The sequence below is a fragment of the Heptranchias perlo genome, chromosome 17, assembly GCF_035084215.1.
Source record: "Heptranchias perlo isolate sHepPer1 chromosome 17, sHepPer1.hap1, whole genome shotgun sequence".
Classification (NCBI taxonomy): domain Eukaryota; kingdom Metazoa; phylum Chordata; class Chondrichthyes; order Hexanchiformes; family Hexanchidae; genus Heptranchias; species Heptranchias perlo.
Genome location: NC_090341.1, coordinates 10,020,644 through 10,164,822, shown reverse-complemented (window position 1 = coordinate 10,164,822; position 144,179 = coordinate 10,020,644). Strand labels below are relative to the sequence as shown.

At 42.0% G+C, this 144,179-nt stretch overlaps 5 protein-coding genes and 2 pseudogenes across 12 annotated transcripts in view; 4 read left to right on the top strand and 3 right to left on the bottom strand.

The window, feature by feature from the left end:
• wdr82 (WD repeat domain 82) overlaps positions 1–2,212 on the bottom strand; it is a 36,728-nt gene extending 34,516 nt beyond the window's left edge. The window contains exon 1 of the mRNA XM_067998467.1: positions 1,770–2,212. Coding sequence (XP_067854568.1) covers positions 1,770–1,930 — 161 coding nt within the window. The 5' untranslated portion in view covers positions 1,931–2,212. The remainder of the gene's footprint in view (positions 1–1,769) is intronic.
• glyctk (glycerate kinase) lies at positions 1,629–18,619 on the top strand. Of its 4 annotated transcripts, none has more exons than XM_067998462.1 (5): positions 1,629–1,945; positions 9,501–9,931; positions 11,839–11,990; positions 14,352–14,527; positions 17,641–18,619. In XM_067998462.1, exons 2-5 carry the CDS (start codon positions 9,543–9,545, stop codon positions 18,553–18,555), a joined length of 1,632 nt encoding a protein of 543 aa, XP_067854563.1. In that variant the 5' UTR covers positions 1,629–1,945; positions 9,501–9,542; the 3' UTR covers positions 18,556–18,619. The 4 variants fall into 4 exon arrangements, with proteins under 4 accessions (XP_067854563.1, XP_067854566.1, XP_067854565.1 ...); XM_067998465.1 differs by lacking the exon at positions 1,629–1,945 and adding an exon at positions 4,249–4,358; XM_067998464.1 differs by lacking the exon at positions 1,629–1,945 and adding an exon at positions 4,249–4,423.
• An 8,798-nt stretch (positions 18,620–27,417) lies between these two features.
• tcta (T cell leukemia translocation altered) lies at positions 27,418–41,114 on the bottom strand. Its single transcript, XM_067998461.1, has 3 exons — positions 40,689–41,114; positions 33,468–33,522; positions 27,418–31,968 (listed from the first exon to the last, which is right to left on the bottom strand). The coding sequence occupies exons 1-3, from the start codon at positions 40,897–40,899 to the stop codon at positions 31,926–31,928; spliced, it is 309 nt and encodes a 102-aa protein (XP_067854562.1). The 5' UTR covers positions 40,900–41,114; the 3' UTR covers positions 27,418–31,925.
• A 20,676-nt stretch (positions 41,115–61,790) lies between these two features.
• On the top strand, positions 61,791–98,483 carry LOC137334037 (transforming protein RhoA-like). Of its 2 annotated transcripts, none has more exons than XM_067998459.1 (5): positions 61,791–62,014; positions 94,819–94,976; positions 95,422–95,542; positions 96,382–96,512; positions 97,342–98,483. In XM_067998459.1, exons 2-5 carry the CDS (start codon positions 94,821–94,823, stop codon positions 97,513–97,515), a joined length of 582 nt encoding a protein of 193 aa, XP_067854560.1. In that variant the 5' UTR covers positions 61,791–62,014; positions 94,819–94,820; the 3' UTR covers positions 97,516–98,483. The 2 variants fall into 2 exon arrangements, with proteins under 2 accessions (XP_067854560.1, XP_067854561.1); XM_067998460.1 differs by lacking the exon at positions 61,791–62,014 and adding an exon at positions 62,228–62,248.
• A 10,782-nt stretch (positions 98,484–109,265) lies between these two features.
• LOC137334035 (glutathione peroxidase 2-like) lies at positions 109,266–111,414 on the top strand (annotated as a pseudogene).
• A 151-nt stretch (positions 111,415–111,565) lies between these two features.
• LOC137334034 (uncharacterized protein C3orf62 homolog) lies at positions 111,566–130,560 on the bottom strand. Of its 4 annotated transcripts, none has more exons than XM_067998455.1 (5): positions 130,437–130,560; positions 128,869–129,025; positions 117,700–118,124; positions 116,113–116,216; positions 111,566–112,584 (listed from the first exon to the last, which is right to left on the bottom strand). In XM_067998455.1, exons 3-5 carry the CDS (start codon positions 118,113–118,115, stop codon positions 112,331–112,333), a joined length of 774 nt encoding a protein of 257 aa, XP_067854556.1. In that variant the 5' UTR covers positions 118,116–118,124; positions 128,869–129,025; positions 130,437–130,560; the 3' UTR covers positions 111,566–112,330. The 4 variants fall into 4 exon arrangements, with proteins under 4 accessions (XP_067854556.1, XP_067854557.1, XP_067854559.1 ...); XM_067998456.1 differs by having other exon boundaries at positions 128,894–129,025; XM_067998458.1 differs by lacking the exon at positions 128,869–129,025.
• LOC137334036 (glutathione peroxidase 2-like) lies at positions 119,304–143,642 on the top strand (annotated as a pseudogene).
• The last annotated feature ends 537 nt before the right edge of the window (positions 143,643–144,179 follow it).

The window sequence follows — 144,179 nt, the reverse complement described above, 5'->3', positions numbered from 1 at the left end:
CATCTAACAGGTATCACATACCTTACTTTCACTGGTCTGTTGCTGTAGTCTAGTTCTATGACCTCCCTTATACAGCCATGCCCAAATATCAGAAAAAGCAAAACAGATCTCTCTCCGTGGTATTTAATCAATTATAGCACTGTTCACAAGTTCCAAATATAAATTAGCATTTGCCACCAATTTAACTACTGCCATAGTGTTGTCCTCCATTAAATCCAGCCGCAGCAGTCAAGTATCATCTCGCCCCAACAAGTAAATAAACGAAGTCAACTAAGAGGCTCTACCCATAGCTGCTATAGTGACATCTGCTGACTTACTGGCTTACCCTTTCAATGGCCAATCTTAGTTGCAGTGATGGAGATAGCAAACCACACAGTGAAAAAGACATTAAAAATTTGCAGAACCCATCACCCCTATACCACACTCACTGCCTTTTGACCAATTACACAGCATGACTGAGGGATGCAGAAGCAGGTCTGAAGCCCACTTCCTTAGTTTGGGGGGGGGGAATAGCAAACAATTTGCTATTTTAAAATCAAGCTCAGATTTCTTGCTAACATTCATATGTCCACTCTGTCAGTGTGACATTAATTCTGTGAATTGAGGCACCTAACCTAATATGGGGGCTACATATCCTTTTTGCAGGATTAGCTGATTTTACACATTCCATCCCACCTCTTCTCAGCAACTCCTACTGGAAATCTGCATGCTTGGGCAAGGACAAAATCAGGCTCAATTGTGATGCCCCCCACAATAGTGGAATAGCTTACCAGCCAAGATTTACACATGAATAATGACCATAGATCTGTACCACAGCAAGAACTCAATGCAGTGTCAAGGAAAAAAAATGAAATTCTCTTTAAAGGAGATCTTTATAAGACCTAGGTTTTTTTTAAAGTGAGAGTTGTACAAACCTAGATGTACTTAAACCCTAAATTTCTTCGTGGCCTTGCCCCTTCTCTCTGTAGCATTCTCCCATTCTGGCCTGCATCCCCCACTCTCTTCTGGTGGCCGTGTCTTCAGTCATCTCACTCTAAGCTCTGAAATTCCCTCCATAAATCTCTCCCTCCTCCTTCAAACCGCAGCCCTCTGACCACAGTTTCAGTTATCTCCCTTAATAGCTCCTTCTTCGGCTCAACGTGGATTTTTGACTGATTACGTTTCGGTGGGGCGTCTTAGGATGTTTTTCTAGGCTATATAAGACAAGATGTTGTTCCTCAACTACAGGATGTTTAACACATGCCCTCCGTCACCGAGGTAAAATATTTACATCTTTAATTTCTCAATTTATAGGATTTCCCGCTTGCCTGCATCTTGCTTGTGGGTTGCAAAGCTGAGAAAAGGAATCCTGCAGCCACTCATTGCACTTCTACACCGGGACCAAGATTTTTTTATGAAAGCAAAGAAAGAACAAAACTGTGATACATTATTTCTGCCCCTAAACACCATCTTGTAATTAATCGTTTCCCGCCCCTCCCACTAACGTTGTAACTGTCCTGTTCCAAAAAAAAAATAGAAAGCAACTGATTTTTTTCCAGCCTTTCCCTCTCCTTTCGCCATTGCTCGTGTCTACTATTCCCACCCCCCCCTCTCTTCCTCTCCTCCTCCTCCTCTCCCCCGCCGCCGTCCCGGAGGGAACGGATCTGGCCTCTTGTGAAAATCGAGGCTGAGGCTTGCAGGCCTCAGCTGGCAACGTGCGCGGTATATATTTTTTTTTGAAGCAGAAAAAAAAAAGGGAAAGGGCCGCTTCGCTTCGCTGTTTCACTCACTTCCCCTCCTGGCAGTCGTACAGCACGATGGAGTCGTCATCGCTGCTGGAGATAAGCGTCTCCCCGTTGGGCGAGAAGTCGAAGCAGTTGATCTTATCCGTGTTTTCCCGGAACACCTTGGCCACTCGGAAGCTGCGCAGCACGTTATCCGTCAGCTTCATCTCCTCTCTTGCACGGTAATGGCGGCGGCAGGGGGGGAGGGGGCTGGTGGTGTACCCCCGACGGCAATAAAATAATCGGTCGGTCGGTCGGTCCGGAAGCTGCCCTTTAAGCGAGCGGCGCCTTTTTTTTTCCCCCCCCCTCGATCACAAACGGAGCGCCTGTGCCACCAGCGGGTAAAATGGCCGCGCCGGACGGGCCAGGTTCAAACCGCAGTCGCTGCCGATGCTCCCGTTTTCTTCCCTTCGCATCGCGTCGTAGCAGCGGCAGCGCGGGGGATTGTGGATCCAGGGCCACGGTTGGCGGGAAGCCGCGGTTACCCATAATACCACCGCCGTGGTTGTCTGGGTGAGATTGGGGGGGGGGGGGGGTGAAGAGAGTTACTGACGTGCGCATGCGCACTCATACGAGTGAAGCCGCTTGGGTCGCCATCTTAGGTACGGGCAACTGCTCCTTGCCCTGTCATACTTTTTACATACAATTTATAGCCAACTGATCTATGCCGGTGTTTATGCTGCATACGAGCCTCCTCCCCCCCCCTCTTCATCTAATCCTATCAACATACTCTTTTATTCCTTTCTCCCTCATGTGCTTATGTACCTTCTCCTCGAATACATCTGTGCTATTTGCCTCAACTACTGCATGTGGTAGTGAGTTCCACATTCTAACCGCTCTTTGGGTAAAGAAGTTTCTCCTCAATTCCCTATTGGATTTATTAGTGACTGTCTTATATTTATGGCCCCTAGTTTTGGTCTCCCCTACCAGTGGAAAAATCTCTAAAACACTTAATCACTAAATAACCTTATCTTCTGAAAACACCTCAGGGATGTTGATGGAAGCAAGGGTGTCACAGATTGGAAATATAATTAAACTACTGGAGATATTTTAATTAATTAATTTTATTAAACTAGGGCAAATTTTAAACTTAAAATGAATCACCCATTACTCAAAATCATGGAAACGTAAAGAGAATGGAAAATCTGGAAGAATATTTTGAAAAAATAGATCCAAAAACGTGTGTTAAAGGTTGTTTTTTAAAAGTAATTTTCTACCTCCAGTGGAGACCCACTAATGTGAATCTTCTTGCTACTAGACTGCTACACAATGTCACCAGCCAGGAAACATTCCACAAAAATCATGTCACAAGCTGCGTATGTCCCACTTATTTATTAAAGCAGGTAAAGCAAACTTTTGTAGAATAAAGAAAAAAAGAAAGATCTTGCATTTATATAGTGCCTTTAATGATCCCAGGGACATTTAAAGCACTTTGCAACCAATGAAGGATTGACTTTTGAAGTGTAGTCACCATAGTGATGTAGGAAAAGCAGCAGCCAGTTTGCGCAGAGTAAGGTCCCAGAAACGACAATGAGATGAATGACCAGAGACTCTGTTTTAGTGACCTTAGTTGAGGGATAAATATTGGCCAGAACATCAGCAGTACTCCCCTGTTCTTCTTCGAAATAGTGGCATGGGATATTTTACATCTCATCTGAAAGCACTGAAGTGGGGTTTGAACCCATAACCTTCTGACTCAGAGGCAAGAGTACTACCACATACCCCGCCCATTGGTCCACGAAAATCGTGTCGGGACCCTACTGTGACAGTAGGATATGGTGTTAAACATTTCAATAAGGCTCCCGCCTGTTTCTGGCAGGAGTGCTGGCCTCCCCCTCCCATTTCAAGGCCCGCTCAAAAATCAAGTCGGACGGACATTGGGTGGCTTGTGGGCAGGACTCTTTTTCAATATTTGTTTGCCAACCACCCCATATTCCAGCGTAAACAGGCTGGTAGGCATACAGAAATCGGCCCCACACTGTTTCTCTCTCTCCCCTCCCTTCCCCCAGTTCTTTCCTTTCCCTCGCCCCTTCCTTCTCCCTTCTGTCCCCTCTCTCTTACCCCCTTCTCCACACCCTCTTACCCCTTCCTTTCCACTTCCCCAGATTGTGTAATCAGATGGCCAAATTACACTATCGGTGAGGAGTCTACATAGGCGTTTCCATGATAAATGTGGAGATAGGAATTTATAATGGGAAAGTTGATACAAAAAAATGCAACAAAAACGTGCCCACAGTGACGCGGACGGGAAATGTATGCAGACATAAGGTTTTAATATATTCTAGATATAGATATTTATGTGTGCATGTATACACAGGTGAAGTCTTGAAAATCCATTAAAAATGGTCACCCTTTTGCTATCCTAAATCTCGCTTCCAACATTTGTTCCATGTTAATAGCTCTGCTGGTCAGAGAGGGACTGGACTTTGTCCTGGAGAATGCATTTGGCCACAGGCACAGGGATGAGGAGGAGGAGGAGGGGGATCTCTCATCGCCCACAATTCTGTTCACCAGACAATAGACTCACTGTCCTGCGCAGTTGAGATTGTGGGTTTGTTTTGCTGCCAGCTCACTGCAGCTATCGCCAAGTATAAGGTGAGAGTGTGAACAGCAGATCGTCCTGGGTCTTAATACAAGATTTGACCCAACGTCTGACCCAGGTGTGCAGCAGCAGCTGGAGGAAAGGCGAAGCGTTTTGCGGGCAGAAGTGGAAAGTGGTGATTGCGAATTCAGCCTTTGACTGTCACCGATCAGCTAAGTTGTCCAATGCCCCTTAACTGTAAAGGATCTACATTTATTTTATGGGGATCCTTGCGACGTTTTAATGTCCAGTGCGCAGTTCTAACTGTGTAGAGTAATTTTGGGCAACTTTGGGTCAGCGAGTTGTTTTTTAAAATGTAACATTCTGATAGTGACCTGTGCTCTATTAATAATTAACAGTTACTTTAGAAAGAGGTTTATCACTGACCTCAAGTGGAGATCTGTGCTCTGTTACTTTGTCACTATTATGTTCCCCCTAATCTCCTGCGACCCCGTACCAGCGTTAAATAAAATAGATTCTTTGATTTTTTTTAAAGGGAGATTTGATTTAATCTTTCTCGGCGATTTTAATTGTGGTCTTTTAAAAAAAAAATAAAGGGAAGGGGCCAATGAGGTGAAAAGTTTGAGAGGAAAGTTCTGTAATTCGTCCCCCCCCTATCACATACCCCCCTAAAGGTGGTGCTTTGGGGCTTGGGGTATCAGGAGCTGACAGCAACCCTTCAGTGCCTTGACACAGTTATTATGATCTTTTTATGTGGAGAGACTAGTTAAGCTTGGAATGTTCTCATTTGAGCAGAGAGGGTTAAGGGGAGTTTTATTAGAGATGCTCAAAATTTTGAGGGGATTTGATGGAGTATACAGGGAGAAACTGTTTCCACTGACGGGAGGGTCAGTAACACATGTTTAAGGTAATTGGCAAAAGAACCAGAGGGGAGATGACGAAAATCATTTTTTACCCAACGAGTTGTTATGATTTGGAATGCGTTGCCTGAAAGGGCGGTGGAAGCAGATTCAATAATAACTTTCAAGAGGGAATTAGATAAATACTTGAAAAGGAAAATTTTGCAGGGCTATGGGGAAAGAGCAGGGGAGTGGGACTAATTGGATAGCTCTTTCAAAGAGATGGCGCAGGCATGATGGGCCAAATGGCCTGCTTCTGTACAGTATGGTTCTGTGATTATATGAGTCTAGGCAGTGAGCATTGGCAAGTTGTCCGGGGCAGGATACCACAGCTAAGTCTGAATCTACAGTCATACACACACACACACACACACGTATGAGCACTTTCCAGCAAGAGTTGCTGGATAGTGATCAGGAGTACAATCCGGGCTGATTTTTCTTCTTCTCCCCATGCTGAGGGACACTGATGCCAATTGCAGCAGCTCCCTAGCCGCCCTGGCTGAGATCAATGAACTTAGCCCACCTTGGGAATCGATCCGGGGTCCCTTGTGGTCTGTGTGCCTCAGTATCACCTTTTACCCACTGAGCCTAACGGACCCAAAACTTGTAACAACACCATTGTTTCAGATTTGTTTCACTGAAAAAAGGCAATAGTAAAGTAAAGAGCTCAGTCAGGCACTGCTGTTATTGGACTTCTCTGCTGCCTTTGACACCGTTGACCATTCCATTATCCTCATCCATCTCTCATCCATAGTATCACCCTCTCGTGGTTTCACTCCTATAAATACCAGTGCAGGACCTCCTAAAAAAAATCTTTTCAACCATAATTTCAGTCATGTGTCTCCCCCATTCCTTTATTTATTTATTTATTTTTTGCTCGGTGACCACACTCCTCCCTATAAAATCCTCTGAAATGTTTTACAGGAGGAGCTCTATGTAAATGTAAGTCGTTGCAGTATTATGCTCAGTGAATAATGAGCAGTAAGCTCACAGCATGTGGTATACAAGCTGCTTCTCTGTATGCCATAGTTCAGCAAATTAGATCATCTTGGACTGGATGTTGCCTTACTGTACACCTGTTTCATTAGTAATAAATTAATTTAGCGGGATAAAGGTTAAGTATGCCAAAGGATTTCCATATAGTTACAACCTCTGATTATTATCTATGTACCCCTGCAGCACCATGTTGAATGTTCATTATAACAAGGTGTTTGTTTTAGTAAATTAGACAGTAACTTCAACATCAACATTGCAAATGCAGTAGGAATGTTATCATTTTGTTACATTTTTTATTTAAATGATTCCATTTAATTTACGTGTAAAATAAAGCAGTATCTGCTGCTTACTTCAGCTTGAACCAGGGATGAACTGCATGGTTGGGCTGGGAGTCAGTGGCTTGCCTCATTCTCTTTCCCTTCAACCCTTTATCTAAGCTACATTTGTGTGCAAATTCTAAAAGCTATTCCCCCTTTCTTTTAAACGTGGATATATTGCTGTTCTGAATTCTTAATTGATGCAATAAATCATGTCAACTTCTATTGCGACAATCTGGAGATTTCCTTTAACTGAGAGAACCACAGTATATGGGTGAAGCTGGATAAACACATGAGGGAGAAAGGAATAGAAGGATATGATGATAGGGTTAGATGAAGAGGGGTGGGAGGAGGCTCGTGTGGAGCATAAACACCAGTATGGATCAGTTGGGCCGAATGGCCTGTCTCTGTGCTGTACATTCTATGTAATTCTATGTAATACCTTGGCATTTATTGCCGGCCAGAGCAACTTCACCATCAGTAATGGATGAAAAAGGGGAGTTTTTAACTTTACAGCACTAACTACAGATTTAATTACTTAATTATCATTTCTTTTTCACCTTAAGTTACACTCTGCTGTTGTAGGAGCTGAGAAATACAATCAATGAAAATTGAAGGAGCTATGACATTAAGTAATTTCTTCATCACCACCAAAACAGATAATCTTTTTTTAATATATCACTGCTATTTGTGTGCAAATTGGCTGCTGTGTTTGCCTATGTTACAACAGTGACTACACTTGAAAAGTACTTCATTGGCTGTGAAGCACTTTGGGAACTCCAGAGGACATGAAAGGTGCTGTATAATGGCAATGGCAGAGGCCTAGGAGCAGCTGGTTTGCCCACCTTCTTAACAACAACTTGCAGTTATATAGCACCTTTAACGTAGAAAAACACCCTAAGGTGCTTCACGGAGGCATAATCAGACAAAAATGGGTGCCAAGCCAATATTATTAGGGCTTCTCACATGAGCAACCCTAAAGAAAAGAACAATTTCTTTCTACTCAGTGTTTTCTTATTAAATATGACGTTATTATTGAGGCTGACTGGATAACTGCAGATAAAAAAATCTCACAGGGAGGTGGTTTAGCATCATGTTCAGCAAACTATCAATGTTTTGTGAATGTTCAAGAAATTTATCGATTTCTTTTTTTTTAAAGGTAATCATGAGGTCCTTGAAGTAATTTGAATTTTAGTTTTAGTCTTGTCTCTAGACCTCAAATTTTAGTCTGGTTTTATTTCCAGGAGAAATTTAATCCTAAATAAAGTCTACTCTGTTGTTCCCAGTTAAATTTTATTTTTACTCTCAGAACAAATTTTAGTACAAAAGTTTAGCTTCTGTTTTCCATATTTTCATTCCAGTCTTTTTTCCACAATTTATGTTTCCAAATGTCATAATTATTAATTCATTTTTCACACAACTCACAAAGCCACAAGAAATGTTAATAAATTATAAACATGGGGTGCGATTAACAACTAAGACTTTATTCAACGTTTAACTTTTCACTATGTTGAAGTTGTGGATGACTGACTAGTGTTTTACTTGTAGAAATAATTTTAGTTTTAGTCTCAACTCGTTATCTTCAATTTTAATTTTATCTTAGCTTTAGTCTTCATAAGAAACTTATTTGACTAATTTTAGTCAATGATTATCTCCTGCTCATTTTAGTTGAACAACACTACACTGGTGAGATAAGTGGGAAAATACCTCCACCATTGCTTGTTTGTCGCCCATTGTGTGGTCATTAACTGGTGATGTTGCAATAAGTCCTACACCAGGGATGACTTTTCACAAGAATAGGAAATGAGCTACTTCTGAATATTCTCACAATGTGACAGTTTTACTGTACTGTCGTGTTGTCTTATGTTTGCACTTGTACCAAAAGTTTATATTAATGGAGACTTTTCAACCAAACCCAATCCAACAGCACGCTGGATGGTCTTTGCAAATGTCAATCTGCAACTAGTTACAAGGGACAAAATATCTTTCTACTCATCTTCAGAAATTCAGTTTCGATATATATATCATATCGACGTCACTCTGAATGATCATGACTCAGATCAGGTTTTTGTCAACTGTCCCATCACCCTTTGTAGCTTCATAAAAATGTTTTTATTCATTCATGGGATGTGGGCGTCGCTGGCAAGGCCAGCGTTTATTGCCCATCCCTAATTGCCCTTGAGAAGGTGGTGGTGAGCCGCCTTCTTGAACCGCTGCAGTCCGTGTAGTGAAGGCTCTCCCACAGTGCTGTTAGGTAGGGAGTTCCAGGATTTTGACGCAGCGACAATGAAGGAACGGTGATATATATCCAAGTCAGGACGGTGCGTGACTTGGAGGGGAACGTGGAGGTGGTGTTGTTCCCATGCGCCTGCTGCCCTTGTCCTTCTAGGTTGTAGCGGTTGCGGGTTTGGGAGGTGCTGTCAAAGAAGCTTTTGCGAGTTGCTGCGGTGCATCTTGTAGATGGTACACACTGCAGCCAACACGGTGCGCTGGTGGTGGAGGGAGTGAATGTTTAAGGTGATGGATGGGGTGTCTCGCAAGCGGGCTGCTTTGCCCTGGATGATGTCAAAATTCTTGAGTGTTGTTGGAGCTGGGTTTACAAGAAAGCCAACTGGGTTTTTTATTTTATTAGTTATCGAGATGTAGGTGATGGTGCAAAGGCCACATTTATTGTCCATCCATATATTTCCATATTGAACTAGACCCAACATTCTCACTTGCAATGTACCAAGAGTAACTCTACTGCCATTGTTTCCATGATTTCACACAGAACCTTGACAGCACACCTGAGATAAGGAAACTCACCATGTGAGGAATTGCAGATGTGACTGTGTGTGACATACTGGTATGGAATACACCTTTGCGTCCAGCATCTCTCTGGTGTGGTGTTTACTCTACCGATTTCATTGTGGAGCTTAATCTGTGCTTAGTACACTCCAGAACTGTATTGACTTCTTACTAATCCACTTCCACTCTCTGGCAGGATGAAATCATTCAGAGGAATCAATGAACCTCAGTAATTAAGATGGTCACTGCATTTGGAAGATACTTGTGGCTGCATACCAACCATCAACTCATTTACAAGAACTGGCAGCCAAGGAGGCTTCGTCGGAGTGCCCCTGTAATCATCAGAGAAATGTCCCTTCCGCGGCATGGTCGGGAGATCTTTCAGACAGCAATTAATGCTGTTTTGCCTCAAAACATGATAAAGAAAAATGTTAGCATAGAAGGAGAGAGGCTGATGATACAAAACCAGTGCTTCCCAGTCCATAAGAATGTCTACCTTGTTGGATTTGGAAAGGCTGTATTGGGAATGGCGGCTGCTGTGGAAGAGATCCTGGGAGACCACCTGCTCCAAGGAGTGATCAGTGTTCCTGTTGGAATTCAGGAGATTCTTCAGTTGGCTGGAAAAGAGTAAGAAACAAAAAAATAGCGTGTGGATTTTTCTTTCTTATTAACCAAACGAAAGAAGTTCTAATGAGTTCCCCCTCCTCCCCTCTGACCCTTCCCCAACAAACTCAACCAAGAACATCAGGCTGGAGGAAGCCACAGCGTGAATATCAGTCAAAGCTGACAGTTTTACGGGTTGCCCGAATAGCTTAGTTGGTAAATTTGTGGTCCAATGTGAAATGGAGCTGTACTGACCAGGATTTTCCCAGATTCAATTCCTGGTCTTGCTGAGTTAACTAACCTCTCAGCTGTGTGGGAGATAAAGAGGAGCTTCAATTGGTCTCAGTGCTCCTGAGCTAAGGAGGGAGGGGGGGAAAAAATCAGTTTGGTTCCTGCTGCTGATTCTTATCCAGCAAGTCATGCTGGAAAATGCACGTGTAGATGTTGAGTGAGGACAGAATTGTCGTTGTTGAATAATCTGCCGATACTCACTATCTACACTCGCACATGAAAAATTGAGACTTGGGCTTGGTACCCACTGAACCTTACCACAGCACAAGTCACCACCTTCAGAAGAGGAAGCCGTCCTTGTTCAAACTCCACTCCACTGGAGGTGCAAGGTCACCGTGTCAACTTTTGCCAAATTTTGTGAGATAACGCTCCTGTGAAATGCCTTGGGACGTATTACTACTTTAAAGGCATTATATAAATGAAAGGTCACCTTGTCAAGAAGGTTTTAAATCTGATCCCTACAATGACCTTAAAATAAACAGAAACTTAAAGCACTATCTTGAGGAAGACTCTAGTGTCTCGTATTGATACTTTTTCAAAATTGTAAGAGAAAAGTGGACCATTACAGATGAGACATAATATCTATTTTCAAATTTCCATTTGATTCCAGATAAATATATACCAGATCAAAGCACGTTTCAACCAGTAGACCCAACTGCTTACTATTTACAGCCATGGTATCAGGCTCCAATGGAGCAAATTCCTCCAGCTCACTCTTATGTCATATCCTCAATCTGACGCGTGTGTTACATACGCAATCCAAGAATAAGGGTGCATTTATGCTACAAGTTTAGCATCAGTGCAAAACTGTTTTAGGTTTACACCAATGCTAAATTTGTGTAGTATAAATCGGGTGCTCAGGCTCTGGAGGGAGTTCACTCTGATCAGGCCTGACCCTGGATGTAGGCTCCACTTACACTATAACTACAGTATCGGTGCAAAGTGAAACCTCTTCACACTGACACTACAGTTGCAGTTTAAATGTACCATAAAATGTTGAAAAGGACAGATGTTAAAACACATCCAAGAATTGTTTGTGTACACACATTTTTAAAGCCTTATAACTATACAGGTGCAAAACTTACACCAACTAATGTCCTACTGTATCAACGGGATTTGTACAACGTGCTGAAGAATAGCAGCGTGAGGCTTCCTCAATGGCTCAGTGAATTTATCAAGCTATACAGACTGAACCATTTGGTTTTGATCCACACTCTGTGCTGTGTTAGGTGATCTCAACCATGGCAGTAGTAGAGGTGCTACAATTGACCTCAGTGTACCTGAGTCAGGGAGGGGGAAAAAACAACCAGTGTCGCCACTCCTGGTTGCTATTGAGTGGCCCCTGCTGGAAGTTAGTGCATGCGGACATCAGATTAGGTCGATATTAGTTATAGCTATGATGTCCTCCATGGTTGTAAAAGGTGGCCACTTAGGCAAGGTACCTGAGGCTGACGAATTGTACCACAGGAAGAAATCATAGCCTTCAGGAAAGGAGGGAAAGGGGAGGAAATCGGTTGACAAAAGAAACAATTCATAAGAAAGATTTGCATTGCAAATTATACACTGGTTGCAAACATACGATAAAAAATGGTGCAGCTTGTTCCCAATGTTTAACTGTTTCACTCCTGATAACTCCACAGGGACATGCTTTTAAGACCTCAGACAAAAATACAAGCAATGGAAGGAGCCAGACATAACCTCCCCGATGAGAATGCTTTAAAGGCAGCGAACAGTATCCGTCACCTAGCGGAAGGACTTACGGCAAATGACCTGCTCTTTGTGCTTATCTCAGGTACAGGAATTCTTTGCCTCATCCTCATGGCATATCTGCCATAGAGATTAATCTGCCGACTCCAGTTTACCACATGACCAATAACCACTAATCCTAAGGCAGGCTCGCTGCTTGGCTGTCGTAAAAGTTTTAAAATATTAATTGAAATAAACGAAGAAGCTCACTGACAGCTCAGTGGGTGAATGCACCGCATTGTGTGATATTGGTGCCCGATCTGATCTCTGCTGAGTTAGTTGGTATATCAACCGGGCGGGAGGGGATATCCATAATTCAGAGGCGAGATGAGGAGACATTTTTTTTTGCGCAGCCAGTTGTGATCTGGAACGCACTGCCTGAAAGGATGGTGGAAACATATACAATAATAACTTTCAAAAGGGAACTGGATAAATACTTGAAGAGGAAAAATATGCAGGGCTATGGGGGAAGGACAGGGAAGTGGGACTAATTGGATAGCTCTTCAAAGAGCCGGCACAGACACGATGGGCCGAATGGCCTCTTGTGCTGTATCATTCCATGGTTCGTACACAGGGTAGAAAGGGGAAAAATAAGCCAGCGATCATATTCATGATTGCTATCCAATGACTAACTCCCTACCAGAAAGCATTTGTGGACCCAGTGAGGAGAGGATTAAGGTTCAGCTGTGATGCGCTCATCAGTCAAATATCCTGCTGACATTTACCATTACACATGAAGAATGGCTATTTGGGCACGGTGCAATCATGGAACTGTATCTCAAAACAAGGTCACTTCTACCATGAAGTAATAGGAATGGTGAGTAAAGTAATAGGATGGGGCAAAAATAAATTTGGCAATCAGTGTTGCTGATTTTGAGGTTATTCTTTAAATGTAGATTTTTTTTTTGCCACAGATGTAAGTTTAATTTGACGTTGGGTCAAGCTGCTCTGGGGAGGTGCCTAACACAAGCTCCATGGCTGGGGTGGGGTGGGGTGGGGTGGGGGGGAAGTGAAAATCAGTTCATTGCCAGGCTGTTGTGCTTCTCCTCATGGACAGCCGAAGAGTGGCATCATTGGAGGCCCAGCAACAGGTCATATGCCTGCCCTCAAGGCCATAGGATCTGTGATGTGTGGCAAGATCTGTTCATCGAGTTACATCGAAACTACAGCGCAGAACTGGTCCAACTGGTCTATGCCGGTGTTTATTCTCCACATGAGCTTCCTCCCTCCCTGCTTCATCTAACCCTATCAGAGTACGCGTCTATTCCTTTCTCCCTCATCTGCTTATCTAGCTTCCCCTTAAATGCATCTATGCTATTCGCCTCAAATACTCCTTGTGGTGAGTAGAAGAGAATAAGTGGAAAAATTATAGAGGGGCTTTGTCATCTCATTAAAAATATATTATTTTCAGTTTAACTCTCAGAATGTGATACTTCTCCAGGGTATAAATCATTTAAGAGAAGTTTTTAAACATTTACAACTTCAGAACCAAACCACAGGATCAGTGGACTTGGAACTATGATAGACTGAGAGTGCTGTGAGACTTTGTCAACGCAAGCCAGTGATGATGACATGAGAGGAATTTTGGCCATGTTGCATCCATTATTTGCTGAAATTTAGACCCAATTCAGGAGAACAGTTGATGCAAAAATAGAGATGAAATTTTGGTAAGAAAATTAAATGTGCAGATTCAAGAGGATGGGAAAACAAGAAAAACTTAGCACACTGTAATGCTTGATAAGTTTTCTTTTTGATTTTCCTTCTCCTTTTGGAGTCTGACTGCTCCATGTATCCTTCCTGGGTGACAGGATGTGCTTCCAGATCTGTACCAATGCTTGTCTGCAGCCTGCTGGTAGGAGTTGTGGAAGAGTATCTGAGGTAACTGAAACTCTGATTTTACTCTCCTTTCTGCGAGGAAATGTTTGGTTTCAGTTCAGCATACCCCCCATGCACTGCAGGTTTGCAAAATCGCAGGCACAAACTTACATAAGATGATAAGAAAATACAGAGCGAAAAAAGGCCATTCAGCCTTCCAAAGCGTTCCATCCGGAACCCACATATGATTATTCTATCATGGATTTTCTTCCCAAACCATTTGATGTTCCTCTACTATGGGGAATACTAGTTTCCTTTCCCTACCTCCTCTGGAAAAAAAATTACACATAATTACACATCTCAACAGGTTTTAATCTTTTTAAACGTGCCAATCGATCACATGTCAACTACCTTCTCTGGGAGTCCACATGCCCACTGGTTTGTGAGGGGAATTTTCTTTTCCAATCTCCAACCTAGCTTGTGAACTTTATGCTTAAACTTGGATTTTATCACGCAGTGGTGATGTGTTGGAGACTTGACATGCTCATTTCCCTAATAATAATAATAATAATTTTAAAAATTGTTTCTTTAGGAGGGGGGTCAGCTTTGCTGCCAGCTCCAATCCCTCCAGTCACTTTAGAGGAGAAACAGAGCCTGACTAAACAACTTGCTTCTAAAGGGGCAACGATTCAGGAACTCAACACAGTCCGCAAGACGCTCTCTCTCTTAAAGGGTGGAGGTTTGGCTAGAACTGCCTATCCTGCACAGGTCTGTATCCTTTTCTGCTTTCTGACTGAGGCTTCGTTGATTATGAATTTTTGTTTTGTTAGTGTTAATCAAAGTGTCAGCTGTGACTCAGTGACAGCACTCTCACCTCTGAGTCAGAAGGTTATGGGATCAAGTCCCACACCAGAGACACGAGCACATAATGTAGGCTGACAATACAGTGCAGGACTGAGGGAGTGCTGCTATGTCGGAGGTGCCGTCTTTTGGATGAGACGTTAAACCAAGGCCCCGTCTGCCCTATCAGTTGGACATAAAAGATCCCATGGCATTTTTCGAAGAGGAGTACGGGAGTTCTGCCGGTGTCCTGGCCAATATTAATCCCTAAACCAACATCATTGGAAGAGTGCAGCACCCATATATCCTGACAATCACAGGGAGAGAGAAAACAGAGAACTATGGCCAGTTAGCCTGACATCAGTAGTAGGGAAAATGCTCGAATCTATTATTAAGGATGTAGTAACAGGGCACTTAGAAAATCATAATGTGACTAGGCAGAGTCAGCACGGTTTTGTGAAAGGGAAATTGTGTTTGACAAATCAATTAGAGTTTTTTTGGGGGTGTAACTAGCAGGGTAGATAAGAGGGAACCAGTGGATGTAGTATATTTGGATTTTCAAAAGGCATTCGATAAGATGCCACTTAAGAGGTTGTTACACAAGATTAGGGCTCATGGCATTGGAGGTAATATATTAGCATGGATTGAGGATTGGTTAACGGACAGAAAACAGAGAGTAGGAATAAACGGGTCATTTTCGGGTTGGCAGGTTGTAACTAGTGGGGTGCCGCAAGGATCGGTGCTTGGGCCTCAGAAATTTACAATCTATATTAATGACTTAGATGAAGGAACCGAGTGCAATGTATCCAAGTTTGCTGATGATACAAAGCTAGGTGGGAAAGTAAGCTGTGAGGACGATGCAAAGAGTCTGCAAAGGGATATCGACAGGTTAAGTGAGTGGGCAAGAACGTGGCAGATGGAGTATAATGTGGGGAAATGTGAGGTTATTCACTTTGGTAGGAAATATAGAAAAACAGAATATTTTTTACATGGTGAGAAACTATTAAATGTTGGTGTTCAGTGTGATTCCGGAGTCCTTGTACATGAAACACAGAAAGTTAACATGCAGGTACAGTAAGCAATTAGGAAGGCAAATGGCATGTTGGCCTTTATTGCAAGAGGATTGGAGTACAAGAGTAAGGAAGTCTTGCTGAAATTGTACAGGGCTTTGGTTAGACCACATCTGGAGTACTGTGTAGTTTTGGTCTCCTTACCTAAGGAAGGATATACTTGCCTTAGAGGCGGAGCAACAAAGGTTCACTAGATTGATTCCTGAGATGAGAGGGTTGTCCTATGAGGAAAGATTGAGTAGAATGGGCCTTTACTCTCTGGAGTTTAGAAGAATGAGAGGTGATCTCATTGAAACATATAAGATTCTAAGAGGGCTTGACTGGGTAGATGCTGAGAGGATATTTCCTCTGGCTGGAGAGTCTAGAGCTAGGGGATATAGTCTCAAGAAAAGGGGTCGGACATTTAGGAATGAGATGAGGAGGTATTTCTTCACTCAGAGGGTCGTGAATATTTGGAATTCAAAAGGGCTGTTGAGTATATTCAAGGCTGAGATAGATAGATTTTTGGACTTTAGAGAAATCAAGGGATATGGGGATCGGGCGGGAAAGTGGAGTTGAGATTGAAGATCAGCCATGATCTTATTGAATGGCGGAGCAGGCTCGCGGGGCCATATGGCCTACTCCTGCTCCTATTTCTTACGTTCTTATCTCAACTACTACCAACGTACCCTCTATCACTGGAAATCTCCTCACTCAGGAACCAGTCAAGTTCTCTTTTAAAAGACTACGTGTCTGTTTCAGAGCAATGACTCCCTGTGAAAAGAAAAACTTCCTGGCATCTAAACTGATTCTTTATCTTCATTTAGATATACATGCCCCCTAGACGCACCATCTCTATCCACCTGAAGTAAGCCATCCAACCATTTTAAAAATCTTTACCATGACCCTCTGTGCCTTTGTTTCTGTCAAAGAGGTAGCCCTGACTCATGGAACCTATCCTCAAAACTAAGAGCCCTTAGATTAAATACCACTTTCATTGCCCTTATCCAGAATCTCAATTTCCTTCACCATGTGCAGAGACCAAAACTGGGCATAGTATATCAAGTGCAGACATAACACAGTCGTATATACTCTTAAGTATAGTGTCTTAAACTCAATAGTACTAACTGTACAAACTAAAACATTACTTGTTTTCCCTGTAGCCACCTCCCACTGCGTTGAAATTGTGAGGACTAGAAATTGATGTATTTTTAGCCAATTTTCTCCCTCCTCCTCGCCTAAAGACATCAAATGCTGACAGCCCTCCAATACCTTTCACAAGTGGCCATTCATTATGGATGAGTCTGGACAGTGAGTTTGAGCAGGGTATTTGACCATGTGAATCACTGTAGCTAAGCACAATCTTGTACTTTGTAGCAAGTCATTGGGTAGCACTTCCAGCAAGGGTGACCTAGGTGGCAATCAAGGGCAGGAACCCAGACTAATTTTCTTTTCTTATTATTCGTTCATGGGATGTGGGCGTCGCTGGTGAGGCCAGCATTTATTGCCCATCGTAGTTTAAGCACATTTGTAGCCCTTCTACTGCTCTTCACTGACACCACCTAGCACAGGAATCAAACCTGGGATCTTCTGGAATGCATGGTTCAGTTCCACACCATGTAGTGTTTTCACCGACTTGGCTTAAGAATGTTTATGTTGATGGATTATGACAGTGATTTAATCACTGCAAGTTTAACAAGCAACAAACTATTTATATATACATATATGTAAATGTTAACTCAATAAAAGATGTGTATGATTATTGCCCTGTATCTAACCTCTTTGCTTATATATGTTGTCCAAAAAAAAGCTTATGGTACCAACAGGTAGTTTTGAGATTACCTTAATAATTGAAACCATCTTTGGAGTTAGGACTCTAAAAACAAGCTGATTTAAACAGGAGGCTTGTAATAGAGAAGTGTTATAATCAGGTACAACTGTATGACAAATTGAAAAAGAAAGCAATGCAAAACATGATTCTTTGTTTGGCAGGTGGTAAGTCTCATCATGTCTGATGTTATTGGAGACCATTTGGAGTTCGTAGCCAGTGGCCCGACTGTGCCTAGCTCACAAAGTAAAGAAGACTGTCACAAGGTTCTGTCAAAATATAATCTGTTATTATCCATCCCAGAATCTGTAAAAGAAGTTCTGTCTCAGCCCAGCAAGAGAATGAACCAAGAGGAAACCCAAGATTTTGCTCATGTTTGCAATTTTATTGTGGGGTCAAATGCAATTGCCTTAGAGGAAGCAAAACACAAATCAGAAAGCTTGGGTTATAACACTTCTGTCCTGTCTACTGTAGTGAGTGGAGATGTCAGGACTGTGGCCAGATTGTACAGTCTTTTGATTAGGTATGTGTGCTCTGTGCTGGCAGCTGCCAGTTCAAAATGTGTACATGCAAGCAACCTGAAAGATGAGATCCTGCAGATGGTTGCAAACATGGGGCTTCCTGACTTCCAACTGGACGGCTGTTTGACAGTGTTGGAGGACACGCTGAGCTCCAGGAAACCAATATGCCTTCTGGCAGGAGGTGAAACCACAGTTCGGCTCCAGGGCAAAGGTAAAGGAGGTCGCAATCAGGAGATGGCCTTGCATGTAGCCTTGGAACTGCACAATGCAAAATCGAAATTTCCACAGGATACCCTTTCAAAGCATGAAGTTGTTTTTCTTAGTGGCGGGACAGATGGACAAGATGGGCCCACCGAAGCAGCTGGTGCTTTCGCTTATACTGAACTGGTTGATAAGGCCTTCAGTGAAGGGCTCAAGGTAGAGGACTTTCTAAATAACAATGACTCCTTTACCTTCTTTAGCAAGTTCAATAATGGAGCTGATCTGATTGTGACAGGCCTGACAAGTACTAATGTCATGGATGTGCAAGCAATTATTATTCAACCCAAGGAAATTTAAGTAAAGCATTAGCCTTTCTCCAGAAAGAGGAGACAAATATGGAAAATAAAGCATTTTGTGGAGACAGGATGTTTCTCTAATTACTGGGGATCCATAAATAAGGGAGAGAATTTTGTACTGTCTTTTTTTCTTTTGCCAATCCTACTAGAGCTACGACATGTGGAATTAAGAGCAATGTTATTACAAAAACATTCTGTTCTATTCCCCTTCTCTGTCATTAGTCATGATGTGGAGATGCCGGTGATGGACTGGGGTGGACAAATGTAAGGAATCTTACAACACCAGGTTATAGTCCAACAATTTTATTTTAAAATCACAAGCTTTCGGAGATTATCTCCTTCGTCAGGTGAGTGAGTGAAAGGTTCACAAATCGCATATCTTATATTAGGTTGGGACACCATCACACCAATCAAAGGTGTCGTTGGTGTTCAGACAGGTTAGCCACGGAAAACAGTAGGTCCCAGTATGCTGAATACACATTGTGTCAAATTACACAGACAGAGAGAAAGAGACCCAAAAGGCAGAGAGAGAGAGAGAGAGAGAATATTAAAAACAGATAACTTTTTTTTCCCTTGCTGGTGGGGTTACGTGTAGCGTGACATGAACCCAAGATCCCGGTTGAGGCCGTTCTCATGGGTGCGGAACTTGGCTATCAATTTCTGCTCGATGATTTTGCGTTGCCGTGTGTCTCGAAGTCCGCCTTGGAGAACGCTTACCCGAAGATCGGTGGCTGAATGTCCTTGACTGCTAAAGTGTTCCCCGACTGGGAGGGAACCCTCCTGTCTGGCTGCCCATCCCTAATTGGCCTTGAGAAGGTGGTGGTGAGCTGCCTTCTTGAACCGCAGCAGTCCGTGTGGTGAAGGTTCTCCCACAGTGCTGTTAGGGAGTTCCAGGATTTTGACCCAGTGACGATAAAGGAACGGCAATATATTTCCAAGTCAGGATGGTGTGTGACTTGGAGGGGAACGTGCAGGTGGTGTTGTTCACATGTGCCTGCTGCTCTTGTCCTTCTAGGTGGTACACACTGCAGCTACAGTGCACCGGTGATGAAGGGAGTGAATGTTTAGGGTGGTGGATGGGGTGCTAATCAAACGGGCTGCTTTGTCCTGGATGGTGTCGAGCTTCTTGAGTGTTGTTGGAGCTGCACTCATCCAGGCAAGTGGAGAGTATTCCATCACACTCCTGACTTGTGCCTTGTAGATGGTGGAAAGGCTTTGGGGAGTCAGGAGGTGAGTCACTCGCCGCAGAATACCCAGCCTCTGACCTGCTCTCGTAGCCACAGTATTTATATGGCTGGTCCAGTTAAGTTTCTGGTCAATGGTGACCCCCAGGATGTCGATGGTGGGGGATTTGGTGATGGTAATGCCGTTGAATGTCAAGGGGAGGTGGTTAGACTCTCTATTGTTGGAGATGGTCATTGCCTGGCACTTGTCTGGCGCGAATGTTACTTGCCACTTATCAGCCCAAGCCTGTACGTTGTCCAGGTCTTGCTGCATGCGGGCTCAGACTGCTTCATTATCTGAGGGGTTGCGAATGGAGCTGACATTTGCAATCATCAGTGAACATCCCCGTTTCTGACCTTATGATGGAGGGAAGGTCATTGATGAAGCAGCTGAAGATGGTTGGGCCTAGGACACTGCCCTGAGGAACTCCTGCAGCAATGTCCTGGGGCTGAGATGATTGGTCTCCAACAACCACTACCATCTTCCTTTGTGCTAGGTATGACTCCAGCCACTAGAGTGTTTTCCCCTTGATTCTTGGTGCATGGCATTGGGGAGACTCTTCGACAACAGCATACTTACTTGCAACATAGGGGGGGCAATACACTCTGTCATGTGGTACTTGGATAGACCAAAAAGGACCCAGCTTCAATCTCTGGTCTGTACTGAGTTAGCCATTCTCAGCTAAGGGACTACAATTGGGATCAGCATCCTTGGATTGGTTTCCCACCCTTAATTGCCATAAGTGACCCCTGCTGAAAATGTATACATGTAGCCATCAGGTGAGGACACAATTGGGCCTGAATGAATGAAGAGCCAACTAGTCCTCATTATTCAGTTCATGTGTAAAGGATGGCCATTTAGCAGAGGTATCGGAGGGCTACTGGTGCAGGCGGAATTATATCTCAGCACGTCACTTAACTTCAGAAGAGGACCGGTAAGAGAGAGAAATTGGAGAGAAACAAATAGGGTAGAAATTAAAAAAAAAAGCAAATAAAGTAACCCAAGATAAATGTAAAGGCTGGACATCAAAAAGTTAATTTAAGAAAAAACTTTATTAGGCAAAAATTAAAACTGCACAAATCAGTAAATTGTAAATCACAATTTAAAACTTTTGGTTAAGACAATATTCATCGTGTAACATCACACCAGTAAACATTGCCACTATATTTATAATATACATTTATTTACACAGCTGCAATTATACAGGAAGCCACTTATATATGATTTAAAAGAATAGTGCAATCTTACAAAAGGAAAGCTGTTCCTGTTCTGTGAACAGGTGTAGTATCCATGATACATCAGTGGCAATTTTTTACTGGTCCAACTCAGATTGTTGCATTCTGTGTCCAATACCAACTAGCACGTGGGAACTTATAGTTACAACGTTAACAGCTTATTGCATAACAGTGCAAAAGACAGAACCTCTATCATAGCAGCAACACTCTTTTAGTGTACATGGACTTGTCCCTAGGACCCGTGTGTTTTTGAGAATTCCACATAGATGCCACACAATGTGGTGAAATTGTTTTGTGCCGTTCATTTTTATTGAATGGAGAACTTTATAGAATTTTTTTACATTACGAAATAATCAAAGGCATTCCTTAATGTAAATCAATCAATGGTTACTCAAAATAGCAAAACTAGAGGAAGCCTTCGCAGTCCAGTAAATTGTTCTGCAATATGCTAGGTTAATAATGCTGAACCACTTGTACAGATTTGTAATTCCCTTTTGACATAGTAGGTGGCAGGGCAAGGACAGAAATCTCATGAGTTTGATCCTGCTGGTCATCAAAAATGCAGAAGTATTAATGAAAAGGAAAATTAAGAATCTACTTGAATTCCTTTTCATCAATAAATCTTCAGAGCATGATTGATGTAGCACATGTAGCTGCAGCTGGTACCAGTTTGCAGTACAAGTAATTGAAACAGAATGTGAAATGACCACTTCATGAGAGGTTCGCCAATTAGAGAGAGCTATTGGACAGGATGGGTTCCTAGAACAACCAGCTCTGAAAACCTGTTGCCACTATAATACGTTTGTACCACAAAAGACATATTAGCCCCCTAATGCAAGCATGTACAATGTGATTTTAATTATTTAACTTCTAAAAATAAATTTGCAGCACCAAAATAATCACATCATTGCACTCTCTATTTACAAAAGTTAATAGTCTTGCAAGGCCAGTTACCATGCAAGGCTGCCACATTTAACCCAATAGTATCAAATTATCTAAAGTTAATGCCAGTAACAATCTTTATTGGGCAGGTTTCACAGTACAGCAATTAGCAACACCAATGCATCTGACTACTGGAATTCAAACTCAACTTCAAAATAATTGTAAACGGACAAATGTGCACAGTAGTGCAACCGCCCACTTTTAAAAAAATCAGTTTTAAGAAATTGCCCTATTCTTTCAAATGTGAAATGATTCAACGAGAAGATGGAGTTTACAAACAAATATATGGAGAACTTAGCTGCCGTATAAAGGATATTTAGGTATGCATTAGTAATTTTGACCATACAAAGTGTGTAGTTAGAAATTAATAACAGATGCCGCACACATTATGTAATGTGGTGAAATTGTTTTGTGCAATTAACTTTTATAAAATTGAGAATTTTATAGAAATTTTTTTACATTACAAAATAATCAAAATTACTTAATGTAAATCAATGGTTACTCAAAATAACAAAACTATAGGAAGCTTTCACAATACAGTAAATTGTTCTGCAATATATTAGGTTAATAATGCTGAACCACTTGTACAGATTTGTAATTCTCTTTTGACATAGTAGGTGGCAGGGCAAGGACCAAAATCTCATGAGTTTGATCCTGCTGGTCATCAAAAGTGCAGAAATTTTAATGAAAAGGAAAATTTTAAGAATCCACTTAAATTCTTTTTCATTGATAAATCTTCAGTTATGGCACCATATGTGTTTTAGGTTTATTCATGGATGGCTAACAAATTTCTGATAGAAAGGCGGACTTCCTAGTAAACAGAAAATTCTCCTCCCCATTGATGTAATGTTAAAATTTATTAAAAGGGCTGATTATTTCCCCCAATTCTTTTGAAAAATTGCTTGTATTTTTTATATCACCCAACCCAATTTTTCAAAATATTTCTTCTGAACACTGGGATCAACCTGAAAATCAAATTATTTGCATTTTACTCAATTGTTAGCCAGTAGAACATAACACAAGGTATTTGTTCTCCCTTTTGGTTTGGGATGAGAGCCAAAAACAAAATGGAAAACTATAGAATAGCTGTCAGCTTACAATTGTCACCCGAATCCGGAGACAAGATTACAACCTTGAAATACCTTATGCTATTATACGGTGAAGGCAGCTATTAGTGCACACAGCAACAGTCAGACTGTCGTCTTAGTATGTGACGACAGCTATGCTAAAAAAATGAATAGCAATATAATCTGGGAGGTTGCAGTATCATTCTGCAGGGGAGCAGGTTCTGTACTCCAAGCTGCTGGATTCCTAATCTCTGCCACATTGCACTGGGAAAGTATTTGAAATATACATGTGGGGTGCAACCCTACCAGAATGTTTAAAACAAAAATTTATGGAGCATCATTCCTGGACCACTGTTACACAACTGGTAGTAGATAATTCAAAGCAACATATGCAGAGGTGTGTAATCAGGTCACCTGCCTGACCTTTAAATACATACCCTACCTCCCCAAAAAAGTGACATAATAACCAAATTTATAGGTTACTCAGAAAGTGCCCAGTGTACATTAAGTTCATTAGTTCTGCACAAGTTGTCCAACACTATTAAAACCAATATACAATATCCCACCGTGTAGTATTGACAGCTCATACAATTCCTGCGATAATGCTTCATCCCTACTGGTGCCTTGAGAAGCCAAGAACGGTGAAGATTTTCAAAAGACACATTCTGTGACCTAGCTTTATACATATGGATCTTTCTATTCTGATACAACTACAAACCACTGAATTAAGTTCAACACCTGACCCAAACAAAACCATGGTTAGACCGCATCTGGAGTACTGTGTACAGTTCTGGGCACCGCACCTTAGAAAGGATATACTGGCCTTGGAAGGAGTGCAGCGCAGATTCACCAGAACTCCAAAGGTTAGATTATAAGGAGAGATTATATAAACTAGGCTTATATTCCCTGGAATATAGAAGGTTAAGGGGTGATTTGATTGAGGTTTTTAGTATTTTAAAAGGAATTGATAGGGTAGATAGAGAAAAACCTTTTCTGCTGGTGGGGGAGTCTAGGACAAGGGGACATAACCTTAAAATTAGAGCCAGGCCATTTAGGAGAGAAATTAGGAAACACTTCTTCACGCAAAAGGTGGTAGAAATGTGGAACTCTCTCCCACAAAAAGCAGTAGATGCTAGCTCAATTAATAATTTCAAATCTGAGATCGATAGATTTTTGCAAGCCAACAGTGTTAAGAGATATGGAGCCAAGGCAGATGGATGGTGTTAAGATACAGATTAGCCATGATCTCATTGAATGGCGGAACATGCTCAAGGGGCTGAATAGCTTATTCCTGTTCCTATAAGCAAAGCCTATTTACAAGCAATGGACAAACTTGTGAGTTTAAACAATGACACGGTGCCATCATTGAATACTACACTGGAAACTACTGTAGTACAAAATACATGCACTTGCCAACTTTTGCTGAATAGACATCAGGGCAAATAACAATGTAGAGGATGCAATGGCTGTGCAAATATCACTCACACCAGTGCAAAAGCCACAATCCAGGTTTGCATGCCACAAAAATCAGCATAAATTATGTCTTGTGAATTGCATTGTAAATAGTCAGCATCCCTTGAGTGATTCGCTACCATGCACTGTACCGTGTAAAGTTACTTTTCCAACATTTGCCAAGTTTATAATTCTGGAAATTTTGTTTTAAAAAAGAAACATTTGTGTGGCATGTTCTTAGAATAAAGAAAAAGGATACAAGCCTGGACTCAAGTCTTAAATTTATACCAACTTCCAGGTGGCAAGTATACTTACAGGGATTCAGAGCAGCAATCTACGAGGCAGATTTTGAAAAGAAGGGCAACTTTAATCCCATTTAAAATCACAAAGCCATTTTTTCCCTTAAAGAAGAAAAGCTCCTAAGATCACTTTAAATCAACTCAATCACAGCCTGTGTAAATATGCTTTGCTTGTGGGTCAGGTGCTGAGTTTAGTCAGCAGTTTGTAGTCCTATTAACAAAAAGATAAAAGGTAGGTCACCAAACGTTAGAATAGTGAATTTGTGGGGGACGATTTGATCAGCAACACAGCATATTGGAGTGTTAGGTGAAGGGTTCAAGCCTGCAAGCTCTTGTCCTACCACTCCCCAATTCCCAATCTTAGCCATGTCACTACAGGGAAGCTTTGACTATGAAAGTAAATGTGTGTGGGTGTGTGTTTGTCTGAACAACAGATGTCAATAGGATCGGGCTTGGCTGTGAATAGCCTATTGGCACTCAATAAATGGAACTTTAAGACTCTATGCCATCAGTGGGAAAACACCCCTGGACTTGCTAATAAGTCGCCCACAGTCATGTGAGACCTTGTCAGAAATGCAGGGCTTCAGAGCAGTTTCACCCACTATCCCCAGGCTCACACACAAAGAATGATCACTTGGGTGAGATGCTGGAGAGTTCCCAGTGCTATTGCAAGTATACCCTGGGAAGGATCAAACCCCTTCAGGGGAGGATGGGAAAAACTGTGTGGAAAAAAATCACCCAAAGGAAATTAGGTCAAGAACTCAAAAGAAGCAGGCACTGGGTAGCACATTTTCAGATTTGAATGGCTCTGTCCACCCTAGGAAATAAGATGCAAAATAAAAAGTAGTGTACCAATTTTTCTCGGCCCTTCCATCTACTCACAGCTAGATAAGTTTCTTTGAATTGTGGAATTCTCATTAGAACAAATACTAATCGTAAGAATCCTACAATTTTGCAAGGAGAAGGCACAGTGACAATATTAAAAGCCAAAGCATTTCACCTTCAAACAGGAAAGTTCAACTTAGCTTAAAGAGAACAAGCTACCATACATGGACAAAAATAGTCTTTTGCTAGTGTCCTTATTTTGCAGCGCTCTCAAAAGATTCTTGGCTCCTTCTCCCGCGGGGACCAACTTCTTGTGTTTAAAATCAGCTGTATTTAACAACAATTAGTGCGCCTCCTACTACAGCATTCCGATCCAGTCAGACTTACTACACTCTTAGCATCCAGTGGGGCAAGGCGATCAGAAACAAATGTTAAAAGTCGCGGAAGAAGCTAGGAACTTGATCTTACAATTCATTTATACCAGCTTGTCTTTTTGTGTTGGAGGTGGTTACAGTTAGTGTAGTTTGTATGCTGGGAGAGATCTGGTATTTTAGTAAACTATGCAAGAAGTGACCTTCAATGTTCTTCAGCAACAAAAGCATCCAGTACAAACTGTCATTTCTGTTTCTGCAGCTTCTTTTATACATTTAAAAACTTAAACAAATACAGTCCCTCCCAAAAAAAATTAAGGCTAAATATACATATATACACGCACACAGCAGTTTTTCTAATGTACAGCAATTAGGGAAACCTTTACATTTCCAAACATAAATATAAGTTAATCAACTTTAGGGGCACAAGTTTACAAAGGTTGTCCAATTTATGGATTACAGTGATTTACAAAATGTACTGTTTATGTACAAAACATTTATATTAGAAAAGGTATTTCAGTAGAATATACATCACTTCAGTACAATGAACCCAGGATCTGTTTAAAGGCTTGGGACCAACTTTTGGCATACTGTATTCCAAATCCAAAGTTCCATCATTTTCACTTTTATAGCAAGGGGGTAACAATGCTACAGTACAAAAGGGACGAGAAACAAAGAAAATATCCTTACATTCATGTGAAACATTGTGCATAAGACTGTGACAAAACATGGCTGCTCACATCTCAACCCCAAAAGGGTAGTGTACATTTATTTTTGCTCCAGCCATTTTTGTGTGAGCCAACAGGAGTATCGATTACTGAGGAGCATCTATCAAGTAAGCCTTTTGGGAGGGAGAGGGGGGGTGCAGGGGAGACAACACCCAAAAAAAATTATGCAACATGGTGGCATTTCACAAGCTAATAGTAAACACAAGTATTGAGTAACCCATCTTGCCTCTGCTGTGTAGGAGGCTGACAAGTAGAGGCCAAGCACTTCCCTCCACAGAGTGGAGAGGATGGAGAGAGAGAGAGAAAAAGAAATAAAGAACTAGACTCCCTGGTTCTGTTTTTGCACAGGTTCTGGTAGCCAGTTCAACAGAGGCTTTGGCAAAAGCCAAAAACACGTTGTCCTCTTGGGCATATTATGCTGCACAGCCAAAATAAACCTTAAGGGGGGAGAAAATAATACAAAATTGTCTGTGTAGTGGTGGGGGCAGGGGGTGCTTTCCTGTGGGATCAGAATATAAATACACCACTTTTTGTGGTATTGAGCTCTACAGACCAGGATGAACCCAAGTCTGTGCTCAGCCGGTAGAATTTAAGGAGTCTTACAACACCAGGTTATAGTCCAACAGCTTTATTTAAAATCACAAGCTTTCAGAGGCTTTCTCCTTCGTCAGATGAGGAAGGAGAAAGCCTCCGAAAGCTTGTGATTTTAAATAAAGCTGTTGGACTATAACCTGGTGTTGTAAGACTCCTTACATTTGTCCACCCCAGTCCATCACCGGCATCTCCACATCACAGCTGGTAGAAGCAACACAATTGACTTCAGTGCTCTTCAGCTGAGAGTGGGGAAAAATAAACCAGTCCTCTTGATTTCCATCCAGTAGCCCCTGGAAAATGGAAGTATGTGGACAATAGGTAAAGACTGGATAAGGCATGGCTGTGATATTCCCTCCATCCCATACACCCATTTATGTGAGGGCTAACACTCACTAATCACACTTAGGCAAAGTACCAGATGCCGCTGCTGGCCAAACCCAGCATTAGGAATCAGCTTCAGGGGAGAAAAAGGATTTTAAAAAAAATAGAAAGAGATTAAAAAAGGGAAGGGGATAAGGAAACAAACAAAATAGCTTCACATTACTACAAGAGAAAAGCGTGCATCTCCTCCCACCACACCTCAGTGCCGTAACATAGAATGACAAGGGCATGTCTGCTGCTGGTAGTATTTTTATCATAGTCAATTCTGGGATGCCAATGGAGGCACACAGTCCATGTGCTTTAATACTGGCAGGTTCTGGCAATGGCAGGGATGCCATACATGCTGTGACAGCACAGCATCCATCTAAAACTACCATAAAATCAGGAGCATATTGTATGGAGAATTATCTTTTTGGGTAAGGGAGGACGGACTCTGGATTGTAACACCTAACTCACAGTATCTGCTCACCTACACTGTACATTTTTTAATGAAGGCACAACAGCCAAAACCAGGCCAGTGATAATTTTCTATATTACTAAAGTTCCAACTCAACCCAACATATTTTGCTAAGGAGTGGGGGGGACTCAAATCACCCCATAACAAACACTACACCACATGTATTTGTAGTAAGTAGGATAAAATGTCATTATTCAATTCCATTCCAAATTTCTAATTCTGATCACTCCTGGTACAAATAATAGTTAGATTATTAAATTCCACCTGCCATTAATTTAGATTTTTTTTTAGGGGGTGGGGAAAGAGAAGTAGGGATGTCTTACTTCCCTTTTTCAGATTATCTTTTAAACACAGAAATGTAGTACTTAAATTTTACTGAAAGCTGTGTTGTTGCTAAACACAGGATATCAATAGTATTTGGCTTGAGTAAAATTATTTGTACATGCTTGACTACATAAGTATAAAACAAGGCCTGGATATGTACCTCAGAGTTTCAGAAATATAGATGGCAAACAGAGAGAAGGGAATCCACAGCTCTATCATAGTGTGCGCACACTTAATAGTGAAACTGTCAAGTATTCAGCTTTAGATAAGGGAAAGAGTGGGTAAGTCAAATCGTAGCATAAATGAATAACTATTCTTGACAAGACTCCCTACATATTCATATATCTCAATCTTAAATCTACATTAATACCAACTCTGTTGGAATGATTGCCCACCCTAATAAAGGAATAACTAGCTAGCGATCAATTTTCATGAATGCTCTGCTACCCCGTAAATTGGAATCAAGTGCTGACACTTCCTTTTCCTGGAATCTATCTGGAAAGAAGGTAGCACAATACAAACGGTACTACAATGTAAAATGTCACGGCTCATGCTAAGCACCATAAAACTAGAAAATTCATTATGGTACCTCAGATTTGCTCCTTGGAATTTTACTTTCAATTTTTTCCAGCAATATACAAACAAAAGATGTCTGTTTACATCCCAAACATTCAACCCTTATTTTGGCATACTGGTGAAAGCCCACAGTTAAATTTCGTGGCATACTTCATTAACCACTCTCAATCTGGGTACCTTTTGTGTGGACGGAAATTTGAAATTTTTCTTCAAGAATTAAAAAAAAATATACAATGTTGACAGCAAAGAAACATATGCACCAAAACAGAGTATTGCATTCCACCAATGCTCAGATTGGATGGATTTGGATACTCAGTGTTGCGAGGTAACCATATTGCTCCACTAACAGAATTTTGTATCACAATTTCCATAACAGTTGTTTTATGATGGGAGGTAGAAAAAAAAATGGCAACTGGAGACAGGTTGCCAAAAATAAAAAAAATTCAACTGCAACCTGACCATATAAATTTACCTGTGATTTAAGTGGAGTTTACCTGTGATTTAAGTGGAGTCACAGAGATCAAGATTAATGGTAATTAACAGCACAACACCACATATTCTATTTATGCTATGACAATGTTCTTGAATATCACCTCTGACTGATTTATTTTAGAGGAAAGTTAACTTTTGTGGGTTCTCACTCCTGCACAGGTCAGATTATCTGCTTAGAGCTGGGCATTTCTGTGGAACATTGTTGACTTCCAGCAGTTCAGGTGCTCACTGTATTCAAGAAAAACGACTTTCATGGCACACAAGTACTTGTCTCTCAGACCTGTAGAATTCTGTGCAAAAAGTCCATTTCATCCTGTAGAATATCGAACCTGGTGGTAAGTGCATGAAAATCTAGTCAACTGATTGGATAGTGTTCACATTGAGCTTTGGGGAAGAGGGTGAGCTGGTTCAAGGCCTTTTCCAATGCAACTCTTGAGCTGGCTTCAGAAAATGTTTGACCAACCCAAGGCAATGCTTTATATCTCTCTGGGAAAGCATTTTGACCTTCACTCAATGGGAGCAGACTTTCGATCTGGGCGCCAAACAGATACAACATTGGTGATGCTCTTGCGTCACCTGCCCAACACGGCAGTCGGGAGGACCTGAACCACTTCCAGGTTTGGGCCTCTTAACATTTTGTCGGCGAGCTGCAGATGACAAACAAACACACCCCACTGCAGCTCGCTGGTTTCTTATGGCCGGCTGGCAGGTAAGGCCTGTGGTAGGGAGGGAGCGGGTGCTGGGGTGGGGAGGGGGGGTTGGTGAAATAGGCTAGCATTTGACCAGTGCATTTTTGTGGGGCCCAGAGGGACACTCTGCTCCCCCTAGCCTCACAAAAATATAGTTTTTTTTAAATAAAGCAAAAAACTTCTCTTATTGGAGAGGCATTCAGCAGTCCCTTTATGGATAGTTTGGGCCTCTCAAAGCCTGGGCAAATGGGACTGGTGTGAGCCATGTACGCTCCACCCATTTCTCTGAAAGTTGCAATCGGGGTTATACAACAGCTGTCGGACCCCAATTTGCATATCTGAACAGCCTTCCACCTGTTTTGGGTTGGAGTGCTGGGCACTCATTTAATGGCCTGCCTGAAAGTTGACTTAAGGGGGCAAAATGGGTGCACAAGGTCCCCACCAGACTTTCAACTGCTGGTCGCCTGTTTTTCAGGCAAGAAACTAGCAACCAGCAGTTGAAAGTCTCTCGCAAAATCTTTCCTGAGAGCACGACCAAGATTAGGAATTTGATTCACGTGGGGAATCACTGGAATGAACCCACCATCTTACTTTCATGGCACAGTGTACTGACATACCAATGTTGTGCCACCTAGTAATTATGATTACTATCCAGTACAATAAGCTCCTGAATTTTTGTCCAATTGGATAATTTAAATTTAAATTCAAATTCAAATTCAAGCTGTAGATTCCCCATCAGGTTAGAGGCCATTAGCTTTATTCAGGGCATTATAGAGAAGTTAAAAGACGCACCCAGTATGGAGAATTAAGGAATGCTATATTGTCACAAATAGACGGAAGCAACAGACTTAACTTTTTTTAAAAACTCCCTCAGAGGTCAGTCCAACTTCCTGTTAATAATGTTGCGACCAAACTTCAGTGACCATGTCTATACCCAAACAAGTTTGAGTTCTGCCAATATTTGCATGTATACAGAGGACAAAATAAAATCAACAGTATATTGGGTATCAAAATCTGAAACTGCTGTACTTTGCAAGTTAATTTTTAACAATACCTCTTTCAGATATCCCTCACAAATCATCCTGTTGCACTTTGAGATCAGTTTAGGAGCAGATTGGTGGCCTTTAAAGACTAACATGTAACCATTATACCTAAAGGATACATCAGAGTTCCCTGATATAACTGATCGCAGATTAGTATACTCTTAACAAGTTGTTGCAGGACAACACCGTGACATGAGAAACACTCTCCTAAACTCCATTAGTTCTTTGATCATACATTTCTGGGCACATAATGACACCCATCCGTACTTAAATTTGACTCTTATCAACAGAATCATTTGTTTCTTTTTCTCCTCCGGATAGGATCCATCTCCCAACACCAATCAGGATCCTGGGGAATTGTTTGAGCCCAGCACACCTTTGTTCAAGTGATCAACATTTTCTTTACTAGTACTTTTTAACCAACACATGTGCCAACATATACTTCCCTTGATACAAGTATTCACTCAGCAAAGCCTAAGAAAATTATAAAACAAAAGCAAATTAACGGCACTGAGTCACAATGGCACGTTTCAAGTCATCTGGCTGCAACACCCGAAACTTTGAAGAGTCCAGCACCCAACAGCAGTTTGAACATTTTAGGTTCACATCAATTTTACTCCACACTGCAAACCATTGCATGTCTCAGCTGTAGAATTCACACATCTTTGTCACTCACTCTCTGTGACTTTTAAATGACTCACCACTTGCATTTTCCCTGTGGAAGCAATTAAAAACATGAGTCAAAATTGGTATAATTTCATTACACTTATTGACAATTATATTATGTGAAATGTAATAGGTCACTTCCTCTCTTCCAAATTTCTACTCTTAACCCTTTTTTCCTGAAGTAGAACTCATTGTGCATTGGTGGGAACTATCTGGTTCCTCCATCCAAATTCCACACACAGGCAGTTTCAAAGAGTGATCAGGAACAGAAATCCTGCCTAATTTTCCTCCCCTTAGCTGAATGATGCTACAGCTAATTATAGCACCCCCACTGTGGCTTTATCTGAACTAGCTAACTCACCACAGAGCTTCTTGATTTGTGTCACTCAATACTACTCATGTATTTATCAACTGAGCCAAGAGGATGGTGTTTGGGTGAACAAAAGGAACTCAAACAGCCATACCCCAGCAAGCAGTGAACACTTCAGGGAAGGTAGAGGGCAGAAAATTGGCAAAGAATTATATATTTTTTAATGAAATTGTTGCTCCAATGATGATTCTTGGTAACTTTGCTGTCTAACATGGAACAGCACCATAAAGAGCATGAAGGTCTCAGGTTTGATTGCTGGTCTGTGCTGATATGGCTGATCTCAGATGAGCGGATGGTAGGGGAACTACAACTGGCATCTCCACCTTTGGGCTAGGGATAAGGTAGTGGAACAAAGCCACTCCTAATGCTATCAAGTGACCCTGCTGGAAAGTGCACATGAGCATGTCGAGGGAGTACTCCGATTGAGCATCGCTATTTCACCCTCGACAGCTCAATTGCCTGCTAACAATTACCTGTACGCTCACAGAAGAGGAACAGCAATTTGGATGAGGTACTGGAAGGCTGGCTGCACCTGTGGACCAGTAACCCACCAAGTTAACAACTCCATGGCAGGACTCCTCAATGGCACAGCTAGTTAAGACAGGGAATCCAGCTGAGGAAGGTCGTTGGTTCAATCCCCAGTCCGTGCCAAATTAGCTGATTTCAGCCAGAGAGGTAGTAGAGGCAGTATAATAGGCCTTAGCCCTACTGAGTTGGGAGAGGAGATACAAAATCAACCAGGATTCACATCTGTGATTGTTTTCCAGCAACATATGCCGATAGTGTGCCCATGTGGACCTCAAGTAACTGTGATGCCCCCACTGGTCACAATATTTAGACTCTCACAGGAAGAATCTCTCTTTGACAGAGTTCCAGAGTGCATTAGCACCGGTGGAACAGTACCCAACCCAAGAGTCAATGCCTTCAGGAGGAGGAGGAAAGAAAAATGGTGGGGAGGGGGAAGTTTTCAGGCAGCAATTTAGCTTGGCTGATCTACTTCAATTGTGCACCTGGATAGAAATTCTGAATGAACAGTGTGTGATCTTTAACAGGATTTGCTCTTACACTAATGCAAAAACTACACAATAAAATGATTTTGAAAAGGTTTCCATGTAATCAGTATCCCACAAAGTGTGATGCATTGCATTTCTAAAGACTTCTTTAAAAAGGAAACATACCAACTTGTAAAGTTTGAAGAGCCATCTGGTGTGTCATAATTCTGACCTCCAACTCCTGTAAAAGAAACTCAAATTCAAAAAGCTCGTTCCACCACACAAAAATAAAATACAACTCGCATTTTTATCCAGTTGGATGTGCACAAGAGCAGCCTCAGGGGATTCTCCTGCAATTTTCCTCTTCCATCCTCTTCGCAGGAAGTTGCTGGCTCTTCTCGTGGCATTTCCATGACAACGCATCCAAAAGTGGGAAACCTACCACGTCGGAACTTGAAGTCGTGGGCCCACAACTTACCTACCACTCCACCGAACAGTACGATATAGAGTGGCAACAATACTGTGCAACCCCATAAACATTTTCTTACATTGCTACATCACACTCAAAACTTTGAACTTCATAGATCAAGAATGCTTTGAATTTAAGCCATGGGCTAAAACGGTCAATGATAAGATTGTAAAATCAAACACATATCTGCTCTGAACATCTTTGCTGCCATTATATCATTAGGGCTCTTTCTAACATTTCAACGAAACAATCCAACCAAAATTTATATTAAAAATGACCAATAGCTACAACAGATGTACACAAAATGAATGAAATCTGAAATAATTATCAGTGTTCACACTGTTTCAGCAGTGGCCTAAAGTTTAACAACTAGAACATCTGGAAAAGGGGAATAAAACATAAAAGTATACTACACGTTATATAATAGAAATAGAGTTATCGTGTTCAGGAGTTTGGAGAACGTGCTCAATAATAAGCATGAAGCTAATGAATTATTAGTATTACACAAACGAAAAACAGTAATGCATCACTAACCACGTCCTGTAATAATGCTTATTGTTCATTTTAATAAAGACCCATGGTGTGTGCAGCAAAAATAAAACTCAGTAACAGGTCTGTTCAAATCATGTGATTCATTCATACAGGACTGATGTCCACAGCCTGCCGATGACATTGCTGTAAACAAAACAAAAATGCCAAAATTGGAATAAAGCCATACCTCAACAAGCTTTTATCTCCATGATTGCACATTACCTCCAAAATCCCTCCTCTTCCTCACCACCATACTGCCCCTTGGCGACATCATCCTTAGATGTGGAGTCAGCTTCCACATGAATGCTGATGACACCCAGTTCTACTTCTCCGTCACCTCTCTTGACCCCGCCACTGCCTCTGTGCTGTCAGACTGCTTGATCTGGCATCCAGTCTTGGATAAGCCACAATTTCCTCCAGCTAAGACATTGGGAACTCTGAAGCCTTAACACTGACTCCATTCCTCTCCCCACCTCCAGTCCTACAACCCCCCCTCCCCACTCCCCTGCAAAACCCTCTATACCTCTGACATCCCACCCATTTGCCCCACCATTGGTGGCCATGTCTTCAGCTGCCTAGGACCCATGCTCTGGAATTCTCATTCTTTCTTTCTCTCAATCACTCTCAAATCCACCCTTTTAATCAAGTTTTTGGTCACCCCTACCAACATCTCCTTTTTGGCTCAGCACCCATTTTCTGATTAAAACCTCTGAAGTGCAGTGGAATGTTTTCTATGTTAAAGGCTCTATATAAATGCAAGCTGTTGTTACCCAATTACACATATAAACAGGAGTGCATTTCAAAGATATAAAATATATCAGAGTTCAGATGGTATTAGTAACTGTTCAAGCATCATTCTTTTTATGGCATCATAACTTTTTTTTTAATATAAATACTTGCGTTTATACATCACCTGATCACAATAAAACATCCACAATTGCTTCACACAACAAATTACTTTCAAAGTATAGTGGCCATTACATAGACAAGGCAGCCATTCTGTGTCAGCAATACTACACAAACACCAATGAGATAAATTATTAGTTTATCTGTTTTTTGATGGTAGGGGTTGAGGAGGGTATGTTGCTTGGATACTGGGATAATTCTCTGCTCTTCTTTGAATAATGCCGTAGGATCTTTAATATTGAGCTGAACCACCAGAACAGATAGGACTTTGATTTAACATCGCCTGAAATGCACTGGAGTTTCAGTCTAGGTTATGAGCTCAAACCCTGGTATAGGCTACTTTATTGTAATGTGCTCCAGACTATCTTATTCTACATGGGGTCCCACTTTCTTAGCGATCTGTTGCCAAAATTAAAACAAACTTAAAATATTGCTATACAGTATCATAGTATCTATGTCACAATCAAGTTTATAAACATTTTCATCTATGTTACACCACCTCAAACAGGTTCAATGACATGCTAAAAAAAGTGAAAAATTAACCTTACATTATACATTGAAACTCATTGCCAGATATTTAGAGGCAGTAACTCAAATTTTTGTGTGGGGCAGAAGACAGGGGAGTCTAATATTCAATCAATTCATGTGACTGAAATACTACTGCTAAAGAAAAAAAATGTATAAACTTGCCTTTTAAGTCCTCAGGATGTCCCAAAGCTCTTAACAGCTTATAAATTACTTTTTGAAGTATAGTCACTACTATGTACATAGGAATAGGAGTGGGGAATTCAGCCCCTCGAGTTTGTTCCACCATTCATTTAGATCATGGCTGCTCTGTACCTCAACTTCATTTAGCCTCTTTTGTTCCATATCCCTTGATACCCTTAACTAACAAAACAACCTCAGTCTTGAAAATGTCAATTAACCCACAACCTTTTGGGGGAGAGAGTTCCAGATTTCTACTACTCTGTGAAAAAGTGCTTCCTGATTTCACTCCTAAATGGCCTAGGTCTAATGTTAAGATTGTGCCCCCTTGTTCTGGATTCGCCCACCAGAGGAAAGAGTTTATTTGTATCTACCCTACTGAAGCCCTTTATCATTTTGAAGACCTCGATTAGATCACCCCACAACCTTCTAAACTCAAGGGAATACAAACAAAGTTGATGCAACCTGTCCTCATAATAAAATCCTTTAAGCCCTGGTATAATTCTGCTGAATCTGTGCTGTACCCCCTCCAAGGCCAATATATCTTTCCAAAACTGAACACAGTACTCCAGATAGGGTCTAACCAAGGCTCTATACAACTGATGCATCACTTCCATCTAATTTTAACTTTTGTTTCAGCCACTTGTGCTCAGTTGTATTTTGTACAAAAGGCAGTGTCACTAATATATGGCACCCTCACAATCGCAGAACCATATAAAGTATAATGTACCTACTCCCACAATCCAATAGGTATAGATCGCAGAGACACATTACAGAACACATTTACTACATAATCAATGCAAACAACCTGAATCATAGCTACAATGCAGAATGGTTTCAAATATAACCCCAGTTCATCTTGCCCACCTTATATGGTAATTGCTCAGTCTTTCCACTGTATAGTGAGTTCAGTGCTGTTTCATGTTACTACCAACAACAATTCAATAAAGACTCACAAAGCAGTCAAAGCCATTGTGTTTTCCCCTTCCTTCACTTAAATGTAATCAGTCCACTGAGGACTGAGCTGTTGAGGCTGGGTCAAATGAAAATTTCAAAACTGAGATTGATAGATTTGTGTTACGCAGGGGTCGAGGGTTACGGAACCAAGGCGTGTAGATGGAGTTAAGGTACAGATCAGCCATGATCTAATTGGACGGCAGAATAGACTTAGAATGATACCCGGACTTCAAGGGTTAAGTTACGAGGAGAGATTACACAAATTGGGGTTGTATTCTCTCAAGTTTAGAAGGTTAAGGGGTAATCTGATCGAAGTTTATAAGATATTAAGGGGAACAGATAGGGTGGATAGAGAGAAACTATTTCCGCTGGTTGGGGATTCTAGGAGTAGGGGGCAGAGTCTAAAAATTAGAGCCAGACCTTTCAGGAGTGAGATTAGAAAATATTTCTACACCCAACAAAGGGTGGTGGAAGTTTGAAAAACTCTTCCGCAAACGGCAATTGATACCAGCTCAATTGCTAAATTTAAATCTGAGATAGATAGCTTTTTGGCAACCAAAGGTATTAAGGGATATGGGCCAAAGGCAGGTATATGGAGCTAGATCACAGATTAGCCATGATCTTATCAAATGGCAGAGCAGGCACGAGGGGCTGAATGGCTGACTCCTGTTCCTATGCATTAACAGATCTCAGCCAGGGCAGCAGTGAGGATACTATGCTCGGCATCAGTGTCCTTGAGCAGGAGGACAAAAGGGAATTTACTCAGCCAGGGGTCCAGAGTTAATCATTATTTAGTAATCTTACATTACAACAGTAACTGCACTTCAAAAGTACTTAAATGACTGAAACACTATGGACATCCTAATGCTGTTAAAGTCATTATATAAATTCAAGTTCTTCCTTTCTTTAAAATGCACCTCTTTATGGACATTGGCTGAGCATAAGAGCGAGCTCACTTGTGGTACCCCTGTAGAAGTGTAGCTTGTCAACAATCACTGTCACATGAAGAACGGCCACTTGAGTAAAGTAGTGGAAGATTTTCGGTGTCTGTGGAACTGCACCTCAGCATGCCACCTTCAGAAGAGGATGCACTCACGATACAGTCAATTACAGAAATTAATAAAGTTTTATATCCAAAATACACAACATGATATATCCCAACCATTGCTGGTTTCCCCTCTTGGTACCCTTTGATTTGCAACAATTAAAAACCCTACCCATGTTACATTCCAGGCAGCTGCTATCTGATGGGCCCCACAGCAAACATCAGCTGAGCAGTTCCTGATAAACTTACATTTGAAATATCTAGTAGGTCAGGGATTTTTTTTTTGTTTGTTTTTTGGGCAATTTTCTCCATTCCTCCTTTCCTGAAAATGCAGACTAACACTTGGATACTGTTCCGCAGGCACCAGCCATCTACTGGTATCTTATTCAACTGGCCTTTCTTCACGTGAGACTGGACAAAATGGGCTATTCGGCATTGGAAGCATCACTGTGGAGGTTTTTTTAAAAATCTCTTCAGAGTACTAGAGGTAAGGATCAACCTAGGCTGAAAACTTTTCTAAATAATTGGTTTTATTGACATTAAAACACAACAGTTTTACAGATAGAGATGCTTACAACTGGAAACTCAATGATCAATTCTTCTTTTTTGGGAGACTGAGGGGTTAATTCTTCACTGACATCATCTTTGAACTGCTCCTGGTTCGGCCTCCTCAAAAACACTAAAATGGCTGTTTTTACATCTCTCGTCGCTGCTGCAAAAACAGCTTGTTGGTGTTTTTTTTCTCTCTCACTTCCCACGGTTCCTAAAGACAGTTGCCTGTGTTACGTTTCCTTATCGTTCCTTGTCCTTTGAATGTATGGCAACATCTTGTCCTGGCCTTGTAGCTTTACTAAAACACATACTGTCCATGATGTTTGGTTAAAAGTAAGCAAAAACCATCATGCATTTTTAACCCAGTTGAACCAAATTCTGCCCTTTACCAAGTCCATTCCTTTATCCATCTCATGGTTTCCAGGCGAGCGTCACCCTGACAGTTACCGCTCCATAGGCCTTATTTAGCTTTTCTTAAGAGCAGACACCAAAAAGGTCCATATCCAGGGTTTCAAGTCCATCCTTTTTAATTTTCCTTAAAAGCTGGTGTTAAAAGTCCATATTGAAAAGTCCAGAATCTTTCCACTGCCAAGCTCCATCTTGTGCTCCACACACATGCACTTTCCAGCAGGAGGTCACTGGAAAGCGATTAGGGATGGAAATCATGGCTGACTTTCCCCCTCTTGACTGAAGGTAATTGTAAGATCTCCTATTGTTGCCACGGTTGAGCTCAGCTAAACCAGCACACCTCAAGCTTTGGTTGAATTTTATGGTTCAGTATATATAAATTCCAGTCCTTTTTTTAATTATGTGGTTCAGCACATTTGCCAACTGTGCCAGAGGGGGGCTAGAGATTTTCTGAACATTTTTTTTAAATGTACCTAGATGGGGTGTGGGGGAAGATCTTCCTCCTGTACTTACTTTCTCTTTCATTTTATTTACATTTATTAATAACTTTTCTATTCTTTATTGCCACCACTAAATCTTCTGCAAATGAGAGGGCTCAGCAGTCTGGCCCACCTTCTCAATGCTAATCATAGATCTGTCACTAGATGTTAGTGATGAAATGAGATTTCCTCCTGGTGATTTATCTCTCTCTTCCAATTATACTGTTCTTGCTATTTCTGATCCACAAACTTTCTTCCTTCACCCATTTTCTTTGGAAGGGGAAATGGGTGGATTTGAATAAAATATTTTTCAGATTGCATTCAAAGTGAATGATCTGATCAAGTTCCCACTATTTAACTTTACAGTGTAGCTCAAAGCACTTAAGTGACCAATATGATAATTTCTCTCAGAGGTGTCAGCTTAGCAGAGCTTGGCTCTCACTGCTGAGCCAGGAAGTTGTGGATTCAAGTAGTACTTCAGGACTTGAGCATATAAAATCAGACTGACTCCTCGGTGCACTACTGAAGGGGTAAAGCATGTTTATAGGAACTAGCTGTCTTTTGGATGACACATTAAACCAAGGCCGCATCTGCCTGTTCAGGCATGAGTAAAAGATCCCATGGCACTTTTTCAAAGAAGAGCAGGGAATCCTCCTAGGGTCCCATTCAACATACACACTCACCTAACATCAACAAAACAGATTATCTGGTCATTCCTCTTGTTGTTTGTGGGACCCTGCTCTGTGTAAAACGGCTGCTGCATTTGCCTATAAAATGACTTCACTTCAAAAGCAATTCATCGGGTGTGAAGCATTTGGGACATGCCGAGGGCGTGGCTATATAAATACCAGTCCTTTTTTTAATTATGTAATTATTATCCAGTTGGCTCAATGCAAGTACACTACATTCAAATAAGGGCAGGGTCAGAAGAGGTGAGGATGCCCTCTCCTCCCTCAGCGAAATAACCTGCCACCACTATTCCCGACTGTGTTCGTAGGAGGTGGCCACTTATACCAATGTCCATGGAACCATATCCGAGCACAAGACCACAGGAAAGGAGGGGGAAAATGGAGCTTACAAGAAGAAAAATAAAAGAGGCCGAATTTCACAACAAATTCCACTGTTACGAAAATAGTAAAACAGGACATGATCCAATGCACAACAGCCTCCTTACATGCGAGTAGCAACACAGAAACTTAAGCGATATACTTTGTCAATGTTTCCGGTCACCTGTTCCTTAAAAGTTAACAACCCTGGACTTTAATTAGCAACAGCAGTAACTTGAAACCAGAAACACTGACTCGGCCGGAGTCTTGCGGAATTAGAAAGTGTCGTTCCCCAAACCCCTCACACACCTTGCCTGTAATACATGTCATTGACTGTGGCCCCATAAAACTTCCAGGCCACATGAATAGCGACCAAGCTGCACACCAGCCACCCTAATAGGATTTTGAAGATCGTCACCCTCATGTCATTGCTGCTCCAGTCCTGGGCGAAGTCGCTGCAGAAAGAGAAGACACCTTCCAGAAGGATTGAGAAGAGTCCGAAATCCCACGGCCCCTCCATTCCCGCTCCAGGTGCAGCATCACTCGGGGGGAGGGAGGGAGAGCTTTACCTCGCACTTTTTTTTTCCTTTTGGATTTCCTCGCACTGCTTTTTCTTTTCCCCCGCCCCTTCCCCTGGATTCTCAGTCCATCTCCCCAGTGACAGGAGGCCGGCGGCCCTCACTCACACCCCGCCGTCTCGTCTCATCGCCGCTCCGCTCCTCCCCGCCCGCCGGCGCCGACTCTCGCCTCCGAGCGCACTTTCCACACACGCTCAGCCACCCACACTCCGCAATCCAACGCAGATTGTTTCAGCCCTCCCAAAAAAAAAATAAAAATAAGAGAGCATTTTATTTTTAATTCGTTGTCTATTTCTGTTTCACTTTCTTTCTTTTTTTAGATGTAAACTGTTGGCGTATCTGTTCATTCGAATCGTCAACTTTATTTAAAGCTATTGGCTCCTGTCTACGGTAGTCAAGAAGGGACAAAACACTGTTACCTGGAAACGGGGAGATATGGGGGGGGGGGGGGAATGCGATTCCAATTTTGTTTTCAAATTAGCTACCAATTCTCTAATCGGAAGTAAACAAAAAAAAGGTTAAACGTAGCTTAATTATACGTGACTCTTAAAGCATTGCTTGTTTAAATGTTGTTGGTTTTAGACTCTCAAATATTGTAACAATGACACATTCATGCATGATAGTGGAAATAATATTATGATTTAATATGATAAGTTTCTTTTTTTTTTAAATGATTTGGGTATTTATTGTTTGTGCCCCATTTGGGGTACTTTTGTTAAGTTTATTTGGGTTGATGACACTGGGACAACCCAGTGTCTCCAAATGGGTTAAATTAAAAGAGAAACAATGATACATTAATAAATATCAATTTAGAAAAGCAGCAAAAGCTGACCAATAGTTTCAAAAAAGCTGGCACATCAATCTCTGGTTGGCGCTTGTTTTGGTTTTTCTTTGGGTTTTTCACACATAAACACACCCTAAACCCCCCCCCCTTCTTATAAAAGGGGGGCCTAAAAACATGGAAAAAAATGAAACTGTTGCCAAAATAAAGAGAAAAAAAAGAAGAATAAAAAAAAGTCCAAAAAAATCTCTTGTTGGAGGCATTCCTGGAGGTTTAATCACATGACATTATGACCATGCAAATGCTCTTGCATTATAAAGATTGGGTCCCCTGTAGTTGAGTATCTTTGCTTGTGATTTCACACCAGCAGCTGTTGTGTGAGAAGAGCCTGGAGCCTACTGCCCACCCACGAGCAAGTGAAGAAGGGAAACTGAGGTCAGGGAAGAGGTAGGTTGTCAACCCTCCTGGAATGTGTCATACATCTCCCTGATGCTGCTGGTAGCAGCCCAGGAGATTTTTGTGCTTTAACTTTCTCCCTGTAGTAGTCTCAAACACTCATGTATGTGTTGGGGGAAGGCTTGGGAGTTGGGGCTGAGAAAGGGAGACTCTGGGTTGGGGATGAGGGGGAAGAGATGGGGATCTGGGATGGAGAGAGACTGGGGGTTGAGGGCTCGGGGGAGAGGTAGACTGGGGAACGAAGGTTGGTGTTCTGGGGTCGGAGGGAGAGTGTGGAATGGGGAGAGCGGGAGACTGCTGGTCGGAGGGATTAGGGCTCAAGCAGGGGAGAGAGGGAGACGAGGGAATGGAAGTGTAGAAACCAGCACTTTCTGCAGAGCTGAGAGCAATAGCAGAAGAAATGTGGTGAGTGGGAACAGTGCTGAGAGGAGTAGCCAGTAAAAGGGTGAGTGTAACCTGGGGACTTTACTGTGGATAAACAGTGAAAGGTTGTTCCTTCCATTTTCTAAAATTGAATCTAACTGAATCAATTTGGAAAAGAATTGTGCTTGCATGACTTGTGTTTGTGAAGTAGGGATTGATTTGGATCTAGCCAAGTGAGCTCCTTGTTCTGTCCTTTGGGTGTACCGACCTATATTTGTTCTGGTTACTGGTCAGTTCCAGCTTTTCCCGGATCTTATGAAGCTTCAGGGTGTTCAGCAGATCCTGCTTGATGATGAAGATTGGGATAACATCCCTCATTTCCTGTTTTTTCATAATGCAGTGCAACAACAACAACTTGAATTTATACAATGCCTTTTAATGTAGTCAAATGTCCCAAGGCACTTCACAGGAGTGTAAAATGAGTGAGAACAATTGCTACTGAGCCAAAGGAGAAAGCATTAGGACAGGTGACCAAAAGCTTGGTCAGAGGAAGGTTTTAAGGAGTGTCTTAAAGGGTGAAAGAGAGGCGGAGAATTCCAGAGCTTAGGGCCTAGACGGCTAAAGGTACAGCCGCTAATGGTGGGGCAAAGGAAGTGAGGGATATACAAATTTGGAGGAATGCAGACTTCTTGAAGAGTTGTAGGGAAGGACGAGGTTAGAGATATAGAGAGGCGAGGCCATGGAGGGATTTGATCACGAGGATGAGAATTTTAAAATCGAGGTGTTGGTGAACCGGGAGTCAATGTAGGTCAGTGAGCATGAGGTGATGGGTGAACAGGACTTGGTGCGAGTTAAGATACGGGCAGCAGAGTTTTGGATGAGCTGAAGTTTACAGAGGGTGGAAGATGGGAGGCTGGCTACAAGTGCATTGGAATAATTGAATTTAGAGGTAACAAAAGCATGGATGAGGATTTCAGAAGCAGGTGGGCTGAGGCAGGGGTGGTGGCAGGTGATATTACGGAGGTGGAAGTAGGCAGTCTTGGTGGTGGAGAGGATGGGGTTGGAAGCTCAGCTCAAAGTTAAATAGGATGCCAAGATTGCAAATGGTGTGGTTCAACCTGAGAGTGGCCAGGGAGGGGGATGGAAGATGATTAAAGGTTTTGATAGGATAGACAAGGAGGAGGGAATGATTAGGGTGTGAGAGAGTAATGGTTTTAATGGGGACAAGGGCATCGGAGGTGAGGGTATAATTGAGCAGATCAGTAGTTGTAGAAATGTGGTGAATGGATGGTGAATGGGCTAGACAGTTCGGAATTTGAAAGTGACTTGGGGGAGAATTTTTGCCAGGAGTGGACACAGAAGGAAGTGGGGTTGGGAGGGGGATATGAGTGGAGAGGGATACAAGGAACTGATCAGAGATGGCCTTATCTGTGATTGACACAATGGGAGTAGAGCAGCCACGTGAGATGGCGAGGTCAAGGGGGTGGCCATGAATATGGGTAGGGGAGTTTATATGGAGGGAGAGATTATAGGAGGGCAGTGAACTCTGAGGAGAAAGAGCATGATGAGTTGAGATGAAGGTTGAAATCACCAAGGATGAGAAGTCGCTCGGTGCAGACGCTGAGGGAGAAAAGCAGTGAAGATATCTCAGTGAGAAACTTGCCATGGTATATAGCACCTTTCACAGTCTCAGGGCGTCCCCAAGTGTTTTACAACCAATTAAGTACTTTTGAAGTTTAGTCACTGTTGTAGGAAACGTGGCAGCCAATTTGCACACAGCAAGGTCCCACAAACTGCAATGAAATAAATGATCACCTGTTTTAGGTGTTGGCTGAGGGGTAAATGTCAGCCAGGACACGGGGAGAACTTCCCTGCTCTTCTTCAAATATAAGGAATCTTACAACACCAGGTTATAGTCCAACAGTTTTATTTGAAAATCACAAGCTTTCGGAGGCTTTCTCCATCGTCAGGTGAGTGTGGGATTCCATGGAAGGTTACCGCATATATAGTCAGAGAACAATGCCTGGTGATTGCAGATAATCTTTCCAACTGCCCGTTGTCAAGGCAATCAAAGGAGTCGAATAGTGTTCAGACAGAGAGACATTACATACAGGACTACTGAATATACAAACGGTCCGAACCCAAAGACAGACAGAGAGAAACAAACATCCGAAAGGAAGAGAAAGATAGAGAATGACCAGTTGTATTAAAAACAGATAACTCTTTTTTCGCTGGTGGGGTTACCTGTAGCGTGACATGAACCCAAGATTCCGGTTGAGGCCGTCCTCATGGGTGCGGAACTTGGCTATCAATTTCTGCTCGACGATTTTGCGTTGTCGTGTGTCTCGAAGGCCGCCTTGGAGAACGCTTACCCGAAGATCGGTGGCTGAATGTCCTTGACTGCTGAAGTGTTCCCCGACTGGGAGGGAACCCTCCTGTCTGGCGATTGTTGCGCGGTGTCCGTTCATCCGTTGTCGCAGTGTCTGCATGGTCTCGCCAATGTACCATGCTCCAGGGCATCCTTTCCTGCAACATATGAGGTAGACAACGTTGGCCAAGTCACAGGAGTATGAACCATGTACCTGGTGGGTGGTGTCCTCTCGTGTGATGGTGGTATCTGTGTCGATGATCTGGCATGTCTTGCAGAGGTTGCCGTGGCAGGGTTGTGTGGTGTCGTGGACGCTGTTCTCCTGAAAGCTGGGTAATTTGCTGCGAACGATGGTCTGTTTGAGGTTGGGTGGCTGTTTGAAGGCGAGTAGTGGAGGCGTGGGGATGGCCTTAGCGAGGTGTTCGTCGTCATCGATGACGTGTTGAAGGCTGCGGAGAACATGGCGTAGTTTCTCCGCTCCAGGGAAGTACTGGACGACGAAGGGTTCTCTGTTGGTTGCATCCCGTGTTTGTCTTCTGAGGAGGTCTATGCGATTCTTCGCTGTGGCCCATCGGGACTGTCGATCGACGAGTTGAGCGTCATATCCCGTTCTTACGAGGGCGTCTTTCAGCGTCTGTAAGAACGGGATATGACGCTCGACTCGTCGATCAACAGTTCCGATGGGCCACAGTGAAAAATCGCTTAGACCTCCTCAGAAGACAAACACGAGACGCAACCAACAGAGTACCCTTCGTCGTCCAGTACATCCCCGGAGTGGAGAAACTACGCCATGTTCTCCGCAGCCTTCAACGTGTCATCGATGACGACGAACACCTCGCTAAGGCCATCCCCACGCCTCCACTACTCGCCTTCAAACAGCCACCCAACCTCAAACAGACCATCGTTTGCAGCAAATTACCCAGCTTTCAGGAGAACAGCGTCCACGACACCACACAACCCTGCCACGGCAACCTCTGCAAGACATGCCAGATCATCGACACAGATACCACCATTACACGAGAGGACACCACCCACCAGGTACGTGGTTCGTACTCCTGTGACTCGGCCAACATTGTCTACCTCATACGTTGCAGGAAAGGATGCCCTGGAGCATGGTACATTGGCGAGACCATACAGACACTGCGACAACGGATGAACGGACACCGCGCAACAATTGCCAGACAGGAGGGTTCCCTCCCAGTCGGGGAACACTTCAGCAGTCAAGGACATTCAGCCACCGATCTTCGGGTAAGCGTTCTCCAAGGTGGCCTTCGAGACACACGACAACGCAAAATCGTCGAGCAGAAATTGATGGCCAAGCTCCGCACCCATGAGGACGGCCTCAACCGGGATCTTGGGTTCATGTCACGCTACATGTAACCCCACCAGCGAAAAAAGAGTTATCTGTTTTTAATACAACTGGTCATCTCTCTCTTTCTCTTTCTTTCGGATGTTTTTCTCTCTCTCTCTCTCTCTCTCTGTCTTTGGGTTCGGACCGTTTGTATATTCAGTAGTCCTGTATGTAATGTCTCTCTGTCTGAACACTATTCGACTCCTTTGATTGCCTTGACAAGGGGCAGTTGGAAAGATTATCTGTAATCACCACGCATTGTTCTCTGACTATATATGCGGTACCTTCCATGGAATCCCACACTCACCTGATGAAGGAGGTAAGCTCTGAAAGCTTGTGATTTTCAAATAAAACTGTTGGACTATAACCTGGAGTTGTAAGATTCCTTACATTTGTCCAGCCCAGTCCATCACCGGCATCTCCACATCATGGGACCAGTGATCATAATTCCATTAGTTTTAAGATAGCTATGGAGAATGATAGGTCTGGCCCAAAAGTTAAAATTCTAAATTGGGGAAAGGCCAATTTTGATGGTATTAGACAGGAACTTTCAGAAGTTGATTGGGAGAGTCTGTTGGCAGGCAAAGGGACGTCTGGTAAGTGGGAGGCTTTCAAAAGTGTGTTAACCAGGGTTCAGGGTAAGCACATTCCTTATAAAGTGAAGGGCAAGGCTGGTCGAAGTAGGGAACCTTGGATGACTCGGGAGATTGAGGCCCTAGTCAAAAAGAAGAAGGAGGCATATGACATGCATAGACAACTGGGATCAAGTGGATCCCTTGAAGAGTATAGAGATTGCAGGAGTAGAGTTAAGAGAGAAATCAGGAGGGCAAAAAGGGGACATGAGATTGCTTTGGCAGATAAGGCAAAGGCGAATCCAAAGAGCTTCTACAAATACATAAAGGGCAAAAGAATAACTAGAGAGAGAGTAGGGCCTCTTAAGGATCAACAAGGTCATCTATGTGTGGAACCACAAGAGATGGGTGAGATCCTAAATTAATATTTCACATCGGTATTTACGGTTGAGAAAGGCATGGATGTTAGGGAACTTGGGGAAATAAATAGTGATATCTTGAGGAGTGTACATATTACAGAGAGGGAGGTGCTGGAAGTCTTAACGCGCATCAAGGTAGATAAATCTCCGGGACCTGATGAAATGTATCCCAGGACGTTATGAGAGGTTAGGGAGGAAATTGCGGGTCCCCTAGCAGAGATATTTGAATCATCGACAGCTACAGGTGAGGTGCCTGAAGATTGGAGGGTAGCAAATGTTGTGCCTTTGTTTAAGAAGGGCGGCAGGGAAAAGCCTGGGAACTACAGACTGGTGAGCCTGACATCTGTAGTGGGTAAGTTGTTAGAGGGTATTCTGAGAGACAGGATCTACAGGCATTTGGAGAGGCAGGGACTGATTAGGAACATTAAGCATTGTTTTGTGAGAGGAAAATCATGTCTCACGAATTTGATTGAGTTTTTTGAAGGGGTAACCAAGAAGATAGATGAGGGCTGTGCAGTAGACGTGGTCTACATGGACTTCAGCAAAGCCTTTGACAAGGTACCGCATGGTAGGTTGTTACATAAGGTTAGATCTCACGGGATCCAAGGTGAGGTAGCCAATTGGATACAAAATTGGATTGACGACAGAAGACAGAGGGTGGTTGTAGAGGGTTGTTTTTCAAATTGGAGGCCTGTGACCAGCGGTGTGCCTCAGGGATCGGTGCTGGGTCCGCTGTTATTTGTTATTTATATTAATGATTTGGATGAGAATTTAGGAGGCATGGTTAGTAAGTTTGCAGATGACACCAAGATTGGTGGCATTGTGGACAGTGAAGAAGGTTATCTAGGATTGCAACGGGATCTTGATAAATTGGGCCAGTGGGCCGATGAATGGCAGATGGAGTTTAATTTAGATAAATGTGAGGTGATGCATTTTGGTAGATCGAATCGGGCCAGGACCTACTCCGTTAATGGTAGGGCGTTGGGGAGAGTTATAGAACAAAGAGATCTAGGAGTACAGGTTCATAGCTCCTTGAAAGTGGAGTCACAGGTGGATAGGGTAGTGAAGAAGGCATTCAGCATGCTTGGTTTCATTGGTCAGAACATTGAATACAGGAGTTGGGATGTCTTGTTGAAGTTGTACAAGACATTAGTAAGGCCACACTTGGAATACTGTGTACAGTTCTGGTCACCCTATTATAGAAAGGATATTATTAAACTAGAAAGATTGCAGAAAAGATTTACTAGGATGCTACTGGGACTTGATGGTTTGACTTATAGGGAGAGGTTGGATAGACTGAGACTTTTTTCCCTGGAGAGTAGGAGGTTTAGGGGTGATCTTATAGAAGTCTATAAAATAATGAGGGGCATAGATAAGGTAGATAGTCAAAATCTTTTCCCAAAGGTAGGGGAATCTATAAGGAGGGGGCATAGATTTAAGGTGAGAGGGGAGAGATACAAAAGGGTCCAGAGGGGCAATTTTTTCACTCAAAGGGTGGTGAGTGTCTGAAACGAGCTGCCAGAGGCAGTAGTAGAGGCGGGTACAATTTTGTCTTTTAAAAAGCATTTGGACAGTTACATGGGTAAGATGGGTATAGAGGGATATGGGCCAAGTGCAGGCAATTGGGACTAGCTTAGTGGTATAAACTGGGCGACATGGACATGTTGGGCCGAAGGGCCTGTTTCCATGTTGTAAACTTCTATGATTCTATGGCTTCTTCAAATAGTGCAAGGGGATCTTTTACGTCCACCTTAGAAGGCAGACGAGATCTCAATTTAATGTCTCATCTGAAAGATGGCACCTCTGACGATTCAGTGGCATACTGAAGGAATGCAACACTCCATCAGTTTAGATTATGTGCTCAATTCTCTGGTGAGTTGACTTCTTTGAAGTAACGAAGCGGGTTGATGTGGGTAGTACAATTGATGTTTTGTATATGGATTTTCAAAAGATGTTTGATAAAGTATCACATAATAGAATTGTAAGCAAAATTAAAGCCCATGGGATTAAAGGGACAGTGGTAGCATGGATACAAAATTGGCTAAGTGACAGAAAGCAGAGAGTAGTGGTGAATGGTTTGTTTTCAAGACTGGAGGGAAGTATACAATGGTGTTCCCTAGGGGTCAGTATTAAGACCACTGCTCTTTTTGATACATATTAATGACCTGGACGTTGGTATACAGGATATGATTTCAAAGTTTGCAGATGACATAAAACTTGGAAATGTAGTAAAGAATGTGGAGGATAGTAACAGACTTCAGGAGGACTTAGACAGACTGGTGAAATGGACAGGCATGTGGCAGATGAAATTTAATGCAGAGAAGAGCGAAGTGATAAATTTTGGCAGGAAGAATGAGGAGAGGCAATATAAACTAAATGGTACAATTTTAATGGAAGTGCAGGAACAGAGACTGGGTGGGTGGGTGGGGGTGTACACCAATCTTTGAAGTGTGGCAGGACAAGTTGAGAAGGCTGTTAAAGCATTCGGGTTCCTTGGCTTATAAAAAGAGGCATAAAAAGCAAGGAAGTTTTGAGAAGCCTTAATAAAACACTAGTTAGGCCTCAGCTGGAGTATTGTGTTCAATTCTGGGTACCACACTTAGGAAGGCCTTAGAGGGTGCAGAAGAGATTTACTAGAATAGTACCATGTATGAGGGACTTCAGTTATGTGGAGAGACAAGAGAAGCTGGAGTTGTTCTCCTTTCGAGCAGAGAAGGTTAAGGGGAGATTTGATAGAGGTGTTTAAAATCATGAAGGGTTTTAATAGAGTAAATAAGAAAAAACTGTTTCCAGTGGCAGAAGGGTCGGTAACCAGAGGACACAGATTTAAGGTGATCGGCAACATGAGGAAACATTTTTTAAGCAGCGAGTTAAGATCTGGAATGCGTGCCTGACAGGGTGGTGGAAATAGATTCATTGGTAACTTTCAAAAGAGAATTGGATAAATAGTTGAAAGGGGGGGGGAATTTACAGGGCTACGGGAAAACAGCAGGGGAGTGGAACTAATTGGATAGCTCTTTCAAAGAGCCGGCACAGGTACGATGGGCTGAATGGCCTCCTTCTGTACTGTACCATTCTATGATACAATGAAATGAGAAGGACTTGAACCCACAACCTTCTGACTCAGCGGTAAAAGTGCTACCACTGAGCCAAGGCTAACACTTGGGAGTATAGTCAGAGAATATTATGCAATGGAACCACAGGTATAGCCATCATTGTACAGCAAATAAATCTAAATTCTCCACTGATTATACATTGTCCTTCAGTTTGTTCCCTTCCAATCATGAGCAGATTGAGCAAAAGGGACTGTAGCTGAGAGCAATGGATGCTTTTAATTTGTTTGAACTATTTGGATGCTGCTGCAAGTCCCTGAGAGAAGTCTCAAGGGACTGTGCTAAAGGGTTAAATTATGAGGGCAGGTTACATAAACTAGGCTTGTATTCCCCTGAATATAGAAGATTTAAGGGGTGATCTAATTGAGGTGTTTTAGATGATTAAAGGATTTGATAGGGTAGATAGAGAGAAACTATTTCCTCTGATGGAAGAGTCCAGCACAAGGGGGCATAGCCTTAAAATTAGAGCCAAGCCATTCAGGAGTGATGTCAGGAAGCACTTCACACGAAGGTTACCCTCTACCACCTAGAAGGACAAGAGCAGCAGGTACATGGGAACAACACCGCCTGCACGTTCCCCTCCAAGTCACACACCATCCCGACTTGGAAATATCTCGCCGTTCCTTCATCGTCGCTGGGTCAAAATGGTGGAACTCCCTTCCTAACAGCATTGTGGGAGAACCTTCACCACATCGACTGCAGCGGTTCAAGAAGGCGGCTCACCACCACCTTCTCAAGGGCAATAAATGCCGGCCTCGCCAGCGATGCCCACATCTCATGAATGAATTTTAAAAAAAATCTGGAACTCTCTTCCCCCAAAAAGCTGTTAAGGCTGGGGGGGGATCAATTGAAAATTTCAAAACTGAGATTGATAGACTTTTGTTAGGCAAGGGTCTTGAGGGTTATGGAACCAAGGCGGGTAGATGGAATTTAGATGCAGATCAGCCATGATCTAATTGAATGGTGGAACAGGCTGGAGGGGCTGAATGGCCTCTTCCTGTTCCTATGTGTTGAGTCACAAAGTCAGCAGTGGATCCTGGTGCTGTTTGTATTTGTTGCAAGTTTAGCAAAACCTTCTGGAATAAAGACCACCAAGCACAAGCCACAGCACAAAATAAATAGTTGGTGTGTAATTTTGATGTGCATTGTATAGGCACTGTAATGAGATGTGATTAGGGATTGTTCACTGGTTCAGTGGATTAAAACATGAAATCTGATCAGATACAAGATAGTGAGTCTGGGTTTACATGCAGTTAAATTTCTTCTTATCGTAAGTCTGGACTCAGTCAGGGCAAAGTAGAATTAATTTACTTTCAAAGCACGAATTATTGAAATGCCCACCAGCAGTAAATGTTCAGAGTGTGACGGTAAATGTTACTTTTTATAAAAGCTTGAATGACACATTAAATGGGTGTCTTTCACAAGTGAACTTTGGCTGATTTGTTCCTTGAGTAAACCTCTTTAATTCCTCATGTTAGCTGCACTGTTCAAGCAAGAGGCTGGGTTCAAAATTGAGTTATTTCATTGCTGAAGGGGTGTGCTGCAGCACTGATTCCAATTGCATGATCCTGCACAGGTGCCCAGTGATGCCTCAGCTTTAGCTGGAGTCATAAATGATTTCCTTCCATGGAACACTAGCTTCCTTTCACAACTGAGCAAACTGAGAACCATATGTGCACAAATAGGGTGTCCATAAACACTGACTCAGTAGCTAATAAGTAATTTTTCAGTTTTCTCAGAAGTGACTTAATCTCATGAGGCACCTGGGTGAGCCACGAACTGTATGTATATGTTTGCAGTGCATCCGCCACACTGAATTAAACACATTTATTTTAATGGCACCAAATTCTAAAATTAAATTTGACTTCTATAATTCAAAGTTGGGTGCATTGTTTTTCTTTCTATGTAATATAAGTAAGGCACTGTATCAAGCTGAACAGGCTAGGGCTTTTCTCTCTAGAAAAGAGAAGGCTGAGGGGTGAGCTGATAGAGGTCTTTTAAGATAATGAAAGAGTTTGATAGGGTAGAAGTAGAGAAGATGTTTCCACTTGTGGGGGAATCCAAAACTAGAGGTCCTAAATATAAAATAGTCACTAATAAATCCAATAGCGAATTCAGGAGAAACTTCTTTACCTTTTTAAAGATAAAGAAGTGGTAAGAATGTGGGACGCGTTACCACAAGGAGTAGTTGAGGCAAATAGCATAGATGCATTTAAGTGGAAACCAGATAAGCGCATGAGATGGGGGGGGAAGGAATATGCTGATAGGGTTAGTTGAAGTAGAGAGGGAGGAGGCTTGTGGAGCATAAACGCCAGCATACACCAGTTGGGCCGAATGGCCTGTTTCTGTACTGTAGTTTCGATGTATCAGGATCCTTATTGTCCCCTGAAAATGGTGATTCATGCTGGGGTGTTGCACTGGCAGTTCTTCAGTACCTCACCCAAATAGCCATTCTTCGTGTGCGAAGCTAAGCAATGTCTGCAAGGTATCTGACCATGGAGGCATCAGAGCTGAGCTTGTTCCTGATCTTGTCTGCATCTCATACTTGCATGATTCCCAGTAGGGGTTTGGGGTGGGTGGGGTGTGGTCAAGGACAGCAATCAAGAATGGGACCCCTGGTTTTCTTGTGCTTAGCCCAGGGACATTGAGGCTAATTGTAGTACCTGTTTCCCCCCCTCCCATCGCCTCAGTTGAGATCAGCCACCTTAGCACAGATCACAAATCTAACCTGGGACTTTGCTCGTGTGTTTGGTTCAGTTCAACAGTAAAAGAAAGAAAGACTTGCATTTATAGCACCTTTCACAACCTCGGTACATCCCAAAGTGCTTCACAGCCAATGAAGAACTTTTTTTTTGAAGTGTAGTCACTGTTGTAACGTAGGGAATTACGGCAGTCAATTTGTGCATTTATCTATTGAGGGAGCCCGGTTGTTTTTCTTTGAGTCGGTTCAGTGACCTCCTTCTGGATGTATGTGTTACTGAGTGTTTGGCGAGATCATGATTGGGCTCGATTGCGATGGCCCCGTAGTCAAAAAGCCTGAGGAGATTCACTGTCTAGGCTAGCACATGAAGACTGCCAGAACTCCAAGAAGAGGAAGAGTAAGGGGAGAACATTGGAGTGAAAAACTAAAGGACAAAGAGTAGTACCATACTGCAGAAGCCAAGATATGCGCATTCTCCTGAATGGGAGAAAGGGAAGAAAATATAACTAACTCCCTCCCTGAAAATGGTTTTCTACAATTTAGGAACTATTTTTATATAAACAGTGAGTGCTGCTAAATTGAAGAGGAACCTCAGTGGAGGAGGTAAGTACCTCTGTGCCTCCTGTGTAGTTTTATTTTTAAACTCCTGTGATAAGTCCTGGAAATTTTATCTTTACGTTAAAGATTACCTCTAAACTATCTCTGAAGCATTATTTTGTTTCCAAGTCACTGAAATGATGGCAGTGCACAAACAGTTATACATCTGGAAATACTGGATTTTCATATCTCTGTGATCTTCATGATTAGGACCTGCTATTTGTCTTTCAAAGTTTGCACCAAATAAGCCTTTCTATGGTTGACTGAATGCATAGGAAAATTCATATGAAGTCGAATGTTGTCTTTGGAACACTGACCAACAACTAAGCCAATTTGGTCAAGATTGGCAGTCAGGGGAAGGATTCTCTCTAATCTTCTGTCTAATGCTTCTGTCAGGATCTATAGGTTTATATTGACAAGAGAAATAGGAAGCAGCAGGTGCACAGCCAAAAGCACTTGCCTTTTTTTAAAAAAGAAAATGCAGACATGACAACAGCTTGTCTGAAGCAGCAAAGTAGCTCTTCTGCAGAGGAAAGCGTGCCTCTATATTCCTGTTATAGGGGAGAGAACAGCAGCCAAAAGCACCTTCTGGAAAAGTCCAATTATACTTCATAAAAGGCTTTCACTCAGCAGTCATTTTCCAAAAATAGGCATGCTGGGAATTGCCTACATCTTTATCTTTTCATCCAAAAGCAGTGAAAGTTTTAGTAATGATCTAGTGATAGAAATGAAAACAAAAATGTCAACATGTAGACAAGAAAGTAGTTTCATAGAGTTGGGTTTAAAGGGCACCACAGATTATTCAATTACCCCCCCACTCCAACTATATTTCTGATTTCAGTGGGGAGGCACCTCCTGGAATTGGGCAAGGGAAAACCAGATGGCTCATCATAAAAAGCCTCCAGACTGTTTTTTTGTGCTTCCTTGTAGGTGCATGGCTTGGGGGGAGAGGGCACCAGCTCCGTAATATTGCCCACCTCTGCTTCTACCTCAGCTTATTTGCCACTGAAACCCCATATACATACCTTTGTCACCTCCAGACCTGTTATTCCAATGTTCTGCTGTTGGCTTCCCATCCTCCACCCTCCATTAAATTCATTCAAAACTTAGCTGCCCATATTCTATTCCACACCAAGGGCAGAATTTTGACTTCAAGCGGGAAAGGAGTCGGGGGAAGATTTGCGGGTGCGAAACCTGGAAGGTAAGTTGGCAGGTCGCGATCCAATAAGGCCAATAAACTTTACTACCGGGCTTCGCACCTGGCAGCCAGCCTGATTGATTGATTGGCTGGGGAGGAGATTGGATGGGCTGGGACTTGGAGATCGGAGGTCATTGGAGGTAGGTGAGAGTTCACTGTGTGGGGGGGGGGGGGGGTGAGGTGGGTGTCCCACCATTGGGGGTGGGGGGTGCGGTGGGTGTCCCACCATTGGGGGTGGGGGGGGTGCAGGATGGCCCATCACGGGGTTCCTGTCGGCCAGGAGAGCTTGTTGGGCCTGGATGAAGCACTCCTGCTCCTCTGGGCCCATAAGCAGTGCAATAAAGGCATTCCCCTCATGGATCCGGACCTTCCCGCCTACTTTCATCTGACGTGAATCAGAAGCGATGGGAAACCCGAACAGGTAAGGTTAAATTCATTTTAAATTTCCATTGCACAAAATATTAAGTATCTCAGATATTTCAATGAGATACATTGCCCTTTTAAGTATGGGCCCGTCGGTTTCAAGTGGGAGGGGGGGACTTCCTGGTGTCTGCTGTGCACATGCATACAAACCTGCTTGGGTTAAACCCAGAAGTGGGCGATTTGTGGCTGGGATGTGGTCCAGTTCCGAAAAGCTCTTATTTTAACCTCCCACCCACCCGTTCTTGGGGGTTAAAATTTACCCCCAAGTCTCACTTGCCCATCACCCCCTTCCTCATTGATCTACATTGGCTCCTCAAATTCAAAATTTTCATCCTTGCGTTCAACTCCAGCCTCTTGTGCACCCCACTTTTGCCCAGTATTGGCAGCTGTGCATTCAGCCAGCTAGGTCCCAACTCTTTGGAATTCTCTCCCACCTCTCTTTCCTCCTTTAAACCCATCTTTTTGACCAAGCTTTTGGTAACCCCCCTCCTAATCTCTCCTTCTTTGGCTCAGTCTCTTTTTTTTCCCCCCTTATGCCTCTGTGCAGTGGCTTGGGATGTTTTTCTACATTAAAGGCACTATATAAATGCAAGTTGTTGTTGCTGTTGTTCCATTTTTTGAAGCAGAGCCCATGTGGAAGTCTTTCAGCTTGGGTGCCAAACAGGTGTAATATCGGCGATGCGACGGTGGCGTCTGCCCAAGTCTCTCTTTGATGAATATAGCTTAGTTCATAAAGATAAACACAGATAAGTTAGGCCAATTGGTCCATCTAGCTCATCACTCTATAGAAACTTACTGTTTTGCCATCACAAGATCCAATTGCCTCTTGAATGATTCCAGAGTTTTTACTGCTACTTTCCTACCTAGCAGAATATTCTAAGTGTTAATTACTCTGTGTAAATAACTGCTCCCTGACATTAGTCCCAAACTTATCACTTACTAGTTTGTACTTTATGCTCCCTTGACCTAAAGCCACGAGACTATTCTTTGCACTGCTTCCAGGATCTGAACACTACCTTTGTGCTTCATTGGCCAAAACTGAACTCAATATTCCAGATGTGGTTTGGCCAGAGCACTATACATGGCAACCTGAGACTTATAATCTACTTATTTGGTAATATAACTCTGCATTCTGTTTGATTTGTTGATTGCTGCTCTGCAATGACTGGACATGGTAAATATTGAGGCCACTATCATTCCCAGATCTGAGTTTCTTCCCATGCCAGCTAAACACCATTCACTAAGCACATCCTCCATTTGTTCCCAATGTGTAACATCTTACACTTACATCTGTATAAAATGTAATCTGCCATAATTCGTCCTTCTGTAGTTCATTGGCTGCTTCAGCAATCTTGACTGTCCCCCTCACTTTATATCATTTGCAGATATGACCAACTTGTATTTTGTTTCTGAATCCACATCGATTAGAAACAGTAGCTCCCAGCACTGATCACTGGGATGCTCCACTTAGCACATCGCCACAGCATAACATCAACAAGGGAAAAAAATTACAGGGTTATGGGGAAAGAGCAAGGGAATGGGATGAATTGGATAGCTCTTTCAAAGAGCCAGCACAGGCATGATTGGCCGAATGGCCTCTTCCTGTGCTGTACCTACTATGAAGAACAACTTTCACATATAGAAGAATTTTAACGTAAAGAACAATCCCAAGATGCCTTACAAATAGGTGTTAATAAAACAGATGCTGAGACAGGAAGCACGAGATTGAGGAGGGATGACTGAAAGCTTGATCAAAAAGGCATGTTTTGACAAAATGTTTAAAGGTGGAGTGAGAAGTGCAGAGGGAGGGAGTTAGAGAATGGGACCGAGGAGGCTGAAGGCTCTGTCACCAATGGTGGCCAAAGCGGGTGGGGGTGTTGCATATAAGGACAGAATTAGAGGAATGGAGCATACAAGAGAGGATATAGGGCTGGAAGAAATTGCAGAGACAGGGTGGGGCAAGGCCATGGGGGGATTTATAGATGAGGATTTCGGATTTAATGCATTGGGGAAGGGGAGTCAGCGTCGTTTAGTGAGGATGGGTGGTGATGTGCTTAGTGCAGGACAGAATATGTGCAGCAGTGTTTTGGGCAAGTTGAGGTTTATGGAGGGTGGAGGAACATAGGAACAGGAGTAGGCCATTCAGCTCCATGAGCCTGTACTGTCATTCATTTAGATCATGCTTGATCTGTATCTTAACTCCATTTACCTGCCTTGGTTCTGTAACACTTAATACCCTTGCCTAACAAGGATGGGAGGCCAGCAAGGAGAGCATTGGAATAATTAATTCCAGAGGTGAGCAAGGAACGTACAAAAGTTTCAGTGGCGGAGGGATGGAGGTAGGGGCATAAGTAGTCAATGTTGTAGAGGTAAACAGACATGGTGATGAATGGTATGTGGGGTTTAAAGCTCAGTTCAGAGTAGAATAAGTTGACATGATTGCAAATGGTTTTGTTTAGCCTGACAATGTAGCTGGGGAGGGGGATGGAGTTAGGGTTAAGGGCTTTGTGGAGGGAGGTGAAGACAGCGGCTTTGGTTTTCACAATGTTGATCTGGAAGAAGTAGAAGGAGAGCTGGGTATCATCAACATACATGTGAAAGCTGGCATTGTGCCTGTGATAATGTCACAGAGGGGGCAGTATGTAGATAACAAGAAAAACGTACTTTTATATAGCACCTTTTAACATAGAAAAATGTCCCAAGTTGCTTCACAGGCATAAGTTTTGATCCTCAGTTTTGATCTCATTTGCATTGTTGGGAAGTGTATTTACCAATTGAGCCACCAGGGGAGAAACCATTGTATAAATGTAAGTGGTTGTTAAGGTGTATGGATGCGCTAGGTATTTGAAGAGAACTTGGAAAACAATTACAAACTAATAAAAATATAAATAACATCTCAGTGGAAGTGCAGTCCATTGGCCTGGTAGGTGCTGCCATTGCCAAAGTCACAATGTAATTGCTCACTTTGTTGTCCTTCCTCATTGCAACAATGCTTTTCTTCTCTTCAATTTTCTCCTCTTTCTCCTGAAGATTTTGATTCCTTCACTGGATTTCATGGCCTACAGTTAACCCTCTGGTACCTCAACCAAGTGGCCATGATTCACGTGTGAATCTTGACCAGCTATCCAAACGCTGAAGCTATCAAGGCTGAGCCCAAACTTGGTCTCACCCAGTATCCACACCTGTGCACTTCCAAAAGAAGTCGTTGCGTGGCAGTCAGGAGCGAAAACCATTTTCCCTGCCCTAACCCAAAAGCGCTGTGACTAATTGCAGTGCCCACGTTACTGGATCAGCTAACATTGAGATGTGGACAATGCTAGCAAGGCTGCATTTATTGCTCATCCCTAGTTGTCCTAAGAAGGTGGTGGTGGGCCTTGTCCTTGAACCACTGCAGCATTTATGTTGATGGTGCTCTCAAAGGGGTGTTAGGTAGGGAGTTCCAGGATTTTCACCCAGCGATGATGAAAGAACAGTCGTATATGTCCAAGGCAGGACATTCACTACCATTTTTTTAAAGCAAATATGTTGGTAGGGCAGGGGGTCTATCGTACAGACTGGCAACTTTGGGTGCAATTTATATTTCCCAGGAATGGGACTCCTACATGTGTTTGGGGATATCCTGCCATGGAGGACAGGCCCTTAATTTTACAGTAGTTGAGCCTGTACCCTGAGAATGGTGTTGGAGAGTGAAGTGATTGCATTTGTTTCACGCTGTAGTATCTTGTCCGTATATAGTGATGTTTTGTGCTCATTTCTCGCACCCTGTACTTCATGGATGTCTGGGTTTGTTCTAATCCATGTTGCCAAGGATTCTGTAGCCAGGGTGAAAAGAGGAAAAGGGGAGCATCCCAGCCTTGTTTCTTGATGGGAGCAGGGAATCTCGGGGAACTGAGTCCATTGGTGCACTTGGTAACATATTTAAATCCAAATCCACTTCTAAAATTTATTATTTGCTGGGCCTGCTGACCACATAATTTCTGTTTCTTTTATTTTTCTCACCTTTTTATCCTGTAGGCAAGATTTGGCCTGGGCACAATTCTATTCTACTTGCAGACCCCTGGCCTCTCGCTCAAGTAGCTATTTTTCTAGTGTGGGCCCGGACAGTCAGTGGTGACGAGATATTCTACGTGGGCATCACATTGAAGCCTGGCCCCGTCCTCACCAGAGCTGTTACCTTTTGCTGAGTTCCAAGCTGGAAGGAGCAAGGCTTGGGACAGGGGACAGGAGTTTAGTGCAATTGAAAGCAACAGTATGTAAAATAAAATAAACAGGAGCAATCAATATGTGGATACTTTCATCAGTTGGAGAGCTGAGCTTCGCAAAAATCTGTTGAAAGATTTGTGAGCAGCAGATTTCTGATGCGCAGCATTTTTCTAAATAAATTAAAACGGAACTTTTGCTGCCCAGCTTTCAATTACGAAAATTACTGATCGGCTATCACAAACCCAGTTTGGCTCACCTTCGTCATCAACTGAAGTCCACACGTTTTTCAACCTGGGTCAGTAGATAGCAATGGGAATAGGGGTCTCTGGCTGACTTTTTCCCTCCCTAGCCTCGGGGCACTCAGGCCTTAAAACTTCCCTTGGGAACCTTCGTCTCACAACTTGAGCCTTCTCTTGGAAATTCCCTGCCTTCCAATCCATTCTGCACGGTGGGATTTTCTGTATAATGTGAGGTCATCCACTTTGGATCAAAAAAGGATAGAACAGGGTACTTTCTAAATGGTAAAAAGTTAAAAACAGTGGATGTCCAAAGGGACCTAGGGGTACAGGTACATAGATCATTGAAGTGTCATGAATAGGTGCAGAAAATAATCAATAAGGCTAATGGAATGCTGGCCTTTATATCTAGAGTACAAGGGGGCAGAAGTTATGCTGCAGCTATACAAAACCCTGGTTAGACTGCACCTGGAGTACTGTGAGCAGTTCTGGGCACTGCACCTTCGGAAGGACATGTTGACCTTGGAGGGAGTGCAGCGTAGGTTTACTAGAATGATACTCGGACTTCAAGGGTTAAGTTACGAGGCGAGATCACACAAATTGGGGTTGTATTCTCTAGAGTTTAAAAGGTTAAAGAGTGATCTGATCAAAGTTTATAAGGTATTAAGGGGAACAGATAGGGTGGATAGAGAGAAACTATTTCCGCTGGTTGGGGATTCTAGGAGTAGGGGGCACAGTCCAAAAATTAGAGCCAGACCTTTCAGGAGCGAGATTAGAAAACATTTCTACACACAGGGTGGTAGAAGTTTGGAATTCTCTTCCGCAAACGGCAATTGATGCTAGCTCAATTGCTAATTTTAAATGATAGATTTTGGCAACCAAAGGTATTAAGGGATATGGGCCAAAGGCCGGTATATGGAGTTAGATCACAGATCAGCCATGATCTTATCAAATGGTGGAGCAGGCTCGAGGGGCTGAATGGCCTACTCCTGTTCCTATGTTCCTATGAGGTGCTGTTGCACACTCCTCTTACTTCCTTGCCTACATCTTCCATCCGGACATACCTAGCCTAACATCTTGTTGGTGAGCATCCCTGGTTGAAGGATCCTCCCTGGCACCACTGAGGACCTGGGGTGGAGAGTGTTGCATGGCATGCGGGGCTCCAATACCTATCTGGCTTATTTTACAGATATCCAGCCTGCGTGTAGATTTTTGCGGCCTGGATGAGACCACTTTCCGCATATACGTGCGGTGACAGAGGTTTTAGCTCCTCTTCCATTACCTTAAGGGGCTGCTCCTCAATTATTGGCTGCATTTCAGCCCCCCACTCCTCACCTTCAGTCACCTGGTGTCTATGCTCCTGGGACTGGCTAAAATCATCTACTGATCCAGGATCCACTGGAAGGGTCACTCCGACTGTTTGCCACTCTTCTGCGGCCTTGTGTGCACCTGGAAAGAGGTGTCCACCGGTTCACTTGAAGTCTTCTGTGACCAGTGGGCACCACAGGATATTGGTTGTATCATCAACCATTTAACTCAAGACCAATCTTAGTTTGGATAGACCACTCTTTTTAGTGGCGCTGTTGTATTGGGGAGGGCACTTTGAGTGTGTATTTTAGTTTGGTGGCATTAGGTTGGCCCAGTGTCACTCCATTGGTGTATTTGAAGTAGTCCTAGGGGGCACTCAGTTGAATTCAATTATAGTGTCCTCACCGACTGAGGACTGAACCTGAAACCTGGAACCTTCCTGGTGTATGTGACTCAGTTTCACACCACAGGATGCATTTACCAACGGAGAGGGTTAATTTCCTCTGGTAGCATACGGGTGATTAATGTGTCTGCGTAAAAATTGCTCTGTGATTTATTTTAACCCAGTCATTAAAAAAGGCACAGAGGAATGTTTATGTAAAGGTGTTAACCAGTACAATACTAAAGCCATATAAAAAAAAAAATCACAATTTAAAGAACACACACATCCTCCCCTACCCTAAATTCTTTCTCTCTGCACGTTCTTCACATGAACCATGACCAGCCTCCTTTTTTTTTTAGTTGAAAAAAAGAAAGCTTGCCTTTGGAGGGGCTGTGTGTATTGCTTCGAATTGTGGCTACCACCCCCTCAGGCGTGGCCACGTTGATCGGGAGCGCGCGTGTCTGAGCCTGGGCTTTATTGTAACACAGAGAAGAAAAAAGGAAGCAGCAGCACCAGAGAGAAAAGGACAACAAAAAAAAAATCATATCTCCACGCACACACAAAAAAAAAAATCAAAATCCTGTTGGTGAGTCACCTTCCTCAACCGTACCTCTGATTCGGGAGATCCTTATACCTTTTTAAAATATATATATATATATATAATTGATCCAAAGGTCTCCTTTATCTCGATGTATCTGCCCTCCCGTGTATTTTTTTTTTTGGGGGGGGGGACGCTTTTCTTTCGCAAGAAACCGGCTGGTTCTGACAGGACACTTTGTTTGTCCTCAATTTAAAATCTTGACAGGATTTTTTAAAAAAGGTTTTTATTTTATGATTTTTTTTTTAGACTCTTAACGGATTATATATATTGCGTGTGGTTTTGTTGATGTTAATCTCTTGATGTTTTGGGTATGAATTCTGAATGTTTTTATGGCCCTATTTTTTTTCTCCTCAGTGCTTCTCTCTCTAATCATCTGTTGCTGGCGGCCGCCATCTTGTGTTTGGGGGAGTTTTTTTGGGGGGTGTTGGCCCAACCCAAGGAAAATATGAGCATCCTGAAGGGTATGAGGGGAGAGGAGACCCCCCACATTGATTTTTTAAAAAATTATATAAATCAATTTATCCTATAGTGATTTTAAAACCAGGTTAATTAACCCCTCTCCCCTTTTTAAGTACAAAGTTGGGTGGGTGTATTTTTTTTTCTTTTGCAGGTCAGTTGTGTTTTTTTTTCCCCCCAATGGGGAGGGTGAAGTTTCTCTCAAAACGTGAAAACTTTTTGTTAATTCCTCAAAAGTAGAATTGATTCTTGGATGTTTTACCTCAGATTCTGTTTTTTGAGGGGGAAGTCTGAAATTGCTAATTCAACAATTGTAGATGATCATGGGGAGGTTTTTTTTTGTATGGGGTGGGGGTGAACACAATGTAAATCGAGGCTCTTTTATGTTTTGTGTGTTTTATGAAGGGAGGGGAAACTTAAAAACCGAGAAGATGATGATTAGTTTTTATTATAAAAGCGTTAAAACATATCTCTGAAATGCTATTGCGCTTTACACATCTGTAGGGTTTGGTTGTAATTTTTTTGAACTATGATAAGTTTAAAAAAAATAATCGGAAATATCAGGACGTCTAAAATGAGGTAATCTATTTTAAAATGGCAACCGCCCTAAATTTAGATTTTCTTTGGCTTCAGTGCCTGCATGTTTTTGGCATACTGGTCATATTTTTGTTTTTTTAAAAAAATACTTTTTTTTTAAAGGGGCGGGGGGTGATAGAAAGTTTTGATTTTCGCCCCTTTTTTTGCGCTAAACGTTACCCAAGGTTAGAATAGCTTTTAGGAATAAAATGCCCTATCATTTGTTGTATTTAAAGTCTGTATGTGTTTTCATTATGACTTCCCTCCCCCCTCAAAAATGCATATAACATCCCCAATGAAAGCGACAAAAAGTGAAATGTTAAGGCAATCGGACGTGGTGTCATTTCCCTATAGTTTTGTTTAAATCTGGTGGGTTTTTTTTCCCCTTTCGATTTTGCGTAACTAAAGCTCTATTAATGGCATTTCACGACTGCAACCTCTGTATACCGCCCTTGTTTTGAAATGGTTATGGTGGCTGTTCTGTTTTCAAGCCACGTTGATCTTTTCCATGATACAAATAGAAAGATTCTTGAGTGTTCATTTTTATAGTTTATATAAAATCAACGGGGGTGGGGGGGAAGCTCAGGAGATGTATTCCCGAACAGAACCGATGTCTTGGCTGACGTCAGATCTCTGGGAATGACATTTTCTCAATGAAGGAAGCTTTTTATTGTTTCCCATACGCGAAAAAAAAGAACTTGTTTGGATCCAATTGGGATGGCGAAAGGCATAATTTCATGCCTTCATTTTGTAAATGTTTCCAGTTTTATTTAAACTGGATTAATGTTACTGATTTTCCAAAGGTTTTTTTAAAAATATTGTTTTTAAGTTTAAAATTTACTTTGCGTCATCCACCATTGCAAAATGTATACCCTGGCATTTGATCAGTTAGCTGTAGTGAATTTGACAAAACTATTTGTGTGTCAAAATTTTGAACAAACTTGCCCTCCTGTAAATCTCAAAGAATATATGACGTAAACCAATTTTATTTTTTTGGGGGCTCGCTGATTGCTCCGAGATGGTAACTATCTGAGACCAGGAAGATCCTTGGTTTGATCCCCAGCCTTTGCTGAGTAGCTGGTCTCAGTTGGGATAACAGTGGGATGGGGGTCAGTGGGTGGCACTGCAAAATTGGCTGCCGTGCATCGGGATTAGGGAAGGGAGAATTGGCCATGGTTCTCGCACCTGATCGTCATACAGAGAATCCTGCTAGATGTGCATGGTGAGTTTGCCTGTGATGTCTTCCATAGTTGGATAGCCTGCTGATACCTGTAGTCAAGGTCTACACTTGAATTATGGCCATTTGAGTGTGGTATTGGAGGGCATCTGGTGAAGTACAACTATACACTGGCAAGAAGTCAATGCCTACAGGAGTGGAAGTCATGATGTGGAGATGCCGGTGATGGACTGGGGTTGACAATTGTAAACAATTTTACAACACCAAGTTATAGTCCAGCAATTTTATTTTAAATTCACAAGCTTTCGGAGGCTTCCTCCTTCGTCAGGTGAACGATGTGAAAATGAAATCCTCGAAATGAAATCGCATTTATAATTCACAGAACAATGCTTGGTGATTACAGACAGTTTTTTCAACTGCCCGTTGCCAAGGCAATCAGTGTGCAGACAGACAGGTGTTACCTGCCAGGTCTCAGAATATACAAATCACCAAAAAAAACAACAAACAAAAAAAAAGAGATAGAGAGGTAGAAACATAGAAAAGACAGCAACTGACCCGTTATATTAAAAACAGATAACATTTGTTCGCTGGTGGGGTAACGTGTAGCGTGACATGAACCCAAGATCCCGGTTGAGGCCGTCCTCATGGGTGCGGAACTTGGCTATCAATTTCTGCTCGACGATTTTGCGTTGTCGTGTGTCTCGAAGGCCGCCTTGGAGTACGCTTATCCGAAGGTCGGTGGATGAATGTCCATGACTGCTGAAGTGTTCCCCGACTGGGAGGGAACCCTCCTGTTTGAATTATAAATGCGATTTCATTTCGAGGATTTCATTTTCACATCGTTCACCTGACGAAGGAGGAAGCCTCCGAAAGCTTGTGAATTTAAAATAAAATTGCTGGACTATAACTTGGTGGTGTAAAATTGTTTACAGGAGTGGAAGAAAGTTTTAAAATGGTTTACTGCAAGGAGACCAGAACCCTGAGCCAGTTACCACATTCTGTGTTTTTGTATCTTCTGGTTAAAGAGTGGAATGTAAATATGGTTGTTTTGGTGAAGAAAATGGGTGGTGAGAGATCAGAGAAGGGAACTGTTCAAAAAAGGAAGTATGTTGATCCTTCTATTGATAGACAGAAAAGTATCTGACCAGGCTTTTGGTCACCCCACCTAATATCTCCTTTGGCTCAGTGTAATTTATGTCAGACTACACTTCTGTGAAGCGCCTTGGGATGTTTTCCTATGTTAAAGGCGATATGTAAATGTTATTTTTGGGTGGATAACCAGGTGCATATTCCAAGTAAGGAATTCCTGAGCCCTGCACTTACCAATTTCCTGTTTTTAAAACTTGTATTTAGCTTTATCCATGTTAATGTCCAATGTTTAACCAGCATCCTGGAGTACATAAGAAATGGGATCAGGAGTAGGCCATATGGTCTCTCGAGCCTGCTCCGCTATTCAGTAAGATCATGGCTGATCTTCTACCTCAACTCTACTTTCCCGCCCTATCCCCATATCCCTTGATTCCCCTAGTGTCGAAAAATCTATCAATCTCAATCATGAATATACTCCAACAACTGAGCATCCACAGCCCTTGGGTAGAGAACTCCAAAGAATCACCAATCCTCTGAGTGAAGGAAATTTTTCCTCATCTCTGTCCTAAATGGCCGACCCCTTATCTTGAGACTATGCCCCCTAGTTCTAGACTCTCCAGCTAGGGGAAACAGCCTCTCGGCATCTATCCTTTCAAGCCCTCTCAGAATTTTATACGTTTCAATGCGATCACCTCTCATTCTTCTAAACTCCAGAGAATATAGGCCCATTCTACTCAATCTCTCCTCATAGGACAACCCTCTCATCCCAGGAATCAATCTAGTAAACCTTTGTTGCACCCCCTCTAAGGCAAGTATATCCTTCCTTAGGTAAGGAGACCAAAACTGTACACAATACTCCAGGTATGGTCTCCCCAGAGCCCTATAAAATTGCAGCAAGACCTCCTTACTCTTATATTCCAACCCCCTTGCAATAAAGGCTAAACAATTCCTGTGTGAAAGGGGCCTCATTATTGTGCCTTGATTCTGGAAAATGCACAAAACCACCTACTTATCTGTATTGGTACCAGGCATATAGTATTGGTACCAATACACTACAAGTAAAATCACAATTGACCCCATAGGCTTTAATGTATGATCTTGTTGCACCTCAGGTTGTTCCCACACTACCTTTAGAATTGTAAACAATTTTACAACACCAAGTTATAGTCCAGCAATTTTATTTTAAATTCACAAGCTTTCGGAGGACAGACCTGTACTTCACCTTAGTGTTGTGCAGCTTAAAGACACACCCCAAGTTTGGAAGTACAAAATCTGTAGTTCTGCTGTTTTTCACAGTTCAAATTAATGTAGTGGGAAAATATCCCAAATAAATAATTCTGCTTATTGAGGTCCTATGGATAACCTGAGTGGGTTTTATAGAAGAGTTGCACTTAAAATTGGAGAGGGGAAGCAGCCAGAAGAACCTTGCTGTTTTCATTGTGGTGATGGTTTTGTGACTAGTTTCAATGCAGATTCTCATCACACTATACATATATCAAAGAAGCAGTCTATGCAGCAGTTTCCTTTTATTAATGACACTGTGCTAATCTGTATTGTAATTTCCTGGACTCTAGATATGCATCTATTTCTCTACTGTTTATACTAGAATACTATTTTTTTTTAAAAACAGGCTAACTATTTTAAACAGGCCAGGTGTCCCAGTTGGTTTGGAGTGCCCTACATTTTTAAAATAAATGTTAGCAAAGCTATTTTTAAGGTATTCATAGGATCTAGAATTATACAAATAGAGCAGAAAAGGGAGCTCTTCAGCCCATTGTGCCTGTATTAGTGTATAGCTCCAGCTAAAGAGCTAGCACTGTAATCCCATTCCCCTGTATCCTTCAACAATTTTTGTTTTAAAATACCTATACAATTTCATTTTAAATGTCAGTCTCTGCCTCAGTGAACACCTGTGATGAAGCATCCTAAGTCCTAAAGACCCTCTGCGGGGGTGGGGGGAATCTAACTTCTCCCCTCATTCTTCTAGTGATTCCTCAGATTATGCCCTCTTAATCCAATTCACCAACCAGCGGAAACAACCTTTCACTGTTTACCCACTTTAAAATGTTTCCAAATTTTGAAAATCACAATTAGGTCCCTTTTTAACTTTTCCAGTGAGCAAAGCCCCAATTTTCAAGTGGCCGTTCATAACGATAACCTTTCTTTGTCAGAATCATTGTAATGGATCTTCATTATGCCTTTTCCATGGCTCCCAGAACTACATGCAGTACTCCCAACAGTGACCTAACCAATATTTTGTACAAATTCAGCATTACTTTCCTGCATTTATATTGAGTGCCCCTGTGTATAAAACCCCAAATCCCATTTGCCTTTGTTTATGGCCTTTTCGCCTGCGCTCCAACCTTTAAAGATCTATGTATCTGCATGCCTTTGTTCTTCTATTCTGTTAAGAATCTTATCATTTAGGGTATGCTTCCTTTCATTGTTCTTTTATCCAAAATATACTACTTCACTGCATCTACTAGCTCTCTGCTCTTTGGATTAAGTTAATGCAAGTTCTTTCTTTACATGCCTCCTTTTTGTTTTGGAAAAAATAACTCATTTTGTACCAACCTCTATCCACAGAACTCCAGTCTTTGACACCCTCCTTTCACTCCTAGTCTGGATGCATTTAGCATTTACCTGAGGAAGGAGGAAGCCTCCGAAAGCTTGTGAATTTAAAATAAAATTGCTGGACTATAACTTGGTGTTGTAAAATTGTTTACAATTGTCAACCCCAGTCCATCACCGGCATCTCCACATCACAGCTTATACTTAGTTCACTAGTCTGGATGTATTTAGCCTATACTTATTCATCCCAAATTTAAATATCACCCAGCTGGTCTGTTTCTTTTGCCATTTTTCCAATTAGTTAATCTATCATAGGTCCCCTTTTCTCTAACTGAAGTTAGCTAGTTTCCAGTTGATCTTCTTTATCATTGATTCTGTTTTTAATGTGACTCTAATCAGGTTCTGACCACTATTTACCAAATGTTCTACCTGCAGGTAGGTTGCTTGTCTGCACAGGAGTTCACTGTTTGAACTTCAACAAAAGTCTCCAACTTAGATTATATGTATCAACCCCCTAGTTTCCCTTCAGATGGAGTTCCAAGAAAGTGCAATAGTCATCTTTGCTCTTTAAACTTTTATTTCCTCTAAAGCTCAAAACTCTACCCATTTCCCCAAAATCATGTTTGGAATGTCTTGGTTTTAACAAAATGGGAAACCTGGTTGACTTACTTTTGACTGCAATAGAATTTCTCCAATAAAAGCCAAAAATTCCCATTTATGTGTCTTGGGCCCACAATAAGTTTCTCACAAACTAGAACTGCTGTACATTTCAAAACTGTATAATGGAATTTTAAATCAAATTTCTGGGATAACTTCCATCCCAGAACAAGGTTACGATTGTTTTTTTTCAAAGAATGCAAGATATTAAATTTTATTGTGCTGTAAAAATTCTTTTAATTCAAAGTTGTTACTGGATAGATCTGTTGTCAGCATAGTGGGTCGTGTAGGCTGGTGGGGGGTGGAGGGAGGAAGAAAAGACTCTTTTTGGGTGAGAGAAATGCAAACTATCCATGCTGGAGAGCAACTTTAAAAAAATGTAAGAGGAAAGGAAATTGGATACAAACACAGTTTTGAAAAGGATGAGCGTAATTGTCTGCATTGGAATTCTGAACGGGTAAGAGTTTTGTGCAAGGACAGTACTGATTTGGTTATTCTGAGTACGCTAGGGAGTCCTGATTCAGGGAATCTTCACTAGCATGTTTTATTTGGATGCTATTAAGCAGAAAATAACAGTTTGGATTACTACATAACATGTTTTGGTGTTCCCCCTCCCCCTGTTTCCCTTATACAATACTCATTCAGAATGTATAGATCTTTGCTCCATGTAGTCCAAGGGGCAAAGACTTGAGCGTATCCGGCACACAACTGGTTTAGCCATCCATCACCAGAACTGGCTGGAACACATTAAGCTCTGGCCTTGCTATCCTCTTTGCCAAAACCGATCACTTCTCCTGATCATCCTGCAGAGCAAAGAAAACCCCTGGGTTCTTTTCTCCACCACTAACTTCCTCCTTTTTAAGCCCTTGCCCCTGTTCTTTCCGTGAGTTGGAGTTGAGGATGGAATTCAGCAGCTACCCCAATCCAAACCTCCCCCCAGCCCCCCCTTGGTTTTGAACCCCTGTTTATCTTCTGTCTCTGCCGCCCTCCCCCATGCCCTATCCGAGCACATCTCGCCTGTGAGACCCATCTCCTGCTCCCTTCACCACTAAATTGCTGACCAACCAATATTCCTTCCTGGCCCCCATTCTGGCTAATTGTTCCCTGTCCTTGTGCACTTCCCCCCCCCCCCCCCCACCCTTTTTCAAAACTCCCTAAACTACTCTACCTCTCCACCTGCCTTTCCATCTCCTCCTTTTAAGACCCTCTTTAAAACCCATTGCTTTTGGTTAACCCTCCTTTGGCTTGGTGTCTCTTTTGTTTTGATCACACCTCTGTGAAGTGCCTTGCGATATTATTCTTTGTTAAAGGTGGTATATAAATGCTGTACCACCAAATGTATATAAATGATATCACTCCAACCTCAAAACCCACCCTTGTTCTCTGTTATTGCAAACTACCACCCATCCTTGCCCTTCTCCTCTTCACCTATGTTGCCCCATGGTGACATTATCCTTAGACATCAGGTCAGCTTCCAAATATATGCTGATAATGCCCAGCATTAGTTCTTCAACACCTCTCAACCGCTCCACTACCATTGCGATGTTGGACTACTTGTCTGACATCCAGTTTTGGATGAGCTACAATTACCTCTAGCTAAACTGGGAAGAAAGAAGCCCTCATTCACAACCTTTGCCACCAACTCCATCTCCGTCCCTGGCTGCTGTCTCAAACACCAACTGTTCACAATCTTGTTGTCCTAATCAAAACCGAACTGAGCTTCTGACCCCTAGCCTCTCCATCACAAAGACCACCTACTTCCACCTCTTAACACCACCTGCCTCCACCCCTACTGTCGCCGACACCTCATCCATGCCGTTGTCACCTTCAAGACTTGACTCTTCCAATTCTCTTCTAACCGTCTTCCAATCCTCCACCCTCCATATACATCAGCTCATATAAAACTCTGCTGCCAATGTCCAGCCCTGCACCGCCCCACTCAACTATCACCCCTGTTCTTACTGATCTAAACTGGCCCCCCGCCCCATGTCTCAAATTTAAAATTCTCATCCTTGCATTTAAATACTTTTATGGCCTCACCCATCTCTATCCCTAACCTCCTTCAGCAGTACAAACCCCACCTCCACCCCCCCCACCCCCCCCCAAACTTTTCATTCATCTGTCTCCAATCATCTATGCTTCCTCCTCCCCATTTGGCTCACCTTTTGGCGGCTCTGCTTTCAGCTGTCTAGGTCTGGTATTTCCTCCTTTAAAACATGTTCCTCTCCTTTTTAAGGCCTTCCTTTTAAACCAAAACTTTGACTAAGCTTTTGGTCACCTCTCCTAATATCTCCTTCATTTTCTCAGCATCCATTTTTTCCTTACATCTCTGAAGTGTCTTGGGACATTTTTCTGCATTAAAGGTGCTATATAAGAACAAGTTGTTGTTGTTACATTGTCGGATGATCTGCAAGGTTACCAATGTTTTCTTGCAGCCGATAATGTTCTTTATTTCTTTCCTCTCCCCACCTCAAACTGTTATTGACTGCTCTAAGAAAGCACTGGCTATATTTCTTGGGTAGCTGTAGGGGGAAATGGCTTAGATGTAGATAAGAATTTCTTTCTGCAAATGACCATCGAGATAAGTTGTGGATATCTGCTGTTCAGCTGCCTGTTGGCCCATAAGCATCTCTGCATTGCCTTTGTGCTATATTTTTGCTCAGATTGCTCATTTCTAATTACCAACAATTCATATAAAATGTACCAGTACTGTTTTGTTGAGCGGCTAATGAAAGAAAAGTGAAATAGCTGTCATAGCATGATACAAAACTAAAAAACACTTGTGATGTTCAGATGATGGATTAAATTCATTAAAAAAATATATAAATCTTAAATCCCAGGCATGCTTGCAAATTTGGAATGATTAAATTTTGTCGTTACATTTCTTGTATGACTTTTCTTGTGGGATAGTAACATGAATTACTATAGGAATAGTAATCTCCGCTATCACTGAAATTAAAATAAATTCAATAGTACTATACCTTCATAGTACATACTATGCTGTGCGTTTTTAAAAACAATTGCACAATTTTATATTACATTTTGAAGTACTATAGATGGTGAGGCATTTTGAGTTCTAACTTTCTGTGACATCAATGCAACCCAAGGCTGTGGTTTCACATACCTGATTGTCATCGGAATGCACAGATGGTCCAAAGTTGACTAGTGTCAGACAACTTGTGCCAATCCATTACATTTACCTTTTATGTTTGTCTAGCAGTGCAGATAAAAGGGTGGATTATGACCATTTAAAAGAAAAACACAGGTGTGAAACATCATAAATTTAACCTTGATGAAAATCATGCAATGCCTTCTAATACAAATAATCACTCCTTTTGAAGTGCCACTGTGACTGTCTCCTGGAAAGATCCATTTTTAATTTTTGGAAAAAAGGTGTTGTGTTAAAATATTAAGACTGTTGTGTTACTTCATTGCTTGTATGTAAAAACCTGATGTGAAGGTGCAGTAGTGTACTCTGCTATTATTACGATGTTGGGTATCATTAATAAAATTAAGTTTTTACTAGTTTCAACTTTTGGGTGTGAGATGTTTAGGTACTTTATTTGTAACTTTTGCCTAGACTACTGGCTTTTAAGTTTCAGATTTTGTTTGGAAGAAGTTCATACAATTGAACTCAATATATAAAACTTTGATGTATTGCGGTTTTGGCATGGTCCCATTCCCTAAGCACCAAATTGTATTGAATTTAACTTTCATATGTATTGGATGTAAGATCTTGATATACCAGTGTATTTTGTGGCTCCACTGTCTGTTTGCTATTATAAACAATTTTACAACACCAAGTTATAGTCCAGCAATTTTATTTTAAATTCACAAGCTTTCGGAGATTTTCTCCTTCCTCAGGTAAATGTTTCAAGATCTCCTTGAAGCCTACGCATTTATACATATTGAATAATACATGGTGTTTACAGACTGCCCCTGCAACTGCCCGTTGCCAAGGCAATCACCGTGTTCAGACAGAGAGGTGTCATCTGCAGAACCCCCGAATACACATTCAACAAAAAAACAAACAGGGAAAAAAAACAGAGAAAAAAAAAACACAGAGAGAGGCAGAAACATCCGGAAGGCAGAGAGAGCCAGCAAATGACCCATTATATTAAAAACAGATAACATTTGTTCGCTGGTGGGGTAACGTGTAGCGTGACATGAACCCAAGATCCCGGTTGAGGCCGTCCTCATGGGTGCGGAACTTGGCTATCAATTTCTGCTCGACGATTTTGCGTTGTCGTGTGTCTCGAAGGCCGCCTTGGAGTACGCTTACCCGAAGGTCGGTGGATGAATGTCCATGACTGCTGAAGTGTTCCCCGACTGGGAGGGAACCCTCCTGTTTGGCGATTGTTGCGCGGTGTCCGTTCATCCGTTGTCGCAGCGTCTGCATGGTCTCGCCAATGTACCATGCTCTGGGGCATCCTTTCCTGCAACGTATGAGGTAGACAACGTTGGCCGAGTCACAGGAGTATGAACCATGCACCTGGTGGGTGGTGTCATCTCGTGTGATGGTGGTATCTGTGTCGATGATCTGGCATGTCTTGCAGAGGTTACCGTGGCAGGGTTGTGTGGCGTCGTGGACGCTGTTCTCTTGAAAGCTGGGTAGTTTGCTGCGAACGATGGTCTGTTTGAGGTTGGGTGGCTGTTTAAAGGCGAGTAGTGGAGGTGTGGGGATGGCCATAGCGAGGTGTTTGTCCTCATTGATGACATGTTGAAGGCTGCGGAGAACATGGCGTAGTTTCTCCGCTCCGGGGAAGTACTGGACGACAAAGGGTACTCTGTTGGTTGCGTCCCGTGTTAGTCTCCTGAGGAGGTCTATGCGATTTTTTGCTGTGGCCCGTCGGAACTGTCGATCGATGAGTCGAGCGTCATATCCCGTTCTTACTAGGTAGTAAGAACGGGATATGACGCTCGACTCATCGATCGACAGTTCCGACGGGCCACAGCAGACGCCCTAGTAAGAACGGGATATGACGCTCGACTCATCGATCGACAGTTCCGACGGGCCACAGCAAAAAATCGCATAGACCTCCTCAGGAGACTAACACGGGACGCAACCAACAGAGTACCCTTTGTCGTCCAGTACTTCCCCGGAGCGGAGAAACTACGCCATGTTCTCCGCAGCCTTCAACATGTCATCAATGAGGACAAACACCTCGCTATGGCCATCCCCACACCTCCACTACTCGCCTTTAAACAGCCACCCAACCTCAAACAGACCATCGTTCGCAGCAAACTACCCAGCTTTCAAGAGAACAGCGTCCACGACGCCACACAACCCTGCCACGGTAACCTCTGCAAGACATGCCAGATCATCGACACAGATACCACCATCACACGAGATGACACCACCCACCAGGTGCATGGTTCATACTCCTGTGACTCGGCCAACGTTGTCTACCTCATACGTTGCAGGAAAGGATGCCCCAGAGCATGGTACATTGGCGAGACCATGCAGACGCTGCGACAACGGATGAACGGACACCGCGCAACAATCGCCAAACAGGAGGGTTCCCTCCCAGTCGGGGAACACTTCAGCAGTCATGGACATTCATCCACCGACCTTCGGGTAAGCGTACTCCAAGGCGGCCTTCGAGACACACGACAACGCAAAATCGTCGAGCAGAAATTGATAGCCAAGTTCCGCACCCATGAGGACGGCCTCAACCGGGATCTTGGGTTCATGTCACGCTACACGTTACCCCACCAGCGAACAAATGTTATCTGTTTTTAATATAATGGGTCATTTGCTGGCTCTCTCTGCCTTCCGGATGTTTCTGCCTCTCTCTGTGTTTTTTTTCTCTGTTTTTTTTCCCTGTTTGTTTTTTTGTTGAATGTGTATTCGGGGGTTCTGCAGATGACACCTCTCTGTCTGAACACGGTGATTGCCTTGGCAACGGGCAGTTGCAGGGGCAGTCTGTAAACACCATGTATTATTCAATATGTATAAATGCGTAGGCTTCAAGGAGATCTTGAAACATTTACCTGAGGAAGGAGAAAATCTCCGAAAGCTTGTGAATTTAAAATAAAATTGCTGGACTATAACTTGGTGTTGTAAAATTGTTTACAATTGTCAACCCCAGTCCATCACCGGCATCTCCACATCATGTTTGCTATTAACCCATCATATATTGTATATTAAATATGGTGCTCCTATGTGCATCCTAGCAGTGCTTGACTTCATTTTTCAGCCATTGTATTTCGCAGCAACTTCAATTTCTTGAAGTGTACTATTACAAACCTTGCTGCTAACATAGTATTGCTGTGAATTACAGCCAATCTGATTTGGATTGTTTCATCGGTGCAGTATGAACCCGGTTTGAGTCCCTGTGTGTATGTAAGACAAAGCAAAGCAAAAGCAAGTGGATGAAAATTTAAACCAAGCTAACTGGGCATGGTTTGCAGCAGTATCCCCCCAAAAATTAAAATTGCTCAGAGCATTGTGTGCTGCTGAATGGGCTGTTGACATGGCAGAATAATGAGGCAAAACTGTGCCAGAATACAAAGTCTATATTAACTTCAAGGACACAAATGCAGACGTTAATTTCCACACTGGAAGAAGTACTGGTAAAATAGATTGCCCAAATGCAAAACAAGAGCAACCCCATTAAGTGTTTTGCTCATGGAAAACGCAAGGCACTTTGCTGATCGTTTCCAAGTTTTGGTTGGCTTCACAATTTCAGGCCGTGACATCACAGAAGTGTTAAATGTTAAGTGGTCAGTCTAAGTCTGTCACATCTGAAATGCCACCATTGCAGAGGATATTTTTTATAAATGAGTTTGGACTATTTTATAAACTCTTGCATAACACTTGGGTTCAAAGGGGAGAAATGTTCACTGGGGAGGAAAACAGCATCTTTCTGCCGTGTGCCAACATAAGTGAAAGAAAGAGCTTCCATTTATATAGCACCTTTCACGATAAGTCCTCCAATATCTATCCACAAACCTGTGAAATCATCTGTTTCATGAATATATGCATGCTACTGGGCAGTTACATACAAAAAGGTTTGGTTAATATCACAACCCTTTTCAGAGTGGAACTGGTACTTCGATGGGGACACAGGCAAGGCAGAAGAGAAAGGTGACTGTAATCATTGATAATTCTCCAACTCTTTCATGATAGCGCAGCAAAGATCATCTACCTGCCCCAAATATGATTGGCCACACTTCGCCTGTGGATCAAAGCATAATTCAAAGTTTCAAAAGTGTCTACTGACAGCATATGGGCAATGGGATCGCATGCGTGGGGAGGGGATGAAATTAATAACATTCACGTACTGTAGGCCATGCACAAGCAGATCCTTTGCAGTGTGTAGAGTGAGGTAAAGGAGCAGATGATCAGAAATTGTTACTGCAGCTTTGGATTTACGAATAAGTGCTGTTTTTTTGTGGCGAATGCATCTCTTAAAAAGAATAAAATATGCATTTAAGCAAAAAGAGAAACTCGTCGATAACAGGTGCAATTGAGGCATACGATTGAGATCTGCGAGCTGGTCACGATTTTGGCTGGAGTATGGAAAGTGACGAGGGAGAAAGGAAGAAAGATTTGCATTTATATAGTTACTTTCACAATGTCCCAAAACGCTTTACAGCCAATGAAGTACTTTTGAAATGTAGTCACCGTTGTAATGTAGGAAATGCGGCAGCCTCTTATGTGTAGCAAGATCCCACAAACAGCAATGTGATAATGATCAGATAATCTGTTTTAGTGATGTTGGTTGAGGAATAAATTGGCCAGGACAACAGGGAGAACTCCCCTGCTCCTCTTCAAAATAGTGCCACATCCACTTGAGAGGGCAGATGGAGCTTCTGTTTAATGTCTCATCCCAAAGACAGCACCCCTGACAATGCAGCACTCCCTCAGTACTGCACTGGAGTGTTAGCCTGGATTTTGTGCTCAAGTCTCTGGATGGGACTTGAACCCACAATCTTCTAACTCCAGAAGCGAGAGTGCTATAACTGAGCCACAGCTGACTTGAGAGAGCCAGGAGGAAAAATTAAATCTTTACTGTAAGACATGTCTAATACAGTGAAGGACTATTGCAAAATCAGAAAATATAGTAAGAATCTTTCATAAAGCAACTGCCGTGGTTTTACAGTGTAATTAACAATCTGAGTCACTGCTGGCACGTTATCCTGTCTTTCATCAAAAGCATTTGGGGAAAAAAAATCATTAGCTCAATATTTAATAGAGCTTCTCTTTGCCATTATTCATCTATAAATCTAACTGTAAGAATCCAAAAGGGAAAATAAAAAGTAGTTTAGTTGAACATTATTAATGCAACTCCACTATCTACTGCTATGTGTCTTGAACTGGAAACAACCCTTTAGTAAGGCGATCTACAGATGCCCCACTTTCAAGCTCAATAAGTGCCTATGATGTCAATGGCAGCCACTTTTTTGAATGAAGTACATTACTATGGATCAAATAAATTTCCAATATATGTTTTTAAAAGATGCTTGACAAAAGTTGGAAATTAGTAGTACTATATGTATTACTATGTAAACAGTTTTAGTTATAAAGCATCTTGAAACTCCATGTTGGGTTTTAGCTGCAAATATGCTTTTTCATTTTTCAGAGCAGTCCTTGAGTAATAAGGGATTCAGCCCAGCATGGAGGGGAGTGTTATGCCATTTTTTGAGTTAATTTGAAATTTTCTGTCCATCTTAAAATTACATGCTAAGAATAGGTTTGCCATTTTAGAGATGTATTTGCGACACACAAATCATAGATTTGCTGTACATAATTTGTGACAGGGTTGAAGTGATGTAGGTAAACCACTTTAGCCTCAGTCTTGCCATTTTACATTATTAGAACCTCTCAATGCATTACTGCTTTATAATGCACTTTCAGCCTGTTTTATCTTATATATGATGCTGTTTTTCCCACCATTTTAATCTTTGCTAATTCCTGCATGCACACTTCTGCCTCAAATAGCTGGCTTTTTACAGTTTTCTCTCCTGTCTTTTCTCCCCACTCTTTCTCTCCTGAAGGCTTGTCTTTTACTGGGGGTTGGTTGCCCTCTGGTACCTTGAGTGTTGGCATTGAACTATGGAGTCTATCACAGCTGAATCTGATTTCTGTCTTCACCCAACATGACATGTCCACTTCCAGCAGAGTTGTCCATAGTGATAATGTGTGAGAACCGTGGGCTGTTTCCCACTCCTGTTGTGTTGGGACTTTGTTGCTAATTGTAGCGGCATTATCACTGCACTAGCTGAGATTAGATAACTCTATACTTTTGAAGACTGCATGGATCAGAGATGGAGAATTTACATTTGAATCATAAGCAGAGCTCATAGAATCACAGCAGGGAAGGAGGCCATTCGGCCCATTGAGTCTGTGCTGGCTTTCTGCAAGAGCAATCCAGATAGTTCCACTCCCCCACCCTTTCCCTGTGGCTCTGCAATTTTTTTTCCCTTCAAGTACTTATCCAATTCCCTTTTGAAAGCCATGATTGAATATGCCTCCACCACCCCAGGCAGTGCATTCCAGATCATAACCACTCGCTGTCTTAAAAAAAAAAATTCCTATTTAGTATTTTGAACATTATAGAATAATATGGCAGGGGGTGGAGGTTGAGTTGGGACAGAGGAAGGGTGCGGTGAGTTCAGCAAGAAACGGGGCGAGCATGTATGGGCCTGATGGCCTTTTCTTGTCCAAAGTATATATCAAAACATAACAAAGACACAAGTGCATTTCAGTCTCTCAGCACTTTGGGGGGTTTAGGTGACCTTTATTAACCACTTAAGTTATCTGCCCCTTTTAATATATTAAAACCTGGGTATCTATAATCTGACATTACAAAAAATAACTTTAGAACAAGGCAGGTATAAACATTGGAAAAATAGAACACATTGCCATCTAAAGAAAACCATCCCACTAACCCCTTATTTGAAATTGAAAGTGGATTAGTTGGAAAGTGTCCTCATTTGAGGAGAGTTGAGATTGTGGGTATTTATAATTCTCAGTTACTTTCTGTGATCTCTCCCTAAGTTCCATCTGTGGAAACGTCTGTAAGCAGCCGCATTGAGAATTCTTTTCACCCCATCAGAAAGAGTACAGATATTTATTGTAACCCGTTTTTTTTTTAAAACCACAAATATTAGATCACCAAAAGCAAATGCATTGAACATAAGCATTTAGTTAACTGAGTACTGCTGACTCTTTCGTCATGAGTAGTCATTCATTTTATTAAAACAGATGAAGTATTCTTAATACAATTGAATAATATCTTGCTATTGCCATTATAGTATCCATCTAAGGAAGTGAATGGACTTATTTTACACCCTGATGCCCAGTGCAATGAGAGAATAATTTGAGTTAATGCTCAAACATAATTCTTGAGCATTTACAGGCAGTGCTATTGTTAGTGAGGAGTAGCATGTTACTGTTGTGCATCAGAAATGCATGAAATTCCTTGCTGTGGAACTGTTTTCATTAAGATTCTACTATGTGGATTATTACTAATTTTCTGAAAAATTAGATTCTGAAAGGCTGACCAATGTTCAGAGACAGCTGCTACAAGTAAAACGTAACCTCGGTGTTGACTCTCAATGTTCTGAAAGAATGCTTTGAATTTCACGGTCACTGAGATTCTGTTCAAGGTGAGCGCATGGCTTCTGGTAAAACTTTTTAATAGGCACATTTATGAATGAGAATTACTTGCCCTTTTATGATTCTCAGTTAATGTATTTTTTCATTTATATCCATTTGTCTATTGTGAAACTTTGTAGAATTCTAGAACCTCTATTAACAGCAGACTGCGTGTGCTAGGATGGTGGAAGCCTGAGGTTCCCTTCATTATTATCTGTATTGTTTTATATTTGGAAATTGGTGGGCCTTTGTTTTCAGCTCTCTGCTGAGTACTTTATTAAATTTGATCAGCAGCCACTGGCAAAAATATCTGAGATTAATTTTTAAAGGCAAATATTTACCTGTACATTGAAGTTAACTTCTGGAGCTTGAATTTAAAAGGGTATGTCGCTTAGTAAGGTGCTTTGCACAATATTTTACTTAGTCTATAAACATAAATTTGACCAATAAACATAAATTTGACCATTGCAACTGCTGGTACAAAGTTTTTATTTTAAAAGCCTGAACTGAACACTTTGCTTCTACAGCAGAGATGGCATCTGCTACAGATCAAATTTAGTGTCAGCTTGACTCAGTTGTTAGTACCTCACCTCTGAGTCAGAAGGTTGTGGATTCAAGCCCACCTCCAGGATTTTAGCACATAATTTAGACTGACACTTCAGTGCACTACAGAGGTGCTGCATTGTTGGAGGCATCGTTTGGATGAGTTGTTAAATCGTGGATGTAAAAGGTCCCATGAAACTCTTTTAAAGATGAGGAGGAAGTTCTCTAGTGTCATGGCCAATATTTCTCCCTCAAAAAACACCACCAAAAACAGATCAACTGGTCATTCATCTCATTTGCTGTTTGTTGGATCTTGCTGTGTAAGTATTGGTTGTCGGTGTAACAATAGTGTCTACACTTCATTAGCTGTGAAGTGCTGTGGGATGTTCCGAGGGTAACAAAAGGCACAATATAGATGCAGTGGTTTTCATTTTTTTTTCTTCTGGCAGCCAACATGGCAGGTTTTTAATAGTTTTGCAGAACTTTCTTTAAAGTCAGCAGCCTAGTGTTCACTCGTGTAGTTTTCAGGTGTCAATTACATGAAATATCGATCCTGCAAGCAGTGAAATTACTAATTGCACTTGGAGTTGAGTTTAATTCTACTCTTTTTAAAAAAAAAAGTGAGTCTTTCAAACTTTTCAATTTTCTCCCCTCGCCTCTCATGAAAACGATGGATTTTGCTAGGATGCAGCATATCTCTGATATTACACCCAAGTGGCTATTTTTTGTATCTGAGCCTGGACAGTACATGTCAGTGGACTGCTCAATTGCAGAGGCCATCACAGCCAATCTCAATCCTGCCCTCACATTATGCCTATCTACATATTTCCAACAAGGGTTGATGAACTGGAATATGAATGCTTTCCCATCCTCCTCCTCTTCCCCCACCCCAACAACCTCCTGGCCTGGGGCCAAAAATTTTAAAAAGCAATAGCTTAAATTCTTTTTACAGCGTTTTTCAAACTAGGCTAGAATATATGCTGGAACATGCTTGCTGACGTCTTGAGTTGAATTAAAATAGCTGAAAACCATGATGAGCCAAACAGAAATGGGCTATATTTTACACTTTATGTCAGTATATAGAAGTCACACTCTGGTGTAAAGTTTATATGCAAAGCCAACCTACATAATGGTACTGATATGAAATCAGCATTTAAAAGTAACTTTCTGGATTCATATCAATTCTAGTTATAAACTGGTTAAGTATTGTCATGATTGGTATTAATATCCAACACCCTGTTCAGTTTTGTGACTACACTGTGTGCATATCTAATGCAAATACCCTGTCACTATCAAGTGAAGGCAAGCTGCTTTGTTGTAATTTTGTGTTTTTTTTAAAAGCACCATCAGTGCTGTATTGTTCCTATGCTTGCTGTAAATAGGTTTTAAAACAACAGCTTATTTAAATGGAGCCTTTTAACAAACAAAAACATCCTAAGGTGCTTCACTAGGCATAAGGGAAAAAACTGATGACAAGCCAATGGAGATCTTAATACGGGTGACTGGAAAGTACTGCAGTACAAAGGGATCTGGGGGTCCTAGTGCAAGAAAATCAAAAGGTTAGTATGCAGGTGCAGCAGGTGATCAGGAAGGCCAACGGAATGTTGGCTTTTATTGCTAGGGGGATAGAATATAAAAACAGTTATATAAGGTATTGGTGAGACCGCACCTGGAATACTGCATACAGTTTTGGTGTCCATACTTAAGAAAAGACATAATTGCTCTCGAGGCAGTACAAAGAAGGTTCACTCGGTTAATCCCGGGGATGAGGGGGCGGACGTATGAGGAGAGGTTGAGTAGATTGGGACTCTACTCATTGGAGTTCAGAAGAATGAGAGGCGATCTTATTGAAACATATAAGATTGTGAAGGGGCTTGATCGGGTGGATGCGGTAAGGATGTTCCCAAGGATGGGTGAAACTAGAACTAGGGGGCATAATCTTAGAATAAGGGGCTGCTCTTTCAAAACTGAGATGAGGATAAACTTCTTCACTCAGAGGGTAGTAGGTCTGTGGAATTTGCTGCCCCAGGAAGCTGTGGAAGCTACATCATTATTAAATAAATTTAAAACAGAAATAGACAGTTTCCTAGAAGTAAAGGGAAATAGGGGTTATGGGGAGCGGGCAGGAAATTGGACATGAATTTAGATTTGAGGTTAGGATCAGATCAGCCATGATCTTATTGAATGGCGGAGCAGGCTCGAGGGGCCAATTGGCCTACTCCTGCTCCTATTTCTTATGTTCTTATGTTCTTATGCCCAAAAGCTTGATCAAAGAAATGGGGGTTTAAGGAGGATCTTGAAAGAAGAGAGGGGAGGTGAAGAGGTGGAGTGATTTCAGGGGGGAGTTCCAGAGCGTGGGTCTAGGTGGCTAATAGAGGGGTGAAGGGAGAGGAGCAATGTAAGTATAAACTGAGCTTAGTTAGTATAACTGGTCTTACAGTTTCACAAATCTTGTTTAATTTCTTTTTTCTCTCTTGACCTGACCAACATTTATCCCTCAACCAACACCTAAAACAGATTATTTAGTCATTTATTTCATTGCTGTTTGTGGGACTTTGCTGTGTGCAATTTGGCTGCCACGTTTCCTACATTACAACAGTGACTACACTTCAAAGTACTTAATTGGCTGTAAAGCGCTTTAGGACGTCCTGAGGTCGTGAAAGGACAAATAGTTACCTTGAAGTGACGACATGTCTGGAAATGATTGACCTTTGAACAGGACTGCCTATTCATAACACGGGGCGGAGGAAATTGCCAGACACGCAGTCCACTGAACTGCCTTTAGCCAGTACTTTTAAAGCAGGAAATGGAATGAGACATACAGATGATTGAGGTGTGTGTTGCTCCATTTGTAATAATTCGGTAGAATCCTTTTTCATTAATGATTAGACCATTTTGATTGCACATTAGCAATCAAGTTTCAGGCAAAATACTAATACTGGTGCTTGACTATAAGTTTATGCATTGGATTTACTAAATGCAGGGGATTCAACTCAACTGTAAATATAGATATTTTGGAAATCCAATGTGAAAGAAATTTTATGCTACATAACTGATATTTGCAACTGCTTTGTTCTCAGACATCCATTATCTTGAATATTTGCTAGAAATGCCAAAGTAAATTGCATATTTCTTGTATGTCCTTTTAAAGTCGAAATTCCTGCTATTTCTTAATTATTTTATAAAGGGTTACGTTACTATGGTATGACTTGGGGAAGGACTCACTGAGAGTGGGGAAATTAAAGTAGGTTGCAATCCATATTTGATACCCTAGTGGCTTAGTCTGGGATAGAAACTGGAACATGGATATGGGAATCTGAATGCCAAGTTTGCCAGTAAGCTTTGAGTTGTTATGGAAACTGGGTCAGACTGCAAGAAGGTAGAACATCCAGTGGATTAATAGTTTTAAGTAGAACTGAACTACTTATGTCAGCAGCTTGAATAGTATTCTGTATCTTTTAACCAAAGTATGTTAAGTTTGCATTACGGCAAGGATTTCAGCTTGCTTGATTTAAAGATTCTTAAAATATTTAGCAGTGTCTAAATTCTAATCGAAAATGTATCAGCTAGCCAGTCTGGATGTGATACACTTGTATGTTTTGGTCTGTAAAAGACTAGTAACACTTGCATTTCTATTTTTGGTATTGGTTAGAAAATATATTTACTGTGAAGGTAACACATTACAATACAATAACAAATGTAAACTTTTTCAGTAAGTTTTCTCTCTGTTCAGATCACCCTGAGTACATGCTCATGGGGCAAGGTAGTGACAAGCTTTTCCCAGGGCTCTACCAGTGTTCCTGTTGAGCTGACCAATGCATATACAAGTTGCTTGAGGTAACATCCCATTCTCCTTTTATTTTGTGATGTTTTCCTGAACTAAATAACATCCTGTGACTAGAGTCCAGCTTGCAACCCTCCTAAAATGCCAAGTGTGTGAGTTGGCTATGGTGACTTACCCCATGAATTTCTTTTCTTCCCAAACTAAAACTACCATATTTGTTAAGGGCAATGGTGGTGAAGATTTTTTTAAAACTGGGACATCCAGACTGCGTGAGTGCGAGCCCCTCATTACACAGTGTCATGACATTGGCACACAGATGCATATAGCTACCTGAGCATGCATGCTGACTTCGTATCATGCTGCTTCTTTGTGTATTTTTTTTTAAAAAACGCTTACTTGATCAGCTGAACAACTTCCATAAGCCAGGTAAACGAAGCACATACCAATCAAAATTACAGCAAAAGGAAAGAACAAACGTGTATTTACATAGCGTCTTTCACAACTTCAGAACATTCCAAAGCGCTTTGCAGCCAGTGAAGTACTTTTAAGCGTAGTCACTGTTGTAATGTAGGGATGATGTAGGGAAACATGACAGCCAAATTGCACACAGCAAGGTCCCACAAACAACAATGAGATAAATGACCAGATAATCTGTTTGTGATATTGGTTACGGGATAAGTATTGGCTAGGTCACTCAGAACTCCCCTGCTTTTCAAGTAGTGTCATAGAATTTTCTGCTGAGAGGGTGGATGGGGCCTTGGTTTAACATCTCATCTTCTGACAGTGTAGCCCTCCCTCAGTTCTGCACTGAAACATCAGTCTAGATTATGTGCTCAAGTCTCTGGAGTGGGGCTTGAACCCACAAAAGCAGTATTGGGGCTAGTAATTGACGCGTAGGTGAGAATGTTACCACTGAGCCAAAGCTGCAACCTTGGATGTTCTAGATATCATAATGTCACTCATTGCTGATGCACTGGCGACAGCCACAACCAGTCTTTGTGTATTAAATGCTGGATTTAAGTTTGTAGCCCGTCTAAATGAAGACTGGCTGAACTGTTTAAACATTACAGTGTACTCTTAATTCAAATTAAAACGACTGAAGTATCAGAAGAGAAATGCTTGGATCACACGCCTTAGACCACTGAAGGTAAAAACAGCCTTTGAATCCTAATTTTATTTTAGCAGTATACAATCCTCTTAGCAAGTGGTACTTTAATTTCCTGAAAAAAGTATAAAGGTACTTACTGCCTTTAGGAGGGGTTTGCATACCCACCTCAATTTTTGATATAAAAGCGGAAAATTCTGGAAATAGAACAGGTCTGTTAATGCCTGTAAAGGGGGAAGACCAGTGATATAACCTCTCAAGTGGAGACCTTAAGGGTCTTTCCAAGTGCTGGTGGGCCTGCTGTGTATTTTCCATCACTTTCTACTTTTTAAATTCAATTTCCAACATTTGTAATTTTTTATTAGCTCTATATTTTGCAATTTCTACTGATGGAGTACAGTTACATCATAACAATATGTCAGTCTGAAAGTTGGGAATGGCTGTCCTAGTAATGTGAGATGACCACATAATCTCCCATAAACTGTGTAGGGTAAGGTAAGAGAATTTTACATTATATTATGAAGGAAAGTAATGATCAGATGCTTAGATTTAAAGCTAGATTTTTAGATGGAATTCATTCATCGGGTTAAAGAATACTCGTATTAAAAATTTCATATTTCTCGTACTTGCAATCTTTCTTTGATTAATACCTGTATTAGACAATTTGACAATTCTTTTTGTCTAATTATGAAATAGAATAGGCAGTTGTTTTCAACATCTCTCCCAGAGCAGGTCAGGTGTGCTTCCTGTAAGATTCTTACCTCTTGAGTCAACTACTAGCCTCAATACTGGTTCTGTAAGTTAGATTTATCTGGAGCAGACAGTTATTGAAGTATTTTTGGGTCCGTGCACTTTCACACTACGCTCTTTCAACTTCACAATCAAACCTTCCTGAAATGGATGCTGACTGCTTGGAGGACAAGAACAATCATATGGGAGTTTGACGCTGTGGCCAGTGCCAGATCGTTTTACAGCTCATGGCAGATGGTGTGAGCCAAGTGTTACATTCAAAATTTTGAATGTTTTTAAAAAAAACATCACTGTGCATGTAAGAAATTTTAAAGAAGTTGGAAAATTCTTTAAATGTGTTGGTATTGTTTCAGGGGGAGTAGGAGAGAAAGAGGAGGAGATGACGACAGGAAGTGGTAACAATTGGGATGGGAGAAAAGATAGAACCAGGCCTGGGCATTAGAGCAGAGCTGTTGAGTCCAGGAGAGCAGAGACGCTGTGGCCACTTGGAGCGAGAGGCCAAGGAGGGTGAAGATGGTGGTCTGAGGTCTGCGAGGGAGATACCACAGCCCCTAACTCATGAGCTTAAGGCAGGAGCAGGTTTGAGAAGATGTGAATCAGAAGAGTAGCTGTGAGGGGTAATGTAGTTCCCATTGACCAATCAGATCACTAAGTGATGTTTGAGGAAGGAACATTAGCCAGGACACCAGGAGAACTCAGATTTTCAAATAGTGCCATGGGTTCTACATGAACAGGCAAATAGGTCCTCTTCTGACAGACAGCACTTCAGACAATACTGCACAGAAGTGTCAGTCTAGATTTTATGTTCATCTTGGAGTGATGCTTGAACCCACAGGTTACTCACCCACTACCAATTAAGCCAAGCTGGTAATTTTAGTCTAAACCCTTGCATGGAACTTGCAATGACTACAGTATTGTTCTGCCTTCGTGAATAGGGTAGGGTAGTTTGTTAATTAGGCAACTGAAAACTCCACCAGTCTTCATAGGAAGGGTTGATGTGAAACAATCTGAATAGACAAGAATTAATGACATACAATTGTAAAAAGTATATTTTACTTCAGTTGCAACAGTTTAAAAAAAAGTCAGAGGCACAGGAAATGTTTTTAAAAAGTTTGCTAAACACACAATAAAAAGGACATAGCTCACATTAAACTGCAACTTAACTTGTGCTCGACATCTGTGAAACTGATTCCAAAATAATAAAACCATTACGTATTTTATGAAGCAAAAGGAAATAGTTTTATTGATCAGATTGTAAAACACACTGATCCAATAGCAGTGGTTCTATGCTGATCAGTTTATCTTCTGTGGAATGGTAAATAGTAAGTTCATATTCCTCACCACACCACCCTCCCACCAAAAAAATGAATTTATTGCAGTGAATTGCATTGGGATCTGAGGAACAAAAAATAATTGTAAGTGTTCCAAAAGGAAAAGCAAGCAGTATCTGAATATGCAGATTTCACATTTCCTGCTCACTAAGATAGTGGGGACCAATTCTACAAAAAACTCAATTTATAATGGAACCTGCTACTGAGTTTGGACTATATACGACTAATTTGATGTTCCCTTGCTTTCATCAATTAAAAAAGAGCATACATACTAAAATAGTTTCAATCCAGATGATACTGATTCACATTCAAAGCTCCAGAGCAAAAACATCAGTATCAGCAAGACTTTGGTATACATTATACGGAATTATTTGTTTAGTAATGATTGTTTAACGTAGTACAACACTAGATAATTGTACATCAGTTCACTGAATTATTCACTCTCTCAAATAGGGTATGTTTCTTGAGCCATTTGGATCAATAGCATTAACTATATACACAAAATCAATCTATATAATTATTTAGAAAATTGAGTGCGTGTCCTTTTCTGACAAATCGATTTAGCAGTTCAGTTATCAAATTAGTCCATAAAAATCGTGCAACATGCCTCCTATGAAGACTGGTGGAGTTTTCAGTTGCCTAATTAACAAACTACCCTACCCTATTCACGAAGGCAGAACAATACTGTAGTCATTGCAAGTTCCATGCAAGGGTTTAGACTAAAATTACCAGCTTGGCTTAATTGGTAGTGGGTGAGTAACCTGTGGGTTCAAGCATCACTCCAAGATGAACATAAAATCTAGACTGACACTTCTGTGCAGTATTGTCTGAAGTGCTGTCTGTCAGATGAGGACCTATTTGCCTGTTCATGTAGAACCCATGGCACTATTTGAAAATCTGAGTTCTCCTGGTGTCCTGGCTAATGTTCCTTCCTCAAACATCACCAACAAATTAACCATTCATTCGTTCATCTTGTTACTGTTTATGGGGTCTTGTGTGCAAAATAGCTGCCACGTTTGCTTGTGCAAGTCCATTCTTGCACTTCAAAAAAAATAGTTGTATGTGAAATGCTCTTGACATCTCCCTGCACATGATGAGCACTGTATTAATACAAGCTGTTGCTGAATGACTTCATAAGGCATGTATAAATGCGAGTCTTTATTTCCTTGATAAAGAGTTGCATAAAACTATTCTAAACAGTTGTAATAAATCTTTAAATGGCAGAATTGCAAACTGTCCACAACCAACTGTGACAGACACTGCTTTGTAATTTGCCTGGAGGGAGTCTTTTGTGTTCATTCTGGCATTTTTACTTTGTGAAATTATCAAATTGACTTCTAAGAATTGAAGTATAGAAATCTGTAGTCTCAATAAGTTGCCTTGAAGCTGGCTTAAACAAACAGTGTGTTCTTATTGCTGGTGCACCTACTAAAGATTGCAACATCAAGCTCGCCCTTTAGCTCAGTGACTTTATCCAGTGAATAGCTGAGCCGTACAGACCCAAGTTTATTTCTGGTCTGTGTTGTTAGCTGTTGGTGTGGCATTAGAGATAGGAATGCTACAATCGGCTTTAGTGCCTTCGGTTAGGGAGAAGAAAATGGGCCACAGTGCCTGCTATCATGTAAATCCTTAACAATGCTTCTCCTGCAATGGCTTCTCTTCCTCTGGAGCCCCCCATAGATCTACCTATCCTTGACCCGCTCCTATTTCTCATCTACATGCTGCCACTGGACAACATCATCGAAGACATGATGTCAGGTTCCGCATGTATGCTGATGACACCCAACTCTACCTCACCACCACCTCTCTTGGCACCCCTGCCCCAGCCTTTTTGTTGTCAGACTGCTTGTCCGACATCCAGTCGTGGATGAGCTGCAATTTTGTCCAATTAAACATTGGGAAGACCAAAGCCATTTTCTTTTGCCCCCGCTAAGAATTCTGTTCCCTCGCCACCAATTCCAACCCACTCCCTGGCCACTGTCTTGGGCTGAACTGGACTGTTCGCAACCTCTGCGTCCTATTTGACCCTGAACGGAGCTTCTGATCTTATATCCCCTCCATCACACAGACTGCCTACTTCCACTTCCATAATATCGCTTGTCTCTGCCCTTTCCTCCGCTCATCTGCTGTTGAAACACTCATCCTTGTAGATTTGACGATTCCAATGCTCTCTTGACCAGGCTCCCATCGTCCATCCTGCATAAACTTGAGCTCATCCAAACTCTGTTGCCTGTATCCTAACCTACACTAAGTGCCGTCACCCGTTGCCCCTGTGCTCGCTGACCTACATTGGCTCCTGATCCACCAATGCCTTGATTTTAAAAATTCTCATCCTCATGTTCTAATCCCCGCATAGCCTTTCCTCTCCCTATCTCTAACCTCCTCCAACCCTACAACCCTCCAAAAAATTTTGTTCCTGCACCTCTAGGCCCACTCCCGACTCGGTCCTAAGTTCTGGAATTCCCTCCCTAAACCTCTCCGCCTCTCTATCTCTCTCCTCCTTTAAGATGCTCCTTAAAACCTACCTCTTTGACCAAGCTTTTGGTCACCTGTCTTCATATCTCCTCTTTGACTGACTCTGTCGGGTTTTTTTTGTGCGCTACAGCTTGGATGTACTTTATGAATTGAACCCATTCAACATGCACCTACAGTAATCAGTGCTTTAGTTTCAGCACAGTAATGTGAATACCTCAATAAGAGCCAAAGAATGTTAATTGGTGATCATAGAAACTGCGTCTTGGTAATTGAGTGTTTTGTGTTAGAGAATATCGGGAACTCCCCTGATCCTCCGTTTGTAAATGCAGCGTGTATCTAAGCCATGCAGTTTGATTCCTGTTCTCTGCTGAATTAGCTGATCTAATCTAGGGAGGCACTTGGTGGTAGTGTTGGCTCTGGTGCCTCTAGCTACGGAGAGCAAAACCAGGCAGGGTTTCTGATCCAAACTACTATGAAATAACTTCTGCTGGAAGTCTGTGTGGGGAACCGGATGAGGATAGGATTAGGCTTGGCTGGGATGCCCTCTGTAGTTGAATAGCTAGCCAAAATCCACTTTCTAGGCCCATACATGAATAATGATTCCCCTCCCTGGGCGAGGTACTGGAGAGTGTCTGATGTATGTGGAACCAACCCCAGCAAGAGCCTGTGCATTTCAGGAGAGGAGAAACCTGGAGAAAATTTCCTGATAAATGCCTGCAATGCAGCACTACTGTTTTGGAGGGGAGATTGAATGGAAGACACTTTTTAACTGGCTTTGAGACTACTTTGAAGCTGTAGGTCTAAAAAAGGTAGTTGTCTACCAAGACAGCAATTTGGCAATAGAAAATTATTTGGAATTGTTTCAAATGAAATTTCCAGCAAAAACTATTAAAACAGTGCTGTGTCTTCCATGGTTGTGGTTTAGGCTACAAAATGTTTTGGTTGTGGGATAGAATTGCCTAAAATGCTGTCAGTGGTTGGGGTGGGAAGAGAAGAAATATTCTGCTCTTGTTTATCTCTGCAGTTAGTGGAGATTTTTCATCTTTTATTGCAGACAGAGTACATAAGAGGGGTTGGTCATTCAGCCCCTCAAGTCTGCTCTGCCATTCAGACAGATCATGGCAGATCTGTACCTCAACTCCCTTTACCCACCTTTGCTCCATGTCCCTTGAAACTCTTAGATCAACAGAATTTTGTTGATCTGAGTCTTGATAATTACAATTGAACCAGCATCCGCAGCCTTTTGGGGGAGAGTGTTCCAGATTTCCACTGCCTTTTGTGTGAAAAAGTGTTTTCTGATTTCGCTCGTAAATGGCCTAGCTCTTCTTTTAAGATTATGCCTCCCTCGTTATGGATTCCCCCACCAGAGGAAATCATTTCTTTGTATTACCGTATCAAATCCCCATATCATTTTAAACATTTGATTAGATCATCCCTCAACCATCTAAACTTAAGGAAATACAAACCAAATTTATGCAGCCTGTCCTTATAATTTAACCCTAAAGCCTATCATTTCTGGTGAATCTGCACTGCACCCCTCCAAGGCTAGTATATCGTTCCAAAGGTGTGGTGCCTAAAACTGAATACAGTACTCCAGATGGGGCCTGACCAAGGCTTAGGCCAATGTTCTATTAGCCTTTCTGCACCAGGTTACTAAAATAACAACTTGCATTTATATAGCGCCTTTAACGTAGTAAAACATCCCAAGGTGCTTCACAGAAGCGTTAACAAACAAAATTTGACACTGAGCCACAGAAGGAGATATTAGGACAGATGGTCAAAGAGGTAGGTTTTAAGGAGCATCTTAAAGGAGAAGGAAGAGGCAGAGGTTTAGGAGGGAATTCCAGAGCTTAGGGTCTAGGCGGCTGAAAGCACGGCCGCGAATGGTGGAGTGATTAAAATTGGGGATATGCAAGAGGCCAGCATTGTAGGGCTGGAGGAAGTTACAGAGATAGGGAGGGACAAGGCCATGGAGGGATTTGAAAACAAGGATGAAAATTTTAAAATCGAGGCATTGCTGGACTGGGAACCAATGTAGGTCAGCGAGCATAGGGCTGATGGGTGAACGGGACTTAGTACGAGTTAAGATACGGGCAGCAGAGTTTTGGATAGGCTGAAGTATATACACTGACACCTAAATCCCTTTGCTCTTCCGCAACTCCTAGTCTCTCACCATTAAGAAAATATTCCCATTTGTCTTTCTCTGATCCAAAGTGGATGACCTTCCATTTCCTCACATTGAACTTCATCTGCCATAGTTTTTCCCACTCACTTAGTCTGTCAATGTCTCTTTGTAACTTCCTGCTCCCATCTATACAACTTACTGTGTGTCAATAAGAGCAATGCTGCTTATTATGTGATTTATTTCAAAATAGTTTTGGTATTGATTTTATTATTTAGAAGCCTGATCCAATTTCAGCAGATAAGCCCGGATAACACTTTTTTTCAAGTTGTTATGGAATTTTGAAACGAACATCTGGAAGAAAAATCAGTTTTTTAAAGGTAGACCTTTATGAAATGCTGATTCACAGATGATGTAGGTTCAAGCAGATTATTTAACTGACTAAGCACAGAAATAGAGAACACGGGTACAAAATTAGCCAGGCTTAAGTGAAACTAGAATAAACTCTCTTTGGGCTTGATTTTAGCACCCGCAATCAGGTGCGTTCATGGCAGGGGGGCTACGAAAATCGGGGATTCCCGGGGTGGGTCGGGAGCCCGGCTCCAACCCGCCCATTTCCGGGTTCCCCGCTGACATGCGTGCGCAGCCCCCGCATGTGGGACTCCCGCCAGTAATTAAAGCTAGCGGGGTGCCACTTAAAGTAATTGAACAGGTACTTCAGGTTGTTTACAGACCTGATTGACCTGTTATTTTAGTAGGGATGGGATTTTGCAACTGACTGGGACTGTTTCCCGTACTGGGGGAAACACACCCAGTTCAAATGAACGTGTTGCAGCCATCAGCCTGTGGCAGCTGCAAAGGTCCATTTGACAGGTTGTGGGGGGGGAGACCCTCACTCATTGCAGGAGGCCGCTCTGTCACTTTGGACAAAGTTTGGCCTGCACCACCCTCCTCCTAACAACAAAATTCACCAACTTACACACTTACCCCGGTGTCCAGACACATGTACCTACCTTGCGGACCCCCTCAGATGTACATCTTCCGAATGGGGGCCGCCGTAGCTGCAGTCATGACCTCTTCGGAGGGCGAACAGCATCACCAGCCTCGCCGTCCACCTCTGACACGTGGAGCTCCACAACACAGTGCTGTAATACATCCACCTGCACAGCAGGAGGGAGGGCTACCGCAGAGAGAGATGCGACGCAGAGGGCACTACCCTCGCCACAGGGTCCACAGACCGAAGCTCAGCTTCCTGCATCTCTCTGAGCAGCAGTGCACACGGAGGCTGAGTCACTCGACATGTAGTCGTGGACATCTGCAGCCTCCTTCATGCCGAGCTGCTCCCGGCTGGCCCGAGCACCATCTTCTTACCTGTCGCTGTCAACATCACCACTGCCCTCGACAACTTCTCCGCATCCTTCCGGGGTGCCACCGGGGACATCGCCGGCATCTCTCAGTCGTCTGCACAAAAGAGCCCTGCAAATACACCTACACCCACTCTGCAGTGACACAATGGGTGGCATCAGATGTGGGTCTTCATTGTGAACCTCAGGAAAGGGCATTATTGCACAAACCAGACAAGATTCGCAAAGACGTGGCAGTAGTGGTGACAATATAGTATGTAATGTGAGTTGATCAGAAATTAAATATAAGTAAAAACCATGACAAACCCTCACACACCCTTCTGCATCCACTTCATGCTCACAACACGTTTGCCTTATGCTTCCTACTGCACATATGTGATGCATGCCCTGTGGCTGCAGCACAGGTAGTGGCAGGTTGAGTGAGGCTGACTGTGAAAGAGATGCATGTGAGGGTGAGTATGAGATAGAGCCTTGAGATTGTATGAGGATTGGGTTGAGTGGTAGTGACGGGATGAGTACTGGCGAGGTGAGTAAGTGCAGGTAAGATGAGGTTTGAGTGGGTGTGAGGAGTGATGTGACAGAGTAGTGTTGGCAGTGCAGAAGGAGATGTGGGGTGGGGGCGGTGATGTGGCAGACGGAGTGTAGGGGAATGAGTAAGTGTACTCACTTTGGCTGACCTACTTAGGTCATTGGAGCGCCTCCTGCACTGTATGCAGGTGGGCGATATGTTGGTGGTGCAGGTGACCACCTCTGCCACCTCGAGCCAGGCCTTCCTGGTGGCAGAGGCAGGCTGCTTCCTCCCGCCCGCTGGGGGGAAGATCTCTGTCCTCCCCCTCCTCCTCACCCCATCCAATAAGAGCTGGAGTGAGGCATCATTAAACCTGGGAGCAGCCTTCCCCCTGGGCTGCTCCATGCTGTAATTTTTCCTATTTCTTGCAGCATCAGTCAGTGGAGGACTGCCCCTTTAAATAGAGCTCCTCCAGCTGACAGACCTTTACTGCGCATGCGCAGTCCGCCCGCCGCGCAGCTCAGCAGCGGGGAAACCGGAAGAACAATCAGCCTGCGATTGATTGCACGCGGGGCAGACTGATTTCACCGGGCGCGTTACCCACGCGCACAATCGACCCCCCCCCCCCCCAGTAATATCGGGCCCTTTGTGTCTGCACAGCGTAGTAGATGTGTGGAATAAACTCAGCAAAGGCAGTTTAATGTATTGATTATCTGATCAGCTGTGTTTATTTAATTAGGAATGGGATTGAATAGACAATGATAAGCGTGCTGATGGAAAAGTAGAATACAATTCGTCAGATGGGCCACATTGTACGTGGCCTATGGAAGGAATGAGCTAGATGGGAAAATTGATGTTTCCTTGCCCCATAGTTTTTTCTTGGACCATATGCCTATAAATTGAGTTCAGCTTGTTTTCCATTTGCAAACTGGTTATAGTCGGTGATGGTGCCTGTGGGAAGACGTGTCTGTTAATCGTCTTCAGTAAAGACCAGTTCCCTGAGGTGTATGTTCCAACGGTTTTTGTCTCATGCAGAGACAAAAACAAAAAGTGCTGAAAATACACGTGTCTATCAGCATTGGTAAACATATGAAATTGACAGGCAGGAAAAGACCATCTGGTCCATCAAGCCTGCCCCACACCACGATGGTTGGACCATCATGACTAAACACTTCTTACCTCCCACCCACCCCCGCTGCCATGTAACCTCCTGGGAGAGGGAAAAGATGGGTTAATGTTTCAGTTGTAGACCCTTCAGAAATTTGTTCCCATCAGAAGTATTAATCTATCTTTTCACTTTATAAATATTGTTAGACTTGCTGTATGTTTCCAGCATTTTCTGTTCTATTCAGATTTTAATATTTAGCAGTTTTTCTCTTTTTTTTTCCTCCTGCAGAATTTATTTTCTATGTTTTAAAAACAAACAAAGAATTTATAGCTATAGTATTGAGACAAAACTACAGAATTGGAATCTTATTTATGGTGCTGAAATACTACGTTCATAAAAGGATTATGCTTTCAATTCTAAGATTGTTATGAATTCACAAAATGAGAATATCTGCAGTTTTTTTAAAAAAAACATATCCCTGACTATTGAAATAGAATATGTTGAAGAAAGAGAATTGGTTTGTCCTTTTCGTGGTTGTAAATGTATGTTTTTTTTGTTCTTTTACAGTGATGGCAGCCATACGCAAAAAACTGGTTATAGTCGGTGATGGTGCCTGTGGGAAGACGTGTCTGTTAATCGTCTTCAGTAAAGACCAGTTCCCTGAGGTGTATGTTCCAACGGTTTTTGAAAATTATGTAGCAGATATTGAAGTGGATGGAAAACAGGTTGGTCATAAATGTTAGAAGAATCTATTGTTTGGTAAACTGTAGATGTAACATCATTTACAAAATTTTAATGACCATATTCTGTTGCCTGGCATTCCCTCTATACAGCCAAAATCCAGATTCTATACAGCCAAAATCCAGATTCTACACAGAATACACTTTTTTTCCTCAAATAAAAACAGAAAATGCTGGAAACATTCAGCAGGTCAGGCAGTATCTGCGGAGAGAGAAACAGGTAACATTTCCGGTCGATGATCTTTCGTCAGACCTGTTAGGGAGATTGCTCTAATATGGTTAAGTCTGTTTCCTTGCAGGAAAAAAGCCGTTTAAACTAGTGTGACCCATCTATTCCAGAGCATATTACCACAGGGGTTCAGGGAAAGAGTTTTAAATACTCCACATTTGAGATGCCTGAAAGTTGATTATTTTAATCTTTCTTCTCTAGGTTGAACTGGCTCTTTGGGACACAGCAGGTCAGGAAGATTATGATCGACTTAGGCCTCTCTCCTATCCAGATACAGATGTTATTCTAATGTGTTTTTCTATTGATAGTCCTGACAGTTTAGGTAAGAATGTACCTTTGTTATACCATATGAAATGAGCATTTAATCTCACTCCAGCAGTCTATTGGTTAAAGCTGAAGTGTTCTTTTGTTAGTTTTGAGACATCATTCAGGTTTGCTTAGTTAGAAATGATTTCCATTTTTTTTAATGGAGGGTAATAATTTTAGCAATATAAGAGAATTTTAAAAAAAGCCTGCTACATGGGTAATTGAGGTGAATTTATGATGCCATTTTTTTTTTGAGAAGGATAAAGAAGCTATAATTTCAACTATCTAACTCACAATTGAAAAAAAATTTGAATAAGTTTATGACCCTGCCCACCCACCCACCACTTATAACTTTAAAAAGGTCTGAAAAGAGACACATGAAGGTCATCCAGACTTTAGTATCTTGTAAAGTAATGTAATCTGTAAAGTCAACGATTGGTGTGCTGACTATAAAATCTTGTTCTGCAGTCACACGAATATCATATCATTGGCTGTAATCCCACTGTTGCAGTATTCCATGCAGAAGGTCTTCCAACTGTGCTGTTCAGCTTCTTCTGTTTCCATGCAATTGCTATTTAACAGTGTAGTTAATACTTGCATGCCCTTTTTTTAACTAGTCTTTTGAAAACATTATGTTGGAATTGTTGCTGACATTGAAGGTTCTTGTATGTTGCTTGTCTGGGAATTGGAAGTTGCCTTAACATTGTCTAAACTCATTTTATAATAAAACTGAGAACACTGAATACTTGAAATAACATCACGAAGGCCCAGGTTTTTTTTTAAATCTTTTCTCTGGGCGTTTTAAAAAGTAAAATGTACCTATTTTAACTTTTTTTTTTTCTCTCTCCAAATTAGAAAATATCCCAGAAAAGTGGACTCCAGAAGTGAAACATTTTTGCCCTAGCGTGCCCATTATACTCGTTGGGAACAAAAAAGACCTGAGGAATGATGAGCACACACGAAGGGAACTGGCAAAGATGAAGCAGGTTAGTAGAGAACTATAGGAAGAAAAATATCGGGCTCATCAGCATCTGACAAAAAAAATAGGTTAATGCTTCAGGTTGAGCATCTTAATCAGTTGTGATAAAAGATGCCCACACAAGACAGCAACCTGTTGTTGTTTTTCTTTCAGACACGCATTCACAGCATTCTCTGCTTTTACTTTAGTATTTTGTCTGATAATGCTCCTGTGAAGTGCCTTGGAACGTTTTTACTAAATGCAAGTTGTTGTTATTATATAGGGCTATTTTGGTTGATGCATTTTATTTTTGGTTCAGTTTTACATAAGTGTAACAGTGAAGTTGTGTTTGTTCACAATAAATGTTTAAGATGCTGAAACAAAAAAAGCCTTCTTTAGCTTGTTAATTCAATGTTTTTTTCACTTATTTTTCAAGCTAATCTTTTTTTCATGGTGAGGGAACATCTAAGGGCAAGTTGATCTTGGAGGACCTAATGCACCTGACAGTTTCACAGTAGTCCTGGCATTGTTCTGGGAGCAGATTGCCAACCCACTGTTGTCCCAGGAATGATGCCGAGGAGAGAACGCAGGGCTAAAAAGGGAATGTGGAAGAATTGGTCCAAACCAAATTTTAAAAAAAATTAGGCTTTAGAAAACTTAAATCAGTTTTTGCTTTCTAAAAAAAATCTACCCTACTAATGACTAAATTTTGATAAACCTTTCTTGTGGCAAATTAGGAATGTATAGATAGTAACTAGGACTAATTTCAATTTTCCTTTTGTAGGTTAGCAAATTAGGGTCTGAATTCCACATTTTGTATAATATTTTTGAAGTAGTCCTTTCTCTCCCTTGTACAGGAGCCTGTAAAACCTGAAGAAGGCAAAGAGATGGTCACCAAGATTTGTGCATACGGCTACATGGAATGCTCAGCAAAAACTAAAGATGGCGTGAGAGAAGTTTTTGAAATGGCCACACGGGCTGCCTTGCAAGCTAAGCGCCCTAGGCATAAGGCTTTTTGTAGTGTTCTATAAAGCAAAAATGCAAGCCAAGTGCACCCAACCACACACTTAGTCACTTGATTTAAAAAAAAATCTTGAATTGATGTTTGTTAAACTTAGTATGATAGTGTCTTGATTATACTGGCCTTTCATTTATCTGTAATACTATTCCAAACAACTCAGTTTGCTACCAATATTTAAAAGCCAACCACGTTTTTTTTTTCCCCTAGTTCAGTGGTGTACTGATGTATAGCTATGGTCAATTTTACAATATGCATGTGTACATCTAAACTTTGGTTAGACATTACTGTAGCTTTTTTTGACCTATCTACTTTACATGATCCACAGGTGCAGCCTGTATTTCTTGACATAGAACCAAACTAAGAAGTCAATTTACCACCACTGTTTATAGGTATAGCTTAATTCAACTTTTGTATAATTGGATTTCTTAATGCTAATACTGTAGTCTCAACTGAAATTTTTAAAAGTGTATTGGAAAAAATAAATGAAAGTTGAATTTCTTTGTATAAAAGCTTGGTAACTTTCTGAAACGGATAACTGATGTAAACCAAATCGAGCTCTAACATACTTATGTACAACATGGAGGTTTTAATTGGGGGAGGGGGTGGGAGTTAGGGATAGGCAGGAGTTCTGTCTTGGTTCTAGGACACGGTTTATACATATATATATAAAAAAAAGTGGCCTTGCTGATTAAATGTGAGTTGCTGCTCAGCTTGAGGAGTGAAGCTGGGCAGTTGCTCAGTAAACAAATTGGCATGGCCATCAGCACCATGCATTCAATGCCTTCTATTTATCATATGTTAGTATATGTAATGCCTGCATTTATGTTTTTGTTTTTAACATTGGAGATATATCTGAGGTTCTGAATGTACCTCACTTGCAGTTTACTAGGTGTGTTTTTTATTTTTTTTGGCTGTATCAGTAAATGGGTTACCAGCAATACTAATAGCAGAATAAAAGCCAGTTTTTTTTTAACAAAACTGTCCGAGTCCATTCTTTACATTTTCTGTAAGTGTTGTGGGTGTGTTCTTAACAAAAAAAAAGCTGCAGTGTGTCACTTTCTCTGCATGGTTCAAGTAATGGTTAACCCTTAAACCACCAGCAAATTCAGAGAAATTTCTGTCTTGAGTCGGTTGGTTTTGCAAGTTTACAGCTAATGCACTGACACTGAAATGCAAATTATAGAAATGAAACTACTTGAACGTCAGGAGTAGTTGTATTACTCTAAAATATTTATGCTTGAAATAACAGTAAAATACAGTTTGAAGAATGTTTTAACACTTCAATCCTGCCCACCACATCATCCCATTTTTTACAAAAATTTTTAAACTTGACTTCTACATTTTTTCCCCTGCTCATTCAGCTTTCTATAACTTACTTTCCTAAAAAAAAAACACCAACTTTTAATACTCCTTTATTTTCTGCATTTCTTCCTTCCTTCTGGCTCCCATTCTCCATTTTTGGAGGCAGAAGCCCCATTTTGAAAAAAGAGCACTTTCATTTGCAGCCAATCTAGCAGGCTAGTATGTTTTCAACCAATCGATTCCAGAATTTAAAAATTGATGTGTTTAAATTATAGACGCTAGTGTATCTGTTGACTGAAGGAGTGTATATGCCAGTGTCCCTGGCGTTTGATGGTGCCCAGATGAATTAACTGCTTTGGGATTGTCATTCAAGCGGCCAAAATCCTTCTCTTTGTCTGGTTTAGCTAAAAGTTGTAAATCATGATGTCAGTGGGGTTTTGGGAAAAGAAAGAATAGCCCATATCCAAATTGCAGTGGTGTGTGTGCATGGCTTTGATTTCACTTGACGTTCTATTTCATAAGGTATCCTCTTCCCTTTTGAAAGCAGCCTCCAGGGGAGGGGAGATAGTGGCCTTGGGTCACACACATCCTGTGGGATGGTAACACCATCTGCTTAGCATTGCCCCACAACAGTAATGCTCAGATTGGGAACTGGGCATGTGGAAGTGCCCTCGTGCACCATCACACTGACATGTCAGGTTGAGGTATAACAATAGTGTTGCTGTAAAAATGTTTTTTTTAAAACGATCCAGTGTGTTTTACTGGGAGATCCAACAGATGGTGGCTGAGTCAGTGGGTAAGCACCTGATCTGTAATTGGCTGTTAGGTGTGTGTTTCATTCCTCTTTGTACCTGGAAGACATTCTCAGTATATCATTCTTTCTTTGCACCTTTTAGTAGTTTGTGGTGCTGCTCTTTAGTGTTCCAATCTTCTTGTGCCCAAGAAATGCTTTTGTGTAAAAAGACTTTTCTGCTTTAATATTTTATGCTGATACTGTTTTTAACTTTTTTGATTGTAGTAAACGGCCACATAATCCATTTTGACTCAACAACATGATCAGGTGGAATTTTTTTAAAATTGTCTCTTAAAAAGGAAGTAGTAAATCATAAAAGGAATACAGAAGTGCCATCCTAGAATAACTGGGTACCATTAAAGATATTAGATCTGTTGCACATTTTAGTAGTCTTGTACTGCCAAACTTGGCAGAAGGTTTATACAAAACTAGTCACAGTTTATTTTGGCAAATTTAATTTCAATATTTAAAATAAACCATATAAAACTATTGTGCAGATGGTGAGCTGGAAGCATAAGCTCAACTACAAGGGAGGGGAGAGAGGAAAACTAGGGATGTGCTCCCCCCTCAAGGTTATTGCCTTCTCTTCCGTCTGCTCCAATTCTCAGAATTGCCCCTGATATTCCCCACTCCCCCTTACCTATGATGTAGTTGCCCTTCTGCATGGAAGTGTTAATTTAGGCATTGCAATGAAATAAAATGTGTTTAGCTCCAAGAGCTCATACAGGATATGGTGCAGTGGTTTCTTGTCAACTGTACATAAAGCGAGGGGGAAAGAGAGAAATCGAACATTGAACTGCGCAGAAGATGGAAGAGTTTTAATTAAACTTGCTCTGGAATTCCCTCCCTAGACCTCCCCGCCTCTCCACCTCCTCCTTTTAAGAGGCTCCTTAAAACTTACCTCTTTGACCAAGCTTTTGTTCACCTGTCCTAATGTCTCCTTTGGCTCGGTGTCTGATTACGCTCCAATGAAGCACCCTGGGACGTTCTACTACGTTAAAGGTGCTATATAAAAACAAGTTGTTCTGAATGTTGTGTGACCGCTGGAAGGTACAATCATTTTGTTTATTCTCCTGGGTGTTCACATAGGCGAGGATAAAAAGGCTCTGACCATCATGCTACATTATACAATCAGGAAGGAATATTGTCTGAAGCCTCAGACATGAGCACTCTTTTAATGTTGCTGAAATTGCTGTTTTTGGAAACGTTTTCTACTGTTAGCTTAAATGTCGTGCAGCAACCTTTCTGCATGGTTCTGCTATTGTGTAATAGATGGTGAATAATCTAGAATCTTGAAACTTCTACGTTTCGATAAAGCTTATTATGTCACCTTTTGGAAATACCATTTAGCATTCTGGTGGGACATGTTGTTTATGTTTTAACATGTGCCCCCAAGCAAAAAGAGGATACAGGTTCAAGGCTGCAATTTGGTCAATCTGAATGGTGAATTCCTGTACTAGGTGCTGGAGGGAGTATGGCTGTAGGGATAGAGTACAAATCGTTTCTTGCCACCATACGTCGTTGCAGATACATTTAATAAAAGGGTAACTAATAGCAGTAAGTCCACTTGCTCGCAGATTTGCTCCTAAAGGAAGAGGAGAAAAATATTTTTAAAGAACTGGTGGCTGGAGCTACAGTCTACTCATAGTTCTGTCACTTTGAATTCTGATGATCACATTTTTTAAGCACTAAATTCTCATTTTGTTGTTTGTTTTTAGTGCAAAAAAAACTTTGAATTATCAGGAGTAAACTGTGCTGATTGCATCCAGGTATTGGATGGAGCTTTAAACTTTTTGCAGAATAAAAAGGTTTTTACAAAAAAAACTAAAAATTTTACTGTTTTGCATACATGAATTCCTAAATGACAAGTTTCTGATCTTGGTTAGTTAGTGGTAGAGGGGGTAAGATAATGAGCAGGGTGATGGAAAATTGATAAGACAGGTTACCTGGGCCACTTTTGTACAACCTATTCCAGATGTTTATACATGATATTGTCTGAGACAAAAATTGTTTGCCCTTTGGCCAAGGAATGATGTGTACCATGCAGGAGAAAACCCCAAAAGAGAGGTCAGGATAACCAAAACAAGGGGTGTACAATTTTATATTTTAGTCTTGATCACAATATACTTGGAGCAAACTTGATTGTGAGAAAATTACAACAAAGCTTGTGGAGGCAAGGCAAGCTATCCATGAGTGTGTATAGCAAAGGACTATTTGAAGATGTTTTAAAGATGCAGGAGACATGCCTTTTCCTACTCTTGAGCAGGCACTGGTGGATTAAAACTTTTTTATTTGTGAAGTGCAGCAAACAAAGGAGGCTGAGATTCAAGTTCAGTAGGTCCTGTTACAATCCACAAACAGGATGTGCTAATTGTATTTGTTTGAAGTTTAACTATATGTAAGTCACTAGGTTGACATGAAATATTTGTATGTAATGAATTTTCCTCTTTATAATAATGAAAGGCCCCAGTTGCATTCTTGAACCAATTTTAACTACTTGTTGCACAGAAGTGCTTGTAATGAATGTTTGAAGAGTCTTCCTAGTGAAGAATGTAAACCTTCATCATTAAGTGCAAGATTTTATTTTTTTTTAGCTCCCCTGTGTAACCATATAGCAGAGGTTATGAAATTATTATAAAACTGAATTACAAAGCATTTTTTTCCTGCTCACTATGCTATGCTCATTTAAGGAGTGGAAATTGCACCAAACTTTTATGGGAGATTAATATTTAGCTATAAATGCATCTTCCTGTTCACCTTTTTAAGCGGTCTCTCACCTTTTTCTAAACCATTAGTGTGAGATCAGAACAGTTCAGAGGAAGCTAAAATTGAAATTGGATGAAGGTGTAGCAGTTCAATTATAATTACTTAAAACTAGGAAATGCTGGAAATGTACAGAAGGCAGATCAACATCTGAAAGGTCAGTGTTTTGAGCGTAACCCTTCATCAGAAATGCCCAGTGAAACATGAGGGGAAACAAGAATATAAGGATTAAACTGACCCAACTTAAAATATTGGGTGTGCTACAGACTCAAACCATTTGTGGTAAACAATGGATGTTAGTGATTGGGGGGAAAAAACACAACCTGCAAATGTGGGTCCCCAACCAAGAAGCCATTGTAAAATGGTTGGGACAAAATAACTTTATCCATTAGAACACAGTTTATCAGAAAAGAACCTAGATTTGCTGGACATCAGATTAGAGGATGTTAGTTGCAGACCAAATATGAGATCCATAATGTAAGGATCTGTATCAGTTTAAAACACAGCTTTAAAATACTGGAATTGATTATCCAGTTTTCCAAATGCCACCATCCTACTCTACTTACAATGCATTTACTTTTTTTCTGCAAATTGGTGAAATGTTTTTATATTTCTAGCTTTGTAAAGCTGTTTTTAAACTACTGAGACCAAGTAACTCTATTGACCAGAGATTGAACCTTAGACTTCCCTGTTTTGCCACACCATGCAATACTGTTACCCACTAAGCCAATGGAGCAGACACTTTATTAGGGCTCTGATTAACTTGTTTTCCTGCTGTTGGCTATGTGCCTTGCGTATAGATGAGCTGATCTGAAGAAGAGTTTACTCATAGCAGTCATTCGAATTCTGTGAAAGGCAATATAGATGTATGTATCTGCTGTAAAAGAACCCATTTATTTTTCTTTCCTATGGAAAACTTGCTTGTACGATATTGCAGGGATGAACTCTAAACCCACCAGTTTGAGGTAGAGTGTTAGAGCACCAATTTGTGCCACTGACCACTCCGCAAACTGCAAATTTGATATTTGCATTTTTCTCCTCAGCAAAAGGAAATAAGATGATTTGCATAAATAGATTGTATTTATTCCATTTTTCAAAATGTATTTTTTAAGGAAATGAAGGGTGCATACTCTTAATTTTTTCCTCAGTCATGAGGTTCCACCTGGGTCCTGTTTATCACCATATTACCAGATTCCCCCACATACTTCAGCTCCCAAACAGTGAATTCATAATTTTAACGCGCAACCAAAGAGGTACTCGGTAGCAACACCTCGATCTGATTGTTCCCACATTTTGAATATTTGCTCCTAGCAGCAGAGATGTCTCTGAGTAGCATCTCCCTACCCGGCATAGCTCAGATTAGGAACTAAACGCAGTAGCATATCAAACCTGTGTCCTCCCACTCCTTGCTGCTTTGTGTTACTACTCCCAACATACTGCCATCTTTGAATTCCTACTCATTCTAATTATCTCATGCTACTTGTGTGTGAAAAGCCAACACTGCCACCAGCTGGGATTGTAACTAACTACATGATAACTCTGAATCAACACTCCAGATGTCTCACTATAATGAGTCATACCACTGTTTCCAGGCAATTTTTAAAAAATAGCACATTGATCGGGTCACTGGAAAGCTAGTGGATGACATTTACAAGTTTTCACTCAAATGTTTATAAGCTTTCAAATAAAAAAAAACACATGAAAATCAGATTTACCACTTTAGACTTTGGTCTAATTTTTGTGTTGCTTAGCCAAGCTTGAAACAGACATCATGCCTACTGTCAGGTTCAAATGAGTGAAAGGCAAATCAAGAAATGGTATCAGGAAGTTCTTCTTCACATAGACAATGTTCAATGTGGATTTTCGGGATAGGGTAGTAGAGGCCACAGCCCAGAAATCAATTAAGAAATGGCTGGGAGCTGTGATCAGGAGTCTTTAGCTGCTTTCTAGATGTATGAGCTAATGGAGGCCAAATGGCTTTCCTCACCTGTGCGGTCCAAAGCATCAAGTAATTATAAACACTGCCACACAATAAATTGTGTTCCAATCCTGTGACAGGATGAATAAAAAGCATAAGCTTAGGACGTCCCAAAGTGCTTTACAGCCATTGAAATACTTTTGAAGTGTAGCCACTGTTGTAATGTAGGAGCATTAGCAAGCTATTGAATTTTGGGAGGCCATTACAATTAACTCTAATATTCTGCTGTAATCCAACACGCACACACTTTTCAGCAGGGGTCACGAGATCTGTAAAGAGCAAGAAGCTCAGGATGTTCAAAAAGAGGAACTGTCTGCCCTCAGCTACAATGTACAATTCTGCAAATATATGATGCAGCTGAGATTGCAGTAATAAGGAGTCACACAGACTAAGAACATCCCAGGTTCGATACCTGGTTTATGCTGATTTAAGCTGATCTTTGCCAGGGTGGTGGAAGGGTTTTGTAATTGATCTCTGCATCTCAGAGCTGGAAAAACCAGCAAAGCTTCCTGGTCCTGTTGGCAGAGGTTCAAAAGGCACTTTAACCCAATGGCAGCCTTTGGCGGAACTGAGGAGGCAAGGCAGGAAAGAAGGAAACAGAATGCAGAGGCACTACATGCAGTCAGGAGGCAAGTGATGGAGTGGCCCAGCACCTAACCCTTTCATGGCCGACGAAGCGAACACTGAGCTTTGGTCCTCCAACGTATCCATCCCAAAATTTTGTATCAAGCCTGCAAAAGACCAAGGCATAAAAGTTAAAGGTTGAACTGACCTCTGTAGTCAGTGGCAGAGACCTGTCTGTGCTGCAGTTTGGATGCAGATTATATTAACAGCAGGCAGGTACAAATTTACCACTGTCTCCCAGATGAATCAGAACCTGCAACAGACAATTTTTTAAAAATTCATTCTCAGGATATAGACGTTGCGAGCAAGGCCAGCATTTGTTGCCCTTGAGAAGGTGGTGGTGAGCCGCCTTCTTGAACTGCTTAATCCATGTGGTGAAGGTGCTCCCACAATGCTGTTAGGTAGGGAGTTCCAGGATTTTGACCAGCAACTACGAAGGAATGGCGATATATTTCCAAGTCAGGATGGTGCGTGATTCGGAGGGGAAATTGGAGATGATGATGTTCCCATGCACCAGCTCCCCCTGTCTAGGTAAGAGCATCTCTGCCGGTTTTAGAGGGTGGGAGAATAATGGCAAGTGGGTACAGTCCTGCTGCTGAAACGTCAGCTCCCTGGCATCCCTCCGTTGCTCCTCCTGAAAACATCAAAACTGTGTGATTCCCTTCGAGAAACACATTGTTCATATTTCCAGAACTGATATAAAATATGCTAGTCGCAGAACCTGTGGATAAAGTCTCATTTGGACCTGCAACTAACTGGTTTAAAAAAAGAACAGACAAAGGTGTAAAGAAACACATATAATTGCTTCCAAACCTGCACTTCGCGGTTCTTTGGCCATCTAAATTTTAAAAGCCACCTTCAGCTGCTGCCAAGCACTCATGGGCTTCCATTGTGCATTGATGTCGTTAAGAATCCATTTGGAATCCATGTAAAGGGCTCACAATGGTGGGGATGTTTAAATGATGTCATTCATCGCTCATTAATGTATTATAATGAAGCTCTCGCCTGTTCCTGGTGGGAGTTCCCTGTGCTGATTTAATTAGCTGCATGAAATACCCACCAAGTTCAAAATTGATATCCTGCATCACTTATCTCTGCTCATTTTTCTGCTCCACTATGCCATGTGGGCATCTTTTTATAGGGCATAATGAAGACAAAAATTGTCACCCTTGTGATTGGGCATCTTGGATGAGGGTACAGTTGTGTAGCCTGCTGACACCCACTATGCAGTCTCATGCTTAATCTACTTGTGCTTTTGGCTTACCAATCATCTTCCCGAGAGAAGGGCAGAAAATTTGGAAGGATAAAACTTGAATCCAACTTTCCGCTTCCTGTTACTTTTCAATCTCAGGTGCAGGGACAGTTGACTCCCAGAATATGGGGGAGATGTAGTCAGCAGACTTCCAGGTAGATTAGAATCTTTGTCTATACCCAGCGCATGGTAATGAAGAAAATGATGTGCCTTACAGGTATTCTTTCAGTAACATTTCACCAGGGGGCATGGATAAAAGTTATGAAAAGATGTGCAGCCCAATGCATGATCACTTGGAACCATATTTTGTGGCCCTTGATCGCTCAAGGGAAAAAGTCAGATTTTTTTTTACATTTCCCTCATTCAACCTCTACAAATACTATATCACATTATCATCTCTTTAAGAAATTCATACCCTAGCCAGTCTTTCCTGACTCTGCTCTAGATGAGATCTCATTGAGGTGCACTGTTTGTTCTTTTTCTCTGCTCAGACGAGGAGGAACGCAATGGACACCTACAGACGCTGAAAGACGCCCTCGTAAGAACGGGATATGACGCTCGACTCGTTGATCGACAGTTCCGACGGGCCACAGCGAAGAATCGCATAGACCTCCTCAGAAGACAAACACGGGACGCAACCAACAGAGTACCCTTCCTTGTCCAGTACTTCCCGGGAGCGGAGAAACTACGCCATGTTCTCCGCAGCCTTCAACATGTCATCGATGACAACGAACACCTTGCTAAGGCCATCCCCACGCCTCCACTACTCGCCTTCAAACAGCTACCCAACCTCAAACAGACCATCGTTCGCAGCAAATTACCCAGCTTTCAGGAGAACAGCGTCCACGACACCACACAACCCTGCCATGGCAACCTCTGCAAGACATGCCAGATCATCAACACAGATACCACCATCACACGAGAGGACACCACCCACCAGGTACATGGTTCATACTTCTGTGACTCGGCCAACGTTGTCTACCTCATACGTTGCAGGAAAGGATGCCCTGGAGCATGGTACATTGGTGAGACCATGCAGACATTGCAACAACGGATGAACGGACACCGCGCAACAATCGCCAGACAGGAGGGTTCCCTCCCAGTCAGGGAACACTTCAGCAGTCATGGACATTCAGCCACCGATCTTCGGGTAAGCGTTCTCCAAGGCGGCCTTCGAGACACACGACAACGCAAAATCGTCAAGCAGAAATTCATAGCCAAGTTCCGCACCCATGAGGACGGCCTTAACCGGGATCTTGGGTTCATGTCACGCGACACGTAACCCCACCAGCGGGGAAAAAAGTTATCTGTTTTTAATACAACTGGACATTCTCTCTCTCTCTCTCTCTCTCTGCCTTTTGGGTCTCTTTCTCTCTCTGTCTGTGTAATCTGACCCATTGTGTATTCAGTATACTGGGATGTAATGTTTTCCGTGGTTAACCTGTCTGAACACCAACGACACCTTTGATTGCTGTGATTGTCTCCCAGCCTAATATATGCTATGCGATTTTAGAACCCTTCACTCACTCACCTGACGAAGGAGGTAAGCTCCGAAAGCTTGTGATTTTCAAATAAAACTGTTGGACTATAACCTGGTGTTGTAAGATTCCTTACAATCAACAGCAGATTTCTCTACTGTCTCCCACCCCTGAAAGGGCCCAAACGTCGCTTAATGCTCAAGTGTTTATACTGGGACCCAGAAGACCTCAGATATTTCTGTCTGAGGTCAGGCATTCGATCCTTTAGCACAGTATCTCAAGAATTCTGTGTTTTATGTATTTGTTGGCTTGTTGCATATTATTACTGATGCTGTATATTGCTAATACAAATATTTTCTGCAATGAAAGCAGTATTTTCCTTTTGGGAACTGGCACTGTTTTTTCGGAGTTCAGGACAGGAAATCCCTGAGAACGTGTCAGTCTTTGCAGGTGGTCACGAGATGTATTTTCAGGGTCCAGGAGAGTGTACAAATATGTGCAGGGATTCCCTAACACAGAAAAGTTTGAAAACCACTTGTTTAGTCGTTTCTGGTTTGCTAGATAACAATTTTAGTTCTCCGCTTTTGGTTTCTGGACTTGTTACAGAAGAAATTTATTTGAAGCTGATCAAATTTGCTTGAATTTGTAATGCAAAGTTCTTGCACAGTTTCTCACTGACACAATTTTGAATACCGGTCAGCTACGAGTATTTCAATTGGATCAACTCGGGTCAGGTCCCACTGCAACTCCAGGGATGCAAATTTCTGTTTTTAACAATTTATTTCAACTGACACAACAGTCTCCCAATTACTGGCTGTTAATGTATTTATTGCCTTCTATCATTGTCATACTTTTTGAAGTGGAGATGCCGGTGATGGACTGGGGTTGACAATTGTAAACAATTTTACAACACCAAGTTATAGTCCAACAAATTTATTTTAAATTCCACAAGCTTTTGGAGGCTTCCTCCTTCGTCAGGTGAACGGTGTGGAAATGAAATTTTCGAATCCTTCGCATTTGAAAATCACAGAACAATGCCTGGTGATTACTGCCCGTTGCCAAGGCAATCACAGTGAGCAGACAGAAAGGTGTCACCTAAAAGGCCACCGAATATACTATTTGAATACTTTTTGAAGAGTGCAGATCCAAACTCAGCCCCAGGGCTCAAAGTGACCAACTTAGCTGCAAAGGGATTCTGCCTATAAGATTCTTTTCAGCCCTAGAGAGATCTTGTGATCCAGCCTGGGATTTTACTCCTCCTCGGTCATGTCGGGAATTGAGTATGGCATAGGGAACATTCACAAGACCATTCCCTTGAAACTACAGCAGGCAAGCTGTGCTCCACATTGGCTTGTCCAGTTGGGAAGAAGTTGTTTAGCTCCACAATTTCCTCGGAGTTTATTCTGAATTTATCTCTCGTGTTAGGTTTAAAAGTGTCTACGCAAACAATTGATGTCACCATTTCCTGAATGCTGCTTTGACGCAACGTGATGCTCATGGGTGTAATTTGATATGATTAAAACAATCACAAAAAAACCTACCAGATACATATATTTTACCAAACGCATTTAATGGGTCTTCCTGTTTTGGTTTAGCTTTGCTAGGACAGTACGTGTATTTTTAAACCATATTTAATAACATATTCTACATCAGGACTTTCGGTTTGTGATTCGATACATTGGGACACGTGGCTCCACTTCCCGGACAGTAAAGTAAGAGTAACGGACGAGGAAGAGTTTAGAAGACTAGTTAAGAAGATGGCGGGCAGCTCTGGAAGGAGATTTTATGGGTTTTCCACTAAACTTCTCGACGGCGAAATCCTAAATTTCTCCAAGCTCAAAGGAAAGGTGGTGATGATTGAAAACGTTGCCTCCCTTTGAGGCACGACCAGCAGGGATTACCACGACATGAACGAGCTCCAGAGCCGTTACGGCAACCAGGGGTTTGTGGTTCTGGGTTTTCCCTGCAATCAGTTCGGTTACCAAGTAAGTTTGACGATTTTTAAGGGGAAAAAATTGTGTTTTTGACCGAGACATTTCCCCACTTATTTTAATTGATTTGTGAAAACCTCGTGTTTTAAATAAACCAGTAACTTAAAGTTGTAGTAGCCCCCGTTAATGTAGTTACAATTACGTTTGGAAGTTTTGAAGCTACACTGTTAATAAACTAATAAATACAATACTTTTAACATTCTTGTGGTTTATATAAATTATTAGATGCAATCGTTTTCGAGTCATATGTTTTGGAAAATGCAGGGTCTTGTTTGGTATCGACTAAGTTATGGTGGGAGTTTTTTTAAAGTACAATGTAGTAAGACTAGACTTCTCATTTTAACCTCAATAGTGATATGGGAACAAATTTTGACCTCCAATCTTTTCGTGGTCGACTGAGAGTGATTTATCAGTGTTTCGAGGAGTTATCATCCTTGGAAAGACTTGCGTTTATCTAGCGCCTTATTACATGTCTCAAAAGTCTCCAAGCGTGTTACGTACAACGAATTACTTTACTTTAGCAGTTTATAAAATATCTAAATCCGGAGAGTAATTTGCACCGCAGTGTCACTTTCTCTAAGTGGGTATCGGTTTCTAGAACTCCTGCTTTGTGAGCTTCACGGATTGTTGCGTTTTCGGAAAACTTTTCCAATTTTCTGAGGCGCGTAGAAAAGTTTGTACAGGGTAACAAGCCATTATTCAAAAGGATGTTGGAAATAAACAGCAAATATCGCGCTCGTCTTATAGGGAATAACTTGCCTAAAATGGAAATGTAACATTCAAGTTTCAGCTGCTTGTCGAAATGCTGCAAATATGACCATTTGAAGTAATTGGGCGGAAGATTGAGCTGACGGGCTCAGAAGTGGAATGCACCGGCCAAATATTTTTGTAGTTGACATTGTTTTACCATTTGGTTTTATAGGAAAACGCCGAAAATGAGGAGATTCTTAACACCTTGAAGTATGTCCGTCCAGGCGACGGCTTTGAGCCGAATTTCCCTCTGACTGAAAAGACCCTGGTGAACGGAGCAGACGCGAATCCAATCTTCACTTTTCTGAAAGAAAAATTGCCTCAACCTTTCGACGAACCAGGCACCATAATGAACGACCCCAAGTACATAATCTGGAGCCCGGTCCGTCGGTACGATATCGCCTGGAACTTCGAGAAATTCCTCATTACGGCGGATGGAGAGCCATACAGGCGCTACAGCAGATATTTCCCTACCCTTGACATTGAAGAAGACATCAGAACTCTTCTGCGAAAGGTCTAATAACAGTGGACCATTTAAAACTGCAGATGTAAAAATTGTATCTGTACTATGTTAAATTGTGGTGGCCTGTTAACGTTAGGCATTTTACGATATGATAGTCATATAGGTTTAGTCAAGAGTGCGCGATATAAGGTGTAAAATCTTAACGTCATACAGCAACTATCACGTGTAAGAAACATTAGATCCTCTGCATTGTTTAAGTGCTAATCATAGGTCTGTTCTCTCTGTTTAGAAATGCTTTTCTGGTAAACGGAAAAGACACGCATCTCCTCCATATTCCGGAAAGAAGATTCCTCGCCGTAATAATGAGCCGAACTAGTTTGCTATTAGGCCTTTTACTATATGATGGTGCTTTTTGAAAGGTCAACCAAAAAGTACTTGATGCAGCCTGTAAAAGTCTAATTTATAACGTGACAACGTAAGGGACGCTCTTCTAATAAAGCTGTTTTGATGAAAAATTGTCTCTCACCACAGTTTAATTACACAGAAATTAGGCAGAAGCTTTTTCTTGCGTTAGTACCATGTCGTGGGACCTCAACTGAAGTGTGTTTTCAGGCTGGGAGTATTAACCCTGTGCTTGGGAAATAACTTCTCATAAGATCCTACATGTTCAACCAACACTGTTTATTCCACAAAAACTATTCATTCAGCACCTACAACTGTTTTACATATCTGCACTCCTCTTTGGAACAAATAGCATGACATTTAATATATAAAGTATTTAATACATTTGTCAGTATTTTTAAATGGAGGGGAGTGTCCATTGTTATACTGACCATGAGCTTGGGCTTGTAATAAAAAAATTGCAACTTCTCGCTTACCTTGTATAACTGGCCAACATACTAAGTTTAATAGTATGGTACAACTAGATAACTTGTGACAGTCCCTGGTTTTCTTTCCAGAGTTGTGTGAATCATTAGTGCCATCAGATGAGGATCGACATGGCCTTTTGTACTTAAAACTGAAGGTCGAGGCTCTTATTTCACAATGGGATCCCCACCAAGCGTTTTATGTGTTCTGTTTCATCCTGAGGCCAAACACGTAACAGAATTGCAACTACTTAGTTTTTTTGGTTTGTTTGTTTCCCACGGGCAGTGCATTACAATGTCAGGAGCAGAATGGTGATCCTTTTTCATATCCTCACTCAAGGACTTTCCAGCCCAGTTGTGTAAACTAAAAGAAAGTAATTGCTTTTGCAATTTATTTGGATCTTTTAGTAGATGTTCCTGCTCCCATAAAAAGCTGGGAAAGAATTCCAGCTTCAAGACAGTTTTAACGCATGTGTCCTCTCAACTTCCAGACCAGTCAAATGTAGTACCAGGATGTGCTCGGCATTAGGTGTTCCTTTTAACCAGTCACTTTATTTATTTATACCTATAATTTTTTCACCAAGTTGTAATCCTCCTCCATGTCCAAGACAATATTAATCAGATTGTCATCATCTGAGACTCTGTATTTCCCAATGTGTGGTTCTTTCTTTATTGGGCTATAGGGTGGATCCGCAAAGAAAAGGGCTAGAGTGTCTTCTGCAGATACTGACCCGGCAGATTGAGAGGGAGATAGATAGGATTCGCTTAAAGGTTCCAGCTTTCCTGCCAAGGCTTCAAGTGTTCGAATACTGGTGCTCTCTTCATAAAACACAAGGCATTAGTTAAATGCGGCAGAACAATGGCAAAACAATTCACCAAAGCTGCCTATTAAATATCTGTAAACCAATACATGTTTTCATGATGGAGCAATCATATCTGCTTCCCCAAAACCTTAAAATAGTCTTTTTGATTGAAACATATGTTTTAAACTTAAAGTGAATATCTAAAGTTTTTACTTTTTGAGTTAACCTGTTAATTCAGGTTAGTTTGGATAGAAGTAATCTTAAACTAGTGATTATTTGAAACTTAGGGAAGGCTGGCAAAGTAGTTTAAATGTACTCTTCCCATAAGCAACCACTGAAGCTTTAAGAATGAAACATTTGCAACACATGGCCACTAATAGTTTCATTGCATGAACATGTCAGGGATGGGTGGTTTACAGAAAATAAACCACTTGAAGAGGTGACTAAAGTAGTGGACAGGGGAATGTCAATGGATGTTATTTATATGGACTTCCAGAAGGCATTTGATAAGGTCCCACATAAGAGACTGTTCATGAAAATAGAAGCCCATGGAATCGAGGGAAAAGTACGGACTTGGTTAGGAAGTTGGCTGAGCGAAAGGCGACAGAGAGTAGGGATAATGGGTAGGTACTCACATTGGCAGGATGTGACTAGTGGAGTCCCGCAGGATCTGTCTTGGGGCCTCAATTATTCACAATATTTATTAACGACTTAGATGAAGGCTTAGAAAGTCTCATATCTAAGTTTGCCGATGAGACAAAGATTGGTGGCATTGTAAGCAGTGTAGATGAAAACATAAAATTACAAAGCGATATTGATAGATTAGGTGAATGGGCAAAACTGTGGCAAATGGAATTCAATGTAGATAAATGTGAGGTCATCCACTTTGGATCAAAAAAGGATAGAACAGGGTACTTTCTAAATGGTAAAAAGTTAAAAACAGTGGATGTCCAAAGGGACTTAGGGGTTCAGGTACATAGATCATTGAAATGTCATGAACAGGTGCAGAAAATAATCAAGAAGGCTAATGGAATGCTGGCCTTTATATCTAGAGGACTAGAGTACAAGGGGGCAGAAGTTATGCTGCAGCTATACAAAACCCTGGTTAGACCGCACCTGGAGTACAGTGAGCAGTTCTGGGCACCGCACCTTCGGAAGGACATATTGGCCTTGGAGGGAGTGCAGCGTAGGTTTACTAGAATGATATCCGGACTTCAAGGGTTAAGTTACGAGGATAGATTACACAAATTGGGGTTGTATTCTCTAGAGTTTCGAAGGTTAAGGGGTGATCTGATCGAAGTTTATAAGATATTAAGGGGAACAGATAGGGTGGATAGAGAGAAACTATTTCCGCTGGTTGGGGATTTTAGGAGTAGGGGGCAGAGTCTAAAAATTAGAGCCAGACCTTTCAGGAGCGAGATTAGAAAACACTTCTACACACAAAGGGTGGTAGAAGTTTGGAGCTCTCTTCCGCAAGCGGCAATTGATACTAGCTCAATTGCTAAATTTAAATCTGAGATAGATAGCTTTTTAACAACCAAAGGTATTAAGGGATATGGGCCAAAGGCAGGTATATGGAGTTAGATCACAGATCAGCCATGATCTTATCAAATGGCGGAGCAGGCACGAGGGGCTGAATGGCCTATTCCTGTTCCAATGTTCCTATGTGTCAACAGAAACTTAACTCACCTATGAGTAATGCAATGGCCGTCACTTTTGTGTAAACTACTAGCCCCAGATATTTATTATCTGTTTATCAAGGAGATCAAATGAGGTAGTAAAATGTCCTGAGGCACTTCACAGGAGCGATTATCAAACAAAATTTGACACCGAGCCACATAAGGAGATATTAGGGCAGGTGACCAAAAGCTTGGTCAAAGAGATAGGTTTTAAGGTACATCTTAAAGGAGGAGAGAGAGGCATAGAGGTTTAGGGAGGGAATTCCAGAGCTTAGGGCCTAGGCAGCTAAGGCACGGCCGCCAACGGTGGAGTGATTAAAATCAAGGATGCGCAAGAGGCACGAATTGCAGGAGCGCAGAGATCTCGCAGGGTTGTGCAGTCATTATGCAGTCTCCTTTGAGACCAGCGGAGTTCTGATACAATGGCCTAGAAATCGGCACATGTACGATTTGGGGCATGATCCCATTGCGGCGTACGCTGCACGTGCCTAATGAGGCCAGTGGCAGGACCATGACAAATTGGTCCACCATCTTCATTTGCCAGCTGCGGGCACCAGACGCGATCCCAGAGACAGATCGCAGGTTCCGGGGGGCAGCAAGATCAGCCGACTCAGATACTGGCCATGGTCGTTAGGGGAGTTCGGGAAGGGGGGGAAGTAAGCTGTGGCTGGCAGCTGCCTTTGGATTTAATGTGGAGCCAGCCCAGGACCACAATAAGTAAATAAAAAAGTTCAAACTTATCTCTGTAACTTCCTCCAGCCCTACAACCCTCCGAGATCTCTGCATCCCTGATTTTAATCACTCCACCGTTGACGGCCGTGCCTTAGCTGCCTAGGCCCTAAGCTCTGGAATTCCCTCCCTAAACCTCTATGCCACTCCACCTCTCCTCCTTTAAGATGCACCTTAAAACCTACCTCTTTGGTCACCTGCCCTAATATCTCCTTATGTCGCAAGGTGTCAAATTTTGTTTGATAATGCTCCTGTGAAGTGCTTCAGGACGTTTTTCTACATTAAAGGTGCTATATAAATGCAAGTTGTTGTTGTTGTTCTTGTTGTAGGAACCATTGGTTTGGCTGGCAAGTGGTCATGTGCAATCAAATTTTGCAAAAGGAGGTCTCAAACAGGCGATGGCCCCCAATATGCATATGCAAAGGACCTGGATGCCTATGGAGGAGCCTTTACAAATATGGTGGGGGGTGCACTTCCGGCGTAGAATGAGTGCATGCACCCCGCCTGCCATATTGGACCCTCAGGTGTCTGTTTTACGTAAGACGTAAATATTAAATGAATGTCCTCCATGTAACTAATTTATAAGTGAATTAGGTTAAATTCAATTGATCCCTTTCTCCAAATATGGATAGGGTATACAGTAACAAAATAGTTTATTTACCACAAAACATGGAACAGAGGCATTTCACTCTTCACCACCCCAAATATGGTATTACAGGTTGCCAATGTACCCTCCCAGTATCCTCAAAAAATAGCAACAAAAGACTTGTGAGGGTGTATTACAGATTATAACACAAATCTGTGTTGTGGTGCCTGTACAGATCACCCAAGGTTCACAATCATGTTTATAACATCGTCAGAATGCATTAATTGCTTGGCACTCTTGCAACATGCACCCACCAATTTTTTTGTTCTCTTATGCTTTGAAATGGAGCTCTTCTTAATACATTTGTATTAAATGCCTTGGTTTGGTATTTTAACAGTTGCTAATCCATGTATTAATGCCTCAGTTAAAATAGTGTACAATGGACTTTCATAAGAATACATTAGCTTATTTGAATATTGGCATACAAAAGCTAATTTCAAAGCATTAGTTACTTAAATAATGGAGTAGTTCTGCAATAAATGACTATTACCTATGACTTCCAGAAGATTCTTTGTCAATTCTTCACATGAATTGCTTGGAGAACTATTTCCCTGTGCTTCTAGACATGCATAATTGTTGGTTTCTTGTGAAGGACTTTTGAAGAAAGGGAAATGCATTATTTTTAAAAATTAAAGTATCAGAAAAAGAACGCTTATTTGAGTTCTTTAAATCTGACTTTTGCCCTGTCCACAGTACTGAGACTGCACTAATTCAAATCACAAATAACATCCTGTGTGACAATGACCATGGCATGGTTCTTCTTTATCCTCTTGAACCTCTGCTGCCTTTGACACCATTGGCCAGTCCATCCTCCTTGACTGTCTCTCCTCAGTCCACCACCAAGACACTGCTATTTTCTCGTTTCACTCTTATCTGACACAGGCTCTACATTGCTGCTATGGTTTTGCCTCCTCTGATTGCACGGTCATCTCTGGTGTATGCAAAGGGCCCATTCACCACATGCTTCCTTTCAGAGACATTATCTGGAAATATAGATTCAGCTTCCACATGTATGCTGATGACTCCCAGCTCTACTTCATTGCCTTTTCCATCAACCTAAAGGTTATCGTCATACTCTCAAATTGCCTGTCTGATATCAAATGTAAGGAATCTTACAACACCAGGTTATAGTCCATCACCGGCATCTCCACATCATGTCTGATATCAGGACTTGCATGAGCCAAAACTTCCTCTTGCTGAATGTCAGCAAAAGCAAGGACATCCTATTTGGCTCGTCAATACCTCTGTTTCTGGCCTAGACTCTTTCAACCTTCCTAACTACCATTTCAAGCTGAGTCAGAAGGTGTGCAACCTTGGTGCTGTGCTTGATTCTGCACTCAGATTCCTCCACTCATCTGCTCCATTATCAAGGCTGCTTTATTCTATCTCCATGGCATTGCCTACATCTACCCCCATCTTCCCCATGCAGTGCTGAAACCCTAGTCCATGCCTTCATCACTTCAAGGTTTAACTTCTCTAATACTTTCCTAGCTGACCTCCCCACCTCAACTCTTGAGAAGATTCAACTACTGCAAAACAACACAGTCTGTGTACTTACTGACAGAAGAGTCCCACAGTCCCAGCACCCCTGTACTTTCCAAGCTCTATAGACTCCTCATACCTCAGCATGTTGATTTCAAAATTACTCTTGTTTTCAAATCTCTTCATGGCCTCACCCCACCTAACCTTCATGATCTCGTCCTCTTGCCTTATGGTTGCTGCACACACCCTACGGTCTTCTATTACAGGGTTTCTCACCTCTTGTGCCTCCACTCCACCAGTAACAACCACTTATTAGCCACTACAATTGTGCCCACTGTAACTCTCTACCCTGTTCCCTCCACCTTGACACCGCCCTCCTTGCTTTCAAAAACCTCCACAAAATCCTCCTCTTAGGGGTGCCTTCCATTTCCTATCCTGGCCTCTCTTTTGTTTACCCTTTCCCTATTATATCCTTTTCCTCCGCATTGTAAAGTTCTTTGAGACATCTTCCTGCATGTTGAGGAGCACTATTTAATGGGAAGTTGTATAACCAGTGTTGGAAACTTACACAATTCCTAGCTTAGTTATTCAGTACCTGATGTATTCTTGTGCAAAATTATCTGTGTTTTCACAACCATTCTCAAAGGGACCATCAGGTACTGGAACATTGGCATTCACAACAAAGCTTTCCGTGTTTCCAAAAACAAGCCGCTTTACTTTAAATGAAATATTATTGCAATCCATCAAGGCAAGTTCTGCAGGCACACAGTAATACGGTCCTCTCTCAGACAATACTTGCAGAACTGGCTGGGTGAGATGTGGAGAATTGAAAGGTGGATACATTCTAGCAATGGGATGGTTGATGAATGCACCAGTGTTTGGTTGTAGCAACCTTGCTGATTCAAGCCACTCAGGGTCTGAAGAGAACACAGGAGATACAATGTTGTCCTCGAGAGCTCGGTCCAGAGCTGCTGCTAGGTCCTCCCTGCACTGCCTCAGTTTCTCAGACATCTTATTTCACTGGAAAAAATATCAACAAAATCTAGTTTACTATTTAGCGTTAGAAACACATACAGGAGTAATGCGAAGCTACAGGAAACTAGCAACAGAAAATGTATATTGATTTGTAATGTTTTAACTGGTATAAACAAAAACTATCAACGTTCACATTGGTAAGAACTGTTATAAATTGTGTGATATTCTCACAACTTCATTGAGTCTCAAACTTTCATTGTTCTGCATCAGAGTTGTGGTTTTAGAGTCAAGAGCATCACAGACAATAACTAAAGTCAATAATAATCTTTAAAAACTGGAACAGTGATTCTCATCAATTGAGACTATATTTATCTCCTCTCCCCTACAGACACACTCTCTCTGCCTCTTTCATAAATTACACAAAGTACAGAAGGAGTAGAAGTCGTTTATGACACGGTTACAACTATTAAGTTATCTTTGTCATGGCACACATATTTGAAGTGGTAAGAAGTAGGCATGAGAGGCCAGAAATGATCATTGTGCAAGGGAGAGAGGTGCTTGAAGCAGTCCTTGAAGACGAGGGGAGTCTAATACTACATTTGGTTTACAATGCTGAGCCAACTTTGGTAGCAGCACAGTAAATTAAATAAACCCGCTGCCTTCTGAGGGTTCAAGACTGAACAAAAGAGGTGGTTACTGTGAGCACCTCTAGAGTGTAAGGAAATATAGGTTTAGAAGATATTTAGGGGAAACAGGCTTGAAAGGGTTGAATAGTCAAAGCTTTAGCTGAAATTGCTGTGTCACCAAGTAGACTGCCTTTGAATTAATTTACTGCAGCTACAGGATGCTTAAATGCTATGAACATCCTGTCATTGCAAACTAAGGGAGGCACCATAATGGTATCTCCACTCCTTTAGACGTACTGGAATGACGAAGCTACCTAGCACTCCCGTTATCTTCAAGGTCCATAGGGTGACTCATCAACTGCAGGGACTAAGAAACATTGTGCTAAGGATAAGGAGAGATAAGAGGGGGCCTCAAGGCACTGTCTCTTCTGGACAAGTATGTGTTGTCCATATGATTGGGTAAATTAAGGGGATTATTGGGGAAAATACCTGATTGGATGTATTTTGCCACAGTTCCATTCTTTCTTTTAAGGGTATAAAAGTGAAGGTCCGTAATTGATAGGGTGTAGAAGCGAGCGGAATGAGAAGCGGACACACCTTCTACCCAGAATGGAACGGGTAATATAATTCTTGTTCTGTACTGTTAACTACTGCTTAGACACTTGCATGTGTTGATCCTTGTGTGAAGTTACTAAAGTATCACTATATCAAATTGGACAAGAGATGGGGCTGACCAAATGGCAATGTAAATGTTGCCATCAGAAGTAAAAGCAGAAGTAGAAACAGAAAGGTCCCAAAAATTCATGGGGCCATTTACATCAGTGTTGGGTCATGGAGGAGGAATTCCCCCCACCTATAGCTTGCAGACCTTGCCAGATAACGTGATGCCAGCTAATATAAATACCCACTGGTATTTTAGCAGTTCAACTCCTGTGTAACATGGGAGCACTGCAGTGGGAGTGTGGAAATTTGTTTGGCAGGTCTCTAAAAAGGCTGGAAGGGATGAAAATTGCTGTCTGGGGGAGGAGCAGATAAGTACTCAAAATATTACAAGACTGAGGTATTTGTCAGGTATATATCATAGATGGCTCATGTGAGATTCTGTTGTACTTTTAAAGAATGTTTTCAAGTGAAAGACCTGACAGACAAGCTTCGGAAGAAGGGAGCTGGGCATTGCAAGGAAGCAGAAAAGAGCACGTGATTTTTCTAGACCAGCCTACAGATACACCTGTACAAAATGCAGCAAAGAGAGAGAGAGCGAGCAAGATTGCTGGGTGCTCATGGGAGGAAGTCTTAGAAAAGAGTCTTCTGTGCTATGTGGATGGAGGTGGCGGTGGCACTGAGTGATACCTCTTACCCCAGGACTGCAGACCAATGCTGGAAAACATTCAATGACCTGACGAAGGCAAGCAAAGTTACACACCGGCCTCTGTCTCTTTTTTCCTTTAGCAACATGGGCACCAACACCATAGAAAAGATACAGCACAGAAGGGGACCATTTGGCCCATCGTGTCCGCGCCAGCTCGAAAAACAACCAGGTGCCCATTGTAATCCCACCTTCCAGCACCTGGTCCGTAGCCCTGCAGTTTACAGCACTTTAGGTGCAGGTCCAGATACTTTTTAAAAGAGTTGAGGGTCTCTGACTCTACCACCAATTTGGGCAGTGAATTCCATACACCCACCACCCTCTGGGTAAAAAAGATTTTCCTCATGTCCCCTCTAATCCTTCCACCAATCAGCTTAAATCTATATCCTCTAGTTCTTGAACTCTCCGCTAGGGGAAACAGATACTTCCTGTCTACTCTATCTGGGCCCCTCTTAATTTTGTACACCTCAATCAAGTCACCCCTCAGCCTCCTCTGCTCCAAGGAAGACAACCCCAGCCTATCCAATCTCTCCTCGTAGCTGCAATTTTCAAGCCCTGGCAACATTCTTGTAAATCTTCCCTGCATCCTCTCCAGAGCAATTACGTCCTTCCTGTAACGTGGTGATCAGAACTGCACACAATGCTCCAGCCGTGGCCTTACCAGCGTTTTATACAGTTCTATCATTACATCCCTGCTTTATATTCTATACCTCGGTTAATAACGGAACGCATTCCATATGCCTTCTTCACAACCTTATCTACCTGTACTGCCACCTTCAGGGACCTGTGCACATGCACACCAAGGTCTCTCACTTCCTCTACCCCTCTCAATATATTCCCGTTTACTGCGTATTCCTTTTTACTGTTTGCCCTCCCTAAGTGCATTACCTCACACTTCTTCAGGTTGAATTCCATTTGCCACTTTTCCGCCCACTCCACCAACCCATTGATATCTTATTGGAGTCTACAGCTATCCTCTTCACTATCAACTACACGGCCAATTTTTGTGTCGTCTGCAAATTTGCCAATTATGCCCCCTACATTCAAGTCCAAATCATTAATATATACCACAAACAGCAAGGGACCCAACACTGAGCCCTGTGGCAGACAACTGGAAACGGATTTCCATTTGCAAAAACATCCATCGACTTTTACCCTTTGTTTCCTGTTACTGAACCAATTTTGGATCCAATTTGCCACATTTCCCTGTATCCCATGGGCTTTTACCTTTCTGACCAGTCTGCCATGTGGGACCTTGTCAAATGCCTTACTAAAATCCATGTAGACAACATCTACTGCACTACCCTCATCAATCCTCCTGGTCACTTCCTCAAAGAATTTAATCAGATTTGTAAGGCATGACCTTCCCTGAACAAATCCATGCTGACTCTCCCTGATTAAACCATGCCTTTCCAAGTGACAGTTTATCCTATCTCTCAGTATTGATTCTAATAGTTTGCCCACCCCGAGGTAAGACTGACCGGCTTATAATTGTTCGGCCTTTCCCTCGTACCCTTTTTAAACAATGGTACTACGTTTGCAGTCTTCCAGTCCTCCGGTACCTCCCCTGTATCTAATGAGGATTAGTAAATGATCCTCAGAGCATCCGCTATTTCCTCCCTGGCTTCCTTCAATAGCCTAGGAAACAATCCATCCGGCCCTGGTGACTTATCGACTTTCAAGGATTCCAGTCCCTCTAGTACTTCCTCTCTCGTTATGTTTACCTTATCCAATATTTCACACCTCTCCTCTTTAACTACTATGTACAGATCATTGTGACCTTTCCTTTGTGAATATGGAGACAAAATATTCATTTAAAACCCTACCCACATCCTCTGCTTATACACACACAAGTTACCCTGATCATCACCGATAGGTCCCACCTTTTCCTTAGCTATCCTCTTGTTTTTAATGTACTGATAAAACATCTTTGGGTTTTCTTTAATCTTACTAGCTAATATTTTTTCATGCCCTCTCTTTGCTTTCCTTATTTCCTTTTTTACATCATCCCTGTACTTTCTATACTCCTCTAGGCTTTCTGCAGTATTTAGTTTTCTGTGACAGTCATAAGCTTTCTTTTTCTGCTTTATCTTGCCCCGTATACTTCTAGACAACCAGGGGCTCTAAATTTGGCAGTGCCAACCTTTTCCTTTGAGGGGACATGTCTGCATTGTACCCGTAGAATTTCACCGTAGAACACACTGCTGATACTCTGAAATTAATAGCTGCACAAGTAACTCTTCCCACTGCACTGTGGTTAAGAGGTTCACCAACTCACAATGTTTGTTGTCATCTCCCTTAACAGCAATTACTTGTACGCAGAATCTGAAAACTCCTTCCTCCATTTTAAAAGGATCATACCACCAGATCTATAACTTCGGTTCTCTAATGTCACCTGGGATCCCTCAAATGCACTCAAGTTTGTTACAGAAAACCTGTGCACAATGCTTGTGAAAGATAAGGGAGAAAGCATCCTGAATATTAGAGAATTCACCTTTTATGAGGAGCAGGTCATAGAGATGCTGGGAAGGCACGCTCCTCCAGCAGTGGTTGATGGTAAAATTGGTGGAACAGTGTAGGCTGCATGTTAGTGGCGCACACCCAGACAGTTGCTGTGGCATTCCTGCGACATGGCAGCTACACAGGAGCCTCCACACCCTTCTCTATCTCCCTAGTCCAAGTGTTTAACGCTTAACTGTTCTTAGCATATACACTCCTTTTCTGCAGAATCATCACAGCAACAGAGAGCAAAGAATTGTGAAGAGGAAGATCATAATGAGGAGGAGGAACAGGAAGGCTATGATTCACATAGCATGAGGGATCTGGGTGAGGATGTGCCACCTTCCCAGTGGAAGTTTAGGGAAAGGCTGCCCATGGCTTTGGAGTTGTGGGACTCATATTTCTTGTGCATTCACCTGAAAAGAAGGATGTTCAGGAACATCACACCTATGTTAGTCTGCAAGGATGTGTGATAACTGATTGCTGTGACTTTGGAGTCCACAGCCTTCATTTGCAGTTACATCATGGGAGATTTTTCTTTGTTTCAGGAATCAACACAGCAATTTGCAAGATCCCCCCAACCTTGGAACTAGCCAGGCACCAGTCGATGACTCCGCCTCTGTGGAAGCACAAACTGCTGCTTGGGTATCAGCAGGGAACAGTGTGGACAGCACCCTTCATACTGGCTTTTTAGACAACGGGGGCCAGCTTACAGGCCACTGTTTTTCAGGACCTGACAACTGTTATTAGGCCAGATAGCTTACTGATTTGTGGACACACAGATCCAGGGTTCAGTAGAATGGTGAAGGCTGGAGACGATGTGCATGATGCTGCCGTATCTCAGGACGTGCATTGTGCAGGCATCTGGCCATACCCATGAGTACCACGCAAGTGGCACATGTGAGGTGACACCAGGCTGCCCAGGTAGAAGCTCCAGAGTTGCAGCCAGCCAACATAATCTGTATTTAGTGATGTTGGTGGAGGGATGAATATTGGGCATTAATCCTGCTATTCTTTGAATAGTGCCATGGGGACTTTTATGTCCACCTGAGAGGGCAGAGGTGGCCTCAGTTCAATATCTCATTCAAAAGGACTAACAGTAAAGCACTCCCTCAGCATTGCACTTAAGTGTCAGCCTTGATTATGCGTTCAAGTCTCTGGAATGGAGCTTTAACCCACAATCTTCTGATTCATCTAGGAGAATGCTACCACCGAGCCAAAGCTGACACCAGGGGTAGCAATAACTGTTTCCATGGATACCCTGAAGAGCAGCCCCATCTCAGGACTTCCAGGACTTAATTGGGGCCAATCGACCTGCTCTCATGCAGACCATTTGCATAACTGAGCCCATGCTGAGCACTCCTGGGCTTCAAGGAGTGGTCACGGATATCGCAGACAATGATAGTGCACATGCATTAATGCTGTCACCTTCAATGCCAGCAATGGAGGCAGCTCCTGGTCAGGTAGACATTGGACCAGAAATTGTTTAAAAAAAGAACAGTGAGCTCAACAGTGCTCACCGTTGTTAGTGGCGGAATCGAGGAACAAGTTCTGGTGTTTGCACATGTGCAGTCAAATGCGGAAATCAGGAACTTGCTCATCCTGGTTCACCAGCAATATCTGCTGCAAAGAACAGAATCAATGGACCAGTGCCAACTTGCTCTTCTACCCAGCTGGAAAGTAACTAATATTGTCACAAAACAGGCACGCTTAAAAATATCAGGTCCAAACTAAGTTTTAACAGCGCGGTAAGTCTTAATGGCTGCCAAACAACTAAAAATTAACTTTTAAAAATGTGAGTCTCATTATTCCTTATTTTAATAGTTCTTGGTCATTAAACTTTCTTAAAACTTTTTCTTTCTGTCTCTTTTATTTAATTCAATTATTTCTTACCCTCTTTTTTTCGCTGTCTATAACTGTTTTTACAAATGATTTTAATGTTGTATCTTTCACTCCCTGGATTTTACGTTCTAGCTGCCAATAAATATTCGCATCTTGTTAAAAATGCTGCAATCTGATTGGTCGAGGGGAGAGATCAATTCTCTTGCTTCTCCCATGGATCCTGGCTTCGCTGGAGCTAACGCTGGCTCTTCTCTGCCTCCTATTAGAGGAAGTGCCCGCATTAAAGACCGCGGTAAGTTATTGGTTTCGTATAAATCTATGGAGTGGCGAGCACTGTTGGTTCGCCGCTCAGAGCAATTTCTGGGTCATTGTATGCGCCAGCAATGTGACACCGCAAGCAGGTCCTGCAAGAACATCGTGTCACTGAGACACCAACTCAGTTCTTCAGGACTAAATCAGTACAATCCCAGTCACAAAACTGACCACCTCCTGGCATTGAGGTTGCATCACATGAGGTTAGAGTCATGAGTGAAGTGTTTTTGGCACAAAGGGTAGTCACGGTGCTAAGAAATAGTAGGGCACAATGAAGGGACAAGATGATAATAAACATGTACATATCTGGCAATTTGATTTGTTTGTATATTTTTTCCGGTGAGGCCTCCTGTTAACTCTTGTATATGATAATTCATGTTTTATTCCTCTCTTTATTCTGTCATGCAGATGAGAGGTATCCTCTTTATTGAAAGATGCTGATGATTTCCTACCTGATGGCACGTGCTGGGTGTCCAGGTCCACCTCCTCTCTCTCCTGGATGTCTTCATCCTAAGCAGGGGATTGATCTTCACTACCCTCATCCTCTCTCTTTCCGTGCTTTGTAATGGCTAAATTATGGAGGATGCAGCAAGCCACTACAATTCTGACGTATACTCCAAAGCTCCCCTGACCTGTCCAGGCAATGGAAACAGGACTTAAGAATTCCAATAGTCTGTTCCATCTTGATCTGGTAGCATGCAAAGTTTGATAGAACTTGTTTTTGGCCTCTGTCCTCAGGCTGAAAAGAAGTTATTAGCCAAGGCTGAAATGGGTATCCTGGTCTTCTCTATCAGCTATCCTGTCATATTGCTCTAGCTGAGCAGTGCAGGTATCCTGGATTGCCTAAGAGTAAACAAATCTTGGCTACTCCCTGGCTAGTATGCATTGACATGCAGAATGGGGTGGCTTGCATCACTCACTATCTGGACATTAAGGGAATGAAATCCTGTTGATGAAGTTGGTGGGGCTTTCAAACGGGGCCTTAAGAGCACTTGAGAATCAAGCCATTCGGAAGAAATTGATGGCTCTCTATCTCTGCTTTGCTGTCTCCATGTGAAACTGAATAAACTTAGAGGTGTCCCTGAACAGGGCATCCATGTCTAATGCAATAATGAACAGCCGACTGACTAATCTGACTAATGTTACTAGCTGCCGCCTGGAAGCATCTGGATGCATAAACGTTAAGTGCTGTTGTCACCTTCAAAGTCACAGACAAGTCTGGTGCACCTGGTGGAATGAGGCTGAAGGTCAGGTTCCCACAGCTGGCATATCTCTGTCAGGGAAAACACAGCCTTCTCAGGCAATGCCTATAGGAAAAATCCAGATAGGATCTCTATGGTCTGTAAACCCTATGGCATGGATAGCTGCGGGTTGAGGGTTGCCTGCATGTATGATATCACTCTCCTGACTTCCATCCTTTCCTCATCCGTGTTTGCATCATCCCCCTTCTCAAAGCACAGGAACAATGGAATCCCCAGAGGGAAATTCATTATTTCACTATGTACAGCTCACTTTAAACACTTAGTAAGTATCATAAAGTTCTTTTAAAAGCTCAGATATTGCACCTTCCAAGATTGGAAGTGACTCCAAGCTAAGACAGTGGTGCAGAATCACACCCCAACGTGGTGTTTCACCTTTCTGATCTCTTCCCACCTGTAGGGCATTGTACAGACTCAGCACTGCCAACTTAATATTAGTGATGATTTTCAGTGATGGTAAGTAAGCAGAAATGAAAGGAAATCCTGGGAGCATTTGGCCCCAACCCCTCCTCATATGCATGTGACAGAGTTGGGTACTCAGGGACATGTCTCTTTCTCTGCTTTCTATGGTCGACTCTCCACATTGGAATCATGAGCAGGAAATTACAGTGCCGTTTTTAGTGCTGGAGTTTTGGTGGAAGGCCTCTCTGCTCCGTTGTATTTGTCAGGTCAAGCCTCTACACTGCTTGAAGATAAGCTTTTTTCTCAAGGAAAAATCCAGACTGAGTCCTACAAGTGAAGAGCATAATAGAAATGCAAGTTGTGAGCTAACCAAGATTTAAGAGTTGCTGACTGGGTAAAAATGGACAACTGGGATATCCATGAGCCTTGATACCCAGAGGAGCACTGGTTTCTTATATCAACAGGAAAGGCAGTGCTTTTCTTATTGTATAGTATCTTTGCAAGAGCAGCCATGGAAGAAAAGGTAAGGAATGGGTATGGACACTGGGTTAACACAGACAAAGGGATCTGAAGTGGCTATACAATGGAAAGCGAGTCCTGGAATAGAAATATACTGAGAAAGAAGGGCCAGTAGTGGAAGTGTAAAGAGAGCAAAAGGTATGCTCAAGTAATAAATTAAGGCATCACATGGAAAGTGGGCGATTGCGGGAAAGCAGCAGCCCTCATGAGTGTTGTGGAGCCGGGAGGAGCACTCTTGCTCCTCCTGGCTCCATATGACGTTTTCTTGAAAACCTTACCTTTTTGGTTGCGATTTGGTTTATCCCGCAATAAAGGCTCTGAGTCCTAAGGCACCTGATTTTAATATATGTAAATGAGGGTCAATGGTGCTGGAGCTCTCTATTTCCGGAAGTTATACTTACATACACTAGGGGGAAGGTAGAATGGGAAATATAATGCGTACCTATTGCCAGGATCAGCTGGTGGATCCGAGGAGCTTTTCATCCTGAAGCTGAAAGTTTGAGTAGTGGTTACTGCAGCTGGAAATGACTTTTTGGAGTGATTTTTTTGCTTTGTGTATGGACAACATTGAACCTGCTTCTGACTGTCTGTGAAATTGTGAGACTAGCGAATATTTCCACCCCCACCCACAAAGAGAGAGCGTCTCAGGGGCAGGTATGGGATTTCCAATGGATATACCCTTATATGTTATTATGATGGAGTAAGAGGAGCAGGAGAGGATGGAGGAACGGAGAAAGAGGTAGCATTTTAGAAAGATGACCCATAAGGCATTACCTACCCCCAAAAGAATATACAGACAACATGGGTCTTATGAACACCTTAGATATAAGCTGTGTATTAGAAGAGTGTGGAGCAGTAGTGTGCCAGCTGCTGCATGAAGACCTAAAGCCATGGTCATCTGCCCAGACCGTGGCTATGAAGGTCACAACCACAAAACTTTTATGGCATTGGGTCATTTCAGTGTGAATGTGTATAATATCAACCAGGGTGCAGTCAGGGTATGTATTCATCAGGTGACTGACACTTTTAGACACAGCTGGGGAATTCATCCATTTTGGCATGACAGCTGTTAGCGTGGAATTTGGACTTCTCCCAAAGCTTTGTCCAATAAACTGCATGTTGAATCTTTAAGTCTGACTCCGAGTGGTGATTTTTCCCACAACACAGCAAAATATCAGCGAGATGGGGCCATCTGTTTTTTTGGGGGTTTGCTGACTTTCCCACGGTCCAGGTTGCAATAGATGACATCCATGTGGCTTTGTGAGCTCTCAGTCAACCCCTCAATTTTCTAAACAGAAAGAGACTACCACTCTCTGAATGCATGTTGTCACATACAATCTGGACAAAGAATCCTGCACGATCAGGTCAGCATGAAATTTGCTGGACGTTGCCACAATATATTCATCTGTTGGAATCTGGCCCTCCCGGAGCTCTTGAACAAAGAAAATAATGTCAAAGGATGGTTTGTGGGTGACAAGACATATTTCTTGTTCCCATGCATAATGAACCCTCTAAGAGTTGCAAGAACAGCAGCGGAGTGCTACAACAAAGCACACGTATCTACCAGAGTCATCTTTGAGAAGACCCTTGGGATCTTAAGGAATGCTTCACTGCCTTGACAGGTCAAGAAGAACACTGCAATGTGCTCCAGTTTATGTGCCATACATAGCTGCCGTTTGCTTTGCCCTGCATGACTTTCCATCTAAAAATAAGCCTCGACATGGATGTTCCTGCAGAGATGACTCTAGCTATCAGCGGTTCAAGAAGACCCATGATCAACTTCTCAGGTCAACTAGGGATGGGCAATAAATGCCAGCCTTGCCAGCAACACCCACATCCCAAGAATGAATTTTAAAAATGGGTGAGTATAAACCCCTTGGGATTACGTAAAGTTGTGGAAGTTTGTGGCTGTGTGATGCTTCACAGGCACACCACGATAATTGTGTAGATGTACACCCACTAACCTGGTGCCAGCACTGTGCTACCAACCTTGCCATCTCCTGCAGCTAGAGCAGAGAACCTCCCCAGCAGTTCCATGGCCTGCTCCTTGTCAGGGATGAATTATGTGGAGATGTCCCCTCCTGTGTCCTGCCTCTCATGAGCACTATGCACAAGTTTCTCCTGCAACAAGATTGAGTGAATTAGGTAAAGGCTAACACGATGGCTGTCTTCCAGGTAGCATCAGACAGATAATGTGAGATCAAGTGGTATCATCCTGTTAATGTGGAAGAAGAGATTTTAAGGTCTTTCATTCATGTAATTGATGTTTGGCGAGATGGCGAATGCAGTTTGCAGGATTAGTTGTACAACTCAATTTTAGAAGGTGAAGGGTGTGCTGGTGCCCATGGAAGAAAAGGGCGAGTAGCCAATGTGTTACTTTGCCTGTCCTCATCACACAGAATCATACAGTACAGAAGGAGGCCATTTGGCCCATCGTGCCTGTGCCGACTCTTTGAAAGAGCTATCCAATTAGTCTCACTCCCCTACTCTTTCCCCATACCCCTGCAGATTTTTTCTTTTCAAGTATATATCCAATTCCTTTTTGAAAGTTACTATCGAATTTGCTTCCACCACCCTTTCAGGCAGTGCATTCCAGATCATAACAACTTGCTGCGTAAAAAAAATTCTCATCTCCCCTCTGGTTCTTTTGGCAATTATCGTAAATCTGTGTCCTCTGGTTACCTACCCTCCTGCCAGTGGAAAGAGTTTTTTTTCCAATGGAAACATCATTGAATTTTTCCCCTTACTGATCTTCAGTTCTGGACGTGAGAGTGTTGGCACTCAATGTCAATGCCAGCTCCCCCCACGTGGCATCTAACACATTTTTATTGTTGCAGGTTCTTCCCATGGAGACCCAACAGTCATTCTCTGCCAAATCCCCTCAAGAAGGGGTTTGGAAGTGGCTCTCATTGAAATTGTATGCTCTTCTTTTGTTTCCAATATCTTTGCCCCTTCTTTGGTTCCTGTGCCAGATCCTCCAGTAGAAGACATTCTTGAAAAGAGAGACATCCAGTGCAGCTACCTGACAGCGAACTCAGTGACCCAACACTTACCCACTCACCTGCTGCCATTCTGTTGCTGCAATCTTCAGCCAGACTTGGCATTTAAAAAGTTGCACTCTGATTTCCAAGCACCCCAAACACCATAATACCGTTTTACATTGGATTTGACAGGAGTGCCGCCAATGTATATTTAAAGGAGCTGACGTCGCAAATTATTGCCGATTCAGCTTTGCGCAGCATTGGCGAGCAGAAGTCCTGATTCATTGGCTATGTGGAATTTTTGGGATCCGTGTATACGGATTGTAAGGAATTCGAGCCATCAAACTGCTACATTTATACTTTTGATTTAAACATTACCGCGAGCACAAAGTATGAAGGCTCACGTTTTCGAAAAAAAAAAGTGACCATTCATGGTAAAATTATTTAATATAAATACAATTTTATATAATCAACCTTTTTTTTTTGGTTTTGTTTACAGTTTGTTTTCACTCCCTCGGGTAGTGACAAGTGTGGGTTTGCCCGTTACTCACCGGCCCTTTTTTCGTGAATTCGCTCGAGCGTTTGAAGCTCTCCCGGCTCGAGCGTTTGAAGCTCGCGATCGCGCGTTTATTCGGCTCTGGCGCTCGCGAGCCCTGGCAGCGGCGCGCGGCAGAAACGGCCGCAGGCTGCCGGGGGGGGGCGCGCAGTCGCGAGCGTCGCCGCCGCCGCGCGAGGGTGAAACGCGCGCTCACGAGCGATAGCAGCACTTGCTCGAGCCCGGCGTCCCAACTGCTGGGGAGAAAGTGCGAGCGGACGGGGAAACCCAACCTATAACAGTGAGCTTTCCTCATGACTGATATCTGAAAAAAAAAATCAACGTTGAAGAGGTAAATCAGGATATTTTTACTCGACCCAGGAACTTTCTGTGGTGGCCCCGGCTTGCGGAGACTGGTCCTTCCCTTTCCGCGGGACAGAGGCAGTTCCCTTAGCGCTAGTCCGCCAAGTTCATATGGTCATCAGTCGGTAAGGGAGGAAACAGAGGGGATGGGTGAGTTCATTTATCATCATTTTTTAATTGCTAGGAGACATCAAGTGAACGGCCCAAAGCCCAAATACACAAACAAGGCTGAAAAGAATAGATCATACAAATCAATGATGAAAGGTCACCGACCTGAAACGTTGTGAACTGTTTCTCTCTCCACAGATGCTGCCTGACCTGCTGAGTGTTTCCTGCACTTTCTGGTTGTAATACAAATCAACGAGTCGTGCTTTAGAAGCCTATAGACAGAATCAGAATAGTAGAATCGTTACAGCACAGAAGGAGGCCATTCGGCCCATCGAGTCTGTGCCGGCTGGTAGTAATCCAGTTAGTCCCATTCTCCCGCTCTTTCCCCGTGGCCGTGCAGCTTTTTTCTCTTCAAATATTTTTCCAATTCCTTTCTGAAAGCCACGATTGAATCTGCATTCCAGATCATAACTACTCGCTGCATAAAAAAGTTTTTCCTCATGTCGCCTTTGGTTCTTTTGCCAGTCACCTTAAATCTGTGTCCTCTGGTTCTTGACCCTTCCGCCAATGGGAACAGTTTCTCTTTATTTACTTTATCTAAACCCTTCATGATTTTGAATACTTCTATCAAATTTCCTCTCAACCTTCTCTGCTCTAAGGAGAACAACCCCAGCTTCTCCATTCTATCCACGTAACTGAAGTCCCTCATCCCTGAAACCATTCTAGTAAATCTTTTCTGCACTGTCTCTAAGGCCTTCACATTCTTCCTAAAGTGTGATGCCCAGAATTGGAAATAATACTCCAGTTGTGGCCGAACCAGTGTTTTATAAAGGTTCAACATAACTTCCTTGCTTTTGTACTCTGTGCCTCTATTTATAAAGCCCAGGATCCCGGATGCTTTTTTAACCGCTTTCTCAACGTGTCCTCCCACCTTCAAAGATTTGTCCACATATACCCCCAGGTCTCTGTTCCTGCACCCCATTTAGAATTGTACCATTTAGTTTAATTTACCTCTCCTCGATCTTCCTGCCAAAATGTATCACTTTGCACTTCTCTGTTTTAAATTCCATCTGCCATCTGTCCGCCCATTCCACCAGCCTGTCTATGTCCTCTTGAAGTCTTACTATCCTCTTCACTGTTTACTACACTTCCAAGTTTTGGCACTACCCACCGTATCTCAGGAGAATTGGAAGATTACGGCGAACACCTCTGCAGTTTCCACCCTTACTTCCCCCAGCAACCTATGATGCATCCCATCTGGACCGGTGACTTAATCTACTTTGAGCATAGCCAACCTTTCTGGTACCTCCTCTATCAATTTTCACCCCATCCAGTATCTCAACTACCTCCACTTTTACTGTGACTTTGGCACATCTTCTTCCTTGGTAAAGACAGATGCAAAGTACTCAGCTCTGTTGTTTCTTAACTCTAACCAAATAGATTCTGTCCTTGACCCCTCAAGGATATCCTCTCTCTCCGGCACTGCAATATTCTCCTTAATCAATACTGCCACCCTACTCCCTCCTTTTTTTTCTTCCCTATCTTTCCTGAACACCTTGTATCCAGGAATATTTAGTACCCAATCCTGCCCTTTTTTGAGCCAGGTCTCTGTTATCGCCACTACATCATATTCCCATGTGGCTATTTTATCGCCCTTTATGCATTTACACACATGCACCCTAAACCTATCTTCAACCTTTGATTGTAGGAGGAAGGGAAGAGTTAAGGGGTTTTGGTGTCCTGGGAAAGAATGAGTTAAATTAGGAGACTGCTGCAGCCACAATTTCAACACTGAAAGAGGAGGAAGAGCCTATATGATCTGTAGTAGTTCAGAAGGACCATGAGACGAAAGTTCATAATAGCATTGATTAAATAGAGCAAGAAAATCAAGACTGAGATGATGAAAGAGACACATGGTAATCGAGAATGAAAAAGCAAAAAAATATTGCAAATGCTGGAAATCGGAAACAAACTGAAAATGCTGGAAACACTCAACAGGTCAGTCAGCATTTGTGGAGAGAACCGAGGAAGGATTCACTCTTGAAAACGTATCTGTTCTATTCACAGGTACAAACTGAGCATAAGTATAAGAGATAGGAGCAGGAGTAGGCCATTCGGCCCCTCGAGCCTGCTCCGCCATTCAATGAGATCATGGCTGATCTGATTTTTACCTCAACTCCGCTTTCCTGCCTTTTCCCCATATCCTTTGACTCCCTTGCTGATCAAAAATTTGTCGATCTTAGTCTTGAATGTATTCAATGACTCAGCCTCCACAGCTTTTTGGGGTAAAGAATTCCAAAGATTCACAACCCTCTGGAAGAAGAAATTCCTCCTCATTTCCGTCTTAAATGGGCGACCCTTATTCTGAGACTATGCCCCCTAGTTTTAGATTCCCCCATGAGGGGTAACCTCCTCTCAGCATCTACCCTATCGAGTCCCCTCAGAATCTTGTATGTTTCAATAAGATCTCCTCTCATTCTTCTAAACTCCAATGAGTATAGACCCAACTTGTTCAATCTTTCCTCATAAGACAACCCTTCCATACCCAGAATCAACCTAGTGAACCTTCTCTGAACTGCCTCCAATGCAAGTATGACCTTCCTTAAATAAGGACACCAGAACTGTGTGCAGTACTCCAGGTGTGGTCTCACCAGCACCCTGTACAGTTGTAGCATGACTTCCCTGCTTTTATACTCCATCCCCCTAGAAATAAAGGCCAATATTCCATTTGCCTTCTGGATTACCTGCTGCACCTGTATGTTGATTTTTTTGTGTTTCATGTACGAGGACACCCAGATCCCTCTGTACTGCAGCATTTTGTAGTATTTCTTCATTCAAATAATATGTTGCTTTTTAATTTTTCCTCTCAAAGTGGATGACTTCATATTTTCCCACATTATATTCCATCTGCCAAATTTTTGCCCATTCGCTTAACCTGTCAGTATCCCTTTGCAGACACTTTGTGTCCTCATCACAACTTGCTTTTCCACCTATCTTTGTATCATCTGCAAATTTGGCTACAAGACACTCTGTTCCTTCATCCAAGTCATTGATATATATTGTAAATAGTTGAGGCCCCAGCACTGATCCCTGTGGCACCCCACTAGTTACAGATTGCCATTTTGAAAATGACCCTTTTATCCCGACTCTTTGTTTTCTGTTAGTTAGCCAAACCTCTGTCCATGCCAGTATATTACCCCCAACACCATGAGCTCTTATCTTGTGCAGTAATCTTTTATGCGGCACCTTATCGAATACCTTTTGGAAATCCAAATATACTGCATCCATTGTTTCCCCTTTATCCACCCTGCCCGTTACTTCCTCAAAGAACTCTAATAAATTTGTCAGACATGATTTCCCCTTCATAAAACCATGTCGACTCTCCTTGATTGTATTATGAGTCTCCAAATGTCCTGCTACTACTTCCTTAATAATGGATTCTAGCATTTTCCCAATGACAGATCTTAGGCTAACTGGTCTATAGCTACCTGCTTTCTGTCTCACTCCCTTCTTGAATGGGGTTGTTATGTTTGTGGTTTTCCTATCCGCTGGGACCTTTCTAGACTCTAGTGTATTCTGGAAAATTACAACCAATGCATCCACTATCTCTAGCCACTTCCTTTAAGACCCTCGGATGCAAGCCATCAGGTCCAGGGGACTTGTCAGCCTTTAGACCCATTAGTTTACTTAGTACTTTTTCTCTAGCGATAGTGATTGCTTTAGTTCCTCCCTCCCCTTTGCCCCTTGATTTTTTACTATTATTAGTGTTTTCTACTGTGAAGACAGATACAAAATATCTGTTCAATTCCTCTGCCATTTCCTTGTTTTCATTATTATTTCCCCAGTCTCATCCTCTAAGGGACCAATGTTTACTTTAGCTACCCTCTTCCTTTTTATATACTTGCAGAAACTTTTACTGTCAGTTTTTACATTGCTTGCTAGTTTACTCTCATAATTTATTTTCTCCCTCTTTATTATTCTTTTAGTCATCCTTTGCTGGTTTTTAAAGTTTTCCCAATCTTTGGGCTTATCAGTAATCTTTGCCATGTTGTATGCTTTTTCTTTTAACCTGATACCATCCTTGACTTCCTTAGCCATGGTTGGTTCACCCTTTTTGTGGAGTCTTTCCTCCTCACAGGGATATCTTTTTGTTGCAAGTCATAAAATATCTTTTTAAATGTTTACCGCTGCTTATCCACCATCATACCATCTAATCGGTTTACCTAGTCCACTTTAGCCAATTCCACCCTCATTCCTTTATAATTGCCCTTATTTAAGTTTAATATAGTAGTTTCAGACCCAAGATCCTTGCTCTCAAACTGGATGTGAAATTCTATCATGTTATGATCACTGCTTCCCAAGGGATCCTTTACTTTGAGATCATTAATTAATCCAGTTTCGTTACCCATTACCAGATCCAAAATGGCCTGTTCCTTGGTTGGTTCCCCGACGTATTGATCTAAGAAACAGCCCCTAATACACTCTATGGACTCCTCCTCAGGGCTATTTTTGCCAATTTGATTTGTCCAATCTATGTGAAAGTTAAAATCGCCCATGATTATTGCATTACCTTTATTACAAGCCCCCCTTATTTCCTGCTTAATATTTTGCCCTACAGTGTAGTTACTGTTAGGGGGCCTATATACTACTCCCACCAGTGATTTCTTTCCCTTGCTATTTCTTACCTCCACCCAAATTGATTTGACATCTTGATCTTCTGAGCCAAGATCATTTCTCACTATTATACCAATTAACAGAGCTACCCCACCACCTTTACCTTTTTTTTCCTATCCTTCTGAAATGTTAAATAACCCTGAATATCTAGCTCCCAACCTTGGTCACCTTGCAACTACGTCTCTAATGGCCACAAGATCATACCCATTTGTTTCTATTTGTGCCGTCATTTCATCTATCTTATTACGAATGCTGCGTGCATTCAGGTAAAGAACCTTTAATTTTGCCTTTGTACCATTCTTTCCTACCCCGGCCCCATTTGCTAGTGCACCCTTACATTTGTACGCTCCGTCCCTTCCTGACACAATCTGTTTATCATTACCCCCATCACTTTCCTGTACTACTTACTTGTCTTTTCTCTATCAATCTAAACTTCACCCCACCTGAGTCCTCCCCCCCTCTATTTAGTATAAAGCCTTCTCTACCGCCCTAGTCATTCGGTTTGCCAGAACACTGGTCCCAGCATGGTTCAGGTGAAGTCCATTCCAATGGAACAGCTCCCTCTTTCCCCAGTGCTGGTGCCAGTGCCCCATGAATCAAAACCCACTTCTCCCGCACCAATTTTGAGCCACGCATTCATCTCTCTGATCTGATTTACCCTGTGCCAATTTGCTCATGGCTCAGGTAATAATCCGGAGATTATCACCTTTGTGGTTCTGCTTTTTAATTTAGTCCCTAGCTGCTCAAACTCCCTCAGCAGAACCTCTTTCTTAGTCCTACCTATGTCGTTGGTACCTACGTGGACCACGACAACTGGATCCTCCCCCTCCCACTCCAAGTTTCTCTCCAGCCCTGAGGAGATGTCCTTAACCCTTTCACCGGGTAGGCAACACAGCCTTCGGGACTCTCGCTCTTGACTGTAGAGAACAGTGTCTATTCCTCTAACTATACTGTCGCCTACTACAGCCACATTCCTTTTTACTCCCCCCACTTGAATGGCCCCCTGAACCGTGCCGTGCCAGTTTGCTCATCCTTCCTGCAGTCCCTGCACTCATCCACAAGGGCTGCAAGAACCCCATATCTATTGGACGAGTGCAGGGGCTGAGGCTCCTGCAATGCCACCTTCTGGATTCCTGTACCTGCCTCACTTGCAGTCACACCCTCCTGTCCCTGACCACATGCCAGTTCTACAGTATTTAGTCTAAGGGGCATGACTGTCTCCTGGATCAAAGTGTCCAGGTAACTTTCTCCCTCCCGGATGCCTCGCAATGTCTGCAGCTCGTACTCCAGCTCCTCAACTCGGAGGCGAAGTTCCTCGAGCTTCAGACACTTATCGCAGATGTAGTCACCCTGGACAAAACTGTCCAGTAGGTCCCACATATTGCAGCTGCAACACATCTCCTTCCCTGTCATAACTATATTATTTATTTAATTGATTACTACAATGCCAATCAAATTATTTTTAGGTTGAGCCCTGTTTAATTTATTAAATTCAGTTTAGTTTTTAAAAAAAAATTTTTTAGTTTTATGCTATAAGTTACTTAGCACACAATCCTAAGAAAGAAGAAAACAGAAGAGATACTCACCACCAACCACCTACCTGCCTTACCTGTGACATCACACTGCAGTTTTGTTTTGCTGTTGCTGTGACCCGCTCTTGGTACGCTCCTCTCTGCTGTCTAAACATATGCACCTCACCCCTTTCTGCACCGGATCTCCTCACTCATCAAATTCCCAATTAGAGACTCTGTCAAAACCAGATTCCATCAATAGCTGCTACTCCATGCATTAGCAAAACCCTTCCGAATTTATGCTAGCTAGAATGCCAATCACTTGAGTCAGCCCCAGCTGACAGTAGATTACCAGTTCTAACCAGTCACTTAATTAACTAGGTGACCAACTGCCACTTCAGGCTGCTTGTTTACCACTAATTGTAACCTGCAAGTTAAGATTAAATTTAAGTTAAATGCTTGATGCTAAACTTAGTCAAATTTTAGATAAAGATCAACCCTTAAAAATCCCCATATTCACCAAATTCCCAATTATAAACTCTGTCGAAACCAGACTCTGTCGATAGCTGCTACTCTGTGCTCCTTCACTCCTGACCTGAGAGTTTTCAGCATTTTCTATTTTGTGAAAGAGAAAGGTTGGTGATTAGATCTAAGAAAAGGAGCATCTGTCAGAGGACAAGCTTTTTCTTATATCCTGTCCTCGAGTGTGAGAGAGGTGCCAGAAGAGCCTCCCTTATGTAGCAGCAGTAGTTATGAAGGATAAAACCATTCTTTTTGGAGGTAGCTTTAGCAATGGAGGGGACATGGAAGTTTCATTTGAGACAGAGAAGTCAGTGAGGCCAAGAATGTTAATAAATCAGAAGCTGTGTTTTAATTGTTCACATAGATGTTCATAATGTGTAGAATTATATGAAAATATTGCAATATTAAGAAATGGTTAAACATAATTAATCCATCAGTCCATAAGTGCAATTGGCAAGTAAAGCTGAGATTCCACTGGCATCTCGATTTACCAGTAGTTCTGACTAGTACAACATACTGGGGGTAATTTTAACTTTGGGCAATAATGTAAAATGGGTGATTTAAATTAGTGTAAATTGGCCACCCATTATACACCCTGTGCAATTTTCCCTTCTATTGACTTCAATAGAAAAGAAGGCCAGTGAGAAAAAGGTTAGTGCCAGTTAGTTCAGGGTCTGCTAACATATGAGTTTAGCTATAATAGAGGCAAGTTCTGTATTTAGTTGTTTTATGATACGTGGAATGATATGGAATTGATTGAATCGTGAAACTGTATTTCTATATTTCATGTAAAATTAATCAGTTTATTGGTTTACAATTGGTCTTGTCTCACCAGAGTGCTTTTCAGTCCACTTCCTGAGGAGACATGAGAACACATGTGGTAGCATGTGCAAGATCATAGTATCCAGTACACACAACAAGGAGTTTATTGTTATGATCCCAGAGTCACACTGTTAATTAACTAGATTTTGAGCAGTAAAGATGTGCTTCAGATCATAGGTAATGTGTGGTTCACTGATGGAATTAGCATATCTACTGTAGACCCATAAATATGTAATTGAGGTAAGGTAGGGGCAACAACAACTTGCATTTATATAGTGCCTTTAACGTAGTAAAACAAAGGGGCAGAGGGGCTGATGTTGTGGATGTGGAACTAAGTGAATTAGAAAATGATATTTTTTATTCAGACATTGCTGCTTGGGAGACTGGATGAATAAGTTGTTTGTACACCATCTCCTATTGGGTACAGACTGATGCAATGAACTATTTGCCTAGAAATTTGATGATGTCATACAGTATTGCAGGTGCAAAATGGGCACCTAAGCATTCAATATGACGGGCGGTGCGCGTTCATTACATGCTGGAAGTGCATTGCCTGCCATATGGGTAAAGGCAGAAAAAGAGGCCGAATGCCCCCTATTTCCATATGCAACGTTTGCGGCCCCCTTTCAACTAGCATGAACAATATGGTCTGACAGTGTGATGTTTACTGCATTTCAGACTGGACAGAGTAATATGGTGGGAAACCCATGTGGTCTTTGGAGTTTAAAATTGTGGTAAAAGAGTAATTATTAATGCTTTGACATGCTATCTATTCATGTCTTGCATAAAGTTTGCAAGTTTCAGATAATAGGAGACATGGGTCAGCTTATGGAAACCGCAGATTTGCAATCAGCGCGAATTCTTGCCTCTTGTGCATCCCTGATTTTAATTGCTCCACTATTGTCGGCCATACTTTCAGCTGCCGAGGCCCTAAGCTCTGGAATTCCCTCCCTAAACCCCTCCGCTTCGCTACCTCTCTCTCCTCCTTTAAGACACTAGAACTAGAGGTCATAGTCTCAAGATAAGGGGTCGGCCATTTAGTACTGAGATGAGGAAAAGTTTCTTCACTCTATGAATCTTTTTAGTTCTCCACCCCAGGGGGCTGCGAATGCTCAGTCGTTGAGAATATTCAAGACTGAGATCAATGGATATTTGGACACTAAGGGAATCAAGGGATATGGGGATAGGGCGGGAAAGTGGAGTTGAGATAGAAGATCAGCCATGATCTTATTGAATGGTGGAGCAGGCTCGAGGGGCAATATGGCCTACTCCTGCTCCTATTTCTTATGTTCTTAAAACCTACCTCTTTGACCAAGCTTTCGGTCACCTGTCCTAATATCTCATTATGTGGCTCGATGTCAAATTTTGTTTGAAAACGATCCTGCAAAGCGCCTTGGGACGTTTTACTACGTTAAAGGTGCTATATAAATGCAAGTTGTAGTTGCTGTTAGGAGACAGCTTGAATTCATGACTCAGACTATTTGACACATCTTTTAGAACAGTAGATTATTGAGGATCTTTTGCTGAAGTTTTCTATTTACATAAATGATTTGGACATGATAGGAATGATAACAAAATTTGCTAATGATGCTAAATTAGGTGGTGTGGAAAACTGATAAAGAAATCAGGACATTGCAGGAGGATATAAACAGATTAGCGGCATATGTAGATAGGTGGTAAATGGAGTTCACTGCAGAGAAATATGAAGTAGTACATTTTGGAAAAAGGAACAGTGAAAAAAAGATTTAAGACTCTTTACAAAGTGGATCAACAGTGAAATTTACAGATGCAGATAAATAGATCTTTATATTACAGATATTAAGAGCCATAGAAAAGGTAGTGTAGATTCACTAAAATAGTACTGGGGATGAGGTTACAGTTATGAAGAAAGGCTAAAAAAATGAGGCTTTTTCATTGGAAAAGAGAAGGTTAAAGTGGGATCTAATAAAAGTTTAAATTTATGGGAGAACTGCCATGTGGAAATTCACAGTGGAATCAAGTGAGGATGGTAGCACAGACATTGACCACATAGGAGAGAAGGTGGAGGAAGGTTGGTGTGGTGATTCATGAACACCATGGAGAAATTGAGGAGGATAAAGAAAGACTTGCATTTATATAGCGCCTTTCATGACCTCAGGATGTCCCAAAGTGCTTTACAGCCAATGAAGTACTTTTAAAATGTAGTCATTGTTGTAATGTAGGAAAGGATATGAAGGAATAACAAGAGGATAGGGAGGAATTGACTTCAATGGAGAGTAAAATCAGATGGGGTGTAAAATGGGCATCCAACCCGAAGCCACCCCATTCCTGTTGGGCGAGCTAGGTTAAAATCGGGGCTTCTGTAGCACATCTTGACTGAGATGACAAACTAAGCACAGACTTGCAACTACCACATATAGTTATTTACCAAATGCAGTTTATGAATATTTTGTTTTGGTTTAACTTTCGTAGGGATGTACATTTATTTTTAAGTACTAGTTGCATTCTGTGGCATTGTACATGGGGAGTTGAGACCATGTGTAGTCTTCAGGTCAAGTGGGGTTGAAGGGCATGGGATAATGCACCAGAGCTTGCAGACATAATTCAATCACAATTTTAAAGTCACAGGGAGAGTCTTTGAACTGTGGCTGCCCGTTTCTCACCTGAAAAATGAGTGATCGGCAGTTGTAAATCTGATGGGGACCTTGGTCACACATTTCCTTGTTTGAATCAACTTTCAGGCAGAACTTTAAATGGGCGCCTAGCACTACTGCCCAAAACAGGCTGGAGGCTAATAAGATATACAAATTGGGGTCCTACGCTTGTTGTAAGGCCTCAATTGCAACTTTCAAGGAGAAATGGGTGAAGCATGCACAGCGCACATCAGTCCTACTTTCTCCAGGCAATGAGAGGTCTATCTGGTGGTCCTTAAAGTAGAAGTAGAATTGTCTGGAGCATAGGAGTTTCTGTGCATTAAAGGCTGAGGAACTGGGAGATGCAAAATTGAGGTGCTACAGCATCACTACTGGCAAGAGGATGTAATTACAGCATGTCAAGTTTACATAGGCAGTTTCCATTATAAATGTGTAAATAGGAATTAATAATGGGAAAAAGTTGGCATAAGTGTGACAATAACAACAGGCCGTAAGGTTTTGTAGACAGGAGTGCATGCAGATGTAAGATTTTTAATATATAGATTTTTAAAGACATATTTATATATAACTTATGCTCTACATATTTTGTTTAGAGCCATGACGTTTTGCTGTAAGCTTCCTTGGATCAAAGTAACATAAATTTCAGTTGAAGGATTCTTACTGATTTGATACATTGGACACGTGGTTCCACTTCCTGAACAGTACAGACATCTGTGTGTAAGAGTAGATTCGCAGGCCACACTGCAGAAGACTGGCAAGGAAGATGGCGGACACCGAAATGACATTTTATGAATTGTCTGCAGAGCTTCTCAATGGTGAAATCTTCGATTTCTTCAACCTCGAAGGAAAGGTGGTGTTGATTGAAAACGTTGCATCCTTATGAGGCACAACTATCAGGGATTACCACCAGATGAACGAGCTCCAGTGCCGCTACGGCAACCGGGGGTTTGTAGTTCTGGGTTTTCCCTGCAACCAGTTTGGTTACCAGGTAAAACTGACACTTTTCAGGAAAAACAAAGTGCTTTGATGTTTTTTGCCCCCAAACATTTCACCACTTACTTTAATTGACTTGTATTCTCTTTTGGAGACCTCAAACTGTTTTAAATAAACTAGTAACTTATGTTGTAGTAGCCCCAATTAATTTACTTATATTTAGTAACATTTTGACATTTGCAAACTACAGTAAATTAATAAACTTCCGATAAAATTAAGACATTATCATTTTAAATCGGGTATTGCTTTCCAGAATTCCAATTTTGTGGCAGTTTCATAGGTGCTGCCATTTTCAGCAAGAATCAATTTCCTGAGCTGCGAAGAAAAGTTGGTACTGTACTGAAGTAAGAACATCGAAAACGATCAGGGAAAATTGCATACACCATAGAGAGAATAACTCGCATAAAATGGATAGAAAGCTACAAATAGCTACAAATGCTAGAAATCTGAAACAAAAATAGAAAAATTAGGAAACACACAGCAGGTCAATCAGCATCTGTTTCAGATTTGTACCCTTCTTCCGATCAAAAGGGTACCAACCTGAAACCTCCACTGCCTGTTCTCTCCACAGAAGAAAAGAATAGGCAGTGGAGGTTGGTACCCTTTTGTTCTGAAGAAGGGTACAAATCCGAAACCGATGCTGATTGACCTGCTCTGTGTTTCCACAAAATGGGCCTGTGGTTTGTCAAAAGAAAAGCTGCAAATTAATACTCCTTGTACCTGACCTTGTTTTACATTGATTTTGTAGGAAAATATCTACAATGAGGAGATCCTTAATTCCTTGAAATATGTCCGTCCAGGCAACGGCTTTGAGCCGAATTTCTCTTTGTCTAAAAAGATTGATGTGAATGGAGAAGAAGAGAATCCAGTCTTCACTTTTCTGAAACAGAAGTTGCCTAAAGCTTATGATGATCCCAACACCTTAATGGTTGATCCCAAGTTCATAGACTGGAAGCCAGTCCGTCGGTACGATATCGGCTGGAATTTTGAGAAATTCCTTATTGGGACGGATGGTGAGCCATATAGGCGATACAGCAAAAATTTCCTCACCATTGACATTGAAGAAGACATCAAAGCTCTTCTGCCAAAGGGCGAATGACCAGGTGATACTGCAGATGTAAAAGTTGGACCTTTAGTATGTTAAAAATTGCAGTGGTCTTTCAGCGTTAGGCATTGTACTACATGATGGTGCTTTTTGAAAGGTATAGTCAAAAGTATGTGATATATAAGTTGTAAAATTTTAAGGAAATACAACCACCGCCACATGTATGCAAAATTAGATTCACTACATTATCTATAGTGCTAATCTAATAGGTCTGTTCCCTCTGTTTAGAATTTCTTTTGTTGTAAATGGAAAAGACACAGAACCTATCTATGCCCAAAAGAAGTTTCCTTAGTCAGTGAGGTCCCAATTTCTCTACTGAATGAGCCAAACTAGTTTGCTAATGTTAAGCATTTTACTGTATGATGGTGCTTTTTCAAAGGTCTACTGAAAAGTACTTGATGTAGCTGTAAAAGTCTAACTGGACATAGAAACTAACTTGTTACAATCTAATGTAAAGGAGGTTCTTCTAATAAATCTGTTTTGATGAAAAAGTGCATCTCACTCCAGTTTTATTACAGAGACTTGGACCACGTATAACAGGCAGAAAGTTTTTCCTGAGATTTCCCACCAACTTTCATTTCTTGCATTATCTTTCTACTACAACTTAGTGCATCAACTAATTTTATGTAATCTCAGTCTGTTAAAAGGTATTAACTCTTATTACTGGGAAATAACTCCACATAAATGCCCACATATTCAGCTAACTCTATTCCACAAAGAAAACTATTCCTCAGCATCTAGTTTTTATTTTATATATCTGCACCACTTTTTCAAATGGCCTGTAATGTAAAGAATATAAATACATTCATTAGTTTTTTGAAGGTGTAACTAGCGGGTGGATAAAGGGGAATCAGTGGATGTATATTTGGATTTTCAAAACTTCGATAAGGTGCCACATAAAAGGTTGTTACACAAGATAAGGGCTCATGGGGTTGGGGGTAATACATTAGCATGGATAGAGGATTGGTTAAAGGACAGAAAACAGAGAGTAGGGATAAACGAATCATTCTCAGGTTGGCAGGCTGTAA

What these genes read in the sequence shown, in the direction of transcription:
- tcta (XM_067998461.1), bottom strand. Translation starts at nt 40,899, where the DNA reads ATGGAGGGGCCGTGGGATTTCGGACTCTTCTCAATCCTTCTGGAAGGT. An exon ending in TGACATGTATTACAGGCAAG is followed by an intron (nt 33,523 to 40,688) that starts GTGTGTGAGGGG and finishes TTTCTTTTACAG; the next exon opens with GAGTTGGAGGTCAGAATTAT. An exon ending in TCTTCAAACTTTACAAGTTG is followed by an intron (nt 31,969 to 33,467) that starts GTATGTTTCCTT and finishes TTGCTTCCACAG; the next exon opens with GGAAAATGCAAGTGGTGAGT.
- LOC137334034 (XM_067998455.1), bottom strand. Translation starts at nt 118,115, where the DNA reads ATGTCTGAGAAACTGAGGCAGTGCAGGGAGGACCTAGCAGCAGCTCTG. An exon ending in TTTGCACAAGAATACATCAG is followed by an intron (nt 116,217 to 117,699) that starts GTACTGAATAAC and finishes TTTCTTCAAAAG; the next exon opens with TCCTTCACAAGAAACCAACA. An exon ending in GAATCTTCTGGAAGTCATAG is followed by an intron (nt 112,585 to 116,112) that starts GTAATAGTCATT and finishes TGTTTTATGAAG; the next exon opens with AGAGCACCAGTATTCGAACA.
- LOC137334037 (XM_067998459.1), top strand. Translation starts at nt 94,821, where the DNA reads ATGGCAGCCATACGCAAAAAACTGGTTATAGTCGGTGATGGTGCCTGT. An exon ending in TGATAGTCCTGACAGTTTAG is followed by an intron (nt 95,543 to 96,381) that starts GTAAGAATGTAC and finishes TCTCCAAATTAG; the next exon opens with AAAATATCCCAGAAAAGTGG. An exon ending in AACTGGCAAAGATGAAGCAG is followed by an intron (nt 96,513 to 97,341) that starts GTTAGTAGAGAA and finishes TCCCTTGTACAG; the next exon opens with GAGCCTGTAAAACCTGAAGA.
- glyctk (XM_067998462.1), top strand. Translation starts at nt 9,543, where the DNA reads ATGGTCACTGCATTTGGAAGATACTTGTGGCTGCATACCAACCATCAA. An exon ending in CTTCAGTTGGCTGGAAAAGA is followed by an intron (nt 9,932 to 11,838) that starts GTAAGAAACAAA and finishes ATAACTCCACAG; the next exon opens with GGACATGCTTTTAAGACCTC. An exon ending in GAACTGCCTATCCTGCACAG is followed by an intron (nt 14,528 to 17,640) that starts GTCTGTATCCTT and finishes TTTGTTTGGCAG; the next exon opens with GTGGTAAGTCTCATCATGTC.